At 40.9% G+C, this 126,843-nt stretch overlaps 8 protein-coding genes across 12 annotated transcripts in view; 6 read left to right on the top strand and 2 right to left on the bottom strand.

Moving 5' to 3' along the window:
- LOC134100430 (guanylate-binding protein 1-like) overlaps window positions 1–1,325 on the top strand; it is a 22,285-nt gene extending 20,960 nt beyond the window's left edge. For all 4 annotated transcript variants that reach the window (XM_062553731.1, XM_062553989.1, XM_062553897.1 and 1 more), the window contains one exon: window positions 52–1,325. In XM_062553731.1, the coding sequence (XP_062409715.1) occupies window positions 52–485 (434 nt within the window). In that variant the 3' untranslated portion in view covers window positions 486–1,325. The remainder of the gene's footprint in view (window positions 1–51) is intronic.
- A 4,017-nt stretch (window positions 1,326–5,342) lies between these two features.
- Window positions 5,343–22,491, top strand: LOC134100849 (guanylate-binding protein 1-like). Of its 2 annotated transcripts, XM_062554421.1 has the most exons (14): window positions 5,343–5,686; window positions 7,363–7,572; window positions 8,351–8,428; window positions 11,743–11,792; window positions 12,091–12,200; window positions 12,828–13,039; window positions 13,288–13,530; window positions 13,834–14,114; window positions 15,170–15,382; window positions 16,268–16,370; window positions 17,400–17,692; window positions 18,535–18,645; window positions 19,296–19,541; window positions 21,599–22,491. In XM_062554421.1, exons 2-14 carry the CDS (start codon window positions 7,380–7,382, stop codon window positions 21,812–21,814), a joined length of 2,349 nt encoding a protein of 782 aa, XP_062410405.1. In that variant the 5' UTR covers window positions 5,343–5,686; window positions 7,363–7,379; the 3' UTR covers window positions 21,815–22,491. The 2 variants fall into 2 exon arrangements, with proteins under 2 accessions (XP_062410405.1, XP_062410327.1); XM_062554343.1 differs by lacking the exon at window positions 17,400–17,692 and having other exon boundaries at window positions 18,521–18,645; window positions 21,599–22,481.
- A 5,156-nt stretch (window positions 22,492–27,647) lies between these two features.
- On the top strand, window positions 27,648–40,473 carry LOC134101766 (interferon-induced protein 44-like). The gene is made up of 10 exons (XM_062555589.1): window positions 27,648–27,675; window positions 28,364–28,390; window positions 29,045–29,059; window positions 31,810–32,058; window positions 32,481–32,514; window positions 33,816–34,014; window positions 34,568–34,717; window positions 36,384–36,561; window positions 39,384–39,484; window positions 39,766–40,473. Exons 2-10 carry the CDS (start codon window positions 28,372–28,374, stop codon window positions 39,925–39,927), a joined length of 1,107 nt encoding a protein of 368 aa, XP_062411573.1. The 5' UTR covers window positions 27,648–27,675; window positions 28,364–28,371; the 3' UTR covers window positions 39,928–40,473.
- An 18,049-nt stretch (window positions 40,474–58,522) lies between these two features.
- Window positions 58,523–58,898, bottom strand: LOC134060533 (histone H2B 1/2). The gene has a single exon (XM_062517296.1). It carries the CDS (start codon window positions 58,896–58,898, stop codon window positions 58,524–58,526), a length of 375 nt encoding a protein of 124 aa, XP_062373280.1. The 3' UTR covers window position 58,523.
- A 520-nt stretch (window positions 58,899–59,418) lies between these two features.
- LOC134061114 (histone H4) lies at window positions 59,419–59,914 on the bottom strand. Its single transcript, XM_062517384.1, has one exon. The coding sequence runs from the start codon at window positions 59,896–59,898 to the stop codon at window positions 59,587–59,589; it is 312 nt and encodes a 103-aa protein (XP_062373368.1). The 5' UTR covers window positions 59,899–59,914; the 3' UTR covers window positions 59,419–59,586.
- A 1,168-nt stretch (window positions 59,915–61,082) lies between these two features.
- LOC134102746 (histone H1-like) lies at window positions 61,083–61,697 on the top strand. Its single transcript, XM_062557004.1, has one exon. The coding sequence runs from the start codon at window positions 61,083–61,085 to the stop codon at window positions 61,695–61,697; it is 615 nt and encodes a 204-aa protein (XP_062412988.1).
- An 844-nt stretch (window positions 61,698–62,541) lies between these two features.
- On the top strand, window positions 62,542–63,011 carry LOC134059939 (histone H2A). Its single transcript, XM_062516529.1, has one exon. The coding sequence runs from the start codon at window positions 62,566–62,568 to the stop codon at window positions 62,941–62,943; it is 378 nt and encodes a 125-aa protein (XP_062372513.1). The 5' UTR covers window positions 62,542–62,565; the 3' UTR covers window positions 62,944–63,011.
- Window positions 63,012–63,794: 783 nt separating this feature from the next.
- Window positions 63,795–64,227, top strand: LOC134059496 (histone H3). The gene has a single exon (XM_062515969.1). It carries the CDS (start codon window positions 63,806–63,808, stop codon window positions 64,214–64,216), a length of 411 nt encoding a protein of 136 aa, XP_062371953.1. The 5' UTR covers window positions 63,795–63,805; the 3' UTR covers window positions 64,217–64,227.
- The last annotated feature ends 62,616 nt before the right edge of the window (window positions 64,228–126,843 follow it).

Raw genomic sequence — 126,843 nt, 5'->3', positions numbered from 1 at the left:
GGTGCTCTCCCCCCTCCCCCCATCACCTCTCTCTCTCTCTCTCACCCCCAGAGGCCCGTGAGCAGGCGGCGGTTCAGGAGCAGCAGGCCAAGGTGGCGGCGCAGCGTCAAGAGGACCTGCAGCGCGCCCTGGAGGACGAGAAACGCAACCAGGAGGAACGCTTGAGACGCATGGAGGAGAAGATGGAGGAGGAGAAACGCCTCCAGCGCGAGGAGCTGGACCGCGCCCTGGAGAGCAAGCTGAAGGAGCAGCAGGAGATGATGGAGAAGGGCTTCAGGGACAAGGCGGAGATCATGAGCCAGGAGATCGAGCATCTCAAGAAGGAGAGGGAGAATCAGAAGGAGGCCGAACCAGGGTTCTTCAAAAAGTACTTCATGCCTGTGGCCAAGCTCGGCACAAACATCCTCTCTTCTGTCCTGCAGTACAAAGCAATGGGCAAAATGTTTGGCAAAGGAAAGAAACCAAAAGCCACCACTGCCGTTTAGGGCCGTTGACACCAGGAACAATAATTAGCATTATTGCTAGCATTAGCATTATAATTGACCCTAAATATTTATAGTTATTTTACATCGAGAGACCATTAGGAACACAATATCAATACTTCCACGGTAGCCTAGAAATCTAGACGCACCCTAGCGACAGCAAATGTAATTTGCTACCAGGGTTGTCTAGCAACTCTCCGTTGGCTTGCGAGCTGGAAAAATTATACTTCTATCGGGCCAATCACGTCGTGTATAGAGTCGGTTGGCAGCCTTAACATAATGACGACCGACCTGCGACCTTAAGTTGCGACCGACAAGTATGAATTCCCCATCCTGCTACTTAAAAACAAGAAGATGATTGGTTGTAGCGCTATCCTGCGTGGAGAGGACATTTGAAAGAAAACCGTTTATCCCACCCCTCCGATTGAGCCCTTCCTATGTGAGTTCCCAGACCCTACATCTTGCTAGTCAGGCTAGTTCCACGACACTATCGGCTTATTTCCACGTTTCACTGCATGTAATAAGGCTCTTTTCTACAGTAGTTATGTAGGCCTACTGTTTACCGGTTTACAGCAGTAAAATTGCACGGGGAAAATAGGCAATTTTTTTTTGGTAATTGTTTTGATGACTGACAGGTTGGTTGAGGAGACGTCAGGGGAGAATTGACTGATTTGATCGATTGTTTTATTTTTGATATTGACAGTGTTTAGTTCCAACCGTTCTATCCTTCCTACATCTGTGATGTCATAGACATTAATTTGGTGTCTTCCAAATCGTCTAAATTTGCACTTGTTCTATGTATAATAAACTTAAAGTTGCATCAATAAACATGTTGAACCTTAATTTTGACCCGAGTATATATATGTCTTTGTGACAACAAGAAAGCAGTGTTTTTTAGGTTGTTTGTTTTTAAAGCTAATTACATCAAATTCATTAACTACATTCAAATTAAGATCTTGGCCTATGAGGAGGTGAGCAACATCATCGCCATAGAGACGTTGCCTTTATGAGCAGGTGGGTAACATCATCACTATAGCGATCATGCATTTATGAGGAGATGGGTAACATCATGGTCACAATAGAGATCATGCCTAGGAGGAGGTGGACAACATCATCATTGCATACCCTTAGGATCATCACCATAGAACTACATCACATAGCAATTTATTTTGTCAGTCATTTCGCTATCTATTCTAGCTCCTCCCCACATAAATGTCAAGCTCACTGACAGAATGTCACGAGGAATCTGAAGACATATTTATTCAATATGCCCTTAGTCTATTAACGTTTTTTTTATGATTAAGGTTTGCATGTTGCGTTGTTTTGTTTCCATAGGCCATTGATTAAATTTACATTGTTTTATTATTGCTTATTAGCCATAGTTATGGTTATGGTTATGGTTATGGTTATTTAGCAGACGCCTTTGTCCAAAGCGACATACAAATAAATAACAATACAATTAAATAACAGTGAACAATTACAAAAGGGGAGAATAGCAATATTATCAATAAAACAATCAATTAAGCACTAACCTAATGAGAAATAAAACAATGAAATGAGAATAGCAATCAAATAAGTCACTCAGTTAATTATATAATAACAATAACTATAGCATGGAAAGGCTAAATTTAAGGACAATAGCAGAATAAATGTCAAATTCTAACAATGGACAAATTATAACAAAACAATATTATTATACAAACCATAACACATAACAAACGCTCAAAAGACTAAGTGCATATTAAACAAATATGCCTTAAGACCCCTCTTGAAAGATCCAAAACTGTTGCTGGAACGGAGAGCACTGGGCAACTCATTCCACCAACACGGAACCACTGAAGAATAGGATCTACAGTTTGACCTAGCATGAATGGTTTGTCGACATAACAGACGCTCCTCAGAAGATCGCAATGGGCGGTTGGGAATGTACATCTTGATCAAAGAACTGAAGTAGCTAGGAGCAGATCCAGTCAGTGTCCTATAGGCCAGAGTGAGAGATTTAAATTTAATTCTGGCTACTATAGGGAGCCAGTGGAGAGTAATTAATATCAATTGTTATATAATTAGGATTAATTACTGTTAAATTACTTACTATTGTTACTATTACTATTACTTACTATTATTACATTGCAATGCAATGTAGCCTACTGTTATCACTGTTCTTATAGTTATTACATTGCATGTCAATGCAATGTACTGTTATCACTGTTCTTCTTATTATTGTCTTCCGACCAAAATCAACGATCAAAGGCTCTAGAACCACTGAACCGTTTGACGTCATTCAAGCACTCCTACAAAGGTCTCGAAACGGAGATTTGTTCTATTATTTTTCACATTTGTGAACTTTATACTTTTTGAGATATTTACGATAAAAGATTTTAAAATTCCCATAGAGTTAACGTTGAGACCCTTTGGCGGTAAAGATTAACTGTTACGTCAGTGCTCAGCTGTCAGTAATCAATTGGATCTTTGATCCAAATGCCACCGCTGCAGCAGGCTGTAACAGCTATGAAAACATTCTACCATGCCACTGGTTAAACCAGGACGTTATCGTCTTGTCTCCTGCTACTCCTTACTTGATTTGTTTATATCGTTACAGTAACCGGTTTGCTCTCGGTAACGTATCAACAGCTAAAGACAATCTAACCTAACGTCAACGTAAACACTGTATTTAGCTAACGACAAGCAAGTTACTAGCAAGTTACAAGCAACTAGTTGCACGATTTAGGTTCAAGCCTTCTTACAGTCGTTTCTAGTAGGCTACAAACTGCATTGCTATCATTTCACGTTTGTTTGTTAGCACGCTAGTCGTTTCAGCTATAGGACTTGCCAGCCAGGCAATCATTTAAAACTTTCGGCATCATTCACAAATTAAAAACCTTTGTTAACAGCGTATTGTACATTCCTATTAGGACAATCACACACCTGGAAATACTTCGAAGAACATACTAGCTCATCCTGTAGGCTTATTATGTGTATCCTACATAAAATATCCTACATTGCTAGATATCCTACCTGTTGCTGCATCATCGTTTGGCGTTGTTTGAGATTGTATTCCGTGTTCCAATGGTGTCTAAATCTATAGCCTATGGCCTACTTTTAACCTGCATTAGTATATGAAGGCTATGTAAGCTATCCTACCAGTCGTCACTGTGGGCTACTAAAGTGTCAGCTCTTGCAACTCGTTTTAAGTAGGCAACTTCATTTCAGTCTTTTAAAGAGTTATTTTCCAAAATAGCCTATATCCACAATTTTGATGCATTTTAATAAATCACTTTTTAAATGTGACTTTCCAAGTAATGTCAGTGGAATTGTAATTGGGTCATTGTTATTTATCTATTCTACTGTGTAGCCTAGTTGTCTTTTTAACTATAGGCCTAATACAATGTTTTACATAGTCAGCAACCTTTTTGCATTTACATGCAATGGTAATTCCTTCCATGGAATTACATTTTCTAGTTCTTCTTCCGACCAAAATCAACGATCAAAGGCTCTAAAACCACCGAACCGTTTGACGTCATTCAAGCACTCCTACACAGGTCTTGAAACGGAGATTTGTTAAATGTTTTTTTCACATTTGTGAACTTTATACTTTTTGAGATATTTACGATAAAAGAGTTCAAAAATCCCATAGACTTAACGTTGAGACGCTTTGGCGGCAGAAATTGATTGTTACGTAGTGCTCATTAAGCTACAGCTGTAGCAAAGAATCCTTCATTAGCCATCTGCTCCGCTTTAACCCTCTCTGGCTGTAGTGACTAGAAGACGTTGATACCATGCCACGGAACGTCTTCGTCTTGTCTCCTGCAGTAGCCCACTCCTATCTTGCTTGTTTTACAGTAGGCCTACAAGGTCCTTGAGATGTCCTACAACTAAGCAGAAATGGGAGGATCAGTGGGAAAGGTCAGATGAATGGTAGCAACAACACCAGTTTCCTTTACTATTCTGAGACCTAAGATTGTGTGTGTGTGTGTGTGTGTGTGTGTGTGTGTGTGTGTGTGTGTGTGTGTGTGTGTATGTGTGTGTGTGTGTGTGTGTGTGTGTGTGTGTGTGTGTGTGTGTGTGTGTGTGTGTGTGTGTGTGTGCGCGCGCGTGCGTGCGTGCGTGCGTGCGTGTGTGTGTGTGTGTGTGAACTATATCTGGAGTAAGTCTATAGGTTGAGCATTAATCTTGCTTGAGTAGGCCTGTAGGTTGTGTGTATTGATCTTGCTGGAGTAGGTCTATAGGTTTAGCATTGAACTTGCTGGAGTAGGTCTATAGGTTGAGTAAAAGCCTCGTTCAAAAGGCTGCAGGCTGCTGCGCTGTTTGCAAACTCCGCAGTCTCTGATGACATCTAGTGGCAGTAATTAGAAATTGCCATTTTAATTTATAATCAGTCCTATCCCATACTTTTCCCATATTTGTAGGCATTATAAATTGGTAGAATATGCTCCATAATAGCCTATCTGTTTAATATGTTCACTTAACAACACGATACACAAGGGTTTTGAAACCCTATGGATTTGTTAAATTGTGGGCTACACATTGTGGTCATGTTTTAGGCTATATCAGTAGCATACTATTATTGCTATTAATAATAATAATAATAATAATAATAATAATAATAATAATAATAATAATGCTATTAATGTTCTTATTGTTGTTACCACTGCACGTAGCTTTTAAACATTGTGATATCCCTCCGTAACTTCCACAGACAGTATCACATTTGACACATAGTAGGCTATCATATTACTCATAGTATCACATAGTATTCACATTTGAGGCTCTCCTAGTAATGAATGACCCGGCGCATGGTTATATTTAATCGAATGAGCAAGCAATTCCTTACGCATGCGCAGCGCAGTAGGTGCAGCCACTCGAAAGTGAAAGTGTAACGGCGATTTACGAGAAATCAGGTCTCTTCGTGTAGGCTAATTATTATGAGCTCTCCTCCTAAAGACATCCGATAGGGGCGGATATTCTGCATGACTGTGTGCTATATATGCAGCGTTTTCACTGTCTATGGTTTTCACTAGCCTTTGGTAAAGGCGAGTGCTGCAGGCTACCTAACCGAGTTTAAAGCAGGCTGCAATGTCGACGGTCTGTTCAGTCCAGTTTGGTCACTTTATTTCCTGTTAGATCCGTAGCCTACTTCGCGTTGATCTACGTGTTCTTCGACGCCAGGAGCCTGAATCTTCCATCAAAAATATCTTAAAGTGAAGGTAGGCTAGTTTGCATATTTAAGCATAGGCCTACGCTATTCGGCCCTTTTCCTGAATTGCTTAGCCTAGCCCATAGACGGCCTAGCCCAGGGCTATTCAACTTCAGTACCAAGAGGGCCGAATGGAACAATCACTGGGTTTTCAGGGGCCACATAAAATAAGACGCCACAAAATAATTGTATCCAGCAATATTTGATGAAATCAGAGTAAATTTAATTTTATACACTGGCATAGAAACTAAGATCATAGCCTATTAACCATATCCATAAAAAAAATGTTCTCAGACAGGTGATAGGCTGCCACACAAACTATACAAGTATTTGAAAACACCCAGGCTAACCATAGTATTTCATACCTGATGTCTGATAGCTGCCATATCATGCATCAGTGGGAAAAATTGCAGTGTTGATTTAATTAGCCTACTTCAAGATAATTAGGCTCATAAGTGTTTCAAACACACACAGTAGCCTACAGCGCCAATCTCTCAAATACACTTAGCATTGAATTTAAAGAAAAAGTAATGCCAGCTCTGCCTCTGTTTATCTATTTCACGATTTCTTACCGCCAAAGATTCTAAACTTCGAGCCTGCGCAAATCACAAACAATAACATTCCCACGAGTGGAGTGAAGATGGCTCTGTCTAAAGAAACGTCTAATTGACAACGAGAATCGTTCAGTTTACCCTCTGCAACAAGTACGAGACTTTCATGTTTATTGTGCAACGAATCCATCGCTGTAAAGAAGTAATATAAAGTCAAGAGGCAATTCTCTACAAACCACAGCTCCTTCACTTTCTCGAGGGCTCGGGGGAACGGAGACCGGGTATGATTGTAACATTTTCGATTTGCGCACGCTCGAGGTTTAGAATCTTTGGCGGTAAGTAATCGTAATTTAATCAACATTTAATTTAAAACTAGTTACACATTTGGAAATGTCAGTATGTGTAGTGATGTGCTGTGTTCTCTGAGTGAAGATATCTGGAAGAATTAGTCTGGCCAATAGGAGCGGGCCGACAGTGCGCTACTCGCCAATCATATGAAGATCTATGCACACCCGTCAAAGCGAGTTCATTCTCATGACGAGACACGCGGGCCACAGGAAATTTGAAGCGGGCCACATCTGGCCCGCGGGCCGCTAGTTGAATAGGCCTGGCCTAGCCCCTCTGTAAAGCTACCGCGAGGGCTCAACGTGTAGCCTAACCTCGGCCGGGCCTATTGGTTTATCCTTTTCATGTTAACCATTCATATAGCCTACGTTCAGACCAGGTTTCTATTTTGAAGCTGGCAGCGTCTGGCTACCATTCCAGGGTGTCCAGTAGTATACCACTATTCGCATGCCGACTGTTCCATGATTAGAGTTGTCCTGGGGTTGGAATAGTTTGCGACTGGCGCAGGAGAGTAGGCGAGTGTGGGACCGCAGCCAATAGGCTAGTGTCTATCGACGTGTCTGCTATGCCTGTAGCATACTGCTCCTTTACTACCTCCACAGTTTACTCCTATAAGTTGTAATAACATCTGATCAGACATGTCACAGTCAGCACATTGGATATTTAAAAAAAAATCTCGTATTTGTATATTTAAAGCCATTTTCTCTCCCCTGTCCTTCATCCCTGTCCTTCATTGCAAACAATCTGAGGATATTGTTCTATTTTTAACACTGTATTGTCCACTGTCCAGTCATCTTAGAGCCAGCCATGTCCCACGGTCCACTCCCCATGGCAGCGCCTGTGTGCCTGATTGAGAACACAGACCAGGGCCTGCAGACGGTGGAGTCGTCCCTCAACCTCCTGCGGAGGATCCAGCAGCCCGTGGTGGTGGTGTCCGTGGTGGGGCTCTACCGCACCGGCAAGTCCTACCTCATGAACCGGCTGGCCGGGCAGCAGTCAGGTACAAAACATGCATGCAAACGCACACTCACTCACATAGATTGTGCATTCCTACAAACACACACTCAAGCTACACTCAAATACATTGACCTCCCAGCTTGTTATGAACCAATTTAAGCAGGGCAGAACCCATATTTATGCACGCACACATGTACATGCAGCCTCCCTCCTGCAGTGTATGCACACATAAGAAAATGATGACCAGAAAACTCAGAAAACTTCTGGAGTTGGCATGCTGTGTGCATTGGCTGTGTGCATGGAGAACAGGAAGGGAGAGAGGACTGTCCCCGTGCTAGTCAAAACTGTCTCAGACAGACTTCTCCCTCGTCTCACATACTGAGGTCTGTTGAAAGTCACAAGAGAAGCATCATGCTATTGTGTAAAGCAGCAAGTATGAAGTGTGATAGATCAGTGGTTCTCAAACTGTGGTACGGGTACCACTGGTGGTATGCGCTGTTGTGGTACTCTGGGAGCCTCCAAGATGTTTGATGAAGACAAAATAATAACTTCAAATGATATACCAAACAATATATATTTTTTTCTTATTTAGTTTTTATCTTAACAAACAGACAAAACAACGCAATACAGTATGTACAATGTAAAATATATTTAAATTGGCCTACACTACTGGATTTTAAAGTAGAATGGAAACCATTTTTGTCTTGGGTTTGGTGAATTAGTCACGGTAACCCCAAAAGTGACAAAGCTTTATTTAGGGCCCGGGCACCGAGGTGCAGCTGAAGCTTTATTTTATATTTTAATTGATTCTTTTCATTCAGGCTTCGCCCTGGGCAGCACCATCGAGTCGAAGACCAAAGGCATCTGGATGTGGTGTGTTCCGCACCCCTTTCAACCAGGTGAGCAAATATAGTTATCAAGATACATATTGCTTTTTATTTGTAATTTATTTTTCTCAGGTTTTTAAATAGTTTATGATAATTGGTCAATAAGTTCAAGTTCAAGTTTATTATAGCCATTTCAACAGTATGAAAATACAATTGATAGGAATGTGTTTTGGTATGCTCACATATAAGACACATAATGACAACACAATAACACAGGGGTAACAACACTTAATATACAGAAAGTGCAACAAAGTGCAAGGATCACAGAAAGCAGCAGTTCAGTACAGTTGTACAAGTGCAAAGAGAGGTAGCCTGGTATGTAATCCATAAGTGCTTAGTGCATGTTCAGGTGGCGAATAGCTTGTGGATAGGTACTATCCCTGAAGCGTGATGTTTTGCATGTGATGCTCCTGAACCTTCTCCCTGATGGTAGGGGTGTGAATAGATGGTGTGCTGGGTGGGAGAGGTCAGAGATGATGTTTTTGGCTTTCCTGGAGATTCTGGTGATGTAATGTGAGGCTATGGTAGGCAGACTACAGCCAATGATTTTTGAGGCCCTGCGCACCACCCTCTCAAGCCGTTGTTTGTCCTGGCTGGTGGCACTACCATACCAGACCAAGATGGCGAAGGAGAGTACACTCTCAATGGTAGCCCGATAGAAGTGGATCATGCCTGCTTGACTGACCCCAAACTTCTTCAGCTGACGGAGGAAGTGTAGTCTCTGATGGGCTTTGGAAATGATGAGGCTGGTGTTCGGGTTCCATGATAGGGACTGATGGATAGTGGTGCCTAGAAAACGGAAGGAGGGTACCCGCTCCACTACCTGGCCATTAATGGAGATGGGAAGGTGCTGGTCTGTCTTTTTCCTGAAGTCAACTATGAGTTCTTTGGTTTTTGTTGTATTGAGGATGAGATTATTGTCTGCACACCACTGCACCAACTTTTCTACCTCATCCCGATAGGAAGACTCCTCCCCATCACGTATGAGGCCTATAACGGTGGTGTCGTCCGCAAACTTAAGCAGTTTAACAGATGCAGAAGTTGATATACAGTTGTTTGTGTACAGAGAGAATAGCAGGGGTGATAAGACACATCCTTGTGGGGCACCAGTGTTCAGAACCCTGGGTGAAGACACATTGTTCTGGATCTTAACACACTGTGTCCTGCAGGACAGAAAGTTCAGTAACCACTGACAGAGTGAAGGATTTGCTCCCATGGACAGGAGAGAATTGTACAATGTGACAGGCAGGATGGTATTGAAAGCTGAACTAAAATCAATGAACAGTACACGGGCATAGGTGGACTTAGAATCAAGATGTTGCAGAATGAAATGTGTGCAGAGTGAGACTGCATCGTCCACTCCCCTATTTGCCCTGTAGGCAAATTGGTGAGGGTCTAGCGTGATATGTGACAGGTACCTACAGACTAGACGTTCAAAGATTTTCATTACAACAGAAGTGAGTGCAACAGGCCTATAATCATTGAGACAGGTAATGTTAGTTTTTTTGGGCACTGGGATGATCAGAGCTGATTTAAAGCATGCAGGTACCATTGTACTGTTAAGGGACCAGTTGAAGATGAAAGTGAGAATAGGAGCAAGCTCGTCTGCACAGTTCTTAAGTGTAGCTGGTGTCACGCCATCAGGCCCAGCAGCTTTGTTGGTGTTCTGTTGCCGCAGTAGTCTACGAACATCATGCTCCGTGATGGAAGGGGGGGAATGTCCCACCCCGAGAGGGTGAGGGAGAGTGCTCGCCTGGGCACTGTTCTCAAAGCGGCAAAAAAAGTCATTAAGCCGCTCTGGCAGGGAGGGGTCACAGTCAAGGATATGTTGTTTAGTCTTGTAGTCGGTGATCGCCTGTAGGCCCTGCCACACACCCTTGATGTTGTGATCTTGAAGTTTGCCTTCAAGTTTGACTCTGTAGTTGGATTTTGCTGTGTCTATTGCCTTCTGGAGTTTGTATTTGAGAAGTTTGTATTGCTCTTTGTCCCCACTTTTAAAAGCGTCATTTTTCTCCTTGCAGAGGCGCTTAACTTCCTTGTTGAACCAAGGCTTGTTGTTACTGAAGATGTCAAGAAAGATGATAAGAATGTCAAGAAAGACCATAGATTGTATAGAGCATTGCAGGATGTTGTTTGTTATCACTGCTTTGTGAGTCTATTCGGTTATTAAGTCTGACGTCACGGGCCCAACAACTTTCTTTGTGAAAAGACGTTTACTAGCGCAGCCAGATGGTTCTTGTAACTTGTCCATTTTGTCATCATCACCTCCATTTCAGGGAGTGTAAAACAAAATCGCTAAACTTTAACACCCACATTCGCATCTATCTCTTGAGCGTCAGATCCATAGAACTATTTTCTAAGCGTTGGCGTCTACGTGCGCCAGACACCGCCAGTGAGCAGTGGCATTAAGGGCGCTTTCACACCACTAGTTCGATTATTTGGTCTGCTTCAGGCAGTGAAATTGTTATTATGTAGCATATAGACTCCAGTGAGGTCCGCTTTCACCCCATAGAAAACGAACCAAAATTGGCCTGATTGATTTTTCCTCAATGTTTATCTTCCGGTAGAAATCGGCGCCAATTTTGACTCACTATTTTGACCTACAGTCTATGGTTTGGACCCCAGTTCGCGTTCTCACCAGAGGGACCGCACCAGAGGTCGACTTTTGGTGCGGAGTCAAGCGGACCGAGACCTCCTCTTTTTGGACCGCTTGTTTTGGTGCGCACCCGAGTGCGATTGATGCTTTCACACCAACGAAAACGAACCGAACTAAGAGGTTTTGGTACGAATGGACCGTTTGGTGCGCACCAAAAGATGTTGGTGTGAAAGCACCCTAACTGTCCTTTGGAGGAGAGGTGTGGTACTTAAGCATTATAGGCCAACAACATTACGACCACGAGTACTGTGCGGTAACGCTTTTATACAACAGTTCCATTGGCAACAAAAGATACCAGAGTGCATTTTTAGGAAGTGTAATTTATTATTTGTTTTTTTTTAGCCCAGTTCCTCCGCTATGCGAAGTAGGCCTAGCTCAGAACGTGTGTGGTTGCTATGCAACTGCTAAATCAAAGAGCTGTCTCTGGTTAAATCAAAGCGAAGAATCAACCGTCTCTGGATACATTGGCGGAGTGATTAGCTGTGAAGTCACCAGTGGTGATATTGCTTAATATCATCACTGATAGAACGCGTCTCGTCCAATCAGATATTGCTAAATCGTGACACTTTGTGTCACAACAGTTACTATTCTTTGTTATTGTCACTATGCTTACCATGTGTTGGAACAAAGTAAATGGAATGATGTGACAATGGAAAGACCTCTATTTCAGGACACACACTGGTGCTGCTAGACACTGAAGGACTTGGTGATGTCGACAAGGTGAGGACAGTAACATTGAGGACAGTGTTGCACTATTAGTATAGTAAGCCACAGTATAAATTAAAGGATCTGAATCAGGATTTGATTCCTAAATTGATTTGTTGTGAGTCTGTGTCCCTTTGGATAACACTGTGTGCACTGTGTGCTGAATACCAGTCACTTTATCTTTTCTACATTAAAATCACATGAAATTCTACTATAATTGAAGTGTATTTTAAATTAATACAGTAAGCTGCATAAATACATCACCAAATAAATGTTCCTCATTAAAATGTCATCTTAACAATCTCGTTCATAGGGCGACTCGAAGAACGATGCCTGGGTCTTCTGCCTGGGTGTGCTGCTCAGTAGCACCATGGTCTACAACAGCAGAGGCACCATCGACAACCAAGCCATAGAGAAACTGCAGTATCCTTACGTCTCTCTCATTCTCTCTCTCACACACACACACACACACACACACACACACACACAGCCCCAGCAGTTTTTTTTTTTACATTCTGAATATCATACATACTGAACTTCATTTGAACATAACCTGTGAACAACACTCACACATTCACTTTGCCCTTGATGACCTGTATCCTGAAACAACAATTCTGCAATACTCACATGCATACATTCCAAAGATTAATTTATGATTCATCACGATATCTGTATGAATGAAGAAGAAAAAGGAACAGGTCTGGAATTATGTATTTAATCATGGCACTTCACCGAATCATTACCCAACTATGTACAAAGTGCAGAGTTATAGATTAGTGCCTTTCGAAATGTGAACATAATTTGACAGTCTGTGGAGAATTACCCTCATGCATTTGAAAAGAGTCCGTTTAAAATATGAATTGTAGATTTTAATATTGTTATGGTGTTAGCGTATCAATAATACATTGCAAAAATAAGTCATGTGATATATAGCCAAATAAATATTTTCTCTCGCCCATAACACACACACACACACACACACACACACACACACACACAGAGACACAAAGAATAACATTTATTGCAGCCAATTTCCTTAGCCGATCACAGCTACGTGACAGAGCTGACCGATCAGATCCAGGTAAAGTCCAGAGGGGCCAGTAAACAGAATGACGATGACGAGATCCCGGAGGACTGCGAGTTTGTCCGCTTCTTCCCCGGCTTTGTGTGGGCCGTTCGGGATTTCACTCTGGAGAGGAAGATCGATGGTCGTGATGTGAGCGAGGACGAGTACCTGGACTTTGCCCTGCAGTTGAAGAAGGGTCAGTGAAAATGTTTTTTTTTTTCACACATTTAGATAACAAAATATATAAATGAAAAATACATATTAGCAAAAAAATTCAAAGAAAACATTAACACTTAACAATAGATCCAAAAGCTTTTAGCTTAGTTGTAATATTCTTCCTTATGCTTGTTTTAGTTGAAAATCATGCATTTGTAAGTTAAAGAATGTATCAAATGTAAGATGTAAAGTTTAGATGAGATTGAGCATCTGTCTCTGAATCCACAGGTTTGAGTAACAAGGTGCTGACCTACAACCTCCCAAGGCAGTGCATCAGAAGCTTCTTCCCAACCAGGAAGTGCTTCACCTTCCCGTTCCCGACGGAGGCGAAGAACATGTCACGCCTAGACTCCATGGCTGAGGCCGACCTTGACCCGGACTTCCTGAAAGTGGCTGATCGTTTCTGCACCTACGTATTCGCAGAGAGCCGCGTGAAGACCGTACAAGGAGGCTATAAGGTCACTGGCAGCCGTGAGTCACAGAGCTGCCTTTGTGTTGTGTTTCAAGCTGACAGTTGATATGGAATAAAGAGTTAAATTGATGCAGAGGAGGAAATATGAAGGAAAAGGATAACATGGACATAATGTTTGACTGATGTTTCTTTCAAAGTGCAAATACAATGGGGTGTCAAACATGAAATGATTTAAAGGCTTAACATTTTATGATCATACTAGTGTTTACAGTAATGTGAAATCAATGCTTGAATGCTACTCTTACCCTGTTTCCACTTCATGGATTTGAGATTTTGATGTGTGGTTTGCTCATCATACGTAGGGTTCAGCCATCTTGTGAAGATCTACGTGGAGACCATCAACAGTGGCAAGGTTCCCTGTCTGGAGAACGCAGTGGTTGCCATGGCAGAGATCGAGAACCAGTCGGCTGTGAACGAGGGCTTCCAGCTCTATGGTCGGGGCATGGAGAACCTGAAACAGAACTTCCCCATTGATCTTGAGTCTCTCTCGACGGAACACCAACGCCTCTCCGCCACGGCAACGCAGGAGTTCCTGAAACGTTCCTTCAAGGACACAGAGGGGAAGTACATGACACAGTTGCAGGTGAGTTTGGAGCCGTTAGAATAAAGCCCTTTTTTTTTAACAATCTGCAAAGAAGATGATGACAACAAGCTCTTTGACGTCCCATGGTATTTCTTCTGTCCTCTGGTAAAGCTTAAAAAATGTTTTAAAGTTAAAGATTCAAAGTTGTTTATGAGTGGAGAATACAGTATGTGGAGCTTCAGAATAGATGTCAGGAATGCAGAAGAAGGGAAGCCACACTCCGGATCTCCGTGCCTTAAAAGTAATGATGAAAATTGCCCCAGAGGTTTTCATGACATTCCAAACGAACGGCACGGCTAGCAGCCACCAGAGCCGTATCTATATGGCTCTGGCAGCCACAACTTTTAGCTTTGTTTTAAAAATATGATGACGAGGACCTCAACGATTGGCCTTACTTCCCTTCTCAAACTATGTTGAAATCTTTCACAGCCCAATTTTCAAATTTCCCCGGGGGAGAAACCCTCGGGCCCCCGGAAAAAGGAAGGGTCAGCCGGGCTATAGCCCCGAATCTTCTGAACTCCTAGCGACGCCCATGACGTCAACCTAGCAAGCACCTTAGTAATCAACGTGTTTACCCTAGCAACACCCTAGCAACCACCTCAAGTACCCTGTTTGTTTGTGGTTATTTTTGTTATACTTACGTGTAGCACAATGACTCATTGTTTAGTTTTTTGTTCCAATTTATGAATTGACACTTCATTTGGGATGACGTACGAGAAACGCACACTGTTGCACTGTGTATTCTGGTACCGATGTTGCTTTGCTATGGTTAAAAATGTGACTGAATACTGTGCCATTTCAATGTATTATTTGTCTAAGATGTGCAATTTGTGTTGAACAGCTAATATAAAAACACAACAGGAACTAAACTTTCAAGAACAGAGCACACAACAGATTACATACTTGACAACTTGTAAGAATACCCAGTGTAATACCTTGTTCCAAAGTTGATCAAAATGCTGTTTAATACTCTGGTAGATATTAACTATTGGTTGTATGTATTTGTGTCGTGTTGCATTGATTGAACATGTGTGTTGTGGCTCCCCCTCTGACAGGAGAAAGTGGCAAGGCTCTATGATCAGCTGATCAATGAGAACATGGAAGCCTCCGAAAAGTTGTGCCGGAAGCTTCTATTCGACCTGTACGCGCCGATGGCCGCCAACATTCAGCAGGGCAGCTATTCCAAGCCAGGCGGGTACGAGATCTACTGCCGCGACCGAGACGCCATGGTGGCCAAGTACCGGCAGCATGGCAAGAAGGGCATGAAGGTGAGTGTGTGTGTGTGTGTGTGTGTGTGTGTGTGTGTGTGTGTGTGTGTGTGTGTGTGTGTGTGTGTGTGTCTTTGTGTTTATATACTGTATGTGTATGCGTGTTTAAATGTTTGCATATGTGTTTGTTGTTGTATATTTTATTTTATTTGTTTTAGTTTATTTGCTATTTATTGAAGTTAAGAAACGTTTGTGCTAACATCAGCCAAGGACCAGCTAATCAGATTGCCTGTGTGTAAGTGTCTTGTCATAGCTCTCAACCAAGAAAAACTATCCAACATGACAACAGGTACATTCTGAAACAATTAGTTCCGGTTCTTGATTATGATTGGCTGAAACGCGCTCTTGCCATTGTAAAACCCAACACAAACATACACCTTGACTGCATTTTGTTCTCTTGTCATGCGCTACCACAACTTACAAAAAAAGTTAGAGTAGCTGCGTCTCAATATTACTGGGCAAGGATTCAGATAGAGGAAATATATTTCTTGGAGGAAGAATGATATTCTATGAACACATTGTTGCATTTCTCGTTGCTGTGTCTTTGTTTCATGAAATCTTACAAGTCAGATGTAGTAACCGTTTTAGAAAAGCAATAAGCCACTCGAGTCCATTAGTTTACACTGATTTTAGAACAGGTAAGTAGGGTTTTAAGCACTCTGCTTGAGCATCATGCTTGGCTGTTCTAAAATCAGTTTTCATAATCTGTTCTAAAATCAGGCTTATTGCTTAAATTTAACCAGATATAGGCATTATTGGAATAGCCGATTTGAGCTAAGCTCGTGTGCGTGTGTGTGCGTGTGTGTGCGTGTGTGTGCGTGTGTGTGCGTGTGTGCGTGTGTGTGTACATGTCCTCTCTAACTGTATTTCCTGTGTGGTCCCCAGGGGGAGGAGATGTTGGAGGGGTTTCTCCAGGAGAGGAACGCTGAGGCCAACTCCATCCTGATGGCTGACCAGAAACTCTCCGAGGCTGAAAAACAAATGGCCGGTAAGATGTCCTCCACCATACCAAGCACAATCGGTTTCAGCCAATCAGAGTCACGGTGACCCTTTTTTTGGTACTCAATTTGTGTTGTATTTGGTGGGTAGCAACAAACACTGAGACCCTAAGAGCCAATCAGAATCAGTCTATTAGCAAATACTTTTGTCTTTAGCTGCATAGATGTGTGACCAGACACTTTCTAATGACGAAACACAGCACTGAAAGAATCCTCCAGAAATACATGGGGTTAGTCCTCAACGCCAACGCCTACACAGGTCACGCCCCTTCCTGTATGCCTCCCCATTCACTTGAATAGGAAAATAGCTGCCCGATAACAGCCCAGATGGTCGTCGAATGGGAAGACTTGCCTGAAAGGAATTTGGTGTGATTAGAGTCCATGTTAGATGGGCCACACTCTGGGTTTTCAAAACTAGTCAATACTGAATTGGAGGCTGTGAGACAGATTAGTCTTCCATTTATGGAATTTTGAAAAGGCTTGGCTGTAAATAACAGGGTGATGCGGAAGTCTGGCAAGAGAAACCAGGAGATGAAGCCTTGTTTGGACTAAAGCCATGTTCTGAAAAGACGAAGAAGGTGTTGCACCAAAAGTCACTCCTGGTCTCGGAAGGCTATGAGGACATAGTCTATTTTCACTCATGATGTCTATTTTCACTCGTGATGGCGTATTTATCTACAAATGTAGTATTTATTCAAACAGACAAATACATACAAACATACTGTACACAAACACTCATCCATATCCCTCGTGGTTGCAAGTGCACAATAGTACAGTTTTCCCTCCAAAACGCCTCTCTCATATGACCCTTTCCTTTCTCCCCCCCCCCCCCCCCCCCCCACCCCTCCCTCTTTTATCTTCTGGACCTCGTTGATGCAACTCTGTGCACATCACCTCTCACAATGTGGACGAATTCACCAACCTCCCTTCCTCCCCACCCCCCCAACCAAAAACTTGCAACCCAAAACCCCCGACTCTCAATCCTCCCCTCGACCCCCAACGCTCGCCACCACCCCCAGAGGCCCGTGAGCAGGCTGCAATTCAGGAGCAGCAGGCCAAGGTGGCGGCACAACGTCAAGGGGACCTGCAGCGAGCGCTCGAGGACGAGCGACGCAGCCAGGAGGAGCGCTTGAGACGCATGGAGGAGAAGATGGAGGAGGAGAAACGCCTCCAGCGTGAGGAGCTGGACCGCGCCCTGGAGAGCAAGCTGAAGGAGCAGCAGGAGATGATGGAGAAGGGCTTCAGGGACAAGGCTGAGATCATGAGCCAGGAGATCGAGCAGCTCAAGAAGGAGAAGGAGAATCAGAAGGAGGCGGACCCGGGATTCTTCAAGACGTACATCATGCCTGCTGCCGAGATCGGCAAAGAGGTTCTGTCCGCCTTCCTGCAGTTCAAACTCTTGAAAAAATTGTAATGGCTCCTCTGAAGCTGGTGCTGTGCTGTCAGAACAGACTTGCCAGCAGATAAGCGCCATTGCATTAATTTAGATCATTTTAAGCAGCTTAAAAACAAGGCACATCATTCATTTATATACAATAATAGGTCATTAACAGATAATCAAGCAACACTAATATATAAATAATTAACAATAATAGATAAATGATTAGCATAACATGATAAGTAATCAGAAAGTGGTCAGCTGATCTAAGATCTGGAGAATGGCATATACCCTGTTATGCCTCGCATGCCATTAAAGTAGCTTGCTATGTTTTTTTTGTTTTTTTTTCTTTGTATTTCATTTCTGTAACATTTCAGCTACATCTTTTTGTATTATCTATCTGAATGGAGTTCTTCAAGTATCAATAAACATGTTGAACCTCAACACAGATTTCAGTGTATGCGTTTTTGTAGAAGACATTTAGAGAATTGCATGTGGCTATCATTGGATTTCCTCTACCTTTAGAAGATTCAAAATAGTATAATTGGATCAGAAGAATCCAGGCCAGTACAGAGGTGACTCAAAGAAGGAAGAAATACAGCGATTTGATTCGCTTTGATTAAAGGTAAAAGTGATTCTGATTGGCTCTTAGGAGAATGAAGGGACGGGGCTTTGAAATTTACCCAACCGTAAAAGTGTTATGATTTACCCAGAAGAGCGAGGTGAGCTGTGATTGGACAAGCGTGTTGTTTTTCTCCACAGAGGAGGCACAGAAGATAGCGCTGCTGGAGCAGGAGAACAGGATGGAGGAGGAGAAGTACCGACGGCTAGAGAGCCTCCTGGAGGAGGAGAAGAGGAGTCACGAGGAGAACCTCAACCGCCTGAATGTGAGTCTGTGTGTGTGTGTGTGTGTGTGTGTGTGTGTGTGAGAGAGAGAGAGAGAGAGAGAGTGTCCGAGTGGGTAAGTTACTGCATCTATTCATGATATTCCGTAGCCAACAATGGGCGTCGCCATGACACCTCAGCATTCAGAAAACTGTTCCGGCAAAGCTGCGTTGTATCTATTTTAACGTGACGGTTGACAGTGCTTAACATAATCATAACGCATATAAAGTAAACTTTTCTATTTTATATCGGTTATGTATTATGTAGTATATCCATGCTGAGGGCAGAATTGTCAACATTTCGAAAGATTGAAGCATATTCTAGTTAGCGTACTGTGAACGCATGTAAACAGAATGAACAGAAGTTGAAAACAGTACAGATTTCCGGGTTAAGGAATAAGGTGAATATAAACATTCTAAACTCAGTGATTGTAGTGTTTTTGTCTGTAAATGTTTTCTCCACTAATTATTTTAACCACTAATTCCATGCATAGTGGAAGACATCTAGCACTGAATATCTCATGAATATTATTACCTTGTTTCCCCCCCTCAGGAGAAGCTTAAGTAGGAGTATGCACTGCTGGATATCTTATGAATATATTCCCTTGTTTCTCCCCTTTCCTCCTCCCCATCCTCCATCTCCTCCCCCTCAGGAGAAGCAGAAGCAGGAGTATGCGCTGCTGGCGTCCGAGCAGAAGGTGGCGCTGGAGAGCAAGCTGGCAGAGCAGAAGGCGCTCCTGGCTCAGGGCTTCCACCAGCAGGAGCAGGAGCTGAAGGAGCAGATCCAGCAGCTGAAGAAGGAGCAGGCCCAGAGGGAGGCCGAGGAGGCGCGCTTGCGTCAGGAGGAGGCGCGTCTGCAGAGGGAGGAGCAGCAGCAAGCCACGCAGGCCACCATGCAGGTAGGAGGCGCAGGGCTGAGATGCTGACAGGAGGGGCAGAGGAACACCGCAACAGACTTTTACAAGCTCCGCAACGACAACGTATACCAGTATTGCCACCGTAGACTTTTAGAAGCTCCGCAACGACAACGTAGACCAGTACTGCCACCGTAGACTTTTAGAAGCTCCGCAACAACAATGTAGACCAGTGTATTCGCCACCATAGACTTCTAGAGGCTCAGCAACAACAATGTAGACCAGCGTATTCGCCACCATAGACTTCTAGAGGCTCAGCAACGACAATGTAGACCAACGTATTCGCCACCATAGACTTCTAGAGGCTCAATAACGGCAACGTAGACCGGTATTGCCACCATAGACTTTTAGAAGCTCAGCAATGGCAACGTAGACCAGTATTGCCACCATAGACTTTCAGAAGCTCAGCACCGTCACGTTCAGGCCTACTAAATTGTTTAGTTAACACCTTGTCATTTTTGTTTCGTTTGTCCAGCCGTTCACCTTTGTGAACATTGCGGCCATGTCATTCAAAACATATTTCGGGATATCCATCTCACCACGCATGGTGTTAGTGCTAAGAGATTAACGCTTTGGCATCTTCAGTACCGTCACCACAGACTTTTAGAAGTTCAGCAACACCACCGTATAATTTTAGAATTTCAATTGAATCAAATATGCTGTTCGCAAACAGATTGGCTGAATCCCAATGTCCGGACTCACGAACTCACAGACTTTGGTGCACGTTCTCGCGAAATTCATAAGGGCTTAGGGCTGTCCCAATGTGGAATTACAACGGGCGTGAGGGTTTGAGTACACACTTACTGAGCCCTTTCCGTGAGTCTGCATCGGTGCAGACTTAACCTAAGGGAATTACCCACAGTTCAAAGTGTTGTGACGTTTACCGCGGAGATCATAGAAAAATCCGGAAATGAAGGTAAACAACAGGACGCACATACACGTAAACATCGCCAAGGTACACAGTCTCGTGAAGTGCTGTCCCAATCCCAAAATACCTATGAGCCCATGTGGCCTCACACACTCACTCACTTAGCACCTGAAATTAAGTCTGTGAGTCCTTAGTTCTAGTCTTTAGGGCTGACATTGGTATTGGGCCATTTTGTCTCACTTTACTTAGAGCAAACAGTTACAGTGTCATAGAATTAGTCAATACTTCTTTATGCCTGCCTATGTTGCTTTATACTGTTATGGACATGTTCATACTTTACAGCGAACAAAAACATGCCGTCACATTATAAATGATTATAAAGTATCATTCCATCTTGTGAAATCACTAAGCCTGTTCACACTAGTCATTAAATGCGTCTTGGGCAAATCTGATTGCAAGTGATCAGCCAAGACGCATTTAGTTCACACCAGTATTCTCATATGCGTCTCAGCTGATCACTTGCATTCGGATTTGCCTGTAGAATGTAACTTTAGAATTTAGAATGTTTATCTATTGGTCTATCATCATGGACGAAGACGCATAAGGACGGATTGAGCGTTCACACTACAGAACATATGTGGATACATGCGTCTTAAACCACCTCCACATGTGGTTAAGAACAATCTGATTCCAAACCATTTTTGTCATTGTTCACACCAGTCTTTAGAACGAGACACTTGCAATCAGATGTGCCCAAGACGCATTCTAATGACTAGTGTGAACAGGCTGTAAGGTTAAGTTTGTTGTAATGCTTTAGGACAGGGTCAAGGATGTACAGTTATAAGTAGGTAGGGTAGTCATTATTATAGTCCATTATTATAATTATGTTATGAATAAATGCATACTATAGCTCTATCATTATAACAGTGCCTTCCTAGAAAGTGTTACCGACAAAACACTGTGTGGCGTGTCTATGGGAATACTGAAGGGAAGGGAGAACCATCTTTCTGGTGTGTTTTGTCTTATCTTTGATTAAACTAAATTACAATGTACGTTGTTTTGGACAAAAGCCTCTGCTAGGAAATTTGAATATAAATGATAAACATACCTAAACACAATGTGCCGTTCGCTGTGACTTCACATTTTAAACGTGTCGATGTCCCACTGACTGCAGGTCTTGGGCAACACCTTGGAGACGTACTACAACTACAAGCATAAGAAAGAGGACCGTCGCCTTCAACAGGTCCGGGCCCAGAAGGAGAAGTACACCTACAAGAACAAGATGGTGGAAGCTGCAAAGAAAGTTGCGATGGGGTCAAAGGTCGCGGGAGCAATGAAGCCTGGGCCATCTGAACAGAAGCCTGGGCCATCTGAGCAGAAGACTGTTTAAGATTTTGGCACCAGATATGTGCCATAGATGTCCAGTCACTTGTAGGCTGACACTGATGAACGCATGATTGCAGTTTGTGTGAAAACTGAGGTAGACCATCATAGTAAATGGTTGTCATCAGCTGATTTGAGGTTATTTGTTGGTTTGTCACGTAGATTTCTTGGACCAAATACTTTTTACTCTATTAATATAATATTATTTTACTCTACTGCATTACTGTTCAGGTGTACGTGATGCACTGTTCGAAGTTTGACAGGGTTGTTGTTAACTCTTTTTGCTACAGCATTTGTAACTCACTGAATCATTGAGCTAGAATTCTCTAACTTTTACAGAAAGTTGGGCTGCTCCCACTCGTTTACCACTAAAATAAATGTATTGTGATACAACCTGGCCCGTCACTACTGTAGCATAATAGACCTCTGAAGTTTGTCTACAAAAACGTATTTTCTATGAGAAAATATCATGGGGATTTTGAAGTATCTCACCTGTTAAATTTCCGCAGGGAGCGCAGGCTGGGCTGGCCCGGAGACGACACAGTTTCTGATTAAACCCTTTTACACGTTTGTCTTGTCACTCAACAGCTCCACATATAGAACACATATAGAACACATATAGATGCAGTAACTAACCCACTCGGACACTCTCTCTCTCTCTCTCTCTCTCTCTCTCTCTCTCTCACACATACACACACACACACACACAATCTTGGGTCTCAAAATAATAATAATAATAAAAAGTGATGTTGGTACCAACCATTCCTTTACAAATATGCTTGAACTCAGTGGTTAGTGGTTGGGCTGTGAGTTCCCTGCTGACAGAGAAGCAAAAACAGATCTGTGATATTGAGCTCCCAGCAGAACCGGTGCTAGTATACAGTCTACACGTTGTTGTGTTGCATTTGGTGTACATCTCCTAACCCTTCAGATTTGATCTGTTTATTATATGATTTACGGAAATTGAAAGCGAGAGACGTGTCGTGACTTGGGCGCTCGACTAGTTGTTACCTATGGTTGTTACTCTGTTACTGTGAGGGAAGTAGAATCAGGGCAAGAGACAGTTGAAGAGTTTGGTTTGAAAATGCTACCGTATATCCTCAATTTTAGTGAATTTTCATGAATAATTTACTCAGTGAAAACAACACAACTGCAATTGTGGGCTATTGATACTACCATGGATGGAGTAGGCGATGGAAACAAAAGCATGATTGATATTTGCAGAGAGAATGTGCAGGACTGAGCGGAGGTCATATTGTGTATTGCTTTGCGGTACATCTAGTTCTGAATGTCTTAAATAATTAAAAGGATAATAATGTGGTAGCTGCCATGCAGAATGCTAACTGTATAATCTGACTACGCCACCCCCTGGTAAAGGGCAGGGGGATCCCTAAACTCTCTCAGTGTGCAGTGTGGCTAGTTCAATGTGTTCCCCACGAAGGGACAATTGACAGGCATAAATATAGATAAATACATACATTTATTAGAAAATAGTAAAAAATCACGAGCAAGGTTTTAAGCATTCACATGGATCATTATGTGGAGTGGCTGGCTGTTCCCCTTAATATAAGAAGGTCGGATCGGCTCACACACGCTCCCAACTCCGGAGGCCCCTGGCGAGAGACAGAAAAGGAGACAGCAAACCCAACACCAAACAAGCAACACAAGCACTACATTCTTAAGGTTTTATAAATCCCACTACAAATATCACAGTGTTGCATTCACAAGTAACACACCACTACAGTGTCCCTCACCGAAGTGGTCCCTCATGCAGGAGCAATGTGGCAGAGCGGATCCGGCCTTGTACAAAGCCAGCCTATGATAAAGACAGAGAGGGAGGAGAATAACCAGCATAACCAATCACCAATACTAATAATAATAGCACTATGAGGTTTTGTTTAGGTCTACTTACAGTTTTGCTCAGTCGCTTTGGTACAATTCTCGAATCATCCTTGAGTTTTGCAAAACAGTTAGTGGATTTCTCAAAACTATTTGTACAAATTGCAAAACACCATGGATTACAAGCAAAATCCAATTTCTTGCTCAAAATCCTTAGTTAATCTCTCAAAACTAAATATTTGTGTCAATGAACATGTCAGTGCATCAGAATGTCAAGTCCTTGTGTCATCATGTATGGATAAGACAGTCAAATGGCTTAGTCATGTTGTCAGTATAACAGTGTACTCTGGAGGGATGTTCTGATGTAAACTAATGACATTTTTTGTAAATTAGGTTACACCTTAGTGTATGTGGGAGTTGGATCGACAATATTCACATTTACGCTTTTACTATTTTTTACTGTAATTTGTTGACAGACCCTATCATTGTGCTACAGAAAGGAAAAGACAGCACTGCATAGTATAAAGGGGAAAAAATTAAATAAAGTAGAAATTTGACCATAGGACAATATCGTTAGGGAAAACTGTAAATGCAGTGTTGTAGGAATTACAGTGCAGACTTCCTACACCTCCTGATGTTCCTGTCTTTTGGGCCACAAATGGTCAAATGACAACATGTTCAACCATTTTGCATGTAAAGACTTATACTACGAACTAATGCCTAAATGTTGTGGGGGTGAGACTATTCAACAGAGACCCATTATAATACATTTTGATCAACATGACATAAGCAATTGATAATGTAGGAAAAAACAGAAAATTGTACATAATCATTTGCAATTGCATGGATGTACTAAAGCATTCGCAACTTGATCAAAGCAATGAGAAACTGCTTTTTTGATGTGCACAAGTGACACAATGATGTGAAGATTGAACAGGTAGTTTTGAGAATTTCAACTCTGATCTGAGAAATGTACCAAAGCGACTGAGAAAAACTGTAAAAGAGAGAAGCAAAGCATTAATTGCCAGTTTCCTCTAACAGTAAAACATTGTACAACCTTACAACCAGCAAATAGAGGCCTACTTTTGGCAATGCGCAATGTTCTCACAGCACAGAACACAGGGAAGGAGGAGAGCCTTCCAAAGCTACAGAGACAAAGCAATAGCAACATTAAACACATTATAATATAAAACAATCAATAAAATACACATAAATGTTGTTGCATTTTACCAGTCCATCAATGTCTATGGCCCAGGTGGTCACAATGTCAAAATGCCAGTAGCCTCCGTGTCCTCCATGAACAAAGGTGTTGTGTTGTAGGAATTACAGTGCAGACCTCCTGATGTTCCTGTCTTTTGGGCCACAAATGGTCAAATGACAACATGTTCAACCATTTTGTTCAACCATGTAAAGACTTATACTACGAACTAATGCCTAAATGTTGTGGGGGTTGAGACTATTCAACAGAGACCCATTATAATACATTTTGATCAACATGACATAAGCAATTGATAATGTAGGAAAAACCAGAGAATTGTATAATCATTTGCATGGATGTACTAAAGCAATCGCAACTTGATCAAAGCAATGAGAAACTGCTTTTTTGATGTGCACAAGTAACACAATGATGTGAAGATTGAACAGGTAGTTTTGAGAATTTCAACTCTGATCTGAGAAATGTACCAAAGCGACTGAGAAAAACTGTAAATCGGATGATATAGGAAATAGCCCCAACCCGATTTTGGTTTTTTGACGATTGCATGTGCACACTGGCTGTGCAAACTGCGATTCCCAACTTGTTGTATGGGTTGATAGTTAGTAGATTCATTTCTATTTGCAATTATATAAATCTAATATAAAGATGAAGAAAATGAGGAGGAAGAGGACACTGTCCAAAGTAAAAAAACAACTATAATTTAGTCGTGTCCCGGTAGGCCTACTGTATGTCTAGCAACACCCATGGTTTCATTTATAAGTCTGATGACTAGTCATTGAATAACAAAAACAATATTATTGTATTCATTATAGCCTAATTCGAGACCGATTAGGACATAGTATATAATTATTATGTTTACCACAATGTCTGTCTGTAGAAGTTATGTTACTGTCCACGTATGTGGACAGTGCGCAACAAAGGGGTAAAAAAGAATAAAATGTAATGACAGAAAATATGAAAAATATGGCCCTCTACTACCTCCATACTACCCACCCAGCCCTCTACTATCCCCATACTACCCACCCACCTCTCTACTACCTCCATACTACCCGCTCACCCCTCTACTACCCCATTACTACTCACCGACCCTCACCCATCCCTCTACTACCCCCATATTACTCACCCCTCCACTACCACCACCCAATCACCCCTCTACTACATCCATACTACCCCCCCCTCTACTACTACCCCACCCACCCCTCTAGTACTCTCATACCCACCCCTCTACTACCCACCCACCCCTCTACTACCCCCATATTACCATACCACCTTGGCATTACCACATGTAATTAGGTCATTATTTATAAATATGTTTACCAAATGTTTGTTTCTTTGTAATTTAAAGCAGTTAAAATCATATTTGAAAAAACAATACCCGAAAAAAAATCCTAGTTACAAAATCTGATTTTTGGTCATTTAGCTCCTCTATTGCGCAACGTCCACATACATGGACAGTTGCTTTTTAGGGTCTACAAACTATATTTTACATCAGATTTGATTTCTGAAAACATAGAGTTGTTCAACAACTCTGGAGCATTCAGCATATGGCATTACTGTCACTCATGTTGAATTGATGATGTCATCAAGCAGTCAATATTCCAAATATAAGATGATACATATTGTTAATATAGGCCTATTGCCATGGACCTACTAAAACAGCCCTGAAGTGGATTGGTGTATATCAACTTGATAAATAAATAGAAAACAGAGTTAAAGTTACTGTCCACGCATGTGGACGTTGCGCATGAAAGGGTTAATTGTGTATTTAAGCACTTGTTGTTTTGATTGAGCAAAGATAAATCAAATAACAATAACCCCACTGAAATTACTTGGAAAACAAAACAAAATAAAATAAAAAAAAATATGAAAATGCATAAAATAATTTGAAAAGAGCTTTTCATATGTATTAGATATTGAGATTCAATGTTTGGAAGAAGGGAATTATCTCCACACTGCTCAAGCTGTGTGGCACGACAAGTTCTTGTGCGTTTCGCAGTGTCATAGGCCTATGATAGAAATTAAAAGAGAACTACAGAAGAAAACAACGTAAAAAACACCATGGATTACCAGCAAAATCCAGTTTCTTGCTCAAAATCCTTAGTTAATCTCTCACTACTAAAAAAAAGTGCAAGGTCCAGTTCTTATCCGGTGGCATTTGTCCCTTTGGGAACACAACAGGTGGCGGAATAAATTTAGAAAGACAAAAATAACATCCTCTCCTTTCGGTTTTGCTTTCGATTTCCTGCCCGTTTCACATTTGCTGTAATGAGAAGTAGCCTGACTTCCTGGAACTGGAAGTCATTAAAAATATATCCATGTGTTATCAAGCCTACCAGCGCGGGAATAGGCTACTCATGCAAATAGCTAAATCGGATCGGCAATCCCGATTTCTTTCTTTTTTTAAAAAAAAAAAAAAAAAAAAACATCATGATTGCATGCGCACACTGGCTGCAGAGCACAATCACGTGCAAAGTGCGATTCTCAACTTGTCTTATGCTGATATTCAAGAAAATTGATTTCTGCAGTCTAACATAAAGATGAAGAAGAGGAGGAAGAAGACGAAGACGCTGTCAAATTAGCTAATACATCCAAATTTAGCCAACGATGTCCCGGTGTAGGTCTATAGCGACACCCATGGTTTCATCTATGAAGTCTGATTTCCGAGAAGTCGGGTGGTAGTAAGGCAGTGCGGATTGGATGGGATAAAAGCGACGTGATAATTCCCCTGGCAAGTGGCCATGCTGTAGCCTTTAATAGTCTCACTGGTCAGCCAGCCTGCACACAGAGAGAGACACATAGTGATCGAGTCTTCGGTGAGTTGATAAGACACCTATAATATTCTGTGGTGGTGTTTCTTTTTCGTAATAGTCTACTTTAAAAAAGAATAGGCCTAATACTACTGCTACTAGGGCCTATTACTACTAGCACTGCTACTAATGATAATAATATCCTAATAATAATAATAATAATAATAATAATAATAATAGCAATATTATATGATTTCATTATAGCCTAATTAGAGACCGACTACTTGGACATAGGCTATGTTTAGCGCAATGTCTGGCCGCAGGATTGAACTTACGATAGACTTTGTTATTTCATCAGATGACTGCATGACGAGACACTAGTGCTTTAGCTACAGTAGGCCTATGTGTAGCGGTCAGGACATGGCTTCTTTGCAGGGTGGACGTGCGTCGTCGTCTGCATTGCATTGTTTTTTCCAGATCTCTCTCTCTCTCTCTCTCTCTCTCTCTCTCTCTCTCTCTCTCTCTCTCTCTCTCTCTCTATATATATATATATATATATATATACACAGTATATTATATAGATATATATAGGCCTATATATAGATTCATATAGTATAATAGGCCCTATTTTAATTCTATATAGGCTTCAGAGAAGGTTACTTTCTAGCAGAGCTAGGTCTTTGACAAGTGCTTGTATTTTTTCTTGAATATGGAGATTGTTTACTGATTTATTTCAACTTGTCGATTTTCTTAGACTCAGCCATGGGGACTACACCATCAGGTAGGACCCACACCCTGTTCATTGTTGCTCCACATTCACAACATTTGGATAACTTTAAAGTGACACAATGTAGAAATCCCCCTTTTAGTAAATGTTCAACAAATGTCTATGGTCATGCGGTAGGTTAACCCAGTCCCAGTGACATGTGTGAAGTTGGCACCCCATATGATGAAAATATGACTAAACATGTTTTGATTTGTTTGTGCATCGTTTGTGCACGATTGTGCAGGCAAAATAAACATATGTGTTCAAACCACTCTAAATATAATACACTTTAACTTGTTTAGTAATCAGAGGTCACCCAGCACCCCATCAACATCCAAATGACTCCAAAATAGCTTGAATTGTTTGTGCGTTGTTTGTACATGTGTGTGCAAGCAAAATAAACATTTGTGCACCAGTGGCTATTATGTTATTAAGCATTAATTGCTGACAAGTAATGTCACCCAGCACCCCATCAACATCAAAATGTCTGAATCATTTGTACTTTGTCCATGGTGTCTGCTGCCAGGACTGAGCTAGCCAATATAACATTTAAAAAAAAGGAGCTGTGAATTTCACGCTAGCTAATCAATAAGCCTAATAAATGAAATGTGTTTGTGTTGTTCTATTAGTGGATATATTCGTCTGTTGACTGATTCTCTTTTCTTGCAGCACCAACACTTCAAGGTAATTTGAATAACCAAATAGAAAATGCAATTGTATGTCAATTCAACAATGAGTTAGAAAATGAATTTCCCTCATACACACTAATACACATGCTATTGATTATTTAATACTGAATAGAAATTGCCACAGTTAGCCTGTTAGCTGGTTTGATTTGCATTGAGCTCAATGAGCATCAAACAGGCTAATAAGCTAACTGAACAAAACACCATGCTTATCTCTAGGTATGGTGAAGGGTGTGTGATGATGTGCGGCTATTTTAGTTCCAAAGGTGAAAGGAACTTCATCAGGATGCATAGTATCCTGAATCCATGAAATAAGGGGCCTTTAAAAATAGAAAATGGTCTGCCCCTATGTTAACCCTATGTGCTAAATTCCCATAGGGTTACATAGGAGTGCCAATATTTTTGCCCTCAGTATTTTGGGAAGAACATTTATTTATTTATGATACATTATTTATTCACAAAGAAAATTGGTGTCCTTAAAGGTTGGATTTCTCCTCATGTTATTACTTAAGCCATTAAAATCAATTTCCAAAAGATGATTTTATAATCCCTCTTTTCAGTCAACTTTAGCATGGGTGCCAACAATTTCAACCATGACTGTATATTGAATATATATATGAGTGTGTGTGTGTGTGTGTGTGTGTGTGTGTGTGTGTGTGTGTGTGTGTGTGTGTGTGTGTGTGTGTGTGTGTGTGTGCGTGCGGGTGTACACACACACACACACACACACACACACACACACACACACACACACACACACACACACACACACACACAGAGATTATCATTATGACGTTTTTGTTCATTTCATGGCTCAATGCAAACTAATTTATCAATACTATGTAGGCTATATCATATTAAATTATTATTATTATTATTATTATTATTAGGGCCCGAGCACCGAGGTGCGGCCACTGAAAGTGGCTGCACCGTAGGTGCAAGGCCCTATTGTTTTTGCTCAGATTATTATTATTATTCTTATTATAGTATTTTCCCCTTACCGGAATGTTTTGCCCTTTTTCACCAACTTGGCATGCTCTAAAACTCTTGAAATTTGGCAGCTACCTGTAGAATTGATGCCTCTACTGAGAGACAGACCTCTGGCCTAGGGTGTGGCTCAGGGACTCTATAGTGCCACCTACCGCACTGTCTGTTGTGGTTGACACATACATTCACGGAAATGAACCAAATTTGGTGGACATGTGTGTTGTATTATTCTGAACAAGTTTTACATTTAAACTATATAGTGAATGTTAGAAGAATTTGAGTTATGATTATGATTATGATTTTTGCACATCACGTATTTTGAAATACTTCTCCTAGATGGTTTATCGAAATCATGTCATATGAGCACTAAAATGATCTTGAGGGGTTGCCCGAGAGGAATTGCGACCAGATTTTTGAATTTTTGAAGTATATTGAAATGGCGAAGGTTTGAATTATGGCGTTTTATTAAGAAACAGGAAGTTGGTGTTATAGGTAGAAAAAAGGTTATAAATTGGATGTAATTTGGCAGCTACATGTGGAATTGCTTCTGGTAGTCAGAGAGAGAGATCTGGCCTAAGGTGTGGCTTTGGGACTCTATAGCGCCACCTAGCAGCACGTAATCTGTTGTGGTTGACACAAACATTCACAAAAATGAACCAAATTTGGTGGACTTGTGTGTTATTCCTATTGCTAGTCAGAGACAGAGCTCTGGCTTAGGGTGTGGCTTAGGAACTCTATAGCGCCACCTAGAGCGTTGTTTGTTGTGGTTGACACAAACATTCACAAAAATGAACCAAATTTGGTGGGCTTGTGTGTTATTGCTGCCGCTAGTCAAAGACAGAGCTCTGGCCTTGGGTGTGGCTTAGGGACTCTATAGCGCCACCTAGCGCATTGTCTGTTGTGGTTGACACGTACATTCACGAAATTGAACCAAATTTGGTGGGCATGTGTTTTGCTATAAATATTCAGAGACAGAGCTCTGGCCGAGGGTGTGGCTTAGGGACTCTATAGCGCCACCTAGTGTGTTACCTGTTGTGGTTGACATACATTCACGAAAATGAATCAAATTTGGTGAGCTTGTGTGTTATTACTGCTGCAAGTCAGAAACAGAGCTCTGGCCTAGGGTGTGGCTTAGGGACTCTATAGCGCCACCTAGCGCATTGTCTGTTGTGGTTGATACATTCACGAAAATTAACCACATTTGGTGGGCATGTGTGTTATTGCTACTGCTAGTCAGGGATAGAGCTCTGGCCTAGGGTGTGGCTTAGGGACTCTATAGCGCCACCTACTACATTGTCCATTATGGTTGACACATTCACGAAAATGAACCACATTTGGTGGGCATGTGTGCTATTGCTACTGCTTGTCAGGGATAGAGCTCTAGCCTAGGGTGAGGCTTAGGGACTCTATAGCGCCACCTAGGACATTGTCTATTATTGTTGATACATACATACACGACAATTAGGTACGCTTGTGTGTTATTGCTGCCACTAGTCAGAGACAGAGCTCTGGCCTTGGGTGTGGCTTTGGGACTCTATTGCGCCACCTAGCTTGTTGTCTGTTGTGGTTGACACACACATTGATGAAAATTAACCAAATTTGGTGGGCATGTGTGTTGCTCATGCACATGCCCACCAACAAGTACGTGTTGCTTTGTTAGATTCCGCAAATGTCACGGGTCCGCACCGCAGGTGCTCGGGCCCGCCATCGCCGCTTGCGGCTATATTTATTATTATTATTTGCATGTCTTCTTTTTGTCAGACCAATGTGTGAAAAGAGGCCAATCCATACAGTTCAGTTGGAGGGCTAACACTGGGGTATATGCCAAGTGGATGAAGGATGGTAAGACACTTGTAAATGGTGGCAGGATCAGCATATATCAATCAGAAGATTATATGGACTTCACACTAACAATCAGAGATGCCAAGAACGAGGATGAGGGGAAATACACTTTGGAACTATGGAACAGTAAAGACCGGGCATCAGGCTCTGCAACCATCAAAGTCCTAGGTAAGTATTAATTTGATGTAATTTGAATTAAACTTTGTTGCATTCTGGAAGTGCATTAAGAGCACTTAATCACCTGGAGAAGAAATACTCTTTTCTGATTGGCTGGTGGGGTGGCTATTAATTCTGAAGAGCGGGACACCTATGAAGTAGTAGAAAAAAGTTTAATCACCGTTCAATATCAACGCTTATTATGTATGGTAACTATAACAACCATAGTATCACTGTAAACAAGCTAACTGTCCATGCTATCACTGTTAGGGCCCAAGAAAGTCGTGCAATGAATTGAACACGTCAGAACTGCTTTTTGCTATTTGAATTACTTGCCTGAAGTGTCAACTGGGTGATAAGAGGAATAACAATATTCAAAGTTTTCCGTTATATGTGTGTGTGTGTGTGTGTGTGTGTGTGTGTGTGTGTTGCAGAGTATGATGTGGACTGGAGAACAGTAAACTGGAAGTAAGTCAACACGCTGCATCCCTTGTTATCACTGAAGGTGATAGAAACTGTGAAAGAAAATGTATTTTATTATTTGATAATAATTATTATATAATGCATATTCATTATGTCCTCATCATGACTACAGCTTCAGTTGTGCCAGTAGCCTTCTGGGGAATATTTGTTAAGGATACCTTATGTTAGCATTATCGACATTGGGCCTCATTCACCAATATCTTAAAACAGTTCTTAAAGGAACACTTCACCGTTTTTTCATATTAAACTACATTATCCCCTTAACTAAGACGAGTTGATACATACCTCTCACGTTCCAATGCGTGCACTCACTGGCTCTGGTGCGCGGCGCTACTTTGATAGCACTTAGTTAGCCCAGTTCAATCATTAGGATCCAAACAGAGATGAAGTTATAGAAGCGACCAAACACCTCCATGTTTTCCCTATTAAAATACAGTTACACGAGTATAGTCACACGACCAAGTAGTGAGACAAAATAAAACGTGGTGCATTTCTAAGCAGGTAAGAAGGATAATATTGTGTGGCGGAATAACAATTGGGAGCACTTCGACTCAGCGCAGTAATATCCTCACTCCAAAGTGAAACTGAAAGTGCAAGAGTGAAGATATTACTGCGCAGAGTCAAAGTGCTCCCATATATTATTAATGTATTAATTAACTGATAAATTATAATTAAGTAATTCCCCATAACAGGGAATGATACTGCAGGGTCGTGTGCACACAAATTGAGGTTGAGGCACCAGCTTTCATTCCTGCCATGTATCATACACTACATTGGCAAGACTATTTGATTACCGCACAGTATATGACACATGCGTTGAACTGAAAGCACTGCTGCAATAATTAAACAGAAAATTGAGGTTATATTTAGTAGTTAGTGAAAAAGTCCAATTTGTTATTTTTAGCCTATTTATTTTTAAAAACCTTAATGTTTTGTAAAATAGTGGAATTTATTTTAATCAGAGAAAATAATTAAGAAATGTTATTAAAAAAAATATCATAATCAAAATTATAAAATATAGTTGTCATTTAAATCATAGGCTATTACATTTTGCAGCTGATGATATGATGAAAATGCCATTTTACCATTGATTTTGCACAAACAAGTCAGTGTTCATAGATTCTGTTCATTGTGCATTGGTGCTAATCTTCATAAAAACTTGGGTTTTAAGGGGAAATTTATTCGTAATGAGGCCCACTGTTTGTTTGTTTATCTGTGTGTGTGTGTGTGTGTGTGTGTGTGTGCACGCGCACGTGTGTGTGTGTGTGTGTGTGTGTGTGTGACAGAGGAAATGAGAATATCAAAAAGGCACTAAGAGAGTTGCACCCCAGCAACCCCAATGTGAAGCACCTTCGCTTCTTGCTGCATGGGCCTGTGGGAGCGGGGAAATCCAGCGTGATCAACTCCATCAACTGTGCTTTCCAGGGACGCATCAACGTGAACGCACTCGTGGCTACAACAGCAGGCAAAAGTTACACTAAAGTCGTACGTTTCAAGTTGTCTTGAACAACCATTACATTCACGACAGCACTCCTCTGTATTATTTTACATTTAATAACCTTTTTTTTTAATGTTTCATGTCTGGACTGAGATTTAGAGATGTGTTATTGTTTTGTTTTAAGGTAATTCTATATGTCAGTAACTAATCCGAGTGATCACATGTATCGCTTCAGTAAGGTACAAAATAAAATCTAACCATGTGTTCTTAAATTGCTATATTAAGATAAAAAAGTTATTGGTTTTAGTATGAAGAGACTTGTTTGTGCACTCTCGAAAGATCATTTCGACTTAATTTAAGAAGACTTGTTACTTGTTTTTTGGATTAATTGCACTGGCAGACACATTTCCTCATTTTCAAATTCTTCAAAGAAGTCAAACTAATCTTATATTTAGCCAAATGGTTTTATGAGAGTTCTCATAAAGCTCTTTATACTGACAACAATACCAATTAATATATGATTAATGACACTTGGTTAGATTTTATTATATAAGCAGTTTTGCGGTGTAGATGTTTTTAATGATCAACTTTGCCTTTCAGTACAAAACTCATCCAATTAAAGATAAGGATGGAAAAGAGTTGCCTTTTGTCTTCAACGACATCATGGGCCAGGAGAATGAGGAATCCGCCGGAGCATCAACAGCTGACATCATCAGTGCCCTAAATGGTCATATCAGAGAAGGCTATACGGTAAAACATAAACACATACATTTAATGGCCGTGTTTCCCAGATTCGTTAAGAAGCTCTTAAGTGCTAATATCTTCTTAGGAGCGCTCTAAGAATGTTCTAAGAACGCTCCTAAGAAGATCTTAGCACTTAAGGAGCATTTCATCCATTTGCATTAAGCTTTATATTGTTAGAAACCCAGTCATATTTTTGAATGGTTGTGCATCATTCCCTCATTTTCCCTTGAGATGAGAGAAAAAAAGCTGAACATTTACTTTTGGGTCATGTGGATGAAAACCAACAACTCCAAGAATTCCCCGCCTTTCACAGCCTTGCCAAGCCACCCACCAGGAAGTAACTACAAGTACACAGAAGGACTCATTAATGTAACATTTTGGCATTAATAACGATTCTAAAATTAAAATGATCATTGTTTTATGTCGCACTCAATCTTGTGGCCATATATCAATGTTGCTGTTCTTCAAAAGGATTTAGCGAAAAAAATCACGAACAAAACGTTAATGTTGCATATTTCCATGTCTAATGTCCCGCAAATTGACAGCATATGCAAGAATACCCGACCTTTAATAAGTATATAGTATCGCTAATACTATTTGTGCAATAACTTGTGAATAACATTAGGCTAACTGACCTTGTGAGAGCTAGTCCATCCTAGCTTGAGCCAGCCCGGGCAAAGCCTCATAATCAAACAGCCAGTGATCCTAATCGACAGCCAGGCTTGCTGCAGGCCTTGATGGAGGCCTTGATGGACGCCTCCTGTTCTGTGCTGTATTACGGCTCGTACAGGTAATCTCATGCATCAAATTCACATACCAGATCTTCAGAATCCCCGTTTGCCATATCAGTATTCAATGAATTAGTATTCAATATTAAATCGTAGTTATCAGCTTTCTCCACAGACCGAGAGCCTAGCACGTTAGCTTAGCTTCCAAAAAAGATGGGGCTATATATTTTAGTGTCTGCAAGTGAAGTCCCACCCCTTGGAAACATGAGGAAAGCGTTTGTAGTTTCACCTACTCAACAAAGATATAGAACTTCCTGCTTTCAATGATGTAAAATGACGATTTTTACATCATTGAAAGCAGGAAGTCCAACATTGAAATCCGTATTTCTCCCGTCTCAAGGGAGAAACTGCGGGAATGATGCACGACCATTTAAAAACATGACTGGTTTTCTAAAGATACAAAGCTTAATGCTAATCAGTAAAGTGTCCCTTTAAGAGCTTCTTAACGAATCTGGGAAACACGGCCAATGTATTTTTTTTTATATATATATATACAATGCATATTTTATTTATAGAGCCTATACTATTCTCCCTGAATAGGTATTCCTCAAGTGATCATGTAGGCTGTTATTGGCCTACAGTAGTACATATTCATATGTCCATTTAGTGAGAGTGCTATGCATAATACGTACACTAAACATGCTATACAAACAGTACAGACATGTTTGCAGAGTGATATGAAAGACCTGAATTGGAAGCACAAATTTCATTGCCACTAACAGCGGTCATTCATTTTACAGAGGACCTCTAGTCGAAATGAATGACCTCTGACACTTTGAGAAATCCTATTCAAGTCAATGGATAACAAACAATAAATAACAACACACTGGTGGAGTACAGTAATGAAGTAATTGCTCAATTTTATTTTATTTTTCTCTGCCCAGTTCAACCCTGTTTCAGCGTTGTCTGAGAGTGATAAGTACTACAACATCAGCCCCAGTCTGAATGATAAGATCCACTGCCTGGTGAGTGTGATTCCTGCTGATAAGATCTCACTGCTGGACGACACTAGTGGAGTCATCGTGAAGATGAGGGACGTCAGAGAGGCTGCTAATGACCTGGGTGAGAACTCAGAGAAAAACCTGCACAAAAACACATTACAGCAACACCTGTACATGAACAGAAACACCTACCGATTTTAAATGTTAATGTGCATAATTTGAACATGTTCAGTTAGATGTTGTGTATTAATGTATACAGTAACCTCCAGAATTATAAAGTTGACTAAAAATGGGGGGAAAGATCTTCAGTGGGGTATACGAAGCAAGTTAGATGTAGAGTAGGCTATCTGGTATGGGTGTGAATCTCTCCCTTTTAAGACGATTTGATTCGTATCGATTCATAAAGCTACGATACGATTCACAGACGAAGCGTTTTAATACAGAACAATTCATTGCTATTCGATACGATGCGATAAGATGCTAGTCTGGCTAACGCCTACCACTTCTCAAATGAAAAACTTCTCGTATTTGAAAAAATGCCCAGATCCGTTCATTGGGCGCCACGGATGTCTATCAAATGCGCATAGCTCACCCAACTCGTCAAACGAGGACGCATGAGGTGCCCCTGCGCGTTCATATGCAACGTTAAAGGGATAATCCGGAGTGAAATGCACTTTGGATCAATTTTTCTAAAGGTACTGACTCGATTACATTTATTCTGGACTCTCTATCCGACCACATAAAGACGTGGGGATACTTCGGTTTGGCTTTAGCGACCCTCTACTCACTACCACGTAAGTGTAGTGTTGTTTGGAACAGTAGAAGAGGTATAAAAATAGCGTTTTGTAGCGGCGAAAGACATGCCCGCGTCACTTCCAGGCTAACGAGTTTTGGCTAAAAACGGTGAGCTCGAACTTTCTCAAAATACATCCGAATGACATGATTTTGGTGTCAACTCAACGTATGTACTCCCAATAGTCCGAAAAATTGATCTAAAGTGCATTTCACTCCGGATTATCCCTTTAAGGGCTGCCATTGACATCAGTGTAAATCCTTTGGCGTCGAATGTAGATGCAAGAAGGCAACAGAAACTTCTCGGATGTTCTGTGATTGGTTGCCAACTTCAGGCGAAAATTTGGGTGTTAGTGTCCAGACTGCCTTAGCAGCGTGAAAGAAATCACCGCTCAAGGCAGGATGGGAACACCCAGGCTAATAAGATGCAGTTATAGGCCCCGAAATGAAACATAGTTCTTAAAGGGATAGTTCGGATTTTAAGACACGAAGTTGTATGGGTTCCCTGTCAGCAACGTAGTGCATCAGCACTGACTTACCCCCGACAGCGTCCTGTGAGCCGAGATCCAGCCGGTTTTTGATCGTTTTTGATGCCGGACTATTTTCTTCAGCAAGTTTCTGGGGTCACGAAAGTAAAGTGTTTTTCTTCTCAAAACCATATGCGTTCAACAGAGTGATATATTTGCACCACAAAAACGTTGTCCAGCTGTCAGTAGCGCGCAGTGATAGGAATCGCGAAAAATAAGTAAGTGATAACGAGGTTTGAATTTTTCCTGGACAACGTTTTTGTGGTGCAAATATATCACTCTGTTGAACGCATATGGTTTTGAGAAGAAAAACACTTTACTTTCGTGACCCCAGAAACTTGCCGGACTACTTTCTTCAGCATCAAAAACGATCTAAAACCGGCTGGATCTCGGCTCACAGGACGCTGTCGGGGGTAAGTCAGTGCTGATGCACTACGTTGCTGACAGGGAACCCATACAACTTCGTGTCTTAAAATCCGAACTATCCCTTTAATCTCATTTTATTTTCCATGCTGCAGATTTTTTTTCTTTTTTTTTGCTACTTTAAATGGCAGGAGAAAAGTTGCAATTGCATGTCATTAGTTATATTTTTTTCCAAAAGACTTGACTGGATCGAAAAACTGAACAAACATTTTGATAATAGGAACGTGGCCAAATGCCTCCAAACAAATAAGCCAATTAATAAAGATACATTATATACAGTAGTTGTCATTAAATTATATTACAATTGATTGGTCAGTAGTCAGTAGGATTGGTCAGAGGGTGGTAGTTTTGCACATAACCTACTCCCTACCAGGGGCGCGTTTCTAGAAAGCGTTGTATGCTAACTTGCGTCGCAACCTTGGGAGTTCGCTCCATCGTTCTTGGATTTGGTGTTTCTAGAAAAGGCAGTTCAAACACTCATTCGCAAACAAGGACGCAAAGTTTGGTCATTTGAATGACCCAGGGTGTTTTAGCAACGCCGTTGCTAACTCTTCTAGAAATGCACCCCAGGTTTGGTTGGCACCATAAAACACCATGATGATAGAGTGACGCTAAAACAGAGTCATCCTCATATGACAGCATACCCTGCCTTCTATACCTCGCATAACTCGCTAATCCACTAATTGAGCTTCGTAGGATACCCCACAGGTGATTTATTGTAATCTCACAATGAAAACAAAATGAATGTGTTGGAAACAACACAACTGTGTTGTCCCATTAGAGATGTGTTTAAAAATCAACACAATTATTGTTATTTTCAACATATATTGTGTAACAAATAACAAAAGCGATATTTGGAAACAACACAAACTGATATGTATTGTTTTTAGCACATTCATTTTGAGAGTACAGCATTTTTGGCCTAAAGGTGCACCTTTGGTAAAGTTGACTTAAAAAGGGGGAAAAAGATCTCCTTGTGATTTATTGTATTCTCACAATGAAAACAAAATGCGGGAAAACTATTACTGCAACCTTGAAGGGAAGCAACTAATAAATCAGAATAAATGTACTTTCCCTTCAAGGTTGGATTTCTCTCATTTCATATCACGTTTATATTACATATCTACATCATACTGACTGACCGACCGACCGACCGACCACGCTTTTCTATACGTCTGCCTGTCTGTCCGTAATTTTACAGAGATACTGCAAGTAGTCTTCATGACCCATGTGGACAAATGTTGCCCTCTGGTGAAGGAGGACCTGAAGCACATCTACTCCAGCAAGAAGATTAAGCAGGCAGTGAGTGTGTGTGTGCGCACTCTTCATTTTATCTTGAATGTATTTCTTATTTTTGTCAGTCGCTTTGGATATAATTGGCAATTTGGCAATCATCAATTGGTTTTGCTCACAGTGCAGAAAAATATTTGTGTGTGACTAGGTTTAATTCCGAAGCCATCTGATGTCTACATGGAGAACAGCTCTTTAGTGTGATTTCTATACTAATATGTTTAACATTGACAGGGCTGGAATGACATTTAGACATGACACTTTGTGTGTGTGTGTGTGTGTGTGTGTTTCAGATGGAGCATTGCAGCATCAAGCTTGGTGTTCCCATGAACTGCATCTTCCCGGTGAAGAACTATAGCGAGGAAAATCGTGTGAATGAGGAAATTGACTGTTTGATCCTGGATGGCCTGAACCAAATTGTCGACTTTGCCAATTACTATTTGGGAAGCATCTGAAAGACAGTTTTGCTGTCTGTTTTAATTCTGATTTCACCAATAGATGTCTTGGTTCTGAAAAAATAAAGGGAGACAAATAGATAAAAAAACAGAATTAAAAAAAAAAAAAAAAAAAAAAAAACACACACTAAAACTTTAGTGCTAGTCTCCCTCAGTTACCTATGAGATTTTGTTTTCTTTCTTTTGGAGTACAACCATATTCAGAGGTCCTATCATCCGCAGAGATATATGGACAGCATGACAAATGCAACGATCCACTGGATCCACTGTCTCATGTTGGGAGACAATAGGCTAACAAATAGTGCTGCTGACCTTACATGGTATGGACTATGGACACAGCTGGTTGAATGGTGTTTGAGGTGTTGTAACTTGAATGCCAATGTATCTTGTAACTTGGGTGTTGTAATTGGTATGCCAGTCTATCTTGTAATTGTGCCAATGTATTTTGTTACTTGGGTGTTGTAATTTACAATGTGTCTTGTAACTTGAGTTTGTAATTTTATGTATCTCTTCCCTTAGGCTACCCAATAAAATGTATGTTTTACAGACTAATGTATCAGCTTTTGATTGGATTCTGTCTATCATGGAGGGGCAGATCAATCTGGGCTGTGGGTGTCTGGCAGTGTAATGAGCTATATAAATAAAAAAAAAAAAATAGATCCACAGAGGATTTAGATACATTCACAAAGTTTGTTGGTCTCCAAGGGAGAGTCCAGCACATGGGTGGTGTTCGTCACTTTGTGAGCAGAACATGTGTTGGAGTACATTTAGAATAACATCCTCTCCTTTCGGTTTTGCTTTCGATTTCCCGTTTCACGTTTGCTGTAATGAGAAGCATGACTTCCTGGAACTGGACAAAGTGGGAGAGGCAGTACACCTTCCACTGGTGAAACGATTAAGTGTCAAATGTCTTCCACTGGTGAAACGATTAAGTGTCCAATGTCTTCCACTGGTGAAACAGCGATTAGGTGTCAAATGTCTCGTTTCAGTTTGCTGTATGAAGCCTGATTTCCAAACAGCAGAATGTAAAAGCAAAGGTCAAACTATGAATATAGGGGTGGGTGCTGTATAAGAGGTAGATAGATAGATAGATAGAGTCTTTATTGTCCTATAAAGGATATTCTTCTTCACACGTCATTTCATCCATAAAAGAGAGAGTGAGAGAAGACAGAGAGACTGCAGACACACTGAAACAAATCCTGGAACTTTGGCGAGTTGCATGAGATATGATATACAATCTTATTTTTCTTCTTGATAATAATAATAATAATTGTAATGTTTCTGGTGCTTTATGTTCATTCAATAAAGAGATGGTGGAATTCTTTGGAGTTCGTTTACTTGTTTCTCTTGCTGGTCATACATACACAGTACAGCATGGCGTTCTACTCTACTACTCTCTAGTCACGTAGGTCACGTAAGTCACGTCCATGACGTCACTGCAATGCAATTACTTGAATCCTTACATTATTCCTTTTTTTTTTAGAAGAAGACAAACTGTCTCGCTACCATATCACAGCTCAGTGTATCAAAACTCACCACAGGAATATCAGTGCTAAATAAAACATACTCTTCTCACACTAAGTATGAACAATGCAAATTATTATCACATCCAGTATTTTGCATTACAGAACACATGTGCAACACTGTCTAACATCTCTTGTGCTTCTATGCTTTTCAACAACACATACAACACATTCAAACACAGAAAACATTTTCAAAAGGATACTTTGGACTTCCTCAAACAGTCTCTTAATTCAAACTCATTCACAGTCCATCATTCATAGTCACACAGATACGCCGGAGGCTGTCTGTGTTGCCTGACTGGATATCTTGGTGGCGGTGCTGCTGGTTCAGCATCATCACTGTCGTCCAGATCAGGATCAGGATCCACGTCTGGGTCAAGATGTGGCAGTGGATCTTGCTGTGCCTCTGGACAGATCTTTTTGAAGAAAGAACTGTTCCTGGTGATAGCAAAGTCGTTCCGTCTAGCTGTCACCATGGAGCCTTTCACACTTGTGACTGTGAGTGGTTCTTTTCTGTAGGGTGTTGTAAGCTTATTCAGTTTCGGTTGACGACACAGCACAGTGTCACCTGGCTTGATGTTGGATGTTGCAGCATGTCGCCGATCATCAGAATGAGCTTTCATTTTCGCTTTAGCCTCAGTGTCCTTTTTGCGTACCTCGCTGTCAGTACGGATGGAGATGGGACGGGCTGATGGTATTTTGGTGTTCATGTATCTCTGGAACATCAGCTCAGCAGGAGATTTTCCCGTTGTGCTGTGAGGTGTAGATCTGTACTCACGAAGGAAGATGTTCAGCTGCTGTTTCCATGGCACGGCTTTCATCGCTGCGATCCGAACAATCTTGCCAACAGTGCGCATGAATCTTTCAGCTGTGGCATTAGCTTGTGGCCAAAGAGGTGTTATCTTCCTGTGATGAAATCCCATGTATCTTGCAAACTGGGAAAACTGTGAACCATTAAATGGAGGTCCGTTGTCCGTCCTAACGACTTGAGGTATCCCGAACATAGAGAAGACATTGTCCATGCTGGGAATCACCACATTGGCGGAGGTGGAACGGAGGACGTCCACCACTGGATAGCGTGTGTAGTCATCCACAATCACCAGCAGATATTCTCCAGATGGAAGGGGACCGTAGAAGTCTGCACTTACAGAACACCACGGCGCCTCAGGTAGCTCGGACATCTTGAGTGGTTCTGGTCTGGTGACTGGAGTGTTAGCCTGACACGCAAGACAGTTTCTGATGGTGGCTTCTGCTTGTTGATCTATGTTGGGAAACCACACTTTTTCACGGAGTAGGACTTTGGTCTTGACAATGCCTTGATGGCCTTCGTGTGCAAGTTCTAGGACTTTTTGCTGCAGAGACAGGGGTATAACAATCCTGCAGCCCCTGAGTATGAGGTCCTCACTAGCTGACAGTGTGAGTTCCTTACTGACATTTTTGTACTGACGTAGTGCAGCAGCGTTTTGCATTTTGTTTGTTATCGTGTGCCACGAGTTGTTCTTGATGTGTGCACTGACTTGTTGTAATGTGCTGTCCTGTAATGTCTCTTTTTATCTCTTCCAGCGTCATCGCCTTGGGTGTGGCCAGCAGAGATATGAAGTTGACGTATTCTTCAGCAACTTTGGAGGCTCTTGTGTTCTCAGCCGGTTGGATGGGAATTGGATGTCTGGACATGTAATCAGCAGGATTGTCTGCTCCTTTTCTGTAGACAATCTGAAAGTCATAGGGCTGAAGCCTAAGTCCCCAACGCTCTATTCTGGCTGGTGGCTTGGACCTTGGGTTATTCCATATCAGCTCCAATGGCTTGTGGTCTGTCACTAAGGTAAATGGATGTCCGTAAATGTATAAATGGAAATGTTCGCAGCTCCATACTATAGCCAGGGCTTCTCTTTCGGTCTGCGAGTATCGTCTCTCGACGTCAGTGAGCGCTCGACTGCCGTACGCTATGACGTGCTTCTCTCCCTTGTCTTCCTGAAGAAGAATGGCACCCAACCCAAATGGGCTGGCGTCCACAATCAGTTCTGTGCCTTTCTTAGGGTCAAAGTAGGACATGGTGGTTGTGCTTGTGAGACCCTCTTTAAGTGCTTGAAGTGCCGCAGAATGTTTTTCGTCCCAGTGCCACGGCACGCCTTTCTTGGTCAGTTCTCTGAGGGGTGCTGTGATTGTGGAGAAATCTTGAATGAATCTAGAACAGTAATTTGCCATACCTAGAAGACTTCTGATTTCGGCTGGGTCTTTGGGTTCAGAGGCTTGATGTATTGCCGCGACTTTGCGGGGGTCTGCTGAGATGCCCTCTGCAGAAAAGATGAAGCCAAAGAACTCAAGGCGTTGTTTGTTAAACTCACATTTGTTGCGGTTTAGTGTGAGGCCGCATTCCTTCAATCTGGCAAAAACTGCTCTCAGCGCTTCATTATGGGCTTCCTGAGACACACCATACACTATAATGTCGTCACTGAGGTTCTTTACACCAGGGATGCCATGCAGGGCTTGACATATGGCATTCTGGAAGACTTCAGCAGCAGATGATATGCCAAAGCTCAGTCTCTTGTATCGTCTCAGGCCCAGGTGAGTAGTAAAGGTGGTAATATATCGGCTATCGGGATGTAGCTCTAGCTGGTGGTAGCCTTTGTTAAGGTCCAATTTGGAGAAAACACGTGCACCATTAAGCTCATGGATCACATCATCCATAGTTGGTGTGAGGTGACGTTCTCGCTGTATAGCCGTATTTGCTTGGCGCATGTCAACACAGATTCTTACTTTATCTGGATCTTTAGGTTTTGGAGGGGTCACGATTGGAGATACCCAGGGCGTTGGTCCGGTCACCTTTTCAATGATGTCATCATCTTCCAGCTTTTGTAGTTCTTCTTCGACTTTTTGCCGAATGTGGAATGGCACTCTTCTATGTGGTTGGCATGTTGGCTGTATGTCAGGATTTATGTGTAGCTTCACCTGAACATCTTTGAGCTTACCTATGCCGGTGAACAGCTCTGGGTAGCTGTCAATCTGTTCATCGGCCACACTTTTGGATGTAGGGTTGACAGCGTTGATGATCTGAATAAGTCCAAGCTCGCTGACTGTTTCATAGCTTAGGAGTGAATGTCCATCGCCCTTCAGCACATAGAAAGTCGCTTTTGTGTCTCTGTCCTTCGCCTGGACGTTGCATTCAAAAACACCGATGATGGGTAAAGCAGTCTTGGACCCATAGGAGAAGATCTTGATCTTGGCTGCACTCATCTTTGGCTTTGGTTTGAGCGTGCTGAACACCGCTTCGCTGACGATGTTAACTGAAGCTCCAGAGTCAATAAGTACTCTCACTTTGATGTCGTTGAGCATGACATGCGTTCGAGGGTGTTTAGTACAGGCTTCGCTGTTGACCACGAACACATACTGGTCATCACTGCTTGACGAGTCTCTGTGAGTGCAGCACTCCGAACAAGATGCAGTGACTTGATTTACTTTTCTTGTGTTTTGCTGTTTTCTTTGTGTGGTGTCTTTATCTTGATGTGACTTTCTGTCTTCATTTTGTGCTAATTTTCTTTGACTTGAGCGACATACCTTAGCGAAGTGGTTTGGTCTTCCACATGCATTGCACTCTTTTCCTCTGGCTGGACAATCTCCTTTGTGAGGATATCTTCCTCCACAGTTCCTGCATTGTGTGTTGGTCTTCCTGTGTCCCCACTGATCAGAAGTCTGTGTCTGTGTTTTTTGCTTGTGTTGCAGCGCATTGACAGCAGCAGTTGTTCCTTGCTCAATGCCCTCAGCTTGCTGTTCTGATATTTCAAGCGTTCTTCCGAAATTCAACAACGCCTCTAATGTCATTTCAGGCTCTCTCAGCGCCCTCCTGCGGAGCCTCGACGACGTGCAGCTCTGAACTAGCTGTGCCTTGATCTCTCTATCAGCGTCGATGAATTCACAGTCTATGGCTAGCATACGAAGCCTCGTATGATATGTATCCAGATTTTCACTTGTCTGCTGTGTAGCTTTCCTGAATTTGTAGACGAGATATTGTGTGTTCTTCTTAGGCGAGAAATATCCGTCTAGCTTAGTTTTTGTATCATTATAATCGTCTTCAGCAGCAAGAGTATCATAAATGTCGTGAACTCGTTCTCCAGCCAAGTGTAAAAGCAGAGCCCTTTTCCTACCGTCATTCACAATGTTCATTGCTACTAGAAAGTTTTCAAAACGTTGAATCCACTTACTCCATCTCGTTCCAATTGAACTTGGGTCTGTCTCCGTATCAAACGGCAAAATAGCTGCATGGCTTGCTATTGTTGAGCTCAGCATTTCCATGTATTTCGTCGAACTATCACTCACGGTAAGGCTGCTAGCTGGCTAGTTTTAGCACCAAACGCACGCACATTAGACTCACGTTTCATTAACTTCGGGACTCCTTCTTCTCCCTCAAAAGTTTGACGACTCCTACTCGTCAATGCATCCAGTTTGAATCCTCGTCGCCACTGTAATGTTTCTGGTGCTTTATGTTCATTCAATAAAGAGATGGTGGAATTCTTTGGAGTTCGTTTACTTGTTTCTCTTGCTGGTCATACATACACAGTACAGCATGGCGTTCTACTCTACTACTCTCTAGTCACGTAGGTCACGTAAGTCACGTCCATGACGTCACTGCAATGCAATTACTTGAATCCTTACATAATAGTACATTATTACAGTGCATGAAAATGCACTGTACTGTTCTTCCTCGGTCTTCTTCTTATTATTACAGTGCATGAAAATGCACTGTACTGTTCTTCCTAGGTTTCTTATTATTCCAACTTCTTCTAACGCTCGCAATTCAGCTTGAACCGTTTAACGTAGAAACTTGATTCAAACTTTGTTAAGTAGGTCTTACTAAGGAGACCTGTGCAATATATTTTTCAACTTTGTAACTTTTATACTTTTTAAACTGTAAATTAAAAACTATTAAACATTTTCCCATAGACTTAACATTGCTCATTATGACATCACGGCAGCAATTAGAATGTTACGCCAGGTGGCCAGTCCAGGTGCAGCAGCTCTCTCTCTCTCTCTCTCTCTCTCAGGCTTTAAACTGGCTCTCTTGAGACTACATTTTCTGTTCCCCTGTATCAACGGTATCAACATAAGTCTTCCTAATTCCATCCAACTTTCTATCCATTCATCTTCTTCAAACCATTCACTCATCCACCCATTCTAAACAGTCTGCCTATCAACATCAATTAGACGATCTACATTCAACTTTGAAACAATCTACTCTGTCTCAGGCCTGGCTCTCTTAAGACTAGCCAGTTAAATTGATTACACCTGTATCTGTATCCACTACTCTCTCAGTAGAGAGCTGTGTCTCTCCATTCTACAAGAATATAAGGCACATTCCATCCAACTTTCTATCCATTCATCTTCTTCAGACCATTCACTCATCCACCCATTAAACTGTTTATCAACATCCATTAAACTCTCTGTCTATCAACATTAATTAGACTAGCTACATTCAACTTTTAAATGATTTACTCTGTCTCAGGCTTTAAGCGTACACTCTGGGTCTCTTAAGACTAGCCAGTTAAATTGATTACACCTGTATCAACAACTCTCAGAGAGCTGTATCAGAAGCTGCGTTTCCATTACAAATATGCGCAAAAACTTTGTCGATATTGTCTTAATGTCGAATATCACAATTTTCGCAATTGCGGTGTTTCCATTACATTCGGCTAACTAAATTAAGATCTCGTGTATTCTCGCGTGCTGTAAGTCATTAGGAGACATGGTGGTTATCAACATTACCCAGATTTAGCCATAGGGATTTAGCCTACACTAAATGCATTCAAATTGCCACCACGGCACGCTGATTATCAGTCAATAGGCTATAAGCCATCAGCGGAGGAGGCCTACGTTTTGGTGGGGCAGAAACATAAAATTAAAAATGACATATTTCACAGGAGTTTGTTGTAGTAGGCCTATGCTTAAATCATGTCACAGCCATGTCAGTGGAATATTTCGTAGATCAGCCCAGTTGATTAGTTTCTAAAACAATCTAGATTCTAGATTTCTTTCAGCACCGTTCTCATCACGTTAAACCAGCAAAGCATAGCAACGTTGTTGCTATGGGTAAACAAAACTAGTTGCGTAGCCTATGCAGCGTTTTTGAGAAAGTGTTGTCGGCAAGTTCACAGCTGTGGATTCAACATTTTAGAATGACACGAGCCACTTTTAATGAAAAAAAAAATATTGTTTTACATTATTCTCCCGGTGCCACTTCCTGTCGGCAGTCTTCTTCGTCGGTTTCGTTTCTCCTAACATCCGGTTGTTGGATCACGTGACTCGTCAGATGCGAAAAAAGTGTTTCCATTGCAGTTTTGCGAAATATACAAATTTCGATACGCTCGAAATACCACCTCACCCGAGCGCAAAAACTTTTTATCGAAACATGTGAGTTTTTTCGAAATGTATGTGTTTCCATTAAGCACATTTCTTTTCGCAGCTCTTAATTTGCGCAATTTAATGGGTAATGGAAACGCAGCTAGAGTCTCTCTTAACAAGAATATAAGGCACATTCCATCCAACCTTCTATCCATTCATCTTCTTCAGACCATTCACTCATCCACCCATTAAACTGTCAATCAATATCTATTAAACAATCTGCCTATCAACATCCATTAAACATTCTATCTATCAACATTAATTAGACTATCTACATACAACTTTTAAAGTATTTACTGTGGGTGCCTCTCAAGCAGCGTTTATATGCCCTCCCTCGCTCCTCGATCCTCAATGATCTACATAAAGAAAGATCAGTGAGGATCGAGGAGCGAGAGAGGACGCGTAAACACTATATGAGAGGCACCTTCTGTCTCAGGCTTTAAGCATACAATCTCATTAAGACTACAGATCCTGTTTCACTACTTCCTTTGTCCACAACTGTTTCAAAATAAAGGTCCTCACTGCAATAATACACTATTAAATCATTTAACCATTGTAACTACTCAACTATTTAACTGTTCAACCATTCCAACTGTCAGTTATCAACTAGAACTATGCCTCCAGTCAACTACACGAAAACTCCATGTACCTAGCAACCAATATATCAACCATTAAAATTAAGTGTTTATGACCGTTTCCATAGCAACCAACATGATTATACTGCAGTAACTTCTTGTTTCCTGATAGTGGCCACCATGGATACCCTAGCAACAAATGTTTCAAAATAAAAGTCCTCACTAGCAAGTTAGCATGGTTAGCATAGTTAACATAGTTAGCATTTTTAGCATAACTGCAAAAAACATCAACTAAGTTAGCTAATCAACCTGGTTAGCATTGTTAGCAATTTTAGCATTGTTAGCATAGTTAGCATTTTTAGCATTATTGCTAGAAATCATCAGTTAAGTTAGCTAATCAACCTGGTTAGCATTGTTAGTTTAAGTTAGCATTGTTACCATAGTTAGCATTGCTAGCATAGTTAGCATGTTTAGCATAACTGCTAGAAATCATTAGCTAAGTTAGCTAATCAACCTGGTTAACACTGTGAGCATAGTTAGCATAGTTAACATTTTTACCATTACTGCATGAAATCAGTAGCTAAGTTAACCAATCAACCTGGTTATCATTGTTACCATAGTTAACATTTTAACATGAATAGTAATCATTAGTTAAGTTAGAACTGGGAATGTTTCAGCTTTAAACTGTCTACCTTCACACTATCAACTCTCTGTAAACTATGCAACCACCATGTTTACCCTAGCTACACCTTAGTAACCATATCTACATTATCTATCAATTTTTGCATTTTCATGCACTGGTAATTCCTTGGAATTGCATTTCTAGTTCTTCTTCTAACGCACGCAATTCAGCTTCAACCGCTTAACGTAGAAACTCCATTCAAATTTTGACGCGTAGGTCTTACTTACGCGATGTGGGCTTTGTATTTTTCAACTTTGTAACTTTTATACTTTTTAAACTATTAGTTAAAAACTATTACAATTTCCCCCATAGACTTAACATGGCTCATTATGACATCACGGCAGCAATTAGAATGTTACCCCAGCTGGTCAGCCACCTGGGCACCAACTGTCAGTTTCTCTCAGGCTTTACAATCTCTCTGAAGACTACATATTCTGTTCCCCTGTATCCTCTGCGCACAACAGTATCAAAATAAGTCCTCCTAATTCCGTTCAACTTTATATCCATTCATCTTCTTCAAACCATTCACTCATCCACCCATTCTAAACAGTCTGCCTATCAACATCAATTAGACGCTCTACATTCAACTTTTAAACAATCTACTCTGTCTCAGGCTGGCTCTGTTAAGACTAGCCAGTTAAATTGATTACAGCTGTATCTGTATCCACTACTCTCAGTAGAGAGCTGTGTCTCTCCATTCTACAAGAATATAAGGCACATTCCATCCAACATTCTATCCATTCATCTTCTTCAGACCATTGACTCATCCACCCATTAAACTGTCTATCAACATCTATTAAACAATCTGTCTATCAACATCCATTAAACTCTCTGTCTATCAACATTAATTAGACTATCTACATTCAACTTTTAAATTATTTACTCTGTCTCAGGGAATATCGTCGGTCTGCGGAAACATAAATAGGCGTTTCTATCTAAGTCGGAAACACCCCCTTTTCTTCTTTAACATCCGGTCTAACATGTATGTCAAAGTAAGGGCACAGCCCGCTTTCCATTAGCATTGAACCAAACTTAGTAAAGCAGAAAGTTTAAACGCAATCCAGCAGAAGAAGTTGAAAATGGTTGTGCAGTGCATTGTTGTAGGCCTACTTGTTAAATAGATTATCCGTTACGAAAAAAATGTATTGTACTGCAGTATCACGACAGTATTCCTATAATAATTACACATCAACGCCTACAGTTAATGCAATTATTTGGATACGAAAAAAACGATATTCATAAAGTTACCACTGCATAAGCACCATGCTACTGAATTGTCAAAAGTCAGTTCTTTATTGGCCATTTGTGCATAAACCATAGACAAATTGGAATTCTTGTGCAGGCCCTTCAAGTCAAATATTTAAAAGCAGACATGACAAATATTTAAGAGCATACATGACAAAAACATGATTCATACAAGACATCAGGCAAACATTGACGTCAAATTATACTGTGTACCCAGTCTAAGAATAGTCTACAGTCCCACAGAGGCAGAGTAGTTTAAGTGCTACAGTAGCCTACAGTGCAAATCCTGCGTCCCTGAGACTGTGTTTGTGTGTGTGTGTGTGTGGGTGTGTGTGTGCGTGCGCAAGTGTCACACATCCAAGATATTGCACCCTGTCCCATGTGGATACAAGTGCATACTTCTCATATTGCAGTTTAGATATTGCACAGTTGTCCCATTGATATTGCACCGGATTTCCATATTGCACAAGATATAAACATTTTCCCATAATAATATTGATATTGCACATGATCCCCACATCCCCCTGTTAGAATATTACTCAGTCACATTGTTGCTGCACAGTTGTCCCACTAACAATATTGCACCTGATTCATATTGCACATTGTCCCATTAATAGTATCGCACAAGATATTGCACATTGTCCCTAGTATTGCACATAATCTCCACATTACACTGACAAAGTATTGCACATTGTCCCCTTGTTAGCCTTGCATGTAGTCCCATATACAGTACAGTATAAGATATTGCATATTGCCCTTATTCCCCTTTGTAGTATTGCACCTTTACCTTAATAACATGTTGTAGAGCCCTTCTCTCAGCCTGTGTGGTGTTTCTGTACCAGACAGTGGATTGTAGGATAGGCCTACTGTACAATACAATATTGGACACAAAAATGCTGCAGTAGTGTCTTCCCTTCACTCCTTTGTGAGTCAAAAATCAGCTGGCAAAGCATTACAGTCTCATAATATTGCTTTGCATTTACAAGGATTTAGCTCAACAATACACAAACCTAACACATCATTCCCCCCTCCCCATTGATCCTCCATCCCTGCAGCACCCTCTCCGATGAAGTAGTCCATAGGCTGACTACAGTCAAATGTCTTTCACTATTCCCAGGCTGTGTATCCCAACAAATTAAAAATATTGATTAATATCCTGGTCATTGAGCAAATGTGTTTAAGGTATATGGAGCATTATGTAATCAGACAGCATAGCTCAAGTTCATATCAATATGGATTGTTCAATAAAGACACAACAACCATTTATTTGCAAAGTAGCCTAAACTTTATTATAGGACAAACCCAGAAGAGATCAACTTTTTTCATGTTTCATAACAGTTTAAGCACCAAGCATGCATTTTCCCAACTTTTGTTAGAGAACAAATGTGCAAATGCGCAATCCTGTAGATTTCGCCAATACTTTGTTGTAGAACAAAAACAGAAACTTCTGCAGGCCATGCAAGATAAAATAAATAAAAGTAAAACAAAATCTTGGCCTGTGTGTGCATTTGTATTTGTAGATCACATATTCTGAACAACAAAAGAATAATTTGTAGATCACATATTCTGAACAACAAAAGAATAATTAAATAAGAAATAGATATAAACATCAAATAGCCTGCTAACGTTACATGAAACAATTGAATGGCAACTTCACTTCATTACTAATAACATTACTTTCAGAACCTTTTGTAATTTCAGAACCAATCCATACAGTTTCATAGAAGACCATGATACAGGGCTAAGGGCTTAACTATCAATCTCATACATACCTTCATAATGTACCACCGTTTTCAAATGGCTCTGCATGTGCGTTTCCACCCTGGCATAGTCACCCTTGTACTCTGGGCAGAAAGGGCAGAGGAGCAGCGTGCATCCTGGGTCTGAACAACTTCGTAATTGCGGCTTCTGACCACCAGACAGTATGGAAGAATGTAACTGCAGTGATAGGAAGACATATGGAGAACATTAACTTATTAGAGAACATTATCCAACTTCTGCTAAGATTCTAGTAGTGATCAACTAACAGGCCTCTAAAGTCAAACTGACTATTCATGGATTTCCATCAGGTCCCTTTCCACAGGTGTATACAATCAAGCACCTTGATTATCAATGCAGACTGCATGGTGCTTGATTAATACACCTGTGCAAAGGGACCTGATGAAACCCATGAATTCAAGTCCATTTGCACAGGTGTATTAATCAAGCACCATGCAGTCTGCATTCATAATCAAGGTGCTTGATTGTATACACCTGTGTAAAGGGACCTGATGAAACCTATGAATACAGTATTAGTAATTGTACTGGTCAAACGTTGTAGAACTCCTAGATGTCTTTGTTTTACATGACAACTCTCAATAATTCTTTATGTCAATAGGAACATAACAAATGAACCTTTTGGTTTTTAATTATGGCATCACTCATGTAGCAAATGCATCACATCATTGCAAGGATCTTCGGCATAGCCAAAACAAATTCAGCTCGATCAGCTCCACTACAGTCACTCTAATCAGAATTTAGGGTAATTTGGTTTTAACTGTAACCATTTTTGAGGCCGTTTAAAACGCACCAAATCAACAGGCCACCTGTTCACCACTCAACAGCCGCAGAAAATAGTTACAGTTAACCCCAAAGTACCGAATTTAGTTAGGCCTACGTTACGTCTTCACTTTATATGGGTTTAGTTGAAAACAATGTGCGTTGCTGGCATGCTTTTAACGTTACCACATAAACACGATGACTAATTTTATCACGTATCATTTTAAGTAGGCCTACATATTTTCATACAAACAAACAAGCACCATATCACAAGCAAGCAATCTAAGCTATTCCTCCGTTCTGCTTACTTTCGCCTTGCTACCCATATTCTAATATATCGCTGGAATTGCTTAAATGGTAGTATAAGACATAGTTATAGATATAGAAGTTACTTACGTCTCATCGGTTTAGCTGCAATTTCTCTGCTATCGTAGCTTCTCCGTGGCTTCGACGAGGACTTCAGAGGACTTTTACAAACTGATAAAAGGAAGTCAAAGTCCGGAAATTAAGCATTTCCCAGAATGCATTGCACAGCTCCTTCTGATTGGTTGACTATTCACGACAGGAACGCCTAATTGGGGAGTTTCTTGCAACATATGTAACGCCCATGCCGCAGACCGACCCTCCTCGTCTCAGGCTTTAAGAGTACTCTGGCTCTCTTAAGACTAGCCAGTTAAATTGATTACACCTGTGTCAACTACTCTCAGAGAGCTGTATCAGTGTGTCTCTCTTAACAAGAATATAAGGCACATTCCATCCAACCTTCTATCCATTCATCTTCTTCAGACCATTCACTCATCCACCCATTAAACTGTCAATCAATATCTATTAAACAATCTGCCTATCAACATCCATTAAACATTCTGTCTATCAACATTAATTAGACTATCTACATACAACTTTTAAAGTATTTACTGTGGGTCCCTCTCAAGCAGCGTTTATATGTCCTCCCTCGCTCCTCGATCCTCAATGATCTACATAAAGAAAGATAGAAGAAGGGCTAGACTATCCCATTGTTGCCGCTCCATCGTTCTTTATGTAGATCAGTGAGGAGCGAGAGAGGACGCGTAAACGCTATATGAGAGGCACCTTCTGTCTCAGGCTTTAAGCATACAATCTCATTAAGACTACAGATCCTGTTTCACTACGTCCTCTGTCCACAACTGTTTCAAAATAAAGGTCCTCACTGCAATAATACACTATTAAATCATTTAACCATTGAAACTACTCAACTATTGAACTGTTCAACCATTCCAACTGTCAGTTATCATCCACTAGTCAACTACATGAAACCTCCATGTACCTAGCAACCAACATAGCAACCATTAAAATGAAGTGTTTATGACCGTTTCCATAGCAACCAACATGATTATACTGCAGTAACTTCTTGTTTCCTGATAGTGGCCACCCTGGATACCCTAGCAACAAATGTTTCAAAATAAAAGTCCTCACTAGCAAGTTAGCTAGTTAGCATGGTTAGCATAGTTAGCATTGTTAGCATAGTTAGCATTTTTAGTATAACTGCAAAAAATCATCAACTAAGTTAGCTAATCAACCTGGTTAGCATTGTTAGCAAATTTAGCATTGTTAGCATAGTTAGCATTTTTAACATTACTGCTAGAAATCATCGGTTAAGTTAGCTAATCAACCTGGTTAGCATTGTTAGTAAAGTTAGCATTGCTAGCATAATAAGCATTTTTAGCGTAACTGCTAGAAATCATTAGCTAAGTTAGCTAATCAACATTTTAACATGAATAGAAATCATTAGTTAAGTTAGAACTGGAACGTTTCATCTTTAAAACGTCTACCTTCACACTATCAACTCTCTGTAAACTATGCAACCACCATGTTTACCCTAGCTACACCTTAGTAACCATATCTACATTATCTATCTATTTTTGCATTTTCATGCACTGGTAATTCCTTGGAATTGCATTTCTAGTTATTGCTATCATTGTATTTCTTTTTACTATTCTTATTATAGCCTATGCATAATATACAATAATAATAGCGTGTGCTATACTCTTGATCTTGTAAGAATGTCTCTGCAGCTGTCTATGTGCATGTCAAAAGTTGACACTTAATAACAGAAGCCTTATGTCATAAATGTTATTAGTTAGTTATTAGCTGTTTGCTAATTAAGTGGTTTCATTCTCATTGAGCGCAATGCAATTCAAACCAGCTAATGAGCTAACAGCTAATAACTGAAATAAAACCATGCCAATCTCTTGGTATGATGAAGGGTATGTGATGACGTGGGGTTATTTTCATTTCAAAGGCCAAGGGGACTTCATCAGAGTGCATGTCCTGGATCCATGAAATAACTGGCCATTAAAAATAAAAATCTGTCTCCTCTATGGGAATTTAACGTAGGCGTTCCAGTACTTACAGTATGACCCCTGTATTTCAAGGAAAACATTTATTTATTTACAATACATTATTCATTCACAAAGACAATTGATGTCCTTTAAGGTTGAATATTTCCTGGGTTTTTTTTTCATTTAAGGCGTTAAGATCAATTTCAAAAAGATGATTTTACATTGTCAACTTCAGTGTATTTATTTATTTATAAAGCCTTTGACTTTTTTTTTTTATTTATTATTAGAGTTATGCTATGTTGTCATTGTGAAATAACACAGTTTATTGTCACTGTGGCACATTTGAAGGATATAATGAACACAGGCTTTCATGTATTTGCAAAATTTCTTCGGGTGAGGTTAATACACGGGGGCAGTTAACACAACTTCTAAATGGGGAAACACAGGAACATCCTCTAAATGGAGTAAATCCTCTAAAACCTCATACGCTCCCAGAAGGTCAATAGTCTCATTAGCTCCCATAAGTTCAATAGTCTCATAGGCCCCCAGAAGGCCAATAGTCTAGGCTCTCAGAAGGTCATTAGTCTCATAGGGCCCCAGCAGCTCAATAGTCACTGTAGGCCCCAAAAGCCCAATTCATTTTTAGGCCTGCTCTAATTGGTTGTGAGCTTCATGCCGTCCCACACATTTGCAGGCATCCCACAGGTGGTGTTCCTGACCCACGTGGATGAGGACTTGAGGAGCATCTACAATAGCAAGAGAATCAAGGAGAGGGTCAGTCTGTCAAGTGTGTGAGTCCAGTATGACCAGCATTTTGACCATTTTAACATGCCAAAGGAGGGTTGGGCAATACTAATAACCTGAATGAATTCTCGGTTCAGTTTAAGTGTAGCAGAATTGGATGCCAACATTGATGCCATTAGCACCTGGGCCTGCCATTTATTGTGTGGCCTGCCATGTCAAAAATGAGCCTGACTCTCGCCAGACCCTTGTAGTTCCGCCACGCTCCACCAGAGGCGTTTCGCTGAGCTCCACACAAGGGTCTGGGCTCGAGGGCAATGCAAACTCCTTCCAGGGAGCAAAAAATAATGAACCAATCAGGAGCGCCGAAGGGGATTTCATAGATGTGACGTAGCGCCAAAGTGACTGTCTGATTCAAACAACAATGGCGGCACGCAGCAAGGAGTTTTGTGCCGACATTGATTCTGCTATTTCAACCATCTTGTCGAATCTATCGAGTATTCATTTTTTTAAAGGATGAACAGAGAATGTTTTTTAGGCATTTATTGGTGGCAAGGATGTTTTCACTCTTCTTCCGACCAGGTTTGGCAAGAGCTTGAAGTAGCCTAGCACGTCATTCAAGATGACGGACAGGTGGTTTATCAAATCACATGCAAGGATTTTTTTACATGGCCCCGCCTTCAGAAATACATCTCCTATCGAGAAGTCCCAGATCCTTGTGTGAAACTACAAGGATCTGGCGAGAGTCAGGTTAGTCAAAAATGTCTGCTCTGAAAAAGGTCCATTGATTGGTTTAACTGTGTTGGAGCACTGGTGTCACTGACTGATAATTGGTCGACCCGGGTTGATTTCTGTCATTGTGGATATAGCATCTGCTAACTATCAGTCAACTTCCACTTTGACTTAAGTTATTGGTCAACATTGTTATGTCAAAATGGTAGGCTACTTTCTCCATTTAGTGATCTTGTGTGTTTGTGTGTGTGTGTGTGTGTGTGTGTGTGTGTGTGTGTGTGTGTGTGTGTGTGTGTGTGTGTGTGTGTGTGTGTGTGTGTGTTTCAGATGCAGCGATGCAGCGATGCAGCAAGCAGCTCGGTGTTCCCATGAACTGCATCTTCCCGGTTAAGAATTATAGCGAGGAGACGTGGTAGTTAAAGAACATAGTTAATTTTGCTGATGACTACGTGAACCGCCAGAAGAGGAACTCAAAGGGAGCTACAACCATCCTAATTAGCAGCCAAAGAGGTCAAAGGTCAGTTTACTAGTGACATCACCTGTGTTTACCAGAGACTTTCTAATGAGGAGACACAGCACCAGAGACTTTCTAATGAGGAGACACAGCATCTGTTGCGTGAGGCATATGAAACCAGAGTAGGACACTATGGCCCATTCTCAACCTCTCTCCTCGATGCTCGGTCCTCCAGGCTCGTTCCCACTGATCTATAACTAGCACTGGATAGACTATCCCATTGTTGCCGCCCCATCATTCTTTATCTAGATCAGTGGGAACAAGGACCGAGGAAGGAAGGGAGGATAGATAAAGGGACGAATGAGAGGCACCCTATGGCATATAATCCCAGAGTATGACACTAATGTTGAGTTTTCTGTCCGTAGTTCGGCTCAAAACTGGTGGAAATGTGGGTTTGTTCTCTACATAGCACCAAGATTAAAATAATTGTGAACGTAACCAGTTGAAGAACGCATTCTCTGTCGGTCGATAAGCACCCTGTGACACACCAAAGTGATTCTGGCCTTTTAATAAACTACATAATTTGTGCCAAAAAAAAGGTTTCAGTATAACTGTTTAGTATAGCCTATTCTTCTCTTTTGGGGTTACAAGAGATACATTTTCATAGCTAGCCTACTTAGGATATAGGATATCATCAGTAATTGTGTGTCAGTGAGGAGTATAGGCCTAGATTATGTTATGTCATGTTATGTTAGGGTTAGGGTTAGGACAGTATCTGAACTCTACCAGCCACTGACCTGAGAGGCCCAGTAGGAAAAAAATCACCTGCCACCCAATAATAAATAATTATTTTGTGTCTGAAATCTGCCAGCTTATCTCACATTTGACCAGCAGTGTGTCACTATGGCGATTCAAGGGGTAAACTGCACACATTTTCACTTCTACAACACAGCTCCCCCAATGTAGCTTTCATTCTACATTAACTGTAGGCCTGTATATTTTCATACATAACCAATTCTGAGCCCTACAACCCTTATGTAATGGGCAGAAGGCAACTTGGCCTTTGTTGCAAGAAGCCTGAATACATTTACATTAATCTAAGCAATGGCGTGTAGCCTACTATTCTATCATTATATGTAATGGCCTACACACAAATGTGAATAACTGGTGGGTTGTCTTGTCAATCATTTCATATCAGACCATTGGACATTTAGCACGTGTTAGGTAAGGCAACTAGTCACAATGAGGTTTCATAGTCAGTATCACCGGTTCTTTTGTTAATACACACGACAAATCAGACTCCATTAAGTAGTCTATCGTTACCAGCGGAATAGCTTTTAAGTGAACGGATGGGTGGCTCTTAAAAGAGCCTTTGGAACAACAAAACACCGGGCTTTACTTAGAACTGGTGTACTTGGTAACGGCCTTAGTTCCCTCGGACACGGCGTGCTTGGCCAGCTCACCGGGCAGAAGCAGACGCACTGCGGTCTGAATCTCCCTGGAGGTGATGGTGGACCTCTTATTGTAGTGAGCCAAGCGAGAAGCCTCTCCAGCGATGCGCTCGAAGATGTCATTCACGAACGAGTTCATGATGCCCATCGCCTTCGAGGAGATACCGGTGTCGGGGTGGACCTGCTTCAGGACCTTGTACACGTAGATGGCATAGCTTTCCTTTCTGGTCTTTCTACGCTTCTTTCCCCCTTTTCCTGCCGTTTTAGTAACGGCTTTCTTGGATCCCTTCTTGGGTGCGGATTTCGCTGGCTCTGGCATAATTACCCTACAGAATGATGACTGTAAAATTCAAGTTGCGCCTATGACTCTTCAGCTATATATAGAAAGTCGTATGCAAATTCACAGCTGAGTCATGCCTCTTCTGTTGAAAGGAACCAATAACATTTGCTGTTGTTTAGCCAATAGGGCCTCAAACTTCCAACCAATCACCAACTGACGTTTCAAAACAATGGGTGCTCCCATTTCCGCACTTTGATTTTGAATCATTGTTTAAAAAAGCTATTTTAACGTCTTTACATTTACATGTGCCTGATGCTGATGTTTTTATGCAAAGCGTCTTACAACCATCCACGTTCAATACTTTATTTTAAATTGCATTATATATCCAGGAATAATTTAACTATTGATCAGAACAAGGGCGATTGTAGCCGTTTCCCCCTCCTTCATACAGCAGTTATATTCGAAGTGGATTATAGCGAGAACATAACATTCCATTTCATTGCAAAACACAAGACTTGATTGATTCGTACAGCTACATATTCGGCGTATGACGTATGTATCTAACACCTTCCCTTATTTTGTGATATTGAGTCAATGTTTTAACCAATTTGTATTTTGAAAAGCCCTTATGAACGTCGCACACAAGGATGGAAACTAACTTTTTTCAGGAAAACGTGGGTGGCTCTTAAAAGAGCCTTTGGTTCAAATTTCTGATGGATACCAAGATTTAACCTCCAAAACCGTACAGAGTACGACCCTGTCGTTTCAGAGCGTAGACCACATCCATGGCGGTGACGGTCTTTCTCTTGGCGTGCTCGGTGTAGGTGACGGCATCACGGATCACGTTCTCAAGGAAAACCTTCAGCACACCACGAGTCTCCTCGTAGATCAGACCAGAGATTCGCTTCACACCACCACGGCGAGCCAGGCGGCGGATAGCGGGCTTGGTGATTCCCTGGATGTTATCACGAAGAACCTTACGATGACGCTTGGCGCCTCCCTTTCCGAGTCCTTTACCTCCTTTACCACGTCCAGACATCTTTGCTAATCGGAATACAACAGACTAACGTAATAAATTTCCAAGAAGGCGAGTGCACTTTATACCAGACAAAACGACCTAGGAGAAGACTGCATTATATAATCCCGCCTTTGGATGACGTCACAACATCGCTCACCCACAAAGAGAGCCTTTTTATGTGTTTGCTTTGCATGTCTTGTCTCTGAAGTCTTTTGATAAACGCCAGTTTCTGCATCTCTATAGGCCTACATAAATTCATTCGAGTAGTTAGAATGTTCTGCAATCCGCTACATATGATATGATCAATTTAATATTGTTTACTCTAACGTTTAAGGTATCGTACATACTTCAATTACCATGCCCCTTAATATATTTACACTACTACTACTAATCACAATAATGGTAAAAGTAGTAAATATGATAAAATAATAATACTGGTGACTACGAATTACTAGTTACTAGTCACCGTCCAGCATTCAAAAACACTCAGCGTCAGGTTTCACCCTTGTGAGAGTGGTTGTGTAACGTATCTGCATGATCATATTTTACGAAAATAATATGGTATTTGATTGAGAATTTATATAAAATGGACGTATCCCTAAGTCAGACTTCTCACAGCTGCACACATATACTGTAAGTTAACAATAATTTAATCGTTCGGCGCCGCAGTTATATTGGTGCGTGTGTTTCACTGAGCACAAAACAGCCACAAATTAACCAGATTCGGAGCAGATATAGGGGCCGTAAATGTAATATTCAAGTTAAAGAGACCGATGTTATTACTTCCAGAGCACTGTGGCTATTCTTGCTCTTGATTTTCGACCATTTCTACACATTTTAACACCACGTAGTCCACAACAGCAAGTCGATTTTCTCGTTACAGCACTTGCTTTCCTGTTTCGCACGACTAGGAAAAAGGACAAAACTCGGATTTCATTCGAACGACAAGAAGATAACAAGCTCTTCTTTGCCACTCTAAGATTTATTTCAGATTTCGGAATAGCTTTATGACTTATTATGTGTGTAAATGTGAGAGGAGAAAACACAACTTGGTGCTCGCCGGGGTGGAGTGAGCAAAGAGCTTATGCCGCTGAGTCTAAACGGTTCTCATGGTGACTTTAATCACACGCCGCTTCACGACCACGGCACTCACATACGCTCAACTGTTTATCTGACGTGTTTGAAATACATTGAGAAGAAAAACAATGGCAGAAGTTGCTCCCGCTCCAGCTGTAGCTCCGGCTAAGGCACCTAAGAAGAAGGCAGCACCTCGTCCTAAAAAGGCAGGACCCAGCGTCGGCGAACTTGTCGTCAAAGCTGTGACTGCTTCGAAGGAAAAGAAAGGAGTGTCTTTGGCTGCGCTGAAGAAGGCTCTGGCTGCCGGTGGATACGACGTTGAGAAAAACAACGCTCGCGTCAAGATAGCTGTGAAGAGTCTCGTTACTAAGGGAACTCTACTCCAGACCAAGGGCACCGGTGCCTCCGGCTCCTTCAAGCTGAACAAGGCGAAGGCAGAGCCGAAGAAGAAAGCCGTCAAGAAGGCTGCTCCCAAGAAGAAGCCCGCTGCTAAGAAACCCGCCGCAGCAAAGAAGCCCAAGAAGGCAGCAGCCAAGAAACCTGCAGCCGCCAAGAAATCCCCGAAGAAGGCAGCCAAGAAGCCCGCAGCAGCCAAGAAGGCCACCAAGAGCCCCAAGAAGGCCAAGAAGCCCGCCGCCTCAAAGAAGGCAGCGAAGAGCCCCAAGAAGGCAAAGACAGCAAAGCCCAAGGCAGCCAAGCCTAAGGCCGCTAAGCCCAAGAAGGCAGCACCCAAGAAGAAGTAAGCAGGCAAACTAACCACCGCTGCGGGGGCCCCATAACGGCTCTTTTAAGAGCCACCCATTCAAATCAATGAAAACATTTATTCCAATATCAGTCTACACAGTTCACTCTTACCCTAGTGGTATTCTGGTGTTTTACGACGCTCAATCACACAAGTGACACAAGTTGGCCACGTTAATGTTAAAGCACTCATTTCCAGTAATGACTTGTTTGACTCAATATTCATTAGTGTTATTAGTGTCATGTCATCCCATCAGAGAGTTTACTTAGCCAAACGAATAGTAACTTTAACTCATTAGCAAGAAGGCCAGATTTGTCAAGTAGATTAGAAGACACTGTTGACGACTCATTTTTTGAACTGGAGCTCCCTCTGACAGTCTTTTACAGACAAATCACCGTTGGGGATCTTGAGAACGACACATTTTGATTTGTGAAATAATTATGGAAAAAAAAGACGTATCAGCTTGGTATTATTATATATATTATATATAATTATATTATTGTTCATTATTGTTTGGTCAACCAAGTTAAATTGAAGACAATGGCGTTTCAAATGTGGCATAACGTTGACGTACACCCTACCCTAGTTGCTTCGCTTGGTTGTTTTTCTTGTATGCCTTTCAAAGTACACTTTACAGTAATATGTTTGTCAAATTATATTTAAACGAAGTCTCTTCTGTTCTGTTCACAAAGAGATAACCGCGCCAGAACTGACTACAGAAATGTGGGCTTGGCCTATTGTCTAGCTTTGTGCTACGATTGGCTCTCGGCATTCTCTTACCAGCGAATGAGCTGTTCGACCATTTGCTATATATAAAGTTGATAATGCAAAGCTAGGACACTGTAGATCATCGCATCAACAACATAACAATGAGTGGAAGAGGCAAAACCGGAGGCAAGGCTAGGGCGAAGGCCAAGACTCGATCATCCAGGGCTGGACTCCAGTTCCCCGTGGGCCGTGTCCACAGGCTTCTCCGCAAAGGCAATTATGCTCAGCGTGTCGGCGCTGGTGCACCGGTCTACCTGGCCGCTGTGCTCGAGTACTTGACCGCTGAGATCTTGGAGTTGGCTGGTAACGCTGCCCGCGACAACAAGAAGACCCGTATCATCCCCCGCCATTTGCAGCTGGCCGTCCGCAACGACGAGGAGTTGAACAAACTGCTTGGCGGAGTGACCATTGCTCAGGGTGGTGTGCTGCCTAACATCCAGGCTGTGCTTCTGCCCAAGAAGACTGAGAAGTCAAAGTAAATCACTTCGTCTTTCAACAAAACAAAAGGCTCTTTTAAGAGCCACCCATGCATATCTTTTAAAAGCTTTCATATTTCTATCTGTAAACTTATTTATATGGAGACACGTGTCTTTGTAACTTTGAAGGTAGAAAACATTATAAAAAGTAATGTTCACATGAAGGACCGTGTCACTGTTGTGGCCCATAAGCGTCCCTTGTCTTAACTCGGAGTGATGCTTGAAGCAATGGTAAAAAAGTGAGTTTACTGTATGGTCTAATGCACTACCGACAATGAATTGGAAAATACAAATAGGACAGCAAAATGAAACGGCCAGTGAGCTTACAAGCCATATATAAGGTCAATACTACTTCGAATTTATAGATGCCTTTCCTGGAGGGGATTTAAAACGCTGCCATCAAAACCTAAAGTACAGTATGTAGGTTACCTGTTATTGGGAGCGAGTTGATACAATTATTCGACATTTTCGTCCCATATCAAGACGGGTTAGTTAATCTCGTTTTATATAAAATATGATCTTAGTAATGAACAATACACTATTGTGTTAACACGTTTAGGGGCTTGGGTTAGAGGCACAGATATTTATGAAATTGAATATACAATGACACACTGAAGCTAATATAAAAGTTGAGACGTTAAAAAAAAACAAGAGAACTGTCCCGCTCTTTCTGAGGAGGCTGGCCTAACTCGTTTGAATTTATCGTGTCATACGGAAATGAAGCGGGTTGTCCAATAGCTTTTGAGCATGCTCATAACAGTTACCCAATCACCGAAGGCCAACCAATGCCTGGAATGTATAAAGCCACACAACAGAGAATCGAAGTTATTCTACTTGACTCCATCTAGTACGAAGAGAACCAAAAATGGCAAGAACCAAGCAGACCGCTCGTAAGTCCACCGGTGGCAAAGCCCCGAGGAAGCAGCTCGCCACTAAGGCTGCACGTAAAAGCGCCCCGGCTACCGGTGGCGTGAAGAAGCCTCATCGTTACAGGCCCGGTACCGTGGCTCTCCGAGAGATCCGTCGCTACCAGAAGTCCACCGAGCTGCTGATCCGCAAGCTGCCCTTCCAGCGTCTGGTCAGAGAAATCGCTCAGGACTTCAAGACCGATCTGCGCTTCCAGAGTTCCGCCGTCATGGCTCTTCAGGAGGCCAGCGAGGCTTACCTGGTCGGTCTGTTCGAGGACACCAACCTGTGCGCCATCCACGCTAAGAGGGTCACCATCATGCCCAAGGACATCCAGTTGGCTCGTCGCATCCGTGGAGAGCGTGCTTAAACTAAGTCCCCTTTTCCACACAACAAAGGCTCTTTTAAGAGCCACACAATTTTTATAAAAACATGCATTTATTCCATAGTCGTGTTTGAAGTCTAAAATAATGCAACATCCCCGTATTTTCGTCATTTCATATTGCTTGCTCAGTGTGTTGTAACGAGCACATACACGTGGTAAGCGGTCAATACAACGTACACTCTCTACACAAAGGCCCTTTCATAGCCACTCAAACACGAAATATTAATATGATGGCCACTCAAATAATCAAACGATTAGTTGCTAAACGTAAAGGGAGGGGAAGTTAATCGCGACCAGTAGGTGTGTTCCTAGTTTATCAGAGTTGATCATAGCTCTTAAAAAATAAAATAAATAAAAAATAACTCAGTCCACATCAGGAATTACATTGAATATGCATTGGGGGATCAGCTCATATGCTTCTAATGATCATACTTCATTTTTTTTTATAACATGGTGATAACGATTCGAACTAGAGTTGCATGTGATGTCATCGGCTTGGGCTCTTCAATTTGCTTGACTGGCTGAACAAATGTTTGTAATGTAGGAGAACGATGTAAACCGCGTGGTGTTTAGCCTACCTTCATGTTTGGGTAACCTGTGTTGTGCTCCTACTCACATGAAGAGCTGTTAAAGTGCCGATGCTAACCAGGCTACGGTGAGTAGGCTAATGCTGCATTCACGTGCTACGGAAAATATTATATTTTCCATTTGTGAACTAGTAGGCCTAGTGTTTACCAGTGTGTTGTGTTCAGGTGCTTTTGTTGTCGTACTGTAGGGAAATGAGTGAATTGCCTGACCACATCAGTAGTAGGCTCCTGCTCCTGCTCCTGCTCCGACTACTGCTACCCAAGCAGCAAAACACGTTATTTGAACCAAAACAAACGTTTTATTTAGGTTGTATTTTGGTTTCAAATAAAACAGACGTGCATAGTACGTTATTTAAACGTGCTTGATGGCACCAGTACAAATAACCCTATTAAAAACGTCCATTGCACGTTGTAATCTGGTGCCAAAAGACACGTGCAAAACCCAACGCATCTAGCACCGATTCCAACGTCAACAGAAGATGCAATACCGGTTTCAATTTACACCAACTATTACAAACTAAAAAACAACGTAAATTGCACGTTCAAAATGGGTGTAAATCACAACGGTTTATAACAAACGTATCTGACACTTACTTTCAACAATGAATGAAGGTGCTGGTTAACACCAAATACTAACGAGGGGGAAAACGTGTGGAAAACGTGTCAGACACGTCTGAAAACTTCAATGACATTTCGTGTCAGGCTATAGAGATTGAGAACGTGACGTAAAACGCAACGCATTTTGGGAATAGGTGGCCCAAAATTAAGTTGTTTTACTGACGTGCGGGAACAACGAAGTGCAGTTGTCGAAATGCCGTTTACCTGCTGTGTTATAAAATTCAATAGAGTAACATGAAGCTTATCTTTTATAGTTTTCCAGCGTAGAAAAATAATAGTATACGTCATGTTTCAGAGGTGACAAAAAGGCGAGGAATGGCTTGGATAGCAGCACTAAGGAAGCGCGAGATTATAACTGTTTTTCACACAATTTTTTCACGCTTAGTTTTCATTATTATCATGCCAGATCATAGACCCAGACCCACTAGTTTACATGGGCTGGCATCAGGCGAGCCAAACCTACCCATAATTCTTTGTGTTTTGATGACTTTAGTCACATGTCTTAGCAATCTCTATTGAGATTTGCTTCCCAGCATGCATTGTAATTCAGTTGCTTAGTTTATTGGCTGTATTAGGCTATTAGTTTGAAACAACGTGGTTGGGACATTTTAGCTTAGGCTAGCCTACTCAGTTGATGTTGTTATCTACGGATAAGACCACTGATGTAATTGTTTATTAGGAAAAAAATACACCGTAGACATGAAAGTATTATACCTAAACCGGTTTAAATATCCAGCTGACAATTATTAATATCATCCGAACGTGGTCGTTGAACTTCAAGACGTATGGAACGGTGAGTTAGCACAACGTAATCACTAAATTCTAATGTCGAATCTGCTATCATGAAGACGTGCGGTTGGTTGTTTCTCTCCCAAGGTTACCAAGGTAACTACATCGTGGAATAGACAGTCAACAGCAAAGATTCTAGAGTGGACAAATGGCATTGCGATGTCGAAAACGAACAGATATGCACGTTCATTGAATGTTTTTTTCACAACCATTGTGTTTAACACCCTTTTTCAACGTGCCCAAAACGTACATGGACACTTAATATGAACTATTCTGGAACGTGTTAAAAGCGTAATCGGGAACCTACACATTTACCAAAAATGAACGCAATTCTGAACCAATTCTGAACGTGTCTGAAACCAACTGAGCACTGGAAAAAAACGTGTACAACACGTCTGTTTGCTGCTTGGGTAGCTATAGCATTGCTCTGGGTAGGTAGCCTAACACCTAACCATAACATTTTAAAACTTGACACTGAGTGTTGTTAATGCATTACATTACAACATTGCAGGCTACACAAAATATCTGCTAGCTGTAGCAAAAAATGTTTAGTAGTGCACAACTCCTATTCAGCTATTTTAAATAGGTCAAAGGTTATCTCATCTTGGCAACTCGGGCATCAAAATAGCCTATTCTACGAGTTGCCTAGTGGAAAATACCACATGAGAGGGTGTTCATGAGTATCTTTCACGGCTTTTGGTATTTACCATAATTAGGCTTCTATACCTTATATTAGTCACATGACTTAGGATATTTGTAGCGTTTGAGACACGAAAGGAGCCATTTCGTTTCTTAAAAAGAAAGCAAAATAAGGTCTGACATTTTCACAGATTATTACTGTATAGGCTACTGAAAACATATTGTAGCGTCGGTGGCTTTAAATGTCTATGTTGTATGAGTGTCTCCCATAATGCAATGCTAGCGAGTGTTATGATGTGTATTGCCGGTTATTGTAGATGTATTTACGGTTACCATGTTGTGTATTAGGCCTACAGTGTGCTTGTCCTAGGCTGCACTTCATGTGTTTATCCCCGTGTGGATGTGTGTGGTGAACCCTCATTGTGTGTTACATGAGCGGCTGAGACCATCCATGTGTTGCCCTATGTAAGTTGTCTATGTCTGGTTGCTTAATTCAGTAAATGGCTGGCTTGGCCGATAGTGATCATTGGCTCCGGGTGTGATCGCTACATATTGGTGTCAGAAGTGGGATGGGCCCCACCTGGGGCGAGAAGATCCATGCAACCAGGTGAAGAGCGAAGAGGGACCAAAGGACCGAATTAACTTGGCGGCGAAATTCAACGAATATTCCAGGAGTCCTTTTCAGGACTGGCGGGTGTGCCGAATGGACTATCGCGGGCGATGGAAGATCAACCTCCCCGGTAGCAGTCCAGCACGGATGTTCAGCGGCGTCTACTCTACCCCGCCGGCGAGAAAGGCTAGCAGTGGTGGAGATGTCTGCGGCCAGCAAGAAGTTTCCGGCTCGACGCTGATGTCGATGCTGCCGTCGCTTGAGGATACCACCCCCGGAGAGCGCGAATGTTTGGGGGGCCTCAAAGACGACCGCAGCGGCCGGATTCCTTCTGCCAGCTACGGCAGCACCTCCAGAGCGCTAGCTGCCGGTGAAGAGGTTGATGGGGGTTATAGCCATTAGTGCGGGGACCTGGGTGCTCCAGCTGGTGGCCAAGAGGGCAGCGCCGATCAGTGGAGCCTTGAGAGGTACCATTTTGTGGACTGTTGAGAGATTTAAATGCGCACGTTCCGGTTGACAAGTCTGCGCAGTTTTTCACGTTTTGTGTGACCCAAGTCCGCTGGTAGGGTCGGGGTCATCATTCCCCGCCACAGTGGGGCACCGTTGTGCTTAGAGACAGCCAACAAGAGCTAGGCCCACGAGAAGGCAGCGCGAGGAGGGATCTCGACGTGGACTACTGACCGCCTGGAGCTCGGCACACGGGGGGCAGGTGGCAACGGCCACACGCTGTCACAGTAGCCAGAAGGGGCTACCGAACGTCCAGGGGTTCCAGCGTGTCCGGGGGTCCGGCTGCGGTGGGACTGGTTATTTGTTGGTTCAAGTGGCGCAGCTGCACTGCGGGGAACGGAGAGCCCAAGCGACACCACGACCCGCGACTGGGACTGACACCGACGCTGCTGCAAGCGGCGAGCTGAGCTGATCATTGCCGGGGACGGCAATGGCTCGGAAGGGGGCTATGTAGCGTCGGTGGCTTTAAATGTCTATGTTGTATGAGTGTCTCCCATAATGCAATGCTAGCGAGTGTTATGATGTGTATTGCCGGTTATTGTAGATGTATTTACGGTTACCATGTTGTGTATTAGGCCTACAGTGTGCTTGTCCTAGGCTGCACTTCATGTGTTTATCCCCGTGTGGATGTGTGTGGTGAACCCTCATTGTGTGTTACATGAGCGGCTGAGACCATCCATGTGTTGCCCTATGTAAGTTGACTATGTCTGGTTGCTTAATTCAATAAATGGCTGGCTTGGCCGATAGTGATCATTGGCTCCGGGTGTGATCGCTACAATATGTTTGGAGGCTAACCTCGCTGATTTGGCTTCATTGTACAGTATGTGGGATTTAAAGGGATAATCCGGAGTGAAATGCACTTTAGATCAATTTTTCGGACTATTGGGAGTAGGCTATACGTTGAGTTGACACCAAAATCATGTCATTCGGATGTATTTTGAGAAAGTTCGAGTTCACCGTTTTTAGCCAAAACTCTTTAGCCTGTAAGTGACCGGGGCAGGTCCTTTCGCCACTACAAAACGCTATTTTTATACCTCTTCTACTGTTCCAAACAACACTACACTTACGTGGTAGTGAGTAGAGGGTCCCTAAAGCCAAACCGAAGTATCCCCACGTCTTTATGTGGTCGGATAGAGAGTCCAGAATGAATTTAATCGAGTCAGTAGCCTACCTTCCGGAAATGTCGCTGCGGCAGCTGCGCAACGCTTCAACAACACTTTACTAACATTTCCGGAAAGGTACTGACTCGATTAAATTCATTCTGGACTCTCTATCCCTATTATCCCTTTAATGTTGAACCTGGTTGAACCTGCTCTGTGATAGGAATACAACCACTGTGGGCGCTGTTTTTCTTTTCCTCCCTATCCTGGTCCATTACTTTCTCTGTTGTCTCACTGACATCATTCCTGTGGCAATAAATGTTGCCTTTAAGTACATACAATGCAGGTTTTTTTTTTAAAAATCACAGAACACGAAAGCAAGATAACATTGAAGGCAATTTGGATCAGATAACTTGGTGATTGGTGATTCCCTGGATGTTGTCATGGATACCTTTGCAATGAGACTTGGCGCCTCCCTTTTCAAGACCTTTTCCATGTCTTGACATAGCCATACTGATATTTTTGGGGCGAAGACTGTTTGCATCATTTTACAACCCTCCCTATTGTGTCCCTATTGTATTGTGACACTCACGACGGACCAGTCTGGGGACACACCAGACGCCTACCTTTTTGCAGCGATACTTTGATGCATTCTAAAACATAGCCTACAGTTGTTGCACTGATGAAAACAAAACAATGTAGCCTAGCACTTATAGCCTATACTATAGATTAAACTTTTCTTATTTCCTTCAGTTTTCTTCCTTTCTTGGTGAGGAAAAACTCCTGAGGGATTGTGCATGAGGAGGAGAGTGTGCTTGTTGCGGCAATATATATTTTAGTCTACTTTGAATATTGTATGTTTCTAACGTGTAATGAGTAGGACTATCACATGTAATCATGCAGAGTGGAGCTTCTGTTACAAGACAAGTCTTGAGTGGAGTTAAAAGCTACATTTCAGATATTTTAAATGCATCTTCCGTAATCATAAAGACATCAAGTCAACTAGAAAGGCTAGCCTAACACTAGAATATAATAGAATATAATAGAACATATACTTTTTTGACCCCATGAGGTATATTCAGTCTCTGAATTTAACCCAATTTAACTGAATTAGTGAACACACAGCACACAGTGAACACACAGTGAGGTGAATCGCACATTAACCCAGAGCATGTGAGCTGCCTGCCCAACCAGCGGCGCTCGGGGAGCAGTGAGGGATTAAGGGCACTTCAGCCACGGACTGGTCGGGGATCGAACCGGCGGCAACCCTCCGGTTACAAGCTCAACCTTCGATTACAAGCCCTAACCAGTAGGCCACGGCTGCCCTAATTAAAGGGGTCAACATTGATAGCTACTAACCATGGCATGATGTATTTTATTAATTTGTTATTATTATTATTAGGCTATTATTATTATTATTATTATCATCATCATCATTTATGTATAGCCTACTACAGAGTGGAATTTATGTTGCAAAAATGTGTGCTATCTTGTGTGAAGGCTATTGGATAGGCTATTTTAATAGGCCTTTATCTTGCATGATCAATCGTAATCATTATCTAGATCTACAGATGCAATAAACACAAATGAGGGGATCAACATTAATGACCCATCTAGCTGTGGCATATTGTTGCTGTTGTTGTGATGAAGGATTTGCTATTTGTTAGCAGGCCTAGACTCCTGTAAGCAATTATTGAGTAGCAGAAAGCCAATTAGCTTTTATAGATGTCCTTCTTTTACCAGAGAAGCATATATTCTGTGCTGGTTCCTACGATGGCAGTGTAACAGTCAAAAGATGAGAGTTATGTTATAGGCCTATGGTAAATAATCTGATACTTGTCAAAAGCATGCTCTCTGTCATAGATACAAGTAGTAGTCACAGTAAATGGTGGTCACATTACATTTCTAATGACAATTACACCCTTTTAAATCCTCCAATTTGTGGTGCCGAAAGCCACGACAGAGGGACTGGTGTGTATGTTGAGATACCGGCCAAGAGGGGGCGCAGTGGCGCAGCAGGCTACAGCTCTTCCATCATGTACTGGTCCAAGTTCCCACGGGGACCCAGGTTTGATTCCGACCTGCCGTCATATCCCAATCCCGCCCCATCTCTCTCTCCCACTCACTTCCTGTCTATCTTCCTTTATATCCAATCAAAGGCAAAAAAGGCACTTTTATAATATATCTTCAAAAGAAGAAAGAAATACCGGCCCAGATACCCCAGATGCCAACATTTCTCTGGCCCACGTGAGGGCCCAAGTGCACCTGGGCCGCCGGTCCAAGAATGACCTACTCACTAAAAACTGACCAATATTCAAGTCTTTTAGTCTGTCAAATGCCTCTCGTTGTTTCTTTCGGCCCACACCCATAATTTGTAATAAGGGTAATCTATGTGCTGGGCTATAACCATATCTGGGAACGGCCCATATCACATTGCCTGTAAATGCAAAAGAATGTGCCTCACCTGTTCTCTCTGATAAGTTACAGGTGAAGTCAGCATAGGCATACACGTGTGTGTGTGTGCGTGCGTGCGTGCGTGCGTGCGTGCATGCGTGCGTGCGTGTGTGTCTTTCCAAGAGATCCTTGACAGATGTCTGTTCTTGTTGCTCCTTCAACAATAAACTGTGGACTGGGAGTCAGTTCCTGAAACACACACGCATGTGCATATGCTCACACACACACACACACACACACACACGCACACACACGCGTGCACACACACACACAAACTCCATGATCATCATCTGATTTACAACCGCTCATATCGTGTTGACTATAAATGCAAAAGACAGAATGTGCCTCACCTGTTCTCTCTGATAAGTTACAGGTCAATAGGCTATAGGCATACCACAGACTATACATGCACCAGATTTACATTAGATTAAATGATAAATGAATATAGCTGCTTTCATGAAAATAGACCTTTTAATATATGTTTTATTAGTATGGTATTAGTATTGGTTTGGAGTCAGATTCAGAATGGTAAAAGCAGTTGAAATTTAAATTTAGTAACAGAGATTCAGTAATATATATATGTTCTTTGGGTCGCTGTTATCATAAGGATCCAAAATATCAATTGAAATATCTACAAACATACAAATATATAACTTTTTTTTTAAGACCTCAGAGTTTGGGGCAGCCACCTCTCAATTGAACATAGGATACCCTATATATATATATATATATATATATAATAAGCTTGATTCTACCTCAAATATTGTTTTGGTTCTTAATATAGTAATACAAAAAGATATTCACAAATAAGTCACTTTTTTCTAAATGCTTTTTTAAATATTTGAATTTCCACAGTAGTGGACAATAAAGACTTCAAATCAAATCAAATCAAATCAAATGTTTAGGGTCTGGGACAGCAATTTGCACAAATTGTCCATATCTTTGCTTAAATGTCTGTTTTTTTTTCCTTTGTTTTTTTGTATACCTTTTAAACATTGTTCATTTTTAGTTCAGTTTGTTTGGAGTCAGAGTGGTAATGTACAAATCAAAAATGAAACTGAGCAGAGGTGCTATAAGAGAGAGAGAGCACCACAAAGGTAGCGAGATAGACGGCACACAGAGCTCTAAAGAACACGCTGGACAATCTCTGGTGAGTTGAGATATTTATTCTTATGATGATATGTGTGCTTAACCTGAACACATTATTTTTTTTTTATATTGCATTTCTCTAGCTCACCATTATATTGTCATGGTGTATTTAGGTTGCTTGTTTCTTATGATTATTGGTATTGCTTGAGTGCTTATGTGGTATAATGTATGAGTCTCGTATGTAGGCTCTATATTTCATTTATGCATTTTGATGTAGCCTATTTCTTGCTGAAAAAAATGGATAGACATCATTAGCTCTGATCAGGGAAAAAGTGAGATTCATGTCACTGATGCGATAAGGTTAAGTTATTTGACCACATTACCAGAACATCTGATTCATGGTAGGAATTATTATATATTTTTATTATTATTATTATTATTATTATTATTATTATTATTATTATCTTATTATTATTATTGTTGTTCTATATTATTATTATTATTATTTTCATTATTATTACTGCTGTAAATACATTTCCAACATAGCCTGTGTGTGACTCAATGTCTCTCAGTATCCAGGCCAGGTCATGCTAGATCATGTATTTGCTTTTTTTTTTCAGACTCAATCATGGGAACGGCGCCATCAAGTATGTCCCGTTATCTCTTTTACTGTCTGCAATCTGTTTATTGCTCTCCATATAACAGTTAGCGGAATTTATGAAAACCTTGTATGCTCTTGCAGTTATAAATATGCAGTATGTTTTCTATTTTTTCTCTGTTAACTGACTATTCTTTGTTTTACAGCAATAGAACTAACAGGTAATTTAACATTTAATGAAAAATAATATATTTTGAATCTCTGAAATGCTTTGCCACCCCCCCCCCCCCTATCTCTCCCTCTCTCTCTCTCTCTCTCTCTCTCTCTCTCTCTCTCCTGTCACTAAACGGCAATGATGTAGAAAAGACAAAACTTCAATTGGTCAGTTGAAAGTCTGACGCTCATATCACCAATGATGTCCATGGACTCCGGTCCACTCTCCACGACTCACTTCCTGAGAGTCTCTGACCTCCACTAGTGGTGAATGGAAACGTATTTGTATGCAGCTCACTTGAAATATACTGTTTATGGGACTAATAAATCCCTCTTGATCTTTTTTTTATTATTTCTTCACTTAACTGACACAGTGGAATCAGATTTGGAATTGGATGTAAATTAATCTTGAAGAAAAAATAATTGAATAATTACATTCCCATGTATGCTCTCCCAATTTAATTTAAATTTAATGTCGCTAGAGAGCGCCAATACATTACACATGTCTCATGGCGCTTTACAGAGTGTCATTCAAAGAGAGCCCATGAGTAACAGGGGCAAGGAAAAACTCCCTAGAATTGGAGATACATATAGGAAGAAACCTCAGACAGATCCACGACTCAAGGGCCCAACCCATCTGCCTTGGGTCAGTTACAGTACAGTCATTTGTAGTTTGAAAGTTACAATGACAATGAAAGTTCAAATAGTCCAGTGTAGGGAATAAATTGTCCATTAGTAATCCATTAGTTATTTCGGAAAGTGATGGGTCGCTGGGATGCGTGGGCCAAAGATCCGGGCAGGGAACCACAGCAGGCGATGGTAGGGCAGTCATAGGGATGGCGAAGGCAATGGCGATGGTAGGGCAGTCAGAGGGATGTGACTTCAGGTGTGATGAGGGACAGGCACAGAGATGGTTGATGGCTGGTAATGGTTTACCTCACAGGTGAGGTATAGGGGAAAGGGAAGAGAAATAGAGTGTGTTAGTATTACTGTAAGTCATGATGGTTGGTATTAATAAGTATATCAATGGTGATATAAATGATTATACTATAGAGGGTTTACAAAACGCTTTTACACACCTCTTTTGTTGGGACAGGTGCGTAGGAATAGGTTACCCAGTTAAACCCGAAGAGAGAATCCTGCACATCGTCCACCACGCATGCAAACATCCACCCACCCACCACGCACGCAACATCCACCCACCCACAATGCCCCCCCCCCCCCCCCCCAGGCGAACCCACACACCAACTCTGAACCTTATCCCCTGTGTATTAACTTCATAGTTGCAAAAACAATGAATGCATACTTTGGAAATTATGGGGTATTAGTTGTGTGTAGTTGTAGTAAATCAAATTACTTTCTATCAGAGAAAAAAGTGAGAAAAGGACAGGACATCGTTTTACGATGGCATTCAAACTGTGACGCAAAAGCCATGTGGAAAAAGGATGATAAGGTGCTGATAGCAGATGACCGGATCATCATTGCGAAAAAAAGGAAAACCTTCACACTGATGATCAAAGAAGCCGGGGGTAAGGATGCAGGGACATACACCTTGGAGCTGTGGAATCGCAAAGGCAAAGAATCAGGCTCTGCAAAAGTCGCAATACTTCGTAAGTTATTTAATTCAACATAGCTTGAGTACTTTGTATTGTATTGTATTGAATTCTGCTATATACACACTAAATTCATACTACAACCTTGTGTGTATTGCAGAATTTGACGAGGACTGGAGAGATATTGACTGGGAGCAAGTCGGCAAGTCAGTCATGCATACTTAATTTTAGTGTACTGTAGATAAACATCTATACTACATATAATTTAGTTAGATAGATAGATAGATAGATACTTTATTGATCCCCAAGGGGAAATTCAAGAGTTTGTATCATTAGAACAATCAAAGGCTCTGATCAGTATTACAACATGCCATTTATTGTTTGAATGTAGAGGCATGTTTAAATAATAAATAAGCAAAACAATACTACTACTACTACTACTACTGCTACTACTACTACTAGTACTACTAATAACCTTTCAGATTCACCTAACTAACAAAGGGAGGTGTAGGAAGGGGGGGGGGGGGGGGGGGCGCTTCAGAGGTCAAAGGAGAACGGGTGTTCTTTTAGGTGTTTTTTTTAAAAAAAAAAACATGTCTACAAAATGGAATTGTGTATGTCGAGCGGTGGAATGTTCCATAGACTGGGGACAGCAGCGTGTACATGTAAGACTCTGTCCCCAAAGGTCTGGTAATATGACCCCTGTCAGAGGATTGTAGGGCCCGTGATTAACTGTAAGGGTGGAGGAGATCAGTAAGGTACTTTGTAGGTGAGGAAGGGGATATTGAAAGTGATCTGTTACTTGACTAGTGGAGCTGGGGTTGATGTGCTGCCAGTTTTGTACAAGACCCTGGCAGCTGAGTTCTGGACATGTTTTAGCCAGTTAAGGGCCTTGTTGGGCCATCCAGACAGGACACCATTGCAGCAGTTCAGAAGGGAGATGAGGAAGGAGTGGATGAGATTTTCGGTGGCCTAGAGTCCGAAGTCCGAGAGTCACCAAGATGTTGATGGCAGATTTGGTGACGTGTTTGATATGTGACTAGAATGAGAGGGTGGAGTCCCTGATAAAACCAGGTTACAAACTTTTGGTAATAGATGGAGCAGCCATTCATTTCCAATCATGTTTTGATTAATGTTTTCACACTCCGCTTGTTTGTGTGTGTTTAGAGCAAATGAAAAGCTGAAAACTTCCCTCAGCAACTTTACACCCAGCCATGAAGATGCAACCCACCTTCGTTTTCTTCTACATGGGCCAGTAGGTGCAGGGAAATCAAGCATCATCAACTCCATCAGCTCTGCCTTCCAGGGTCGCATCATAGTAAAAGCAGGAGTAGACGCACTCTCTGACAAAAGCTACACTAAAATAGTAAGACAACAGCAAAGTAGTGTTGGTTTTGTGTACGTGTTTGAGTATACGAGTAAACACACACCTGACGGCACAGTGTCTGTGTGTGTGCGTGTGAACGTGTGTGTGTTTGACTTTTTAACAATAATTTCCTGTGTATTAGTCACATTGTGTATAACCACAGCCCCAAATTACAATGACCCGACTACGCCACCTAGAGGGACAAAAAGGGGGGGAAACCCCACCTTACAGTTCTAAAATGGGTTCACAAGTTCGTTTACAACAGAAGAGAGCAGAGACCCAATTCTCAAGTTCAGTACTTTTATTGATCTGTAGTGGGATAATAAGCTGGGGAAGAAAGCCAATTAGTAAAAATGTATTTTATTACTTATCCAATAAATAGTTAACAATAATTAGTGCTACTGATATCCTATCAATCACATCCAATAAATACAGTCTAGAAAACTGGATATAATCTAAATGTATTCTAATTACTACCAGCATGGAGAGAGCATCAGGTGAGCCACTGGAAAGCGAAGAAGAATCTCAAAACACCACTCACCTGTGCAAAAGAGAATATTCACACACACACACACACACACACACACACACACACACACACACACACACACACACACACACACACACACACACACACACACACACAGCAAGCAAATAGTGCAGGCACACAGTTATGGGTGAATACCAGAAAGCCTCGCTAAGCATGCAGTGATTGAACGAGGAGAGGAAGAAAGAGGGTATACACCATCCGTGGGCCTGATGTGTACTTTCTCCAGCAAAACGGGGCTAGGCTATGAGGGGGAAACTGGATGGTTAATTAGGTTTTTTAGAGGGATTGAACGAACACAGTTGGTTTAATAAACAAGACAGAAAACAGTACATTGATCCCAAACAAACCAAAATCACGTTGTTTACACAGCACTACGTGATCTAGTTGGGGGCGTAGCCCCCGGCTACAATCCCATATCAGTTGATGGTAATTGATGGTATTCCTCCTTGAATTTTATTTGAAGTTGTTGTAGTCTTCTGTGAGTGACATCAGACAGAACTTATTACAATAATGTTTTCTATCCATGATACTTTCAAGTATTGTCTGCAATTAAATGGAATTCAGTGCACATACTATTATGTCAATTGGCTAAAGAAAATCTGCTTAAGCTCTAATAGCATCCTGCTCTTTATGTCATTAACTTCAGATTCACATACTGACTACTTTACCTTTCAGTATAGCAGTTACAATATTAAGGGGAAGGATGGACATGTGTTGCCTTTTGTGTTCAATGACATCATGGGTCTTGAGAATGACGAACAGGAAGGGATACTGATGGATGACATCATCAGTGCCTTAAAAGGTCATGTCAAGGACAATTATCGGGTAAGATGAAACATATACACACATACATTCCTGTGCTATGTAACGGTACAACAACAATGGTATATTTGTAATAAACCATTTAGAACTTTTGGTTACATGCAGATGTGGGTCTACCGAATGCAGTGCCTAATAACCTCAGGCCCCGATTTTAAGTCAGTGTAACATGTTTGATACAGGTAAAGAGTTGCAGAGGCTTGAATGTTGTTTTTTCAGCCATCATCACACGGTCACCTGTAGCCTTTAATCACAATTGAGGCCAGGTTTGCCTACCCCGAAAGCATCGTAAGCCTAAGATGATCGTAAAGTCCCTCTTACGAACGTCTTAAGGTTTTCCGTTTTTTCGTGAAAGCACTCATAGATCTACGAGTGTTCCAGAGTTCTCGTTACTGACTAAAGGCGTTTTTCCACCAAAAACGAACCTGGTGTTGAACTGGTGCCGTTCAGAATTCTTTGAACCGTGGTGCTATCTAGTGAACCAGCCCGCATTTACTCAGTTCTGAACCGAACCAAGGATGCGTCATCAACAATGGGTGGTGCATGCAAAAACAAACGTTAATGAGATGCATAAACGGGAGAGTGAGAGTTCTCTCATAAAAAAACGGCAGCTGTTTAAAATGCTAGTCAACGTCTGCAGTGTAATGCTAGTTGAATCGTTTTGTTTACTCATGGCAACAGTTGATATGGACGGAAAACTCATGCATTTATGGCTTTTAGCCTTTTCCCCACTGAATGGCACATGACACACCCACTCCGGTTCGCAAGAACAAAGTATTTTTTGGTTCGACTTTCGAACCAAGGTGCCACGTTCCGAACCGGCTTTTGTTTGGTGGAAACACAACGAACGGTTCAAATGTTGGTTTGCGAACGGGAACGGAGCCGGTTCTCTATCGGTGGAAAAGGGCATTTAGAGTGTCTCAACGCCTAAGTGGAGTCACCAGGAGGATATGCAGGGGGATTACAACTAAGAATATAATATAATCTTTAATGTATTTACTTGTGATTCAGATTTTAGCGTGCAAAATAGCATTCATTCAATGGACATAATGATGTGATTAAAAGCAGTCAAAAATAGCCTACAAACAAGTTATGAAACGAGACGTTGCCAGAAAAGTTTGCTATTATCTTTGTGTAGCCTTTGTGTAGGCTATCTTTTAGGCTTATGAGGTAAAAGTAGATAACAAAAGGAACATGTGGTTTTAGTCTGTGCTGTGTCAGAATCTAAGAGGCTATGTTATTTAAGCCCACACATTTCCTAATTTTCTTATCAACCCCTTACTTCAAACGTCTGCTGAAGTGACACCTCGAAACGTTATTGCACAGTCAGGCAGTAAACTAGCCTGACGAGCCAGACCCACATCAAAATGTAGGGTCTGGACACTCACCGTAGACAGGGCTCAATCGGAGGGGTGGGATAAACTGTTGTCTTTCAAATTCCCTCCCCGCAATAGGATAACGCTAAACGAATCATCTTCTTGTTTTCAAGTAGCAGGATGCGTAACCTTCCCTCTCCACGCAATAGGATAACGCTAAACGAATCATCTTCTTGTTTTCAAATAACAGGATGCGTTACCGTCGCAACTTCTGGTCGCATGTCAGTCACCATTATGTTAAGCCCACCCACCGACTCTATACATGCTGTGATTGGCCCGCTGGTGATTCGAGTTCTCAGCTCCCTGGCTCTATGGATCGTGCCTAGACTGGCCCGCCAGCCAAATTACATTTGCTGCCGCTAGGGGCGTCTAGATTTCTAGGCTAGCAGTAAACCGTGGTTAGGGAAGAACTGGCATGAACGATGTGTAACCTAGACACACTAGTACTACCACTAGGGACTAGATTCTAAGAGATGATATGTAAGCCCGTTCCCCACTATTGGGTATTCAATTAAATGAATGAAGGGAGGAGACGGTGTACAAAAATAATGCACTTCAGTTTTATTTATAGTATGTATAAATATGAATAAATACTTTGATATCAGAGAGAGTTGTTCTTTTCATAATAGTAGACTGTGTGTAAACATTTCCACAAAGGCTACACAGTGCAATATCAATGTGCATACATTGCAAGTAGACTCACTATGCCTGCTACCAAATAAAGAAAAACTAAATAAAGAGGGCAAAATCACACCAGTAAGGGCAAGGGAAAAAGAGGCGCTAGCCAAGAGCAGAATAGCCCAGAGGGATGATTGAACGGTAGTGACATCCCTAACAGAGAGCTGTTCTGTCACGTAGAATGGCACCTTACACTAAACGATTTAGTTGATGGGAGCGCGCCAGGATTCCAGTACAACTCCCATGATTTCCTCCCGATTTTGGAAATTTAGTCGCCGACTGTTAAAACAGACCAAAAGCGTACAATGTAAGCCAGCCTTTAGTTGCAATGCAATACCCTCGCATGACAGCTGTAACCGCACGTAGGCCTACATTTCATTAGGCTACATCGCAACGTGAAATGCCACTAAAAGTGGTTTGTAAATATGTTTTAGTGAGTTAGGAGTCTTCTCAAATTATTTTAAGCTGTCCTAGGCTATGCCTCGTGAATTAGGCTACTTTTTGTGAAAAAAAAATAGGAGTCCTAAAACGCTAAAGTGCTACCGCGGATTGTACTTCCACCTCGTGGCGGTAAGTTGTAATACAGTTGTGATGCATTTCATGCAAAGTGTGAGAGAAACGGCCATCACATTTCAACACCAGTTGAAAATGTTGGTTCATTTTATTGGGTTATTTACCTACAGTTGGGTTGCTTTTTAACCCAGGCTGTGGGTTGGACTTGGGTTGTTAAAATGACCCAGTGACTGGGTGTCAATAACACTGCAGTTTGGTTGTTTGGTATTGCAGAAACTGTTTTAAAGGCCACAGTGATTATTCTAAGGACGTTTACCAACTTAAGTGTAATTTGTCCATAATGGACCTTCAAATAGTGGCATTCTAAACATCTTCTAAACTATCTATCAAGGGAGTGATTGAAGCTGGATTCTCTGGAAAAACAGGCTATGCAACTTTACGAGTCTCTGGATTAATTTTCACATTGGTATGTAGAAAAACAAAATTAAATGCAGCTACACACCTTACAAATTGCCTTCATCTCTGTACGTTGACAGTTACAGTAAAGGGAGAATTTTTTTTTTGAAATACCAAACAACCAAACTGCAGTGTTATTGACACCCAGTCACTGGGTCATTTTAACAACCCAAGTCAAATAACAAAAGATGTTATTTCGAGATACTATCTTGTTATTTCAAGATATTATCTCATTATTTCGAGATAATATATCGTAATTATGAGATAATATCTCATTATTTCGAGATAACACACCTAACGAAACACACATAACGAAATATGATCTCGAAATAACACGAACAATACTGTTCAGGGCTTCCGCATTATACAATACATTTTGTTATTCTGTTACCTGCTTCCTTTCCTTAGTTCAACAAGAATTCTCGTTTGTCTGAGGACAGTGACAGCTACAACAGCAGCCCCACCATGAATGATAAAGCTCACTGCCTGGTGAGTGTGATTCCGGCACATAGAATCGCACTGCTGGAGGAGGACAAAGGTACCATTCTCAAAATGAAGGCCATCAGAGAAGTTGCCACTGATCTGGGTGAGAATTGCAGAAACGGCTTTAAAGGCCACAGTGGTTATTCTAAGGACGTTTACCAACTTAAGTGTAATTTGTCCATAATGGACCTTCAAATAGTGACATTCTAAACATCTTCAGTCTTTCATGTGTTCATTGCTGCGTTCATGTGTGCATGACATCTATCTATCTATCTGTCTGTCTGTCTGTCTGTCTGTCTGTCTGTCCACCATCCTGTCTGCCTGTGTTGCTGATGAAAAGGAATCCCCCAGGTAGTCTTAATGACCCATGTGGACAACTGTTGTCCTTTGGTGAAGGAGGACCTGGCCAACATCTATTCAAGCAAGAAGATTAAAGAAGCTGTGAGTTCTCTTTCTCTCGCTGTGTGTATGAGTGATTGTGTGCGCACTCTTACAGTTTTCTCTACAGCTCTCAATTGCTAAAACACAATTTCTGATATCTCGGACTATTTTCTTGGTTAAACACGTTCAACACAACAGGGGTGCTGTGGCGCGCAACAGGCTACAGCGTTCATGCCATAAATGGGTCCGAGTTTGAATCCGACCTGCAGTCATTTCCTGATCCCACCTCATCTCTCTCTCCCACTTGCTTCCTGTCTCTTTCCTGTCCAGAATAAAGGGAAAAAGCCCCCCCCCCCCCCCCCCACCCCCCACCCCATCTTAAAGCACACTAACTTCATTCGAGCAAACAACTGTTGTGTAACATTCTGTCCACAGATTTGCAAAACCTCTGACACCTCTTGCAAAATGAAACTTTTGTCTCAAAACAGTTTTAGGCTACGTGTGCTCAAATTCAAGCACTGCTCTTGAATCATAAACAAAGTGATCAAAATGAAACACTATCACTAAATAGAAATACACTATCAGGCAGTCAGTAAACAATACCGAACAAATATCTTAATCTGCTTTGCCATTTGTCCTAGTTGTGAAGACGGAGGCCAAAAGAAGTAATTACTGGCTCACTTTTTCTCATGATATGCAGCCATGGCCTACTGATTAGGGCTTCGAGCTTGTAACCAGAGGGTTGCTGGTTCGATCCCTGACCAATAGGAAAAATGTGGGTGGTCCACATTCACGGCTGAGGTGTCCTTGCAAGGCACCTAACCCCTGCTCCCCGAGCGCCGATGTTGAGCAGACAGCTCACTGCTCGGGGTTAGTGTAGTGGTTAGTGTGTGGTCTCACTGTGTGTTCACTAATTCACGGATTGGGATAAATGCAGAGACCGAATTTTCCTCACGGAACAAAAGATACAGTCATGGTTGAAATTGTTGGCACCCCATGCTAAAGTTGACTAAAAAGAGGAATATAAAATCATCTTTTGGAAATTGATTTGAATGGCTTAAGTAATAAAATGAGGAAAAATGCAACCAATTTTCCAACCAAAATCCAACCAATTTTCAACCAATTTTCTTTGTGAATGAACAATGTATCATAAATAAATAAATGTTCTTCCCAAAATACTGGGGTCAAAAATATTGGCACCCCTATGTAACCCTATGGCAATTTAACACATAGGGTTAACATAAGGGCAGGCAGTTTTTTTTATTTTCAAAGGCCAATCATTTCATGGATCCAGGATCCTGATGAAGTCCCCTTGGTCTTTAGAATTAAAATTGCCCCACATCATCACACACTCTTCACCATAGAGATTGGCATGGTGTTTTGTTTGGTTTTGTTCAGTTAGCCTATTAGCTGGTTTGATTTGCATTGAGCTCAATAAGCATTAAACAGGTATCGTAGTGGTTTTAAGTCCGTCGGAGTCAGTATTTTTCTAGTTTTGCCGTTACAATATCAAACATGTTTGATATTATCGCAAGTCTTTTTAGTCGTGGCTCTTGCAAATAGTGACGTGAACGTTAAAAAACAATAGTGACCTCACTTCAACATCAAACAGCAAGGGGCAAAATAGGCGACAGGTAGCCTAAATGATTATTTGTTATTTCATGTCTTATAATTTATTAGTCGGCTATTTTACGTAGCAGAACAACTTATCTGTTAGGGATATCACAAGTGAAACAATGCTGCAGAAACGTGGAAAATTTGACTTTGATTTAAGTAGTTTATCGTATATGAGCTCCTGTTGATATGTAGTGCACGATGGAAATAATTTGAAGGAATCTTGTTGCAGTCTTGTAAACAGTGACCCACAGTCTTTGCAAAATCCTAATCTGAGGTTGGCCTGTGACTATACTGTGACTAGAAACTGGATGAATTGTCTTTAAGGCTGGTTTACATTGTACGATTTTGGTCTGTTTTAACAGTCGGCGACTAAATTTCCAAAATCGTTTAGTGTAAGGTGCCAATCTTAGCGGTTTTAAGTCCGTCGGAGTCAGTCTTTTTTCTAGTTTTGCCGTTACGACAATATCAAACATATTTGATATTATCGGAAGTCTTTTCAGTCGTGGCTCATGCAAATAGTGATGTGAACATTAAAAACCAATAGTGACCTCGCTCCAACACGAAACAGGAAGGGGCAAAATAGGCGACAGCTGTAGCTTATATGATTATTTGTTATTTCATTTCTTATAAATTATTAGTCTAATTATTCTACGTGACAGAACAGCTCTATATCTGTTAGGGATGTCACACATGAAACAATGCTGCAAAAAAGCAAAAAAAAATACTTTGATATGAGTAGGCTATCATATGAGTTCCTGTTGATGATGACGTGTAGCCTAGTGCACGATGGAAATAATTTGAAGGAATCTAGTAGCAGTCTTGTAAATAGTGACCTGCAAAATCCTAATCTGAGACTGGCCTGTGACTAGAAACTCAATGGATTGTCTTTAGATGTGAGAGGGTCTGAGACTGTAGTCTTTCAAAAATCTATTCCAAATTTTTGCAAAGCCTGTCAATGTATGGTAGGCTTAAGTAGCCTGGAAAACCAGCGCCAACTGCTGGACGGCAAAACGTTTTGCCTGCATTTGGGTCTGGCCTCGGACCATTGAACATTTTGAAAACACTGCCCTGAATCTGGCAGATGGCAACTAAACCAATCACAACGCAGAGATGTGTTTTGAATCAACGCGGGCGGAGCAGAGGGCTCTGGGGCGGGGTTTTGAGGGAGCGTTGGCCTATAGGCACAGACACGGTTTGAAAGACAACGGGTTGTGCTCATCAACAATGTTCCGTTGTATCCATTCATCGAGGCCAGACTAAATTAGACATCCAATCCATTTAGGCTGGTTTATCAGGCTAAGGCTTAAGTTGATGTTACAAAATGGGCTGGGTCAGCCTAAGGACCTCCCACAGTATTACCAGACACCACTAGCAAGTTTAAATGCCAAACACCTCAACAGCTACAGGCCAAAATGGCTTTTTGATCATTGCAGCGTCCCCTAAAGGTCAAAGGTCACCACATTTATTGATCGTCCTCCTGATGGGGTCCCGAGTTCATGTAATAAGTTTGGTTTTGATGTGTCCAAAGGCTGCTGAAATATGAGCCCACTTCTTGTTTGGCGGCTTCGTCGTGAATTTTGATCGGCTGTTATGGGCGAACGGTTATAATTCCAAAGACAAAAAGTAATTCCAGAATACAGGATGGTCGGTAGATAATGAGTTTGGTGTTGATCGAACAAAATCTGTAATAGAAGGAGGCTTTCAAGTGTTTATGACAAAATCCAAAATGGTGGAAAATCCATCATGGCGGAAAATTATGTCATATGGTGCGTTGAACTTAGGCAGGTCCATGGATTCCAACGATACCTGAGTTTTGAAAATCGCACGTCCAACTTTGACCTGTTGGTGGCGCTAAAGCTTATGAGGTGATGACATGAAACTTGGTGAAATTAATCATTGGACTATCCCTAATCAGTGTGCCAAATTTCACAACTTTTCACCAGTCGGTTCTGTGGGCTGCCATAGACTTCAATGGCAGAGGAATTATAATAGTTTGTTTACAATAAGAAGAAGAATACTAAGAAACACAATGGGTGCCTTCGCAGCTTTGCTGCTTGACCCCCAAATACAGCGTCCACACTGACCAACGATAAGCAAAGTCTCTCCCTCAGTTGATTAATGTGATGACTAAAATGTAATGAGTTCTGATTGGCTATTAGTTTTTTTCAATCGCTAACAAGCGTTTGTCCATTCATTTGACACATTTTCAAAACTCTAAACACAGTTAGCACAGCATTGGTCTTTTGTGGCCATACCATTCACACAGTTCATGTTGTTTTCACACAGTATGCAGTCAGTGAATTAATTTCCACAATGCTTACGTTTTCTTAACAGACAAGCTATACCTCTTAACAAAATGATGGATCGTTTTTCTATTATTTACGAATGTTAACACACAACATCCCACAATAGCAAACACAATATCCCAAACCTTAGATACAGTATAAAAACATATGCTTCTGCAATGATATCAGTTCAAAAGCAATATATCTCAGCTGATAATAAACAAACAATTGAATAAATTGCACACATGATGTTGGGTAAATTGGACCAACCACAGCCAATTCCAGTCTGGCTTAGACTCAGTGGCAGGGGTTATTTTTTTATGACATTGACACAGTAAAAGGAGGACTTTGAGGAGTGATGTTTTTGGAAACAAAAATAGAAAAAGACAAACACTGTAATGTCTGGACGAGGAGGAGGAAGAGCAAGGGGCCCAGGAAGAAGGGCAGGCCCAGTGAGAGGTGCAGGAGCAGTGAGAGGAGCAGGGCCAGGGAGAACAGTAGGGCCAAGGAGAGGGCAAGGTAGAGGTGTAAGAATGTGTAGTGGTGGCATTCCAAGGGCTGCAAGAACAGTAGTCAGTGATAAGATTTGTGCCACTATCATTGCCCATGTAATTAACCTAGGCATGTAAATACCTGTATAACTGAAACCTAAAAGTCTATGCAGTTTTTGTAATGTCAACAATAGCCAATATTTTGAAACCTAGTGTACTCTGACTGACTGCATGTATCTTGTGAAGTGAAAACAAGTTTTATTCTTTGACAGAATGATTTCCTTTTGAGTCAGATGTCCAGTGTTTTGGTAAAGTTAGTGTGTGCAGACAGAGAAATGACGAGTTAGTGTACATGTAACAAAATGTGGTGTAGCAACATGGAATGTGTTTTTGAGAGGAAAATTGTCCATTTGGCCAATTGTGTTTTGTAGGTGTGAGTCTGTGTTTAGAGTTTTGAAAATGTGTCAAATGAATGGACAAACGCTTGTTAGTGATTGAAAAGAAACTGTAACTTTTTATTGTTCTCAAAATCGCTCTGAAAGTTATCCAATAACGATATCGTTCCTCATGTGGCTATATGTAATTTATGTGTGAATGTCATCAGTCATAGTGCCCTACTGCAATAAGTGTCATGGGATCTTTTCTAGCTTCAGTGAATCAGGACTTCTGTTTAATGTCTTATTCAAATAATGGCATCTTCTACAACTCAAGGGCAGATTTATAGAGACATTGCAAATATCAAGTGTTTCTGTCCAAAGAAAGCGAATGTTGTGCCTTGCCATATTGTATCGCATTCACTACAAATTTGCAGTGCACAGGAGAACAGTATAATTGAATCACAAGCGGAGTTGAATGGAGTTGGCAACATGAAAATGAATGAAACATTTAGCCATCATGAGATAATACAATACCTGACAATTGTCTATTGTCAAGATGTTAACAAGAGACATAATGCAGAGCAGCAGTTATATGGCCTTGTCCTACCAACTACTTGTACACATTTCATAATTTCAGAGAGTCTGGCCACTTTCCATTGCCAAACATTACAGTTTTTTTCAATCGCTAACAAGCATTTGTCCATTCAGTTGACACATTTTCAAAACTCACAGTTAGCACAGCATAGGTCTTTTGTGGCCATACCATTCACACATTTCATGTTGTTTTCACACAGTATGCAGTCAGTGAATACATGTTCACAATTCTTACATTTTCTTAACAGACAAACTATACTTCCCAACAAAATAATGGATCGTTTTTGTATTATTTTCGAATGTTAACACACAGGATCCCACAATAATTAAAACAATATTCCAAACCTTAGATACCGTATAAAAACCTCTGCTTCTGCAATGTTATCAATTCAAAAGCAATATATCTCAGCTGATAATAAACAAACAATCGAATAATTGACACACAGATGATTTATGTTGGGTAAATTGGGCCAACCACAGCTGATTCCAGTCTATCTTAGACTCAGTGGCAGGGGTTATTTCTCTCTATTACATTGACACTTACACAGTAAAAAGAGGAGGTGATGTTTTTGGAAGCAGAAACAGAAACAGACAAATACTGTAATGTCTGGATGAGGAAGAGTAAGAGTAAGGGGCCCAGAGAAGAGCAGGCCCGGTAAGAGATGCAGTGAGAGGTGCAGGAGCACTGAGAGGAGCAGGTGTAGAGATTAGACACAGTAATATTGTGCTTTTTATCTGGGCTTTTTGCTGTTGTTTTTTTGTTCAGAATGCTCTTGTGTTTCATGGATATTTTGTTCACTGCAATGCTGTAAAACTTTTTCTGTTCTATCATAGTTTTACTTCTATCATAGTTTTAGCTTTATACTGGAATGCATTTGAATGTGAACATTACATTTGGACATACAGTTCCCAACCAAGAAATGTAGTGTAAAAATGCTGGATTGCATGTTTTGCATGCAAATACATGTAAAACTGAAACATAAAAGTCTATGCAGTTTTTGTAATGTCAACAGTAGCCAGTATTTTGAAACCTAGTGTACTCTGATTGACTGCATGTATCTTGTGAAGTGAAAACAAGCTTCATTCTTTGACAAAATAACATTTGTCAACATCATTTTGAGTCAGGTTTCCAGTGTTTCGGTAAAGTTAGTGTGTGCAGAGAAATGACGAGTTAGTGTATATGTAACAAAATGTGGAGTAGCAACATGGAATGTGCTTTTGAGAGGAAAATGAACCATTTGGCCAATTGTGTTTTGTAGGTGAGAGTCTGTGTTTAGAGTTTTGAAAATGTGTCAAATGAATGGACAAACGCTTGTTAGCGATCGAAAAAAAACTGTAACTTTTTTGATTGTGGGTACTCTGAAGTTTAAAACTATTGCATCTGCTCAGAGCCACTCTGGATCTGCCATAACCAATAGCTAACGTCTGGTTGTGACATATGTCATGCTCAAACTAGCGCACAACCTCAACGTCATTATTCTCAGCTACTCCCTTTTTTTCACTAAATGGACCTGCACAGTCTTGGCCTTAGAAAACCTGCAAATATACCGCAGACCCAGACAATGTACTGAAGAGAAATTAAGACTGAGCGCAAGCATGTAGGAGGGCAGAGCCAGGCTAGTAGTTCTACTCCACTTAAAAGAAAATGTCATTAATAACCTAGCAAGATGTGGATGACATGAAAGGCAAACAAACACCTGTTTTGACACCTGTGTGAAGTTGACATCCCATGATGAAAATGTGAATACAAGTATTTTGTTTTGTTTGTCCAACGTTTGTGCACGATTGTGGAGGCAATATAAACATTTGTGCACAAACCGTCTTTAGGACAAACATTAACTCTTTAAGTGACCTAGAGTCACCCAGCACCCAACAGGCTCAACCATCTTTGGGTTGAAAAAAAAAACCCAGCATTTTTTAGAGTGTAAATGATAGTTGGAATCATTGTTGCTTAATTTGTGCTCAAATGTGCAGGCAAAATGAACATTTGTGCACCATTGTCATTGTGTTATTCAGCATTATTTGCTGGTGAGTTTATTTTGCCTGCACAAGCATGCACAATAATCAAAATATATTTATTCATATTTTCATCAGGTGCTTTTGACATAGTATATTTTGGTGTATGTGTGTGTTTCAGATGGATCATTGCAGCAACAAGCTTGGTGTTCCCATGAATTGCATATTCCCAGTGATGAACTACCACCAGGAGACACAGATAGACAATAAGATGGACTGTGTGACACTGGCGGCCCTGGAAAGTATTGCCAACTTTGCTGATGACTTTATAAGCGATAACTGAAAATGATAGAAATAATTTGTGGTAAAATCTGTGATTGGCCAGAGATTCATGTGACATGCACATATATGTGGCCCTGTAAAGCGGAACCAGTCGTTTCGGTAAAATTTATTAAATTAAGTTATTGTGCTCACGTGAACGGCCATAAACTAAGCTTTCCAACGATATGTATATTGAGGGTATTACACAAACTATCGCTAAGATAACCGCATCCAAAGTTGACATGGTTCTCCTGTCACGATATGCCAGAAGAGGAGAAATCACCTTTTTAAGCAGCGCGTGCACAACGGGAATGACAGCAAATGTGTTGAATCTTCGCCGGGTTTAACAGTCAAAACGTTTGTTTTTCCGTGAAATGCGTTCACGATATGAAACTGTAGACTGTATACAGTCGAATTATGAAAAAACGTGAAATTCAACATTTTAACCCGGAAGTGTGTTATTGTTGATTTTCTCAAAATAACGTGTGCAAAACGACTGATTTCACTTTGAATGGTCACATATTTCCAAAAATCATGTTATGATCAAGATAGGCAGATTTTCTCAAGATGCACTCATTCATGCATTCATTCATTCATTCAAGTTGAGAAAAACAGAAAATGGTAATTAGTGAACATTTGGTTGAATATCATTACTGTAGCCTACCTTGGGTGATTCTCAAACACAAAGTTGGAAACACTAATGAAAAATGCATAAAAGAGAAAAAATATACCATACTCAAATGTATCCTTTCTCATTTCTTTCTTTTTTCAAAATTACATAATTGCTTGCAGCATATCCTAACTTCATCAGAGCAAACAACTGTTGTGTAACATTGCATGCTCTCTGTCCACATTGAACATCAGTGAAATGTGCCCTTTTATTGCCTCGTATTTCTCATTATAGCAGCAACAATGTGAGTGGCAGAAAAAAAGGTGAGGGACAGATCTTTTGCTGGCGAGAGGATGTGCACTGCAAGTACTTTGAAGGACAGGAAATGAATAAATACATGCATAAAGAGTAAGACAGCAAGTACCCTAGTAATGGAATCCACTATGGATGTAGCCTATCTGATATGATATGACACAATGATATAGGAAAAGCAATTTAATTTGATTTACGATGAAACATCACATTTTGTTTATGGTTACAGTTATGTTGCTTGGCAGACGCCTTTGTCCAAAGCAAACAAGAACAATACAATACATTTAGCAGTTTAATCAATGGCCTAATGGAGATAAAACAATGCTATAAAATACAAACCGTTATCATAAGAAACGCTAATAGACTAAGTGCATATTGAATAGATATGCCTTAAAGACTCCTCTTAAAAGGCTCAAAACTACTATTGGAACGAAGAGCAGGGCAACCCATTCCACCAACATGGAACCACCGATAAAAATATCCTGAATTTGACCCAGCATTGAATTTGACCTAGCTGAACGACACAGCAGACACTCGTCAGAAGACTGTGGTGGGCGGTTGGGAATGTAAACCTTGATCATTGAATTCAAGTAGGAGGGAGCAGACGCAGTCAATGTCCTACAGGCTAAACTGATAGATTTGAGTTCAATTCTGGCCACTGTAGGAAGCCAGTGGAGGGCAACTAAGGGAGGAGTTACATGTGTCCTCTTTGGCTGATTGAAGACTAGACGTGCCTCAGCATTCTGAATTAGTTGTAGTGATCTTAATACATAAGCAGGTAGGCCAGCTAACAGTGAATTACAGTAGTTCAGCTTGGAGAAAACCATGGCCTGAACAAGAAGCTGTGTGAAATATTGCTTCAGATAAGGTCTGATCTTCCTAATGTTGTAAGGGATGAAAACACATAACAAGAACTTTGACATCTGTACGTTTTTGGTCAGCCATTACATCCAAATCTGTCTTTCTTTAAAAAGCTGCCTTTTTTCATCCATTTCTTTCATTTAACTAGGAGATAACCAGGCAGAAGCATTGCTACTACTAGAACTTTCCTCATCATGCTCTGTATTAGGAGTCCAATTGCTATTTTCCACTTCATCATCTGTGTCTACATGGCCCTCTATGTCACTCACATTGCCATCAAGGAATTTCAGAACATTTTCAGTGGAAACCTTTTATCCATGTATAAATTACCGTGAACACATACGGTACACAGTGAACACACAGTGAGGTGAATCACACACTAACCAAGAGCAGTGAAATGCCTGCCCAGCCAGCGGTGCTCGGGGAGCAGTGAGGGGTTAGATGCCTTGCTCAAAGGCACTTCAGCTGTGGACTGGTCGGGGATCCAACCGGCAACCCTCCAGTTACAAGCCCGAAGCCCTAACCAGTAGGCCACGGCTAAGTTATGACTTAGGAAATGTTTTTGTGAGTAACACTTTGTCAATAGTTGAGAGACTGCAAGTGATGGACTGTAACCACACAGCTCAGGCTCCTGAAGTGCTGTGATGGCACTGCAAGTGATCTTCTAGAACAATATATTTAAGATTGGCACACTGGAATTCCTCCCGAGTTTTCCCGATTAGCCACTCTGACTCTGTACAAGTATGCATGCAAAAACACACAAATGGCACATCACATGAATGTACTTGACATGACAAAAAAAATACTTTTCCAATCGTTGAACAACCAAGGTAGATTTGTGGTTTACAAGAAAATGTAGGGGTAGGGAGAAAGGTTGAGAAACCTGACATATTGGCTGTGGCGCAACTGGCTGGTGCACCTGCACCATATGCCGGCAACCCAGATTTGATTCCCGTCCCGTGGTCCTTTCTGGATCCCACCCCGTTTCTCTCTCCCACACACTTCCTGTTATATACTGTACTGTCTCAATAGAGGCATTAAAAAGTCCAAAGACTTTTTTATTTATTTATTTTTTAACCCTCTGATGCATGAATTATGAAAGCCTGGGTCAAAATTGTTTGTAATGTGTTTTTACTCTGCTTAGGACATGAAAAAAACAAATATTATTTTTTTTTAAAAAAAGATTTTTTTTTTTAAATTTTTTAAAAAAGAGTTTTTCAGGGAGTTACAAATATGTCCACTACAGTGGACTACATGCACCTCGGACCTCAAACATAAAAGTGAAAACCTAATGTAAAAATGAAACAAACTAAGTTTTTCTCAAATTAACCTCATTTTATGCTCATCAATCATCAGTTCATCAATCCTATTAATTCTTTGCATCCTAAATCTCTGCATCTCATTCATTATCCTCATCGTCCATGCCTTTATTGTTCTCTGGCAGCCACTCATCATCATTTTCATCACTATACTGATCATCACTGGAGTCAGAGGGGTCTTACCTATTATTTGCTGCACTTGTGGTCTAAAAATATGATAAAATAATATTTTATAGAAACACAAACTACAACTATTATGCATAAAAATCCACAATTATGCATAAATTATGAATAATATGCATACAATATGCATACAATGTATAAACTAACATAAATATACCCAAAATGCACTGAATTGCAACCAAATAGTCATTTTAAGAGATGAATCAACCACATGACCTGTGTGAAAAATATGGTCAGTAATGCATGATGTCCACTCTATTGGACACATGGTTAATCGCAATTTACAGCTTATTTGAAATATTTTTTTCCAAAAATATAGAGTAATATTGTTCCTTAGATATTCCTGCATATCATCATATTTTTTTACCTCTTGGGTTCTCCTGTAATAGGAGGATTGACAGGATATTCCCGAAGTAGTCAACAGGTGTGGCTGTCTGTCAGCCATCTTTGATTTAGAGGAGGCTCACGTGTAGTTACAACAACTAACCACTGAATACACCTCAATGGTTGGGGGCAGCAGAGAGCACTCTAATGGCTGATATGCAATTCCACCATAGAAACTATTGCATTTAGGAGAAAATGACTTTTAAACAGCTGTCCACTGTAGTGACCGCTATGCGCCAGAAAGAGACCTGACATATTCCCTTCAGACAGTAGGGTTATTATGGTTATGGTTATGGAATTTGGCAGACACTGTTGTCCAAAGCGAACAGTGAACAATTTAAAAATGTTGGCAAGACTACATTAAGGATAAAGAATAAACAAGTATGTAAATTCAATCAATAACCCACTGAAAATAAACATATGCAATAATTTACAATCCTTACCTCGTAAGAAATGCTTAATTAACTAAGTGTATATTGAACAAATACTACATGCAGTACTGTGTAGAGGTCATATTTATGTACCGCTGCGCTGTGGTGTATCTAGTTTGACTCATGAAACTAGATCTCCTGAAACCACAAACGTGTTCCAAAATTTAGGCCTATGTGGCTTGTTTACATGCTTTCTGGTACACTCCAAGCATGATGTATACAGCGATGTGTGGCAAAACACTCTGACTTGTTTTAGGAGACTGTGTCTGCATTACAAAAGTATATTGAACATTCTGAAATGTTGACCTATTGAATGTGGATTGTTTTGCCAAAAAGAAAAATCTGCGTGTAGTGCATTTTCCCCTTTAATAAACAGTTGATGTCTTTATAAATTAATGTATAAATATTAGGGCTGTCAAAATAACTGATTAATTTAGATTAATTAATTAATGGTTAGTCAGTAACCATTAGACTGTTAAACAGGGAGACGAGAATGTGCTGTCTGGATCATTGATTGGAACATTTACTTAAAAAAAAAAAAAAAAACGGCCTAATGGTGTTAAAAATAAAGTCATCTGCGATGTCTGCAGCAAGGAATTTGCATATCACTAGAGTTTGTCAACTCTAAAGTACCACATCAATGCAAAGAAATAGTGTTGACATTGAGGGGAGTGTTCATTTATTTGCATTGTGTCCCCTAGGTTATAAATGTGGCCTGAAATGCCTTGTACTGTATGTTAAAAAAAAAAAAAAAAAAAAAAAAACTCTTCCCGAAGCACTTCTGAATTTACTTCCTCAGCATATTAGGTCATATTATAGATTGTCATGCCTATTATTTGAACAGTGAAAATAATAATAAAAGTAATATTTGAAATACTTTCACAGCAAACAATTTATGTGATTAATTTTGATTAATTAATCACAGATTATGTAATTAATTGACAGCCCTAATACATATTATATAAATTGATTTAATAATAATAATTAAAAAAAAAAACAGTCAGTGGACCTTTACACAAATGTGTGGTCTGTCTCAAGACACATACTAGTCTTGTTATGTGTGTATGTTAAACATTGTCTGTGACCTTGGCAAGTTGTTATAATTGTGTGTGTGACTTTGTGAATGTGCCTCTGCTTATGTCTGTTCCATGTTATCTCTGGTAAAGTTCATGTTCATAGTTGCTGATTCATAGTTGGGTCAGATTACTTTCACTTTTCTCTCAGAATGGTCTTTTAGGATTTACCTTGTCAGGCGATCAGTGCAAAAGGCTTGACAAGTCTCGAACCGGAGAGTGGCTAAATTACAAGACCACAAGTCACTACACGGCATCCTGACTCATGTTATTTATTTATGTTATTTTATGAAGCCTGCATGTTTGAATTACAGGAAACCTAGCACAGCACTCTGCCAAATCTACAGAAATAACTCATATACAAATCCTCCTTGTCAGAGAGATGCCATGCGTTTCGCGGTTGCGACATTAAACATATCTAACAAAGATAAAATGACATGAGGAGAGATAGCATGCGCCTGTCACCATATCTTAATGGGTTTATGACAATTGAACCTCGCTGACCTCAGCACAGCATGAGTTACCAGTCAGCCCTCCTCTCCACTCTGCAAGTGATACAAATATAGGCTTGGCTGACTATCTCTAAAATAATAGCAATTAAAGCAGCACTAAAGAACATTTGCCCTGCTCTCAGCACTTCTGTCTCAAGATACATACTGATGTTTGTATGATTGTGTGTATGTTAAACATCAATTGTGACCTTGGCCAGTTGTCATAATTGTGTGCGTGACCAGGGGTGCATTATCTTGAATTTCGCCTTGAGGATCAGTAAAGTATCTATCTATCTATCTATCTATCTATCTATCTACAGTGTTTATCTATCTAATCACCACCAGGTCTTTGACCCTGGGCTATTCCCGGTTTCCACCGTTGTGTCTTTGAGAAAGACACTTGTAGTATAGTTGACATATGTAAGTCAATGGACAAAAAGTGTCTGTTAAATGTAATGTAATGAAAAGTACAGTATGTGCAGGTCAACATGTTATTTAGCATGGAAAAGTTTTCAGAACACGTTAAATAACTCAGGTATTAAAACAACAAATGCATGTAAAACAAGAAAATGTTTAACCTTTTACAGTATTTTAAATTATGAAAATGTGAAATTAATTATCTTTTATCTTCTGTGACGGTGAAAAAGCCACGTCATGTCATCTACCCGGTCCATTCTGACACATAATTGGGTTATATTTGTAACCAAATCCCAACATTTTTATTTACTTGAAAGTCACACATTCTGTTAACAACTTGATATAGACAATCTAAATTAAAAATGGCCAACAGCCATACAATAAATCAAACAGTTCAACATAATCATTTATTTGACAACTTACTTTATTTTTTGAACAGCATGTAAACAAAAGCGTGCATTGATCTGCTATTTACAGAACTCTATATCAAGGCTTTCGTGTATTATCAGTGAATGATGTTCACAAACATTACAAATCCACCAGAGACAAAATATATGCGCAATACATTCAGAAATTAAAAAAAACAAAACAGATCCATACCTTCCAAAATCACCTGTTTTTTCAAACTCTCAAACAACTACTGTATGCAGCTGTGTTAAAGTCACCCTGCTGGGTAGTTCACTCCATGTCAGGTGAGGGAGAGGAAGGACACTGTCCGAAACCATCAAGCCAGCAAGCTGGGTCACAAAAATAACTCAACATGAGTAAAAATAACCCCAAAAATGTACCCCTAATCCAACAGCATTGGGTGTTAAGGCATTACTATCTATGTCATTTTTTAAAAATATTGTCATATATTATTGTTGACCTGTGGACTGCTTTTGCAAAATCGTCCTTGGCAGAGATATATATCTGTGTACTAATGTTTTGCAGCTCAGATATCAACTTTATGAGGACATTAGGAGAGATAACAGGTTTCTCCCATATCTTTGATGGACAAATACTTCAACCCATATTCAACGTTTTCAGGGAGGCTGTGTATGTAGGCCTACAGTATACATTTTTTTTCTAAAACATGTTAGGGACTGTTAAGTTTATAAGGTTGTGGCCGGCCACCGAGTGTCTTCTGTCCCAAAGCTGTGCGGGCATCAAGTTTTGTTGAAAAACGGGAAACCTGTCTATTGGCAGGACCTGTAGCTACGACCCACAGTGTCACCTGGTGCTGTTTTTGTCTATCACAGGATATGCAAACAGAGAGTAACAAAACTGTTATTCCCCATTACAAATCTCACAATTTACCTGTAAACTCTTTTTCTGTAGTGTGCCTTAAACTGCCAAGGCAAATTGGACAAAGCAATAACCCAGTTTGAATGAGTAACTATGAACATGAACTTTGTCCAAAAGTAACAGGACATGCTTGAGTATGTTGATAAAAGGCTAATCTCACATGGGCAAAGCTCAGACATGCCAGTAAAGTCACACTCATCATTTACAAGGAATGTGTGGGCTGACAACACGCAACAAGAGGATGTGATTCCAAGCAGTTTCATTCCGTTCATTTTCTTTAAAGCATTGCACTGGATATTCATATCATCAACTTCACACCAGGGACATCTGAAACTTCTTTTTCCAAACCCTATAGCCTACCAAAGGTAACTAGACAACTAGACTACAAAAGCAACTGGTCTAATATATTTCAATGGATAAATTACAATGATGTTCTTACTTGCTGGGGTCCAAATCCCTGAAGGATTAGACCTAGAGTGTTGTAATGTGCACAACTATAGGCTGCATCTATTTAATCGTGCTATTACTTAACAATTTAATAGTCATTCCCTGATGATTACTAGGCCTATGTAAATAGATCTCAAATTTAGTTCACATTACTGTAGGCTACATTACTTAAAAGTGGTTGCTAACCTGCATGTTGTTTTTGGAGAAAATATGTAAACTGCACATATTATGCATAGATCGCATATTGACAAATCTATGCATGAGATATATTATCATCACTGCTTGGTTGAATGTCCAATAGTCATGCATTCTTTAGAATTAGGTTATTTGCACACCATTTTTTATTTGCACACCATTTTTTCCCGCAGTACACTATCACACTTGTAGCCTATATTCCTTTGCCAAACTTGTTGTTTATATCCCGCTTATATCATTGTTGACATTTGTGTTGTGTTCATTTTCTGTTATAATTTTCGCTTCAATAGCTAAAACTGTGTTCTTTGTAGAACTACTGTACTTCTTTGCAGTCCGAGTCCGGACTCGAGTCCGTTTTTTTATGGTCTCGGACTTGTCTCGGACTCGCTGGTATCTGACTTGGACTTGTCTCGGTCTCGGCCACTGGTCTTGCCAAATATGGTTCTTGGTCTTGACCGAGTCCAGGCATCTTTATTATGTTATAATATTCAAGGGAAGTACTCTGTAATACTGGTCATTCTTGTCTTTGTCTGGAGTGAAGCTATTGTAATTTAGTTGCTCCAATGCTCAGTACTAGTACCTAGCAGTGGTAATAGTAGTGGATCGATGTTTGTATCAGTTGTAACTAAGGTATCACCTTATATCATTCTGTTTTCTTTAAATTAGATTATGTGATATTAAGGGGAATGGTTATACTTACAAATCCTGGGTAGGTATTTAGATCAGCAAAATTAATAATAACCCAAAATTATTGTCTTTATACTGTCATGCATGCAAGTTGTTTTTTTCTGTCCTGGACTCGGACTTGACTCGGACTCGAGTCTTTTGGACTTGGTCTGTCTGGGACTTGAACCTCTTTGGACTTGGTCTTGACTTGGTCTCGACCGTCTCTAATTCAGGGTACATTCCATGTCAGCAAAAAAGCACAATAGCGCTGTCCTTTCTCAGTGGAACATTAAATGTCTCAATATAGTATATTAATTCAGTGTTACATATCTGTTATCTGCAGAGCTTAAACATTAACTGTTTTTGAGTTTTTTAAATAAAAAACAGGTTTTTACTTCAGAGTTGGTCAACTATGTTACGGACAAACAGGGTGTTACAAAAAACATTCAATTCAGTCTTGCACTTGAAATGAAATGCAATTTAGAAGGCTCTTGAGTCTATTTCTGCTACACATACAATAGTTATTTAAAAAAAAAAATAGAACCAACCTTTTTTTAAAGATGAATATGCAATGCATTGATAACCGTCCTTATGGACGAGGATATTTTTCATCATAAATCTCCATTAAAGCTATCTTTCATCATTAAAAAATATGTTATAGTAAAGTCCAACCTATTCAAATAAGTAGAATGCTTAAAAATGTAAGAAACATCAATATTGGCTGTTTTAACTTTAAAAATCAAAGTGTAACCTAGGTGACAATGAAAATCACACGGTTGACACTATAACCTAGTTGACTGGACATACAGTATTCTTAACCATGGACAACATTTTATTTATGAGACAGAATTTAACCAAAGTTCCTTTTGGTGAAAACCTCTTATTTTAAATGCTAAATTATTAAACAATATACATAATTCCACAGAGAATACATTGAAATGCACACTAACAAAGCTTTCATTTCTCAAAGACTTGTGACGTAAAATCATCCTTTTTGTATTCAAAAATCTGAAATGAGTTGAGTAAAATAATATATCTATATAAAATGTGTGTATATTTAAAGGTCCAGTCGATATAAATTACATAGAAACAATTAATTATCACAATATTCCATAGATCACTGATGTAACTTAGTTGACAGATAGTTGAGCTCCGGTGTAACTTTGTTGAAAAATAGAGCTGACCGTAACTTAGTTGACCGTAACTAAGTTGATAATTTCCATATTTCTTCCCCATAACAGAAATGGTGGACCTAGCCTAGCGAACCACATGTCATTTTTTAGAGCAGGTTAATGGAAGAATTCAACACAAAATGGAATTATAATGAATGAAACTTTTTTAGTCATGATAATGTACATAACATAGTTGATGGTTAATAATACGGTCGTTGACAATATGCTTTTCTACATCAAATATTCAAAAAACTGAGAGGAGACTCACCATGGTGTGTTTGAAATGACCGCCACAGAGGAAAATGACATCACATGGTGCTGGTCACATGGTCTTGGGACAAACCATTTTTGAGTTACCGGGGGAGGTTTTGTTTGTAACATAGTTGACCAACATTTTGTGGACATGAATAAATTATATTATTTTAAGTATTTAAATACATAATTTACATTTTAAACTATTATTTTCCTTTAATATTAAGACTTTTGAAAAAGATTGCACAAATAATGTATTTATTTCAATGGTTTTAATGGATGTTTTTGGACCCTCAACTTTCTCACATTGAAATCGGACATGGACAAAACTGTACATTTAGGGCTATAATGACACATTTTAAGCAAAATGAAGAATATATTTCACATATTGTCTATGTGATGTTATTTCATGAAGCAAGTATACAAACAAAATGTTATTTGTTTGAAGAAATTTGATTGTATAAGTATATTTAACATCAGTGGACATGCAGTGTACCCTAAATTATAGAATCACCCAGTCTTGGACTTGTCTTGGACTCGACAAAGGTGGTCTTGACTACAGCCCTACTTCTTTGCGCCACATACCAACTCATTTCTCAACTTGCAGGACAAATTCTGTTACTAATGGATGGTTAAGGCCAAGTCGTTAGACTCTCCCATTGTCAAGCAGGCATAGACCTATCCCCGGATTGTGATGGACCTTAACTTTGAAACATCGCTATTTTACTCAGCCTTCTGCCATTTAACTAGGCCTAGTTAAAAGTCACCTTCATCATATATAAGCCTACTGTGTTCTGAACATCTGTATTTTACAGCTCTCATGCAACGTGACAGTTCACTTAAAGGAGCCATAGGCTTCTGCTGTTGTTGACTGCTGTAGCCTACCACTGATGACTATTGTGTGTTTTATGTCTGTCATCATTGGTGGTATATTGGAGGTAGGCTACAATTACTGCAATTAAATTAAGCCTATTAAATGTTGTCCCCTATTAATTTTTCTTTTTTTAAAACAATTTTTCTCTAAGAGTAATCGGTTATCGTATTGGTATCAGCCACAACAAAGCGATAAATATCGGTTACCGTTATCGGCCCTAAAATTCCATATCAGTGCATCTCTAATTGTAACACCAGACTATGTATTTTCATTCCTGACGTTGAGTAGCCAATTGAATCCACAGGATTTCTAGCCTATAGAACGTCCAGAAAAGTTTACATAGTCCTATTGACGTCCAAATGGGGTCATGGTTAGACGTCCAAATAGTAGACCTAGTTTCAGTCTTACAAGTCGTACAAGTCATACAGTCATCCAGAATTGGTCTGGGACCGACGGACGCAATAAAGACATGATCTGCACGTCCATCAGATGTAGATAACACTATATTTCCAAAAGTATTGGGACACTTGCCTAAACTCACATATAAGCTTAAGTGACATCCTATTCTTAGAAACGTTATAGGGTTTCATATAACGTTGGTCCACCCATTGCAGCTATAACAGCTTCAACTCTTCTGGAAAGGCTTCCCACAAGGTTTAGGAGTGTGTTTGTGGGAATTTTCGACCATTCTTCCAGAAGCATATTTGTCAGGTCACACACTAATGTTGGACAAGGAGTCACCTCTCTCATTCATCCCAAAGGTGTTCTATTGGCTGAAGTTCAGGACTCTGTGTAGGTCAGTCAAGTTCATCCACACCAAACTCTGTCATGTCTTTCTGGACCTTGCTTGGTGGTGCACAGACATGTTGGAACAGGAAGTGGCCATCCCCATGCGGTGATGGGCAGTAGCTTCACTACTTGTAGCGAAGCTACTAGCTTAGCTACATTTCTCAGTAGCTTGGTGGTAGAGTAGCTATTTTATGAAGCAGATAGCTTTTCAGTAGCTTAGCTGTTTTTTGACCATAGCATTTACAGAAGCTACATTTCCCAGCGCATTTGTGGAGCTCACAGTAAAGCTTCCTTCCTTCTAAAAAAGACAACTTTTCTGGCATGGAAAAATATTTTCTTAAAACCCACCCAAAAATGAAGCACTTACAATATAGTGTTAGAGATAAAAGCTTGAGTTACAGTAAATATTTAGCTTACAGTTTATCCTGCAAACTTAAATGGGCAAATCTAATTTGGACCACATATGCACCCTTCTCTCAGTAGGGCCTACCTTCCTTATTACGTGGAGCCTGTTTTTTCTCGAGTTGATATTGGATAGTTTTTGAACTGAACATATGTTATAGCCCACATATGTACGTCAAGATGATTAAGTTACTGTATCGTTTATGCTTAATTATGTTGGCTAGGTCGTTGCCATACCACTGAAGCTGAAGCAATCATGAAGCTGGTTCACTTTATTGGTTTATGTTCATTGTTTTGTACATTACAAAGTAGCTTATGATTGTGAACAGGTGTAACTAACTAAATCAGAAAGAACAGCCTCTATTGCCAGTTCAATCAAAAATAACAATTTTATTAATACACATGGATGGCAGACCATGAAAATAAACACAATGAAATGACTACTGAGAATGGGTTTGTACTACACTAGGGAGATCATGGAGGCAAACTATCTCAAGACAGGCAAATCACTCCAAAAGGTTTTTAGCACATTACCAGTATCATGGCTATTCAGCCCACAGCAACAGTAACACACTTTAAGGGCCACAGCAGGCCAAGGTGACTCAATGCAAGCACACGTGGACTAACCTACTAGATCCCCGTTATTGTAAGCACAGTACCCACCTACACCTAAAGAAATAAAACAAAATGGCCCATGCACACTATACAAACAATCTTCCTAATTAACCATAAAAGTTGACAATGGGAAAAACAGTGGTTGGCTCCTTCTCTGGTGAGACTTTTGTTTGCAGGTAGGGCAGTTCCCTTCCCTGGTCACATGCAGGTGACTGGCATCAACTCGACTGCAAACAATAGCAGGCCTCAGTTGCTCAAAGCTCAGGTGTATTCAGGAAGAGAGAGAGAGAGAGAGGCCCAGGTAAATCCCCACCCCTCTATATAGACACTGTTCCTCCCCTGGGTCCTAGTGCCATGCCCATTACCTTCCCTGTCACATGATTTTGTCTTTAGGTAGCTTTTGTGTAGCTAAGCTTCATTTACTATAGAGTAGCTGGTAGCTTAGTACACTACATTTTCTTAGTAGCTTGCCCATCACTGTCCCCATGCTACATATATAAAATCAGTATCATTTTGCAAACATTTGCTCTGTTAGCATTGTGTGTGTGTGTGTGTGTGTGTGTGTGTGTGTGTGTGTGTCATATGTGTGTGTGTATGTATGTATATATATATATATATATATATATATATATATATATATATATATATATATATATATATATATATATATATATAGATATCCTACACACACACACACACACACACACACACACACACACACACACACACACACAAACAAATGGACAGTAAAAAATATCCTACAGTATATATTTCATCCAATTTTATTTTGGTGTGGTGCATTAGGAGAACTGGTGAAGTCAAACACACAGGCATCAACAAGGACAAAATCACCAACAACCAGAGAAACAACTGAGTAACTTACACAATGGCTACTGAACAAGGTAACTGTATGGACCATGCTATGCTGTCAACCATAATTGTCATATGTGAACGTTTCTGCTCCGTGTTGTGATTGCTCACTTGATAGAGTATTAAAGCGTGACGCCGACACAGCTGAATCTATTCTCTTTCTGATCGTTTACTGGAAAATATTGTAGCACCGATGGGTTATAGAAGACAGGGAGGCGGAGATATCATTCCAAACTCGGGTCATTTATTTTCCTGACGTTGCACATGCTAGTAGGCTACATGGGGCAGCAGGAGGTGTCCACTCGAAAGACAATAAACTCACTGCTAAATCAGTCAATCGCTCGTCCACTCGTCAATCACACAACTCTCTCACACGTAGCCTAATTCTCTTCAACTCTGATGAAACGTAGTAAACGTCTTAGAACCCAGTCCCAAAGGGGGCTAACCTACAGCCTCGGCGCTACACTATACACAAACGACACACAGCTGGGTTTGAGTCTCCTTCGTGTTTGATTTGCATTGAGCTCAATGAGCATCAAACAGATAGGCCTATTAGAAAAAGCACCATGCCAATCTCTATCTGTGGTGAAGGGTATGTGATGATGTGGGGCTATTTTAATTCCAACGGCCAAGGGAACTTTCTCAGGATGCACAATATCCTGGATCCATGAAATAGCCTACCTTTAAAAAATCTACCTGACCCATATGTTAACCCTAAATTCCCATAGGGTTACATAGGGGGTTAAATACTCTCTTACCCCTAGCATTTAAGGAAGAACATTTATTTATTTATGATGCATTATTCAATCACAAAGAAGCAGTTCAATTTATAGCCTATTCTTTGAATTAAGGCATTAAGATCAAGTGTCTCCCCAATGTCTATTAATCTTACTTTAATCTTTGTGTAAACTGGTTTAGCTAATCCAGGGTTAAAATCGAGATGTGCAACGTTTCTAGAGTTAATTTAAACCCAATTTAAACTTATATTTACCAATTCTAGTTCAGGGCTAAACTAGGATTGATTTAAACCACATTGGTGCAACCCAGCCTAAGTTTGTTAGCACTTTTGTTTGCTTATTTTGTTGTTGCTTATTTTTATTTATTTATTTGGATATTTTTCCCCTTTGGTTCCAGTGGACTCAGTGCTGACAATGAGAGCACTCAGCAGACCTCTGCATCTGGGTACACTCTACAATGCCAGAAATGACAGTATTCTACCAGGTAATGCCTATACAACACAACATGTTACTCCTTGATTAAAACAAAGAAAAATGCAAGCATTCTCACATTGTGTTAGAAAAGTAGCCTAGCCTAAGCTTGGCATTGGTGGTAGCCTAGGAGCTGGGCTAACATGTAGTAGCCTTAATGTAGCTGGGCTAACATGTAGTAGGCTTAATTCCTGGCTACCATTGTGTACCAAGTTCCTCTGGAGACATTAGCCCTATAATTTACTTTGCTTATAACTTGCTTTGGATGAAAGTGTCTGCTAAATGAATAAATGAAAATGCAAATAAAAACTGCCATGAGAAAGAAAACACCAATATATCAGTTCAAGTACAACTTGGAATTGAATATTTTGATGTCAATGTAACACGCCACAGATATAATACATATTATGTATCATCTCCATGTCTTAGGAATCGCCCTCTGGAGTGATGAAGAAATTAACAAGAAAACAACAGTTCATGCACAGCCCTTCACAAAAACTTACTTTATAAAATCTGACTCCTTCAGTGAGAAGACTAAGCATCTGGATCTGAGTGGATCTTTGAAGACGAGTGTACTTGTTGGACTTGTGGATCTCAAAGGATCTGCTAAATACTTAGAAAATAAGATTACCTCAACCCTACAGTGCAGTGTTACAATGCAATATCATATGACCACTGAGGTAAAGAACATAAGTAATGTATATGACCTGATTGTGAATCCTGACATCTTTAAGTGTCCAGAGCCAAGGCCTACACATGTTGTGATTGGGGTGCTCTATGGCGCAGATGCATTCATTGAGTTCCAATCCATGGCCAACAATGAATCAGAAAAGGAAAAAATTCAAGGAAGCCTGAGAGCTATGGTCACAAATATTCCATGTGTAGAGATTGGTGCAAAAGGGGGTGTCGTATTTACACCTAAGGATAAGGAGAACAAAGTGGAGAGCATAACCTGTGAATTCGATGGGGACATCACTCTAGAGCAGAATCCAACTAATTATGAGGAGGCTGTAAAGATTTACAAAAAGCTGCCCTCACTTGTGAAACAAAAGGTTGTGCCTGTGATAGTCTGGCTGTATCCACTGAGCAAACTTGATACTATGGCAGCCAAACTGACACACGAGATCTCAACCTGTGTATTGTCAGAGGTGGAGAAGACAATAGAGGACTTCCATCATGCTCGAGTAAGGACCAGTGACCTGAAAGAGAAGTGTAAGAAAGTGAAGCTAGTAGACATCATTCGTAAACTTGACGAGTTCCAATCCTGTCTGAACTTCTACACTGCTAAGTTTCTGGGGAAACTGAAAGAGATACTGCCTGCCGTCAGAGGAGGAGAAGTTAACGAAACAGCCCTGGAAGCCCACTTGAAATCTCTGCATACATCTGACTTCACCAAAGAAGACATAGATGACTGGCTTGATGGTAAAACCACAGAGATCGATAATGTGATGTTGATCATCAGTGGAATCAAGGAAAAGATTGATTCCTGTGAGATAAAACATCCAGGCCCAGAGCTTGAATTATGTCTCCGCTCATCCGCACCAAAGGATGTCGTCATGTTTTGCTTCACCTCACTGAATGATGAGGAGCCCTACCTGAAGAAAATCTCATCCTCACCAAATGACAGACAGATTCATCCACTAGCCCAAGATACTGAGGCATCTCTGTGGAACAAAGACACAGCAGACGCTGCTCTGGAAGTCTTCACAAATCAAACAGATTGTATGAGAATAATAAGTTTCATTACAGATACTGACCATCCTAGTGCTTCTGTCCGTGTCTATCACCAGAAGAAGCTGAAGTACAAAAATCTAAAACCCCACATCCAACGTAGTAAGTACTTCCAGTTTCCCCTCTCATATGCATGTTCATGTGTAAAATATAGTCTTTATACCACTGCTTGGTTGAATTTCCTTTAGTGATGCTGTATATTTTTCTGATAATTGTATAGGCCTATAGGAAGTAGCTTAATTTTTAGTTGCATGCAGCGCGACTCTATAAGGCGCTATGTCGGTCCGTCGGAAACCATTTTGCCTTTGGGGAAGCTGTAGCCCAAACCGTAAGTGAACCTTAAGTCATGAAATTTGGTACGATGATAGAGGGCAATACTGTGATTGAGTGCACAGAGTTTCATGCTGGCATCGCTCACACTCTAGTGCCACCAACTTGTCAAAGTTGGAACTATGTTCACACTTTTACTAACTTTAACTTTTGATCTGTATGGCCGATTTTGATAAAGTTTATACTGCTAAAATTGTTGGAGGCTGACAGTTTCAACGTACACTATGACGTCACTTTCCGCCATGATGGATTTTCCGCCATTTTGAATTTTGTCAAAACTGAAAGTAAAGTGACCCTGACTGCATATTTTGTCCGATTGTCATGAAACTCGACACACAGGGTCTACAGACCATGACCTGTCAGGGGTGTACATTTCTTTTCCATATGTCAAAGCGTTCGCCTGTGGTAGCTAATCAAATTATATTGCAAAGCCGCCAAACAGGAAGTAATCTCAAATTCTGTAAACGCTTTCACGTATCAAGACCATATTTAATGGGATGACGTTAGACACCATCCAAAGTAAACTCCGTAAATATTCTTTTTGGCTTAAATGCTCAAATGCTTTTTGGCTCATATCTCTTTATATGTTTGAAATTGCGTCTACATTTTTATGTTGGTGAATCACCAATGGTGATGCTCTGGGACATACCAATGATGAACCTGGGCAGTCATTCATGTCAGTATAAAATTCGGCAAACAAAGGCAACACTGCCAAATGGGAAGCGACCTTGGCCAAATTTTGCCATGTCGACTCGCGCCTTGATGTGAGGGCTGCTGTCGCGTCTCCTGCCGGAGCACTTTCGCAGTGCGTCGAAGCAAGCACACTTTGGCATTTTCTCTGGAAATACATTCTAGTTATAAGTCACGTGCAGCGACTCCATATATGCCGCTCAGTCAGTTGGTCGGTCGGTCCGTCAGAAACAATTTTGCTTTCCGGGGCCTATACATTAGTGCCAGCAGTGTTTGCACACAACTTAGGTCTGTTGACCTTGTTTAGCTGTATCACACTTTTCTTGAGTACTAATTTGGCGAATTTGTGATTACCAAATTAACTGTCACATTGAATCTGAGCTACTGCACTAAATGGTGATCTTCTAGATGTTCAGAACAACATTGCAGCATATGACTGGGGTGGCTTTTAGCTCAGTTACATGGGAGTAGGCTAACAGGATGTGCGACTGAAGCATTCCATTTGTCTCACATCTGCTGCAACAATTACCTTCCACTATTAAATGAAACTGACTGTACCAAGTGTGATAGCAGTGTGTCCATTCAGGGAAAAAATAGACCAGTCTTCTAATGGAAGGCTTCAGTTATCGGTATAGCCTCCCTGTAAGTAAAACTGCGAATTGTTTAGGTTCAACAGAATCCTGAGATATGCCTGCTTTACAGTCAGAGATGGAATATTGACTGGCCAAGCAACCATCTATTCAATTAGGAAGGAAAAATAAAAATATGTAGCATAATAACGCTACTACCACTACTACTATACTACTACTACTACTACTAATAATAATAATAATAACAATAATAATATCTTTGAATATTAAAACAGGTACTACTTATAGTTTGTAGTCAGTAATGGATTACATTTCAAAGTAATCTGACCCAACCCTGATGGCCAACACATCCTTCTTCTCGACAAATGCTGTGTTTTTTGTTTGTTTGTTTGTTTGTTTGTTTGTTCAGTCATTAGGGTAGGCTATACAACAGTCACAGCAGTGGCAAGCTGTAAACAAAACCAACTAAAGCGTGCTCAGATCACGTGAATGAATAGGCATTGTTTGTTGCTCATCTGTCCATCATCGTCAAGTCCACCTGGACAATTGGACTGGTACGCACAATTCTCAAGTTTTCCTAGAGACTTGTCATTGGAACATGCCTAGACGGAACTTCCTGACTCCAAAATTGTGTGTGTGGTTAAGTTCAGGCTGGCTTTCCCAGGCTACCTGACTGCACCTTTAATTAAAATGTTTCCAGTTCTCAGTGTTGTTGCTATACATACACATCTAATTATTAGCATGTATGGGACTGTACAGGATGACAGAGTGGGCAGCCTATATCATGACTGGGTGTTGAACTCTTCTCTTTTCTTCTGTGTAACAGCATTCAATTATAAGCTGGTGCCTTTGAATGGAAAGTAAGTATAACATTTGTTTTTATTTGAACATTTGAAATCTCATCTCATTCAGCAATAATTGTATTGTATAATTGTATAATAAAATGTATTATTTAAGACACACTCAAGTTCTGTATCCTAACTGCATTTTCATGTGCTAAAGGAAAAATGAAGAAAACATGAAGGCCCTCGAAACCATAGTGCTGAATCACCGAAGTGCCAAGCAGCTGCGCTTCCTTGTGTGTGGACCAGTGGGACACGGCAAGTCCAGCTTCATCAACTCTGTCAAGAGCGTTTTTCTAGGACGCATCTGCGTTGGAGCCCTGGCAGCATCAACTGCGGGCACAAGTTTCACCCGCAAGGTAGACTAGACTATCTGAATCCATGCAATGTGCCACATTTTTTTAATGCTGAAAGTGGACTACCCTTTACTTGAAGGTATCTACATAATTATCTACAAGAGTAACATGACATTTGTATTTCTTCAGTAGACCTTTAGCCCATTACCCTCTTAAAACCGCTATAGTAACATCTGCGAACTTGAGAGTAAAATAAGGTTGTCCTCCCAACCCACATTTCAGTACAAAACTCATCAAGTCAAAAACAAGGAGAAAAGATGTCTACCATTTGTCTTCAGCGACCTCATGGGTCTGGAAAATGATAAAGGGATGATAACGAATGACATCATCCCCTGCTTGGGGGGCCATGTCCGAGATGATTGTCAAGTAAGTGAAAGCAGTTGAAAGATTTCAACACAGACTTCTACTACCTTGTCATGCATATTTATTTAAGATTCTCTATGCCTTCATTCACAGTATACCAATTAAAGGTTTGCCTAAAATTGCACAGTGTCTACTTTAGAGGCCACTGTTCCCACCTAGTTTGACCTTTAATCAAATGCTTGACGTCTTTGGAAAGTTAAGACACAGTAGTTTCAGACAATCAGAATATCTGTGTGATCTACTAACACAGGGCTACAGAGGCTATATAGTTTTTTCTTCCTGGCAGATTGCAAACATTTCTGATCTGGCTATCCAAAATGCATACTGACAATCAAATGCTTGCTGTACATGAACCCCTTTGTGTAGAAGCATAATCTTGGTCTCAAATGGAAGGTAACACTCTGAGGTTTCGTATGGACTAGTTGGATTGTATGTGTGTTCTGATAGAGAATGATTACACTAAATATGGAATAATTACAGAAAAGTCTCTATTTTTGCATTTACTGTGTTGGTTCAATTAGTTGTGTATTAGATAGGCTATACATCTGCACAACTAATATTGGATAAAACAACATGATTCAATTTGAATGGATTCTTGTGAATATTTCAGTACCCAATATGTTGCATCTACTTTTTGTGCTGCAGCTACACTGCAGCCAGAGGTCAGGATAGCACCAAAAGCAGAGGAGGGGGAGGACGGCATTTTTGATTAAATTTAATTAAGACATAGTATGATTCATCTGATAATGTAAAACACTATACAGATAGTACACAAATGTCATTTTTTGGATTCTCAAGAGTCAAATCTTTCAAATGTATTAAACACGATTGCTCCATAGCATTGTGGTGCATAGAATTGATGTATAATGTTGAAGGGGGGGGGGGACCAAAAACAGCTGGTTTCAGATATCTAAAGCCTCCATCAGGACTGAAACACTATCCTCTTCTCAATGTTAAAATGATATATGTTGGAGCCTATTCATCTTTGAATGTACTTGAAAAAAGACTCTCTGTATGCACATGACATACTTACTTTGTTTCTTGTCCTTCCCAGTTTCATGCCTTAAATGCACTACCCGAGCGGGTTTACAACAAAGACCCAAGTGTAGATGACAAGGTTCACTGTCTGGTGACTGTGGTGTCTGCAGACATAATTGGGTTCCTGCGTGATGAAGCCATCATTAAGAAGACGAAGGAGGTCATAAAGCATGCCAGTGACATGGGTTAGTGTGTTAACACTTTAGGAAATGCAAATCATTAAAAACCGATATAAGACTTGCACTGTGATCTTTTGAAATATTTACTACACTTTACATCTTCATCATTTAGCAAGATTAGATTAGATTAGATTCAACTTTATTGTCACTGTGCTAGAGCTAGAGATGGTGTCATGGCTATGAGTTTAATTGTATACTATGTTTCCTGCACTGAATACTCTGCTGCATATTTCATTGATATGTCACTTCCTCACTTCCTCATTAATTTGCCTTATTCAGGTGGCAGCCACTATATTCCCTTTCTCACATGACTTCTAGAAGTCACCCGGACATATTTACCCGGGTAGAGGCACGACACGGACGGTTCCCACCTGAGCCTTATGTCCGAGTGAGATACGGGTAATTGTGTTCACACTAGACCCGAGTAGGTGCCGCGAGGGGTTAGCCTGGATGCCAGACCGAAGTTTAGCCCCGCCTCCATTCTTTTTCTGCAGGGAACTTCGGTCTGGCACTGCTCCGTTCAGCTGCTACTATTCGAGATACACTTCGGCTCGGACCAATCACATTTCACAGGGCGGGCTTTACGTGATGATTGACATATGAACAGCAGTGACGTTCACGGCTGCATGCGTCCTCGTTCAACGAGTTGGCTGTGAGACCATGTTCGCTTAGGTTGATTTTGATTGCAACAGAAACGCTATGGCTATGAATGCATAATTTGTTCATGCAGTTTGGCCTTTCGTTTGGCCTTTCGAGGTTTTATCACGGATTCGCACAACTATTTCTGAACACTTAGACCAACGAGGATATGTGGGAAAACTTCAGTTTCACTTTCACCCAGTTAAAACAGCATGTTTGGGTGATGTTGTTCCCGTTTGTTTAAAAATGTATGTTTGCTCGTTGGGTTAACGACACACTTCCCCAGCTGTTCATTGCATACAGTTTGAAGGAGTTATTTTTAAAAACGAAGGAGGATGTTTTCCATAGCCTATCCTGCTACATATTTCTGTCTTAGATTTCGCAGATACTGACAGCCAATAACTTGTTCTGTTTGGTTTGGTCTATCCAATGAGTGCAGAGCTATCCCCCCGCACTGTATCGGTTGAATCACGCCCCATAATCGCAGCTGAATGGAGCAGTTTCAGACTCATATTCTGATAAGAATTGAGTATGACGTCGTCAGGCTAGCGAGGGGTGGGGCAATGTCAGCACTTGCAGGGGGAGGGAGATGACGCTAAATAAAAGCGTTGTTGTGCTGGATGACGCGAACTTACATCAGATCCAAAACATCATGAAACAACAGAACAAGTAGCCTAGTTTAGTTAGCTCGCTAGTCAGCGGGAGCTAGCATAGAGGAAAAAATAGCTAACGCCAGGACCACACACACAGGAAACAAAGCTCTGCTTTAACCTTAACCCTCTCTGGTATAAACATCCAACACAACAAATTAATTGAAAATAATGACACACCTGGAAAATACAGAGGTCTGAGGCTCCTTCCCAACTCCTACAAAAAGCAACAATGCTAAATAACAGCGATGTTAGCTATTAGCTGTTAATTGCTAACCATTGTAATAACTACAGTAGGCTATTAATAAACAGCTAGTTCCGAGCAAATCGACAACACTTCAAGCTATTCACGTAGCAAGTGCGAAAGCCAATTTGAGAGGCCATCGATAGCATACTAGCCTATTCATCAAATGACCAAAGCCATCGAACTATTCAATTCCTTTAGGCTATTCACGTTGCTTTAGGCTTTTCATGTTCATGTTCATGTTCATGTTTGCAAGGATAATCCTGCAAGGACAATCCTGCCTGTCCCGCAACAAACACAACAACGTGATTGCAGTTTAAATGTTTATTGTACGTACACAACAAAACGTCACTGTTTTCTGTACTCCGATGTTCTCGTCTGTGTGTTCGTACTCGTAGGGCAATGTTTATCGTTACCATGGCAATTTGTACTTTCAGCCTCGCGCCCGCTCGCGCCGCAAGGGCGCATTTCTATAAGTCATCGGTACGCCCCCCTCACTCTACCCAGAACTGTCCCGGCTGCGTTCCCACCTAAGCGCACCCGGGTAACATCTAGAAGTAGTACTAGGGGGCTAGTAGGATGAGTTCCGGGTAAGAAAATACTCGAGTTTTGCGTTCCCACATACAGCCACCCGTTTGATATCCGTTTGACATCCGGATGTCTCGCTCATGTGGGAAAGGGACTTATGTGAACCAAGACGAGGCTACAGGGTACACTGACTATCATTAATGCATTTCGCCACCTACTGGCGAATGCATAGAACACACCAATCCTATGGCCTCTAGCCTCTAGCCTCGTTTTAGTTTACAAAGGCTGCGGTCTGAATTAGGCGAATAAAACACTGTTGAAATTTTTTTAGAGCAGCAGCATTTTTTGCCTGAACAGGAAAGCAAAATTCCTGAAATGACAGTTCTCAAAACTCTTGAACTTGAAAAAGTTTCTGGCTTGCAGAAGCACACACAGTGGATGTTATTGTATATGAAATAAACATAAACATTGTGTGTGTGTGTGTGTGTGTGTGTGTGTGTGTGTGTGTGTGTGTGTGTGTGTGTGTGTGTGTTTACGCTGCAGGGATCCCTGTAGCTGTTGTCATGACGAATGTGGACAGGGCCTGTCCTCGAGTAAAGAAGGACCTCGGTGTCATCCACGACAGCGTGATTAAAGATAAAGTAAGGTCTTCAGCAAGATTTTCTTTTCCCTTTGCTTTGGAAGTGGCTTTCATTGTATATAATGAACGTATAGTTTACTTTATCATACCCTGGAGCACCAGAGAACACAACACATACATGTATAATCACAATAAAGGAAGCCAAGAAAATACGTAATGAAAATCATGAAATAATAATAATAATAATGATAATAAATATAGCCGCAAGCGGCGATGGCGGGCCCGAGCACCAGCGGTGCGGAGACCTGTGACATTTCGGAATCTAACAAAGCAACATGTGCGTGTTGGTGGGCATGTGCATGAGCAACACACATGCCCACCAAATGTGGTCAATTTTCCTGAATGTATGTGTCAACCACAACAGACAAAACGCTAGGTGGCGCTATAGAGTCCCTAAGCCACACCCTACGCCAGAGCTCTATCTCTGACTATCGATAGCAATAACACACAAGCCCACCAAATTTGGCTCATTTTCATGAATGTGTGTGTCAACTACAACAGACAATACGCTAGGTGGCGCTATAGAGTCCCTAAGCCATACCCTAGGCCAGAGCTCTATCCCTGACTAGTGGTAGCAATAATGCACATGCCCACCAAATTTGGTTCATTTTCGTGAATGTATGTGTCAACCACAACAGACAATAAGCTAGGTGGGGCTATAGAGTCCCTAAGCCACACCCGAGGCCAGAGCTCTGTCTTTGACTAGCGGTAGCAATAACACAGAAGCCCACCAAATTTGGTTCATTTTCTTGAATGTATGTGTCAACCACAACAGACAACGCGTTGCTAGGTGGCGCTATAGAGTCCTTAAGCCACACCCTAGGCCAGAGCTCTATCTTTCAGTAGCGGCAGCAATAACACACAACCACCAAATTTGGTTCATTTTCGTGAATGTATGCATCAACCACAACACACAATCTGCTAGGTGGCGCTATAGAGTCCCTAAGCCACACCCTAGGACAGAGCTCTGTCTCTGACTAGCAATAGCAATAACACACAAGCCCACCAAATTTGGTTCATTTTCATGAATGTTTGTGTCAACCAAGACGGACAACTCGCTGCTAGGTGGCGCTATAGAGTCCCGAAGCCACACCTTAGGGTCAAAGCCCTGTCTCTGACTAGCAGTAGCAATTCCACATTTAGCTGCGAAATTACATCCAAATTATTACCTTTTTTCTGCCTATAACACAAACTTCCTGTTTCTTTAATAAGTTGCCATAATTCAAACCTTTGCCATTTCAATATACTTTTGAAATTCAAAAATCTGTTCGCAATTTCTCTTGGGCAACCCCTCAAGATCATTTTGCTGCTGAAATTACATGATTTCGATAAACCGTCTAGGAGAAGTGTTTCAAAATACATGATGTGCAAAAATCATAATCATAATCATAACTCAAATTCTTCTAATATTTACTATAGAGAATAAATGTAAAAGTTGTTCAGATTATTAGAACACACATGTCCACCAAATTTGGTTCATTTCCGTGAATGTATGTGTCAACCACAACAGACAGCACGCTAGGTGGAGCTATAGAGTCCCTGAGCCACACCCTAGGCCAGAGCTCTGTCACTGAGTAGCCACAGTAACTCCACATGTAGCTGCCAAAATACAAGAGTTTTGGAGCATGCTAAGTTGGTGAAAAAAGGGCGCACGGGGTAAGACGATGAAAGAATAATAATAATAATAATAATCTGAGCAAAAACAATAGGGCCTTGCACCTACGGTGCAGCCGCTGCTACAGCGGCCGCACCTCGGTGCTCGGGCCCTAAATATAGCCGCAAGCGGCGATGGCGGGCCCGAGCACCTGCGGTGCGGAGACATGTGACATTTCGGAATCTAACAAAGCAACATGTGCGTGTTGGTGGGCATGTGCATGAGCAACACACATGCCCATCAAATTTGGTCAATTTTCCTGAATGTATGTGTCAACCACAACAGACAACACGCTAGGTGGCGCTATAGAGTCCCTAAGCCACACCCCAGGCCAGAGCTCTATCTCTGACTATCGATAGCAATTACGCACAAGCCCACCAAATTTGGTTCATTTTCGTGAATGTGTGTCAAACACAACAGACAATGCGCTAGGTGGCGTTATACAGTCCCTAAGACACCCTTGGCCAGATCGCTGTCTCTGAATAGCTATAGCAATAACACACATGCCCACCAAATTTGGTTCATTTTCGTGAATGTATGTGTCAACCACAACAGACAATGCGCTAGGTGGGCTCTAGAGTCCCTAAGCCACACTCTAAGCCAGAGCTCTGTCTCTGACTAGTGGTAGCACTAACACCAGATAACCAGTGTGTTGATTGGTGTACTGTAAATCATGCATCTGTAAGGCTTACATCAATATCTTTGCTTCAGATCATTGAATTCATAAAACCTGTTGCTGTATTTAATGTGTGTGTGTGTCTTGATGTAAACAAAACATAACTAAGTCATGATTGTTTGACTTTTCTGTATTCTGGTTATTACATGCTATTCCAACCAAGCATTTTTGTGAGGATAAGAACTTGGGTCTGGCTTAGTCAGTCCCCAATTCAATCACTAAAAATGACTTAACCTGAATAAAATCATCATACACATGACTTTTTCTTTACCTTTTACTTTACATCACACTGTCATTCTTGACCGACTCATGGCAAATCTGGCCATTCATTTTCATGTGGATCAAGGAAGGGAGAGAGAGTGTGTGTGTATATGTGTGTGTGTGTGTGTGTGTGTGTGTGTGTGTGTCTGTGTGGAAAGAACGGGGGAGGGGGAACAATGCAGCTGAGAGAGAGAGAGAGAGAGAGAGAGAGAGAGAGAGAGAGAGAGAGAGAGAGACAGAGGGGGTAGAGACAAATGGATCAATAGAATATACACTTTTTTGATCCCGTGAGAGAAATTAATTTCTCTGCATGTAACCCAATTTAACCGAATTAGTGAACACACACAGCACACAGTGAACACACAGTGAGGTGAATCACACACTGACCAGCGGTGCTGGGAGAGCAGTGAGAGGTTGTGTGTGTGTGTGTGTGTGTGTGTGTGTGTGTGTGTTTGTGTGTGTGTGTGTGTGAGTGAGTGAGTGAGGAGAGTGTGTGTGTGTGAGTGAGAGTGTGTGTGTGTGTGAGTGAGTGATTGAGTGACCAGGAGTCCCATTTGGGTCACGGACCGCAGGTGCTTGGGCCCATCAATGCCCCTTGCGGCCTTTTTGTGTCTTAAAAGACACCCCAATTCAAACATTCACCATTTCAATATACTTCACAATTTCTCTTGGGCAACCCCTCAAGATCATTTTACTGCTGATATGATATGATTCGATAAACCCTTGGTTTGATTCGATAAACCGTCTAAGTGTTTCAAAATACATGACTTTACTGTATTCTGGTTATTACATGCCATTCCAACCAAGCATTTTTACGAGGATTAGAACTTGGGTCTGACTTAGTCACTCCCCAATTCAATCACAAAAATGACTTAACCTGAGTAAAATCTTCATACACATGATCTTTTCTTTACCTTTTACTTTGCATCACACTGTCATTCTTGACTCTGTGTGTGTGTGTGTGTGTGTGTGTGTGTGTGTGTGTGTGTCTGTGTCTGTGTCTGAGTCTCTGTGTAGCAAGCGGGGGAGGTTAGAGAGACATCCAGCTGGGAGAGAGGGGGGTCATGGGGCTAAGACAGTAGTTCTGTGTGTAACACGCGCGGGCAGAAAGGAGCGGATAGGAGAGACCATAGTCATATGAAAACCTGAATAACTCACTTTCTGTTAATGTGGCTAACGCCAAAATTTCAGCATAGGTTCATATGAGTATTAATATTTGTAAACTCACTTCATAATATTTTAGGTAAAACTATGTGTCAACCACGATCATTAATACACTATTGAGTGACAGAATTAATGCCACATCAAAACTTGTATATGACTGTGACTACAAACACACTAACTAATACTCCACTTAATTTGATCCAAATTAGTCACTGTTTTCTGCCTATAACGCCAACTTCCTGTTTCTTTTACAAGACGCCTGGATTCAAACCTTCGCCATTTCAATATACTTTTGAAATTCAAAAATCTGGTCGCAATTTCTCTTGGGCAACCCCTCAAGATCATTTTTCTGCTGAAATGACATAGTTTCGATAAACCGTCTAGGAGAAGTATTTCAAAATACATGATGTGCAAAAATCAGAAAATCTCACATAATTCAAATTCTTTTAATATTCACTATATAGTTTAAATGTAAAACTTGTTCAGAATAATACAACACACATGTCCACCAAATTTGGTTCATTTCCGTGAATGTATGCGTCAACCACAGTAGACGGCGCGCTAGGTGGCGCTATACAGTCCCTGAGCCACACCCTAGGCCAAACCTTTGTCTCTAAGTACAGTTAACAATTCCACATCTACATGCCAAATTACAAGAGTTTTAGTGCATGTCAAGTTGGTGAAAAAGGGCGAAAAAGTTAAGAGTAAGAGGAATAGAAGTATAATAATAATAATAAATATAGCCGCAAGCGGCGATGGCGGGCCCGAGCACCTGCGGTGCGGAGACATGTGACATTTCGGAATCTAACAAAGCAACATGTGCGTGTTGGTGGGCATGTGCATGAGCAACACACATGCCCATCAAATTTGGTCAATTTTCCTGAATGTATGTGTCAACCACAACAGACAACACGCTAGGTGGCGCTATAGAGTCCCTAAGCCACACCCCAGGCCAGAGCTCTATCTCTGACTATCGATAGCAATTACGCACAAGCCCACCAAATTTGGTTCATTTTCGTGAATGTGTGTCAAACACAACAGACAATGCGCTAGGTGGCGTTATACAGTCCCTAAGACACCCTTGGCCAGATAGCTGTCTCTGAATAGCTATAGCAATAACACACATGCCCACCAAATTTGGTTCATTTTCGTGAATGTATGTGTCAACCACAACAGACAATGCGCTAGGTGGGCTCTAGAGTCCCTAAGCCACACTCTAAGCCAGAGCTCTGTCTCTGACTAGTGGTAGCACTAACACCAGATAACCAGTGTGTTGATTGGTGTACTGTAAATCATGCATCTGTAAGGCTTACATCAATATCTTTGCTTCAGATCATTGAATTCATAAAACCTGTTGCTGTATTTAATGTGTGTGTGTGTCTTGATGTAAACAAAACATAACTAAGTCATGATTGTTTGACTTTTCTGTATTCTGGTTATTACATGCTATTCCAACCAAGCATTTTTGTGAGGATAAGAACTTGGGTCTGGCTTAGTCAGTCCCCAATTCAATCACTAAAAATGACTTAACCTGAATAAAATCATCATACACATGACTTTTTCTTTACCTTTTACTTTACATCACACTGTCATTCTTGACCGACTCATGGCAAATCTGGCCATTCATTTTCATGTGGATCAAGGAAGGGAGAGAGAGTGTGTGTGTATATGTGTGTGTGTGTGTGTGTCTGTGTGGAAAGAACGGGGGAGGGGGAACAATGCAGCTGAGAGAGAGAGAGAGAGAGAGAGAGAGAGAGAGAGAGAGAGAGAGAGAGAGAGAGAGAGAGAGAGAGAGAGAGAGAGAGAGAGAGAGGGGTAGAGACAAATGGATCAATAGAATATACACTTTTTTGATCCCGTGAGAGAAATTAATTTCTCTGCATGTAACCCAATTTAACCGAATTAGTGAACACACACAGCACACAGTGAACACACAGTGAGGTGAATCACACACTGACCAGCGGTGCTGGGAGAGCAGTGAGAGATTGTGTGTGTGTGTGTGTGTTTGTGTGTGTGTGTGTGTGAGTGAGTGAGTGAGGAGAGTGTGTGTGTGTGAGTGAGAGTGTGTGTGTGTGTGAGTGAGTGATTGAGTGACCAGGAGTCCCATTTGGGTCACGGACCGCAGGTGCTTGGGCCCATCAATGCCCCTTGCGGCCTTTTTGTGTCTTAAAAGACACCCCAATTCAAACATTCACCATTTCAATATACTTCACAATTTCTCTTGGGCAACCCCTCAAGATCATTTTACTGCTGATATGATATGATTCGATAAACCCTTGGTTTGATTCGATAAACCGTCTAAGTGTTTCAAAATACATGACTTTACTGTATTCTGGTTATTACATGCCATTCCAACCAAGCATTTTTACGAGGATTAGAACTTGGGTCTGACTTAGTCACTCCCCAATTCAATCACAAAAATGACTTAACCTGAGTAAAATCTTCATACACATGATCTTTTCTTTACCTTTTACTTTGCATCACACTGTCATTCTTGACTCTGTGTGTGTGTGTGTGTGTGTGTGTGTGTGTGTGTGTGTGTGTGTGTGTGTGTGTGTGTGTGTCTGTGTCTGTGTCTGAGTCTCTGTGTAGCAAGCGGGGGAGGTTAGAGAGACATCCAGCTGGGAGAGAGGGGGGTCATGGGGCTAAGACAGTAGTTCTGTGTGTAACACGCGCGGGCAGAAAGGAGCGGATAGGAGAGACCATAGTCATATGAAAACCTGAATAACTCACTTTCTGTTAATGTGGCTAACGCCAAAATTTCAGCATAGGTTCATATGAGTATTAATATTTGTAAACTCACTTCATAATATTTTAGGTAAAACTATGTGTCAACCACGATCATTAATACACTATTGAGTGACAGAATTAATGCCACATCAAAACTTGTATATGACTGTGACTACAAACACACTAACTAATACTCCACTTAATTTGATCCAAATTAGTCACTGTTTTCTGCCTATAACGCCAACTTCCTGTTTCTTTTACAAGACGCCTGGATTCAAACCTTCGCCATTTCAATATACTTTTGAAATTCAAAAATCTGGTCGCAATTTCTCTTGGGCAACCCCTCAAGATCATTTTACTGCTGAAATGACATAGTTTCGATAAACCGTCTAGGAGAAGTATTTCAAAATACATGATGTGCAAAAATCAGAAAATCTCACATAATTCAAATTCTTTTAATATTCACTATAAAGTTTAAATGTAAAACTTGTTCAGAATAATACAACACACATGTCCACCAAATTTGGTTCATTTCCGTGAATGTATGCGTCAACCACAGTAGACGGCGCGCTAGGTGGCGCTATACAGTCCCTGAGCCACACCCTAGGCCAAACCTTTGTCTCTAAGTACAGTTAACAATTCCACATCTACATGCCAAATTACAAGAGTTTTAGTGCATGTCAAGTTGGTGAAAAAGGGCGAAAAAGTTAAGAGTAAGAGGAATAGAAGTATAATAATAATAATAATAATCTGAGCAAAAACAATAGGGCCTTGCACCTACGGTGCAGCCACTTTCAGTGGCCGCACCTCGGTGCTCGGGCCCTAAATATAGCCGCAAGCGGCGATGGCGGGCCCGAGCACCTGCGGTGCGGAGACCTGTGACATTTCGGAATCTAACAAAGCAACATGTGCGTGTTGGTGGGCATGTGCATGAGCAACACACATGCCCACCAAATTTGGTCAATTTTCCTGAATGTATGTGTCAACCACAACAGACAACACGCTAGGTGGCGCTATAGAGTCCCTAAGCCACACCCTAGGCCAGAGCTCTATCTCTGACTATCGATAGCAATAACGCACAAGCCCAACAAATTTGGTTCATTTTCGTGAATGTGTGTGTCAACCACAACACACAATGCGCTAGGTGGCGCTATACAGTCCATAAGACACCCTTGGCCAGATCGTGTCTCATAATAGCTATAGCAATAACACATATGCTAACCAAATTTGGTTCATTTTCGTGAATGTATGTGTCAATCACAACAGACAATGCACTAGGTGGCGCTATAGAGTCCCTAAGCCACACCCTCAGCCAGAGCTCTGTCTCTGAATAGTGATGGCAATAACACATGTGCCCACCAAATTTGGTTCATTTTCGTGAATGTATGTTTCAACGACAACAGACAACGCACTAGGTGGCGCTATAGAGTCCCTAAGCCACACCCTAGGCCAAAGCTCTGTCTCTGACTAGCGATAGCAATAACACATAAGTCCACCAAATTTGGTTCATTTTCGTGAATGTTTGTGTCAACCACAACAGATAACGTGCTACTAGGTGGCGCTATAGAGTCCCTAAGCCACACCTTAGGCCAGAGCTCTGTCCCTGACTAGCAGATGCAATTCCATGTGTAGCTGCCAAATTACATACAATTCCTAACCTTTTTTCTGCCTATAACACCAACTTCCTGTTTCATAATAAGACGCCATAATTCAAACCTTCGCCATTTCGATATGCTTCGAAAATTCAAAAATCTGTTCGCAATTCCTCTCAGGCAACCCCTCAAGATCATTTTACTGCTCATATGACATGATTTCGATAAACCGTCTAGGAGAAGTGTTTCAAAATACATGATGTGCAAAAATCATAATCATAATCATAACTCAAATTTGTTTAAGATTCACTATGTAGTGTAAATGTAAAACTTGTTCAGAATAATACAACACACATGTCCACCAAATTTGGTTCATTTCCGTGAATGTATGTGTCAACCACAACAGACAGTGCGGTAGGTGGCGCTATAGAGTCCCTGAGCCACACCCTAGGCCAGGGCTCTGTCTCTGAGTATCAAATGCAATTCTACATATGCCTGCCAAATTACAAGAGTTTTGGTGCATGCCAAGTTGGTGAAACGGCCAAACGGGCTAAGAGGAAGAGAGAATAATAATAATAAATATAGCCGCAAGCGGCGATGGCGGGCCCGAGCACCAGCGGTGCGGAGACCTGTGAGATTTCGGAATCTAACAAAGCAACATGTGCGTGTTGGTGGGCATGTGCATGAGCAACACACATGCCCACCAAATTTGGTCAATTTTCCTGAATGTATGTGTCAGCCACAACAGACAACACGCTAGGTAGCGCTATAGAGTCCCTAAGCCACACCCTAGGCCAGAGCTCTATCTCTGACTATCGATAGCAATAACGCTAGACAGACACAGACAGAGGGGGTAGAGACAAATGGATCAATAGAAAAGAATATACACTTTTTTGATCTCGTGAGGGAAATCATTTCTCTGCATGTAACCCAATTTAACCAAATTAGTGAACACACAGTGAGGTGAATCACACACTGACCCAGAGCAGTGAGCTGCCTGCCCAACCAGCGGTGCTGGGGGAGCAGTGAGGGGTTAGGTGCCTTGCCCAAGGGCACCTTAGTGGTGAACTGGTCGGGGATTGAACCGGCAACCCTCCAGTAACAAGCCCCAATCCCTAAGCAGTAGGCCACGGCTGCCCAGAGGGAAGGAGGGAGGGAGGGAGGGAGGGAGGGAGTGTGTGTGTGTGTGTGTGTGTGTGTGTGTGTGTGTGTGTGTGTGTGTGTGTGTGTGTGTGTGTGTGTGTGTGTGTGTGTGTGTGTGTGTGTGTGTGTCTGTGTGTCTGTCTGTGTGGAAAGAACGGGGGAGGGGAAGCAATCAACTGTGAGAGAGAGAGAGAGAGAGAGAGAGAGAGACCCACAAATAGAGGCAAATGGATCAATAGAATAGAATATATACTTTTTTGATCCCGTGAGGGAAATTCATTTCTCTGCATGTAACCCAATTTAACCAAATTAGTGAACATACACAGCACACAGCGAAGACACAGTGAGGTGAATCACACACTGACCCAAAGCAGTGAGCTGCCTGCCCAACACACAGTGAGGTGAATCACACAGTGACCCAGAGCAGTGAGCTGCCTGCCCAACCAGTGGTGCTGGGGGAGCAGTGAGGGGTTAGGTGCCTTGCCCAAGGGCACCTTAGTGGTGAACTGGTCGGGGATTGAACAGGCAACCCTCCAGTTACAAGCCCCAAGCCCTAACCAGTAGGCCACAGCTGCCCAGAGGGAAGGAGGGAGGGAGGGAGGGAGGGAGTGTGTGTGTGTGTGTGTGTGTGTGTGTGTGTGTGTGTGTGTGTGTGTGTGTGTGTGTGTGTGTGTGTGTGTGTGTGTGTGTGTGTGTGTGTGTGTGTGTGTGTGTGTGTGTGTGTAGCCGCGCGTGTGTCAATGTGTATGTGCTAATAAGAGAGTGCGTGCGTGTGTGAGCTGCAAGAGAGAGGGGAAGGAGAGAGACCTCCAGCTGAGAGACAGACAAAGAAGGGCAGAGAGGGGGGCGATAGCAAAAAGCCCACCATGGGCAAATTTGAAATAAACAAATAACTCACTTTCTGTCAACATGGTTAAAGTCAAAATTACAGCATAGGTTGATATGAATATGACTATTCGTATTCTTGCTTCAAAATATTTTAGGTGAAACTATGTGTCAACTACGATCATTAATGTGCTATTGAGTGACACAATCAACACCACATTGAACAACATCAAAACTTGTATATGACTGTCACTACAAACACACTAACTAATACTCCATTAAATTTCATCCAAATTAGTCACTGTTTTCTGCCTATAACACCAACTTTTTGTTCCTTTTATAAGACACCTAGGTTCAAACCTTCGCCATTTCGATATACTTTTGAAATTCAAAAATCTGGTCGCAATTTCTCTTGGGCAACCCCTCAAGATCATTTTACTGATGAAATGACATAATTTCGATAATCCGTCTAGGAGAAGTATTTCAAAATGCATGATGTGCAAAAATCAGAAAATCTCATATAATTCAAATTCTTTTAATATTTACTATATAGGTTAAATGTAAAACTTGTTCAGATTCATACAACACACATGTCCACCAAATTTGGTTCAATTCCGTGAATGTATGTGTCAACAACAACAGACAGCGCGCTAGGTGGCGCTATAGAGTCCCTGAGCCACACCCTAGGCCAGAGCTCTGGTTCTGAGTAGCGTTACCAATTCCACACGTAGCTGCCAAATTTCAAGAGTTTTAGAGCATGCCAAGTTGGTGAAAAAAGGAGTTAGGTAAGACGGAAAAAACTATAATAATAATCTGAGCAAAAACAATAGGGCCTTGCACCTACGGTGCAGCCACTTTCAGTGGCCGCACCTCGGTGCTCGGGCCCTAATAATAATAATAATCTGAGCAAAAACAATAGGGCCTTGCACCTACGGTGCAGCCACTTTCAGTGGCCGCACCTCGGTGCTCGGGCCCTAAATATAGCCGCAAGCGGCGATGGCGGGCCCGAGCACCTGCGGTGCGGAGACCAGTGACATTTCGGAATCTAACAAAGCAACATGTGTGGGTTGGTGTGCCTGTGCATGAGCAACATACATGCCCACTAAATTTGGTTCATTTTTGTGAATATATGTGTCAACAACAAAAGACAACATGCTAGGTGGCACTATAGAGTACCTAAGCGACACCCTAGGCCAGAGCTCTGTCCCTGACTAGCAGTAGCAATAACACACAAGCCTACCTAATTGTGTCAATGTATGTGTCAACCATAAAAGACAACGTGCTAGGTGGCACTATAGAGTCCCTATGCCAAACCCTTGGCCAGAGCTCTGTCCCTGACTAGCTGTAGCAATAACACACATGCCCACCAAATGTGACTAATTTTCGTGAATATATGTGTCAACCACAACAGACAACACGCTAGGTGGCGCTATAGAGTCCCTAAGCCACACCCTAGGCCTGAGCTCCTTTTCTGACTAGCGATAGCAATACGAAAGAAGTCCAATAAATTTGGTTCATTTTCATGAATGTACACGTCAACCACAACAGACAACAAACTAGGTGGCGCTTAGTCCTTAAGCCACACCCTAGGCCAGAGCTCTATCTTTCAGTAGCGACACCAATAACACGTAAAACCACCAAATTTGCTTCATTTTCGTGAATGTACACGTCAACCACAACACAATCTGCTAGGTGGCACTATAGAGTCCCTAAGCCACACCCTAGACCAGAGCTCTGTCTCTGACTAGGGGTAGCAAAAACAATTTTGTCTGTGAAATTTCTAAAGTACGCCTTCTGCCACGAAGATAAATTGTAGGGTTTTAAATGTTCAAAAAAAGAGTAAAAGGTCTGCACACTTCCTCTCACTTAATTTACTTTATTAGTTCAATGGTTTTAAATGTTCCTCATAAAAAGTATTTTTGAAGTCCAAATAAAAGAAAATGTTGCTGTTATTGCTATGATAGACCGTTAAATTTACATGCACAGGTTTTGTACACCATTGTCATGGCCAAATTCAAGCACTTTTTAAGGACTTTCAAGACCAGTTTTCCAGTATTGAAATTGTGTGTGAACAAATTCAAAGCCCTGTTGTTTGAGGTCACTGTAGGATAAAGAACCAGGAAATTTGATACAACCTTAGCCGAATACTGAACCAGCAACTATCATTAGGTTAACTGAATGGGGCATAGAAAATGAGTGTTTGCTGCTCTGTCATATCAAGTTTCCTTGTTCTTTTTCTTACTGACAGCACTCGATGAGATTGATTCACACCATATTTCAGGGGTGTGATTGGCAAAGGACAAAAAAGAGGAAAATATACCCAGCACCCTCAGGAGAAAGTTTTCAAAAATGACCCCTTAAATGATAACATCAGATGACTTTTATGAGAACTGTTTATAAACTGTGATACCTATAAACATTATAACATATATCGAGGGCTGAGAACCAAAGGGGCAGTTGCGTAAGTGACATTTTGGTCAAAATTGAGTTATATATATCACCTGAAAGCTCTTGATGAGCTCTTTTTAGCTGACACAATTATAGAAGTAAAATATTTATAAATATTAAATGATTGACAAAAACAAAAACCAAAGGTCTTTAACTGTGAACATAAGCAGTTAGATTTGTTTTGGCTCTATTGTAAAGTTGGTGAAATGTCACTTACGCCCCTGTGGTTCTCAGCCATCGATATATATAGATATACATAGACTATATCGTAATAAGTCTACGACTAATTTATAGCAAAGTAGCCTAGGCCTACTCAAGACTAAACCAGATATGGCTGAAATATGTAGGGCAGCTATAATGATCATTTTGCCAACAATGATGTAGAACCATGGATTTTCCTAGTTCATGACATGCTTTGTTTTCACTTAAACCAACATAAAGTTATAATGTTGACTACATGTTTTAATATAGACCTACTTGATAACATATAGCCTACCCCCTTAGTCCTCTAGCTCTAGTCCTGTACAATATAATAGTGAATAGGCCTGTTGATATATTGATGCTGTTTGAAGAGGTTGCTTGATGATATTTAAGTTCCAAAGAAAATCAAATTGCACCACTCCCTCTCCTTCCAAAGTAACATGTCCATCACCTTTCCTCCTAAAAACAAATGTCTGGCCCTACTGTTATAAGCTACATCATTTGTTCAAGTGCACACACTAAATGGAGAGCTAGGATTAAAATTCAAACTGTGCCTTTAAATAGGCGACTTTTTTCATCTATCATCACAATGCTACAGGCCATTTTCACAAAAAAAATCAGCTCAATATTATGTGCAAGACAAGTTTACCAAGCATGCCAATGTGTTAATCTCTTAGCACTGTCGTCATACGTTTTCTCATAGTGAGATGGCTATCCCGAAATATGTTTTGAATGACGTCTTGAATGACATGGGGCGCACGGAGATAAGGCTGGAAAAACGCGAAATGACAAGGTGATAACTAAACAATTCAGTTGACCTAGGGTAGACAGGCTTTGTGGCTAAAACTATGAAAACCAGTAGGCTAGTCTGTCACAGCTAACTTCAGGCACTGTAGCCTAGACTAGTTTACACGCGCAGAAATTAAAAGTCAATATTGCCATCACGAGATTGCTGTCATTATCGGAAAATCCGGACACGTCAAACTGGATGCGAACGCGTGGCAAAGCCAACAACAACTTCATGAATTACGTCTTTTAAATAAATAATTTGAGCCTACCGTTTCATGCCTAACGTCGACAGCAAATTTCTCAGTCCATCATAGGCAAGGTTATTAATGCATAGGCCTATAGCCTAATTAAACTAGGCTTAGTGATGGCAGATCAAATAATTAAAAAAACGTTTTGAAGTCTACCCAGAGCATGTTTGCAAACGCATGCAA

This window comes from Sardina pilchardus, chromosome 1, assembly GCF_963854185.1.
Source record: "Sardina pilchardus chromosome 1, fSarPil1.1, whole genome shotgun sequence".
Lineage (NCBI taxonomy): Eukaryota > Metazoa > Chordata > Actinopteri > Clupeiformes > Clupeidae > Sardina > Sardina pilchardus.
The sequence above is the reverse complement of the archived record's forward strand: the minus strand, read 5'-3'. Positions and strand labels throughout refer to the sequence as shown.

Coding starts and splice junctions, on each gene's coding strand:
- LOC134060533 (XM_062517296.1), bottom strand. CDS start 58,898: ATGCCAGAGCCAGCGAAATCCGCACCCAAGAAGGGATCCAAGAAAGCC.
- LOC134059496 (XM_062515969.1), top strand. CDS start 63,806: ATGGCAAGAACCAAGCAGACCGCTCGTAAGTCCACCGGTGGCAAAGCC.
- LOC134101766 (XM_062555589.1), top strand. Junction 32,515..33,815: donor TGGAGAACAGTAAACTGGAA/GTAAGTCAACAC, acceptor TGTGTGTGACAG/AGGAAATGAGAATATCAAAA. Junction 36,562..39,383: donor AGAGGCTGCTAATGACCTGG/GTGAGAACTCAG, acceptor GTAATTTTACAG/AGATACTGCAAGTAGTCTTC.
- LOC134061114 (XM_062517384.1), bottom strand. CDS start 59,898: ATGTCTGGACGTGGTAAAGGAGGTAAAGGACTCGGAAAGGGAGGCGCC.
- LOC134059939 (XM_062516529.1), top strand. CDS start 62,566: ATGAGTGGAAGAGGCAAAACCGGAGGCAAGGCTAGGGCGAAGGCCAAG.
- LOC134102746 (XM_062557004.1), top strand. CDS start 61,083: ATGGCAGAAGTTGCTCCCGCTCCAGCTGTAGCTCCGGCTAAGGCACCT.
- LOC134100849 (XM_062554421.1), top strand. CDS start 7,380: ATGTCCCACGGTCCACTCCCCATGGCAGCGCCTGTGTGCCTGATTGAG. Junction 13,531..13,833: donor CTATAAGGTCACTGGCAGCC/GTGAGTCACAGA, acceptor CATCATACGTAG/GGTTCAGCCATCTTGTGAAG. Junction 19,542..21,598: donor CCACGCAGGCCACCATGCAG/GTAGGAGGCGCA, acceptor CACTGACTGCAG/GTCTTGGGCAACACCTTGGA.